General features: G+C 46.6%; 1 protein-coding gene and 1 long non-coding RNA gene across 3 annotated transcripts; both read left to right on the top strand.

Moving 5' to 3' along the window:
- The first annotated feature begins 7,132 nt into the window (after positions 1–7,132).
- On the top strand, positions 7,133–114,478 carry acer2 (alkaline ceramidase 2). 2 transcript variants are annotated; one of them, XM_085983937.1, is made up of 6 exons: positions 7,133–7,718; positions 10,321–10,435; positions 33,008–33,149; positions 73,567–73,704; positions 96,639–96,776; positions 110,062–114,478. In XM_085983937.1, exons 1-6 carry the CDS (start codon positions 7,617–7,619, stop codon positions 110,246–110,248), a joined length of 822 nt encoding a protein of 273 aa, XP_085840063.1. In that variant the 5' UTR covers positions 7,133–7,616; the 3' UTR covers positions 110,249–114,478. The 2 variants fall into 2 exon arrangements, with proteins under 2 accessions (XP_085840063.1, XP_085840066.1); XM_085983940.1 differs by lacking the exon at positions 73,567–73,704.
- An 8,041-nt stretch (positions 114,479–122,519) lies between these two features.
- Positions 122,520–125,479, top strand: LOC147124214 (uncharacterized). Its single transcript, XR_015077867.1, has 2 exons — positions 122,520–124,685; positions 124,788–125,479. It is a non-coding gene; the product is annotated as an uncharacterized LOC147124214 (long non-coding RNA).
- The last annotated feature ends 18,700 nt before the right edge of the window (positions 125,480–144,179 follow it).

Raw genomic sequence — 144,179 nt, forward strand, 5'->3', positions numbered from 1 at the left:
ACTGATTTTCGGAGTAGCATCCGCTCCAGCTATCTGGCAAAGAGCTATGGAGCAAGTCCTCCAAGGGATTCCGGGGACTCAATGCTACCTAGATGACATCCTTGTAACAGGAGAAAACGACAACGAGCACCTTGCCAATTTAGAGCAGGTGCCCACGAGGCTGAGAGAACGGGGCCTACGAGCAAATCGCCCCAAGTGCGAATTTTTCCGAAATCAAATATCATATTGTGGCCACATAATAAATAAGGAAGGGTTGCATAAGTCACCTGAAAAAATTGAGGCGGTCATAAAAGCCCCAGCAACTGAAAATGTTTCACAATTAAGGTCGTTCCTGGGATTAATAAATTACTATCATAAATTTTTACCGAACTTATCAACTCTTCTACACCCTCTTAATGAACTGCTACAAGCAGGAGTAATTTGGAAATGGAACGAAGACTGCAAAAGTGCCTTCCATAAATGCAAAGACTTAATCACATCCAAAGAAGCTTTGGCTCATTACAACCCATCACTGCCAATCAGACTGGCGTGCGATGCATCCCCTTACGGCATAGGAGCAGTATTATCGCATAAATTCCCTGATGGCTCGGAACGGCCGATAGCTTTTGCGTCACGCTCATTGAACTCAGCTGAGCGTAACTATGCCCAAATCGACAGGGAAGCACTCAGCCTGGTATGGGGAGTAAAGAAATGCAACCATTACCTACACGGACAAAAATTTACCTTGTTGACTGACCATCAACCCCTCATCTCCATATTCAACCCTAAAAAGGGTGTTCCCATTATGACAGCGCAAAGGCTACAGAGGTGGTCCCTTTTTCTAGGGGCACACCAATACAACATAGAATACAAAGGGTCAAAACAGCATGGGAATGCTGACGGTTTATCGCGCCTACCGTTGCCAACGGTAGAAGAGGCACCTACAGTAGACCCAATGGAGATGTTCCACTCTACCATAGTGGAATGTCTACCAGTAACAAATTCTGCCATTTAAAGGGAAACGAGAAATGACCCGACTCTTTCACGGGTCTACGATTTAACAGTGAAGGGATGGCCAGCACATGGCGAACCACTGTTGCCAGCATTCTCGCAAAGAAGAGAACAGCTGTCCGTGTGCCGAGGAACCTTGATGTGTGGATCCAGAGTGGTGATTCCACCCAAACTCCAGGATAAAGTGCTAAAGGAGCTTCACGAGGGGCATCTGGGTGGAGTGAAAATGAAGAGCCTAGCCAGGGCGTTTGTATGGTGGCCAGGTATCGATGGAGACATCGAAGAAATGACCAAGAGCTGCCTAGGATGCCAGAAGGTCCAAAACGCTCCACCACAAGCCCCTCTACATCCATGGGAGTGGCCCTCATCTCCCTGGCAAAGGGTACACATCGACTTTGCTGGTCCATTTATGGACTCAATGTTCTTAATCGCGGTTGATGCACACTCCAAGTGGCCGGAGGTAATAAAGATGTCCTCCACCACCACGGAAAAAACCATCACAGTATTAAGGACCATATTTGCCAGGAATGGGCTGCCGGAACAGATCTGTTCTGATAATGGACCGCAATTTGTGTCCGAAGAATTCAGAAAGTTCTTAAAAAACAATGGGGTTAAGCACTACACGTCCGCCCCATACCATCCCGCCACCAATGGATTGGCTGAAAGGTTTGTCCAGACCTTCAAGAAGGCCATAAAGGCCATGGGTAATGAAGACATAAAACTTCAGCACAAGGTGGATAACTTCTTATTCGCATACAGGAATGCAACACATATGGTTACCAACCAAACTCCCGCCATGATGTTCTTCAATAGAAATCTAAGATGCCGGCTGGATTTGGTCAAGCCCAACATCAGAAGGGACGTGGAGAACCGGCAGTTTCAAGGCATGAATGAAAGGCCAACTAGAACCTTCCAGATAGGTCAACAAGTTTTGGCCCGGGACTACCGTACCGAGAAATGGCAGCCTGGAACTATCTGCACACGACTAGGACCACTGATGTATACCGTGGACATCGGAGAAAGCATAATAAGGCGCCATGCTGACCAAATCATAAAGTCATCCGAAAAGGGACAACCTACACCACCACTCTATACATCTAACGATGAAGTAGAGATACCCATATCTACCTCCGATCCGGTGATACTGGAACCCGATGAACCCGACACTGGCATTCAAGCCGAATCAGCCTTGCCAGAAGAACCTACTACACCACCAGAAACTACTATACCCCCGAGGCGTTATCCGGACCGAGTCAGGAACCCTCCTGAGAGACTGACTTATAATTAATTAACTACAGCAATGTATATTATTTTGCTTATAACATGTAATTAATAATTACTTAAAATATGATGTACTGGTTAGCTAAAAGGGGAGGAATTGTAGTGTATGTGCTTTTAAGAGCCCCAGGTGTGCTGTGGTGCCGGTGATTGCCACTCAGGTTATATAAGCCTGTGTATTGTGTATATCCGTTAGAACCCCCCCCCCCAGACTTTGCTTAGTAAATACCTATGAACCAACTCCTGTCTTCAGTGTCTTTATCAACACACGGACACTACATTTACCTTCCACCTGAGCAGTAATCCTAATCCCATGCGCCTACTCTGTTCCCATATCATTTTATTTGCTGTTCCTGCAACCACCTATCACACCTATTCTTAAATGTTGACATGGTCTCTGTTTCAGTCACTATCTTTGATAGTGCATTCCACAGACTCACTAAAGTCTGTAAAAAAATTCCTCTTACACTCTGTCCTAAATCTCTTACATGTAATCTTATATCTATGTCCCTTCATTTTAGATCTCTCAACTACTGGAAACGGCACAAATAGATACAAATGGGTATGATCTGATCGCCATTACAGAGACGTGTTTGTAAGGTGATCAGGGCTGGGAACTGAATATTCCAGGGTATTTGACAATTCGGAAGGATAGACTGAAAGGAAAGGGAGGTGGGTTGGCTTTGTTGGTAAAGGATGGGATCAGTGCAGTGGTGAGAAGTGATATTGGCTCAGAAGATCAAGATGTAGAATCGGTTTGGGTGGAGATAAAAAATAATAAGGGGAAAAAGTCTCTGGTGGGCGTTGTCTACAGGCACCCGAACAGTAGCATTACTGTTGGACAGAGTATAAATCAACAAATAATGGAGGCCTGTAAAAAAGGTATGGTAATAATCATGGGTGATTTTAATCTCCATATTGATTGGACAAATCAAATTGGCCATGAGGAGGAGTTCATAAAGTGTATCTGGGATGGTTTCCTAGAACAGTATGTAATGGAACCAACCAGGGAGCAGGCTATCTTGGATCTGGTACTGTGTAATGAGACAGAATTAATAATGATCTCATAGTAAAAGATCCTCTAGGAAAGAGTGATCATAACATGGTTGAATTTCAAATTCAGTTGGAGGGTGAGAAAGTTGTATCTCAAACCAGTGTCCTGATCTTAAACAAAGGCAATTACAATGGCATGAGGACAGAACTGGCTAAAGTGGACTGGAAAAACAAATTAAAGGGTATGACAGTTGAAATGCAGTGGCGGATATTTAAGGAGATATTTTATAACTCTCAACAAAAATATATCCAGTGAGAAAGAAAGATTTTAAGAGAAGGGAGCACTATCCGTGGCTAACTAAGGAAGTAAAGGATGGTATCAAATTGAAAACAAAGGCATACAATGTTGCCAAGATTGGTGGGAGACCAGAGGATTGGGAAATTTTTAAAAACCAGCAAAGGATGACTAAAAAAATAATAAAGAGAGAGAAGATGAATTATGAGAGTAAACTGGCAAGAAATATTAAAACAGAAAGTAAGAGCTTCTACAGGTATATAAAAGGAAGAGAGTAGCTAAAGTAAACATTGGTCCTTTAGAGGATGAGAATGGGGAATTAATAATGGGGAACGGGGAAATGGCAGAGACTCTGAAGAAATATTTTGTATCTGTCTTCATGGTAGAAGACGCTAACAACATCCCAATAATGGATAATAAAGGGGCCACAGGGAGGGGGGAACTAAAGACAATCACTGTCATTAAGGAAAAAATACTTGGTAAAATAATGGGACTAGAAGACTACAAGTCCCCATGACCAGATGGCCTGCATCACAGGATCTTAAAAGAAGTGGCTGCAGAGGTGGTGGATGCATTGGTTGCAATATACCAACATTTCCTGGACTCTGGAGAGGTCCCAGCGGATTGGAAAACCACAAATGTAACACCCCTATTTAAGAAAGGAGGGAGAAAGAAAGCAGGAAACTATAGAGCAGTTAGCCTAACATCTGTCATTGGAAAAATGCTGGAGTCCTTCATTAAGGAAGCAATAGCAGGGCATTTGGAAAATCTTAATGCAGTCAAGCAGAGTCAGCATGGTTTTATGAAAGGGAAATCATGTTTAACAAATTTGCTGGAGTTCTTTGAGGATGTAACGAGCAGGGTGGATAAGGGTGAGCCAGTGGATGTGGTATATTTGGATTTCCAGAAGGCATTTGATAAGGTGCCATATAAAAGGTTACTGCATAAGATAAGAGCTCACGGAGTTGGGGGTAATATATTAGCATGGATCGAGAATTGGCTAACTAACAGAAAGCAGAGAGTTGGGATAAATGGGTCATTTTCCGGTTGGCAAATGGTAACAGGGATCAGCGCTGGGGCCTCAACTATTTACAATCTACATTAATGACTTGGATGAAGGGACCCAGTGTAATGTAGCCAAGTTTGCAGATGATATAAAGATGGGTGGGAAAGGAAGTTGTGCAGAGGACTCAAAAGAATCTGCAAAGGGATATAGACAGGCTAAGTGAGTGGGCAAACATTTAGCAGATGGAGTATAATGTGGGAAAGTGCGAGGTTATCCATTTTGGCAGGAAAAATAGAAAAGCAAATTATTATTTGAATGGAAAGACATTACAAAATGCTACAGTTCAGAGGGACCTGGGGGTCCTTGTGCATGAAACACAAAAAGTTAGCATGCAGGCACAGCAAGTAATCAAAAAGGCAAATGGAATGTTGGCCTTTATTGCAAGGGGGTTGGAGTATAGGAGCAGGGAAGTCCTGCTACAACTGTACAGGGTATTGGTGAGACCACACCTTGAGTACTGCGTACTCCTTATTTAAGGAAGGATATACTTGCATTGGAGGCAGTTCAGAGATGATTCACACGGTTGATTCCTGAGATGAGGGGGTTGACTTATGAAGAAAAGTTGAGCAGGTTGGACCTATACTCATTGGAATTTAGAACAATGAAAGGTGATCTTATTGAAACATATACGGCTGAAAATTCAGTAGCCTTAGCGCCTCATTTGAGGCGCTAGAGGGCCTTGCGCCGGAGTTATGGCCAGTAGTGAAATTCCCTGGGGCCCTAAATCGGCGTTGCTCCGGTAGCGCTGCGCCGGCACCGATGACGTCATCGGTGTGCGCAGCGTCCCGGTTGCCGTGGTAACCCGCCCGAACTCCGAAATTGAGTTGCGGCCGCCTCGCCCGTGGCAGCCGCAACCAGCGTTTTGTCAGAGGTGCCTTACTGCAGTTAGCGCCGGCGCATTAAAGGCCCCGCGGCGGCAGGCCGCTTTCCCGCCGGCCGCCTGCCCGCAGCTCCCTCCCCGGACTTCTCTCCCCCCCCCCCCCGGAACAGATGCAAGCCCGGCACTTGTCCGAGGTGCCGGGCTCATTTTTAAGCAGATTTGCGCGGGCCGCGGCCGGGTGCAGGCAGCTCCTCCTTAACGGAAGGAGGAGGCCTGCACTTCCCCAGCATGCCGCACCGCATCGGGTGCCGCAGCGCCGGAATTGCGGCGCGAAACGGCAGTTAGCGCCCTTTTCCAGGCGCTAAGACCCTTCAGTAGCGCCGGCAGCCGTTTGGGTGCGGCGCCACTGAATTTTTGGCGCGCGCAGGGGACTTAGTGCCGGCACTAATTTCCGGCGCTAAAGCCCTGGCTAAGCCAAAACCCAATTTCTAGGCCATAAGATACTGAGGGGGCTCAACAAGGTAGATGCAGAGAGGATGTTTCCCCTCATGGGGAAATCTAGAACTTGGGGGTATAGTCTCAGAATAAAGGGTCGCCCTTTTAGAACTGAGATGAGGAGGAATTTCTTCTCTCAGAGCGTTGTAAATCTGTGGAATTCTCTGCCCCCAGAGAGCTGTGGAGGCTGGGTCGATAAATACATTTAAGGTGGAGATAGACAGGTTTTGCAAGATAAGGGAGTGAAGGGTTATTGGCAGAGGGCAGGGAAGTGGCTTTGAGCCCAAGATCAGCCATGATCTTATTGAATAGTGGAGCAGGCTCGAGGGGCCAATTGGCCTATTCCTGCTCCTATTTCATATGTTCTTATGTTTTTATGAATAAATATCCTGCCCATCTCTTTCTATCAAATCATCTGTAATCTCCTCTGTTTTAACAAAAACAGCTCCAAATTTTCAAGTCTTTCTTTGTATTTACAATTCCTCACACCAGGTGGCATCCTAGTGCATCTGCACTGTACCCTCTCTATTGTTTCGAGATCCTTTCTTTTACGTGGAGCCAAAGCTGCACACAGTATTCCAACTGTGGGCATACTGAGGTTTTTTTTTATAGATTCCCCGTTACATCTTGACTTTTATGTTCAAAACCTCTTGCCATAACATCCAGCATTCCATTAGCTCTTAAAAAAATATTTTTTATGGCCTTAATTTTACTCCTTTTCCTCTTAAGCTGCCAATATGCTGTCCTGCACACTGTTCCTCCCACCTATATCTTCACTACATTGAAATCAGGACTCAATGCAGTCTCGTAACTCAATCTTTCCCAGAACCACAAAACGGTGGAACTCCTTACATCTTTCAGTTTTTTCCTTCCTTTTACACTCTTCAGATTTTTAAAACTAGTTTTAGTATTATTTCATCGCTATTTCCAGGTTTAACCTGCCCGTTTACTCTTATAAACCGCGGTGATGTTCTCCGTCATGTGCATTATCTCTTCAACTTGGTTTCTCAGTTAAAAAGAATGTGTCACCCACCATCAATACAAGCTTATGAAAAATGATCTTGAGTTTATTACCGGGAAATTACAGCAGGTAGCTTCTACATATAAAATAAAAGAGATAATGCAGGAGAGGAGGGCAGATAAAGGCTCACGTTTCAGGGAGGGTGTTATGCTGACACCATAAGCCAGATGATGGTGTTACTGCATATCATTGTTGTATGGTTCAACCTTTTTCGTCCCACCGTTTGCTGCTTTCGTGGGGAAAGTATAGCCCATTTCCAACCAGGAAGAGCAGAGAGGTGGCCAGGCGGCTCAGTACCCAGCAGAGGGAGAGGCGAGCCGGTGACCCTGGGATTCTGAGCAGCATATCCGACTGAGGAACTTGAGCGATCTCAAGGAGAGAGGCGCCGTCACATTGACCCAGCACAGCATGATTCACGTGAAGGGAAACCCGGGGTCAGGAAAACAACAAAAAAAACCCGGGACAACTACCCTGAGTGACATTGCAGGAAAAGGGAGAGAAATAGCTCATTATTGAGCCTGCTATTGAGTGCTGAAGGGTTCATGTAAACATTGTACGGCTGTTGAGGCTGAGTCTGCAGAGAAAGAATGTGAGGAGACGGATCGAAGTGATCGCTGACGCTTTAACTAGAAATAATATATAAATAAAAAGTAAAACTATGAGCAGATTTTGGAACCAATTGCAGGCTGGCAGCTCTGAAGTGGACTGGTGTGAAGGGAATTATTTGATCGTCTCGAACATTGCTGAATTTTACAACACGGTTTGTATCAGGTTTTAGTTTTTTTTAATATGGTTTGTTATTGTTTTGCATTGAGGCGAAATAAGATGCTTTTTTATTCTTACGAAATTGGTTGAAATCCTTGAGGATTGAGCAGCTGTCGCTGATATGTGAACTTTCACGGGAGAGAGAGGCGGGAAACTTCCTTGAGTGGAGTTTTTGTTGTTGTTTTGGTCCATGCGGAAGCTTGTGTCGCACATTGTGACAGGAGACAAAGTGTGCTCCCCTCAGTAAACAATTGGTGCTGTAGACTCTAGTCCTCTGCCCCAGGCATTTGCGTAACAGGATGAAGCTATAAGCCTCTTGCCACCTGGACATTCTCAAGCGTGCCCACAATGATGTCGTTTCTAAAGTAAGTGGTGTAAGTCTTTCCAAAATAAACTTTATCTAACATTTTCGCAAAATTACTCTAGGCGTGCCCCCTAGCGACGAGTAAGAGTTGTTCTGCTTTGGGAATGTGCGAAGAGATGTGTTAGAGGCCGTTTGACAGCCTAGGGAGGGTCCATCCACTCACCAACAACCCGGCCTCCAGCCCCAACTCTTAACACATCGTTTAGGTCTTTTCCTTCCTCCTTTTCAAAAAAAAACCTCTCCTAGTCTTCATTTTCTTCATCTTTCCACCATTTGCCCGTCTCCAACACTCACATTCTTATCTCTTTTTTCTCCAAAGCAAAAATCGACTTGACTTTTAATTAAATTCAGACTGTTAAATTCAGGGCCTCCGTGCGTTCAGATGCATCACGGCGGATACTTCTTCACACTTCCATTTCCGGGCAGTATTTATACAATGCTTCAGTTTGATGACGGCCGGTATTTCTAGGCTATGCGTTGATGCCCAGAGGCTCCTTCTGGCTGTGTTGTAAGTTACTGTGCGTGGCTGACTGTTAGGGGTCATGTCTGGGTCCACTTTTGCTCTTGGTGTATATATAGATATATGTATGATGATTTGGACTTGGGTATAAGGAACACAATCTTAAAGTTTGCTGGTGACTCAAAAGCAGAAGGTTTGGCAAACAACGAGGAAGACTTAAAAAAAAATTCAGGAAAACACAGATGGGTTAGCAGAATGGGCAGACAGGTGGTAGATGCAATGCAATATGGAGAAGTGTGAGTTTTTTGGGGGAGAAACAAGGAGTGGGAGTAAACAGTTAATGGAAAGTCACTGAAGAGTGTGGATGGATAGACCTGGGGTTCAATTATTAAATTTCTTGAAAGTGCAAGTGCAGGTGCACTAATACCATAAAAGGGCCAATTTGAGGTTTTAAAAACAGAGACGTAGAGGACAATTGTAAAGAAGTAATGATGCATTTATACAAATCATTGGTTAGGTGACAGAGTACTGTATGCAGATTTTAAAAATACCTTAATGTGGAGCCAGGAGGAGCAGGGCTACTGCCGGCAACCACTCGCCCCCCCAGACACACCTTAGACCTGCATCCCAGCTGACCAATCTTCGTACCCACCCTGTGACTGGCGAGTTGCCTTTGGAGCCGCAACTGGTGCCTATAGCTTGCCGGTACTATAATAATGAGGCCGAAAGATCAATTTTGTTAGGCATGTGCAGTGCATGTTGCATAAGGACTGTGCCCTGCTTCAGGCAGGATCCAATTGCTAGTCCCATAGGTGATGAAAGAAGAATTTAGAACCAATGTATGGAAGTTCTTCATGCAAAACATGTTTTGCACATGGAATGGTCTTTCAGGTCATGAAATGGAGGAAAAAACCTTAAGAACATAAGAATTAGGAACCGGAGTAGGCCATATGGCCCCTTGAGCCTGCTCCGCCGTTCAGTAAGATCATGTCTGATCTTTGACCTCAACTCCACTTTTCCGCCCGATCTCCATATCCCTTGATTCCCCTCGAGTCCAAAAATCTATTTATCTCAACCTTGAATTTACTCAATGATTCAGCATTGGGGTAGAGAATTCCAAAGATTCACCACCCTCTGAGTGAAGAAATTCCTCCTCATCTCAGTCTTAAATGGTTGATCCCTTATCTTGAGACTATGCCTCCTAGTTCTAGACTCTCCAGCCAGGGGAAACAACCTCTCAGCATCTACCCTGTCAATCCTCCTCAGAATCTTATACGTTTCAATGAGATCACCTCTCATTCTTCTAAACTCCAGAGAGTATAGGCCCAATCTACTCAATCTCTCCTCATAGGACAACCTTCTCACCCCAGGAATTAATCTAGTGAACCTAAAGTACATAAGACACAGATGGATGCTGTAATAAAGGGACTTGTTGGTTTTACTACATGGATGAGTCAAACTAGGCTAAATAGCCTTTTGTAGCAATACTTATCTTGTGATTTTTGTATGTTAGCCATAATTGTATAGATAATGTTGCTCAAATATATATTATTTTATGGGAAGTCTGTGACTTAGCCATGAGTACCATGGTACAATTTCTCAAAGATTTCCTGTTCTCCAATAAGGTCTGTCCTTGTTACAATTGTCTGGCAATTGTTTGACTGCTGCTCGCTGTTTCAAGACCAATTTTGTTTTAATTTCATAATCATATTGAGTTAACTTTGTTTGTATTATTTACATACCATACATATATTTTTAACTTTTATTTTGCAGATCAGCAATGTTTTATTTTTTGTGTTGCCACCTATATGCATGTACTTATTTCGACAATATGCAACATGTTTCAACAGTGGGATATATCTAATTTGGACTCTGCTTGTTGTTGTAGGTAAGTTGTATTGTTTCAGTTGTATTTCTGAAGTGTGCTTTCTAAAAAAAAAAGAGCTTTTTAAAGGCTGGTTGGTTACTTCATGGACCAGTGAACACGTGGAATTGTAAATAGTTTCAGTTACTATATTATTAACTATTAAAGATTTTATCTGAAAAAGTGAATTAATGTGATCAAACAACTCTTACAGTATTCTACTAAATAATTACAAACTACATGGTCATAAAATTGTTTTTAAAACCATGCTGATGCATCTTACTTTATGTTAAGGCTTTATTAACAGTTTCATCAAGTATACTGTTTTTTCCATGTATTGTATTCATAGTTTTCAATAGATTTGTTTATGAATAACAGGTTATATCAGTTTGTTGTAAATGATTCCATCCTTCTTTGTATCAATATTACGAGGAGGGGAGGAGAAAGAGTAGTTAGGCTTCTCTAAAAGTAATATAGCCACCTCTGCCATTGACTCAGTGAGTCTATCCAATCAGCAGCTGAACCATACAGACCTGGAAGGTGCCATGTTTGATCTCTGTCTGCTCGGTTCAGCTGGGTGTGCCCCAATTAGCCACAGTGCCCATGGGCTAGGGAAGGGAAAATTGGCCAGGATTCCTACTCCTCTCTATCCAATCACCCCTAATGGAGGTGCATGTGTGAACAACAATAATAACGAACACTTATTTTTTCATGTAATAAACATCCAAAGGCACTTTACAAGAACTGGGGAGAAATTATATGAGGTGATCTTAACGATGTGGTAAAAGAGGTAGGTTCTGAGAAGGCATATATTCAAGAGTTACTTTTTACAGTTTCAATCAAAGTTCCTATCATCATCCATTCCCTTTGGGGCTGACTGCAGAAATATAGAAAACACAACTTACCAGATCAGAATTAAGATTTGTAGCCAAAATAGAGAAATACAAAATCCCATTTATTTTATTCAAATGTCAGTCCCAGAGATGTGTGTGCATCTGATGTATGACATCTGTGGCACTTACAGACTGCAGTGTACATGCTGACACACGGAAGCGAGGCGGGTGCATCTTGGCACCCAATTTTTGGTAGGGCAACAATTGGAATTTTGGTGGAGGAGGGTTGGCAAAGTCGGTGAAAATAATTTTTTTATGCTCCACTAAATTAAAATGCAATGGGAATTCATGACAAAAATCGACAGTTTTAATCTTTGCAAACAATGACACCTTTCTTGCTGACTCATTTTTGCCACGTCTGTGTCATTTAGTTGAATCTAGATAGGTTTGCAGAAGTTGAACTAACGCTTCAAATCCTGTTTACTTTCCAATAATATTGTCTAGCAAAAATCAAATACATCTGTATTTTTTAATTTGTCGCAGAAAGAATATTTTATTTGTGGTATATTAATATAGTGTGATACAGGTAGACTATCCTTTATCCGAAAACCTCGGGACCAGCCGTGTTTCAGTTTTCGGAAAATTTTGGATTTCAGAAGGTATTTTATAAGACTGGGAAATTTGTCGGGGGTGGGTCGGCGGGGGGGTCGGCGGGGGTCGGCAGGGGGGTCGGTGGTGGTCGGGGTCGGCGGGGGGGTCGGCGGGGGTCGGGGTGGGGGTCGGCGGGGGCGGGGGTCCGCGGGGGGGTCGGCGGGGGGTCGGGGTCGGGGTTGGCGGGGGTCCGCGGGGGGGTCGTCGGGGGGTCGGGGGTGGGGGTCAGCGGGGGTCGGGGTCGGCGGGGGGGTCGGTGGGTCGGCGGCGGGGGTCGGGGTCGTGCGCACGACTTACGCTGACCCTCTGCTCAGCGTAAGTCGTGCGCCACTCTGGTCATGTCGTGCGCACGACTTACGCTGAACGAAAAAACCTTCGGTTTTTAGAGGGTTTCGGTTTTCGGAAGTTCGGATAAAAGGTAGTCTACCTGTAGTTGATTTACAGCAGAGTCAGTAACACAAGTGAGCCTGAGTAACATCTGCTTCCGATAGTGAAGCTATTACTTGTCTGACATGGTAATGCCGCTTTTATATTTCGGGGCTGGTGACAGGGGCAGCTCTGAACTCTGACGGCAGTGCTGTAGTATAAACAAACCACTGCTGGTGCTTGCGATGGCACAGAGACTCACCCAAAGAAGTGTCTTTTCTTGAACCACAAGAAGCACAGAACAATAGACTTCAAATATAAATAGCCAACTTTAGTGACGCAGACTACTGCAGGTTGTCATTTTTCCTAGGTGCAAGTAGGCTGAACCTTGCCCTTAAAGGAATGCAATGTTGTCTTCCCATTACCAGACTGTATGAATCGTCCCTCATCATCAGACAATTTCACTGTTTCCACCAGTGCTCTGAGTTCCATCCCAAAGTGTAAATGGGATGAATTCAAACAACTAGTCAGAACACTTGAGTTTCCAGGGAAGTCCCCATAAACTTAAGCTCATCCAAACCGCTGCTGCCTGTATTATAACTGATCACCCATCACTCCTGTGCCTGCTGACCTACATTGGCTCTCGGTTGAGCAATGCCTTGATTCTAACATTCTCATCCTTGTTTTCAGATGCCTTATTGGCCTTGCCCCACCCTATTTCTGTAACCTCTTCCAGCCCTACAACCCTCTGAGATATCTGAGCTCCTCCAATTCTGGCTGCTTGTGCATCCCCGATTTTATTCGCTGCACCCTTGGCAGCTGTGCCTTCAGCTGCCGAGGACTTAAGCTATGGAATTCCTTCCCTAAACCTACCTGCCTCGCTACCTCTCTTCCCTCCTTTAAGATGCTCCTTAAAACCTATAAAACCTACCCCTTTGACCAAGCTGTTGGTCATCTGCCCTAATATCTTCAAAATGTGGCTCAGTGTCACACTTTGTTTGATAGCGCTCTTGTGAAGTGCCGTGGGACGTTTTACTATGTTCTAAGCGCTATATAAATGGAAGTTGTTGTTGAAGTGAGTTGGCTATAAAGATTTAAAAAGCAGCCTTAACCATCTACCAGTTCTGGTATGGTTTGCTTTCTTGGAAATTGCACAAGCTCCTTTTTTCCAGTCATTGGCTATCAGCCACATTGTTGGAACTCTCCCTCCATACCTCTCCTTTTTATTGTGAATTTTTATCCTCATCAAGATGAATTATGTCAGCGCTAGGCAAGGAATGCTTTGTATTTGAACCATCCGTTGTCAGCATCAACCATTTTAAGATCAGGTATAGCATGGGTGAGATACAGAGTAAACTTCCTCTGCTCTGTTCCTCAATCTCAATCATGACATCAGAAGAATGCCCTCTACTGCAGGAGCCTCCAAGTTATTTATCATCCTTGCCCACCTAGTTGTATACCATGAGCCTTGCTGGCCACATATAACATTTACATTAATATTCCAATTTTTTTCCATATATCTCAAGCTGTGAATATTAACATATTATGATTTAGAATTTATGAGGCAATAGCCCTCTCCAAACTTCCAGGCCAACAAAATTCAAAAAGGACAAATCAGTGAGTAAGAAATATAAGTGCAAGGAGAACTAAGTTGCCTGGATTCGATGGTCCTCATTGGCTGTGTGTGGCCATGGGCTGTAGTTTGGACATCTCTGTTCTCCTGCACCATTATAACATTATTCTTTAAATGAGATTGCCAATTTAGTGCTAGTTTGTCCCACAAATTAAGTGCAGTTTTGCATTGTAGGGCATGTCCACAAGGTACTCATTGAGACTAACTAAACCCATTTTACATATTGCCCATAACAGTCAACAAGTGTTTCATTCCATCACTCTGGGTTTAATTTGAACCCACTGCAATTACAGCCAAATACAATCTATCTTCCACTGGATAACTTGAACCCTGGTTGCTTTTCCTCTGTAGTCTAGAGACTAAGTCCAATTCTAGCACCCCCAATGCTGCTATGACTGAGGCAAGCTAATTCAGCACTGAGCATGGATTTATTGTGCTATATAACCCAGCGTTAATCACCCAGTGCATTAATCCACTGAATTATCCTAGGTTTTAATAGAAAATGTAGGATTAAGAGTATTTAAAGAGTAAGGCAAAGAAAGCATATTAGCACTGTCTCTGTAGGGTTTAGCGACATGTGAGTAACACACACTCCAAACAATACATTATAATATCTACACTGATGGAAAATAGAGGCAAATACATGCAGTGAATATGTGAGAAGCACAACATCTCATGTGCTATGGCTCAAGTTTAATTGATAATAGCAAGTGGAGGGTTATGAGTACAAAGCCATGCCATATCTCGCCAGTGTGCTGTATCACTACACTGCTTGTATATAATTTCCTATCTTTGTTTTGTCTGCTTGTAGAGTTCAATTTTTTACTTTTAAAGTTTCATCATTTGGGACCCTGGTTTTATGCTTCATTGAAGTTGCTATGAATACTGGGAATGTCTGACTATGGACGTGGAGTCATTTGATAAAGCTCTTAGTGCGCATGGATATTCAATCAGAAGAATAGGGGCCAGTAAATTCTGTTGTTGTGGCAGCAGCCATCTGCTCCCACAATAGTATGAAGAGGCTTAATAAATAAATAGGTTTTAAAGTGCTGTGATTTATTCATCTGAATGGTTCCATATAAGGAGGTTTCTGAAATCTTGTGTTGAAATCCATCTGGTTGATCATTTTATTGAAATAGCCAAGCGTGTGTTTTGCTAAAATCAGTAGGAGAATGTGTGTCTCCCTTGTGGTAACTTATGCCTGTTAGAAGTCTTGTTGCTGTAGGGTTCTGATCAGATGATAGGCTGGTAGCAGGTTTGTTTTTGAGACACACATTCAATCTCTCTTGTGAATGTTTCTGATTCTTAAATGTTAAAATATGTCATGCATTTGTAATGTCCTTGAATCAAGTTGGCAACCAGGTATCACTGCCATGACACGCAATGAAAATAGAAACTGGAATTGTGCAAAGACCTTGTATTAAAGTGAATATTGTTTCAAGATTTATTCCCTGGGCTCATGTTCAACCCTATGAGTTTAATTCAGTTTGGAAAACAATCCTGTACCCTAGCCCAATGAGATTTAGTTTCATCTGAGGCAGAAGTAACACAAGGGCCCGTATTTTCCGATGCCTATGGGTGTGTACGAGCTGTGTACCCACCCGTAGGGACATCGGAAATGTCGGTTTCAGGCATGCGAAGCGCAAGCGCTGAAAACCAGCATTTCTGATCTGTCAAGAATGCTCTTAAAATACTTTTAAAAAAAGGTAAGTTTATTTTTAGCCCCGTAAAAAACTTTAAATTTTTTTTCAAAAAATTAAATTTTTTTGTTTAAAATATTTAATTTAATGTAATTTTAACTCATTTTAAAAATGTGATTAAAAAAAAAAATTATTTAATGTTTTGAAGTGTTTTTGGGGTGATCTCCATTCATACTTTTGACAGGTCTATCTGTCAAAAGTATGAAGTGGGATTCCCTTCTCCTATTGGCTGGTCTGGCCCATGTGATCCCAGGGATGCTTGCGAACTGCCTGCGCCCCTGGGAAACGTGGGCCCTGCGCATTTCGTCTTGGAGAGACCCAGGATCGGAAATGGCCGGACCTCGGGAGCCCTCAGGTAAGAGCGTAGATTTTTTTTCCGATAGGAGGCATCTGCACGCAGGAAGCCTCCTGTCGGAAATTACGGGCCAAGATGTACAGACACACAAAACAACTTCATACTGAAGTCACAGGGAGGCTAGCTGCTGCTGTAGTAAGTGTTAGTTACGCTCTTTATGAAGTAGTCTTCGATTGATTTATCTGCGTGTGACATACTTGTCTCACAAGTAGAGCAGAATTAGTTTTGCACTTGTCACAGTGCACTTTACTTAACCGATTGGCTGGATGAGTCTTTGTGTGTACTAACTTAATTAGAGCTCCCAGCTTAAGGAACATTTTAATGTATGATCCCAGTCACCATAGCAGTTTGAAATTTCAAATCCTTTTTCTAATACAACCACCTGAGAACAACCGTTCTATCTGTAAAAAAAATGATCAAATGAATAATTGAAATGGAAATGAAAGAGAAACAAGAGAAAATGAAATACCGAAATGACATGGAGAAATGAAATAAATAAGAATGGCACAAAATGAAATCTTCAGGGGAGAAAGGGGGACTGATTGCAAGAAACAGTAAAATAAAAGATGATGTGGAGACAGGGAATAAATCAGATTTTGTTTAAAAGATATCGCAACAGATGGAGAAATTGGGCCATGCTACATATTGTATTTAAATAAGTAAGTGGTTTGAGTCCTGATGAGCACTTTGAAATATGTGCTTTTCAGAGTTTTACAATTTATTCTCCTTTTCTTTCCTCCTTACTGAAGTATGGTTCCTCAGGTGCCAGGTGACCTTCAGAACTTATTCAAGTCGCCATTATTGATGTCTGCGCCTTCACAGAAAGTGTCAGCAGATTTTTTTGGCTTGAGGGGGAATCACAGCCATGCTTGATTGTTCCCTTATCTGATGTACCCACATGTGATTTTCCAGCAGATGTTGCAAGAAACTTTTATTCTCCTTGACCCAAGGGTGAAGAGACTAATTGTCGCACCAATACTATTGTCACAGCTGATATAAGTTAACTTAGCATAGACTGTAGATCAAATCTGAGGCCTTCCGGGACAATGGGGGGAATTTTAACTCCTCCCCCCCCCCCACAATGGGCAGGAGAGAGTCAGGAGAGGAGTTAAATCGGCGAATATGTGAAACCCGAACCCAACCCATCGGGAATGCGCCTACTTCCGTTTTAACCGCGATGGGATTGGGGGCATCCGAGTAATTTGCTCTGGAGAGGTGGGTCCGTGATTATAATATGTTAATGCGGCTCTGTTCATTCGATTTTGGCAGTCATTTGAATTTAACGCTGGCCAACCAGGTTTCCCAGGGCTCGGGAAACCACGCAGGTAAAGGGAGGCGGGAGCAACCAGATTCAGCAGGTAAGTGCTTTTTAGAGCACTGCTTGTGGTCCAGGAGGATTTCCTCAAGCAAATCTTCTGATGTGATTGGCCGACCGCCCCCCCCCCCCCAACTAATCCCACGATCTTTGCCGCTCCCCCCACCTTCCTGATTGCCAGTCCGACTCCCCTCACCAACCCCCAATGTTTCTGACTTTCTGCTGCTGGCTTCCCACCCGGCAGCTGGACAGCCTCTTAATCTGGCCAGTTGCCGGGTGGGAAACAAAATTAAAAAGTTATAATGAGGTCCGCCCGTTAAATTTGTCAGGATCGCCACATTCCCTGTTCCCGCGCCCTCCCCCCACCCCTACACTGCAAACACATTCCCCCAATCCCCTGTAAATGTCCAGGCCTTTGTGTCTTTGATACTCACTGGACAATCTCGCTGAGCCATTGGAGCAGCTTGGTGTTTTTATTTTAGCCTGCTATGGTATTTTTCACACACAGGCCGCGATTGTCCCTACCTGGGCGGGTCCGGTACCGTTGGGGTCCGTGGCGGGTCGTGAGCCCGCTGCTACCTGCATCCCGCTGCAAAAAATTATTTTCCTGTAATGAGGCTTGTTAAGCCTGCCCAGCTGGTTACCCAGCCCAGTTAAAAGGAGCGGGTCTGGTGATGTCAGCGATGACGCGATTGGTGCCGGTATATTTAAAGTGGCCATGTCCACATTGCATTTGAAGGTTCATCTAGGAGTGTGGACGCTATCTTTCTTCCTTGGTTGTAGTGAGCATAAAGACAGATGAGTTCCCAGAGGCAGTGGGCTGCACCCAGGTTTTTCGATGACTCCCTCCATGTGCTTGTGGAGGGAGTCCGAGCATGCAGGGAGGTTCTCATCCCTGCCAGTGGCTGCAAGAGACCTCCCCAGGAGACCAAGACAGCCTGGCTCCAAATAGCGCAGGAGGTGACCAGCAGGTCTGTGGTGATGAGGAGCTGGGTGCAGTACTGCAAGCGCTTCAATGATCTTGTGAGATCAGGAAAGGTGAGTGCAAAGCCACACTCACCTTCAACCTGCTGTGCCTCTCATCACATCCCCATCACTCTGCCTTCCCAGCCCTACTCCTGCACATCCTTACTCACACCAACATCCCATGCGCCTTCACCCATACCTCTCTCTCTATGTACATTATCACATCCCCATCTTACTGCCCCTCACACTTACCCTCATCCTAGTGCAATCATACCAAGTAACAACACACAAGTAGGCCACTTGGTATTGCCACCCCACTCCATCATAGTCACCCTCTACACATGTAACCCTTCCATTCCTTACACTCATTCCATCACTCTCACTCAACCTTCTCTTCTTTCCCTCCTTGCAGGAAAAGAGAGCTCACAACACGAGGGAGAGACAGAGAACGGGAAGAGGCCCTACATCACTCGCGACCCTCACCAGTGCAGAGGAGACTGCCCTGTGGGTCTCTGGAGCGGGCAACCAGCCAACAGTGGGGGACAGAGAGAGGGACTCATCACAACAACCTGGTGACAGAATCAGTTTCCATACAGCTACATGACATTCATCAGTCACTCACATGGAGACTGATGTCAAGAGACATTGAATGCTAATCAAGTGCATAATGGTATCTATCCAATCTTCATATGATATATCTAATTGATCTCTTTACTCTCGCACAGGCCCATCAAGAGCCCATCTCCAATGTCCAGGAGGAAGAGCAAGAAGACTCCCCAGTGGAGCCTCCAGCCTCTGAGGGCGCAGCGTCATCTGAGACAAGGCCACCCAGCACCAAGCGTAGATATGCACATCTCGGTGGAGCCATCGCGACAGAGTAGCGTTGTCACCTGGTGTCTCACACAGCACACGTGAGCAAGAGCAGATGGTGGAGACAGGGTCAGCAGTGGAGAGTCCTCGCCAGAGGGCGCAGGAGTCTCCTAGCTCTGTTCAGCTGCACGCAGACGCTGGGCCTCGGGGGCCATCCAGGAAGAGGGCGATCCTGGAGGTGCAGGAACAAGTGCAGGAGGCTCTGACAGGTTTTGTAAGCGCGATGACTGCGAGTGTTCAGAGAATCGAGGAGTTCTTCTCTAACATGAGCACCACCGTGGCGCAGGCAATCGTGGCTGTAGGTTCCTCCATGGATAGGATGGCCACCTGCATGGAGGACCTAATGCGCCAGTCGCACGAGCACATGGTGTCCAGGCAAAATAGATGTGCATCTACGGAAGATAGATGGCTATGGAAAATAGATGGACATCTAGAGGATAGATGCCTATCTATGTAGGACAGAAGCCAGAGGCTCATAGACGTAATTTCTAGGAGTAGACTTGGGTCCTCATGGCCCCACTGATGTGCAGCAAGGTGTTCTCCAGCACTTTGCTAGCAGGGAAGTGCGGGTGACCCATGAGAGGGATGATGGTGGGAGTGGATGTGGAAGTGGGGGCTCCTCTCTAAGCGCTCACACATCTCCCCCCTTGCCAACTCCTCAGTCAGAGCCCCAGATGCCTCCCCGGACAGTGATGGCTGAGTCTGCCTCTGCAGAGGAGCAGACTTTGGCGGAGCCCTCACGGTCTTCAAAACGCAGAGGACGACCACCAAAGGCATCTAAGCAGGCACAGCAGGGAAATGAGGAGGCTGCCTCTGCTGAAGCCACAAGGGTACCACCATGTAGAAGCACACCGAAGCGAAAGAAGCTACACAAATAGAGTCACAAGGGTAGTCACTTGGGTGTTTTCATCAATATTATTGTTAAGTTTACGTTGAAATAATCTTTTGTATAAAATCATTTGTTTTCAAAGCTATGCAGTCCGTGATAAATTTGTGTGCACAATTGGAAGTGGCAGAGTGAATGGTCAGGGCTACCTTAAGATCCAGCAATGACTGTGAAAAGAATGGATTGGTCATTGTCGGGATGCTTTATGGTATGGATGTGGGGCGTAGCCAACCTGGCGACGCATGTGCCAGCCACATGGCTGTGCTGTGTAAAGTTAAGTAAATCTGGCCATGATGAGGGCATCCCTGACCTCACGGGCAGCAGTGTGCTCGCATACTGGTGGCATCTGGACCGCCGGCTCCTCCAGCTCTTCCTCATCCTCCTCTTCCACCTGATGCTCCTCCTCCTTTGAAGAGGCTGTACGCTCTGCACCTTGTTCCTCATCAAGCGCTAATCCCCGCTGCTGCACTATGTTGTGAAGGGCGCAGCAGACCACGACGATTCTGGAGACCCTGGCTGGTGCATACTGAAGGGCTCCTCCAGATCTGTCAAGGCATCTGAATCTCATTTTGAGCAAGCCTATTGTCTGCTCTATGACACATCTGATGGAGATGTAGCTTTCATTATAATGTTCCTCAACCTCATTACTTGGTCTCCTCAAAGGTGTCATGAACCACGTCTTCAGTGGATAGCCCTTGTCTCCAAGCAGCCAGCCAGTAAGTCTGTTTGGAGGTGCGAAGAGCTGAGGGAGGGTGGACTGGCGTAGGATGAGTCACGACAGCTGCCAGGGAACGGCGCACACATGCATGATGGAATATGGTTGCAGACGAGCTGCACATTGAGGGAGTGAAAGCTCTTGCGGTTGCCAAAAGCTCCTGGGTTATGATGGGGTGCCCTGATGGCCACATGTGTGCAGTTGATGATGCCCTGCACCCGTGGGAAGCCAGCCAGAGTGGAAAAGCTGCTCAGCAACACCGGCTTTATCAGTGGCAAAGTTGATATAATTGGCTGACTTGTCAAACGGGGCATCGGTGACCTGTGTGATGCATCTGTGGGCGGCCGACTGCAAGAAGCCGCAAATGTCCCTGGAAGGAGCCTGAGGTGAAGAAGTTGAGGGTGCTGGTGACTTTGACAGCCACTGGTAAGGCATGTCCACCCGCTCCTCTGGGCTGCAGGTCTTCCTCCAGCAATGTGCAAATGTCTGCAATGACCTGGCGCGATAGGCTGAGCCTCCTTTGGCACTGCTGCTCAGTCATGTTGAGGAAGCTCATCCTCTGCCTGTATACCCTGAGTTGGGGGTTTTGGCTCCGGCGCGGTGCAGCCCTTCTAATCCCTCTGTCCTGTGCAGCATCAGGGCATTGAGGAGAAGGTTGGTGGTGGTGGTGTTGGTGCTGCTGGTGTGCCTGGTGCTGCTGGTGTTGGAGCTGATCGTGTCCAGATTCTGAGGACCAAGGTGAAACAGTATAAAGGGCACCCATGCTGATGGAATAGATGGCAGCTGAAGTTGAGATGACAGAAGCAAGCTGTCAATGGTGAGAGAGGTTGTTCCAATGAGGTGACACTGGATGGAGAGTTTGCGCCAAACACTTGCAGCCTGCATAAAGCTCAATCTGTCTTCCAAATGGAGTAAGCAACAGTTTCTGTGCTTGGAAAGTGAACAGCTGTGAGGTGGGCGCTTCTATAACATATTTCAAGCTGTCAACTAATCAGCTGAATCAATGGCCATTCAACTCCCGCTTCAGCTTAACAGACGTAATCACCGAGCAGTGTGGACCCCATGGGCGAGCGGTTAAAAGGATTATTAAGGGTCTGTTAACAACCAAATAATTGTTTAAATAGGGTTGCCCATCTCTGTTGGTCGGGTCGGATCGGAGCTCACAGATGCGCCATTGGGAAAGGTGCGTTGCAGCGGGTTGACAGTGGGGTCCTGACCCGCTGTCAAAAAAATCAAACTTCCCACTCGACCTGCCACCGATCCCGCCCGCTGACCCTCCGGAAAATCCAGCCCACAGATTTAGTTTGGAATAACCCTTCACGAATATAGTACAAGCTAAGGTTAGGTTGTTGGGCCCTAGAGTGATGGGGCATGCATTGATGTTGCGAATTCCCACAGAAAGAGCTCCAAATAATGAGGGATGGGGAGTAGGCACATAGTACAAAAGAGATGTACAATTTGACTTTGAAAGAAGCCTTTCAGTATCCAAATAGTTAACTTCTTGATATGTAAAAATGAGTGGAAAACCAGTCTGACGTCTTTGTGATACTTCACCTTGTAATGATAGGGGTTTCAAATAATATGTTCAGAGCTACTTGTAGCCTCCCCAAGAAATTACCCACTGACAGCTCCTGATTTTGCATCTGACTGTTCTAGATCATTCCATTATTTGACTACGCCATTACAACTAAACCAAAGAGAAAGCATTTGCTTGGTAGGTGCAAGTACACTCTAGTGAAGAACAGGAAGCAAAGATGTAAAATTGAACAAATTATTTACAGTATGACTTGTATTAAAATCCTTACCTTGAAAATGCCAGTTCTATCCTTAGTTACCTTATACTCCAGGATTTCAGTTATGCATCTCACCTGGAGATGGTGGACTTTACTTTTGCTCATTCATGTTGGATGCAAAATATTCTAAATATTCCTTCTCCTTGTTTTGATCCAAACCTAAGGTATTGGTTTCTGTCTTGTTTTGTCATCATTGTAAAGCTATTTAAACTATCTCTATAATAATGTTACCCATAACCTTTTATTAATTTGCCATGTCTCTAATTATTAGACTATACTCTTGTCAAATTGGAATGTTGGCCCTCCTTCCAACCAGGGGAGGGGAAATGTGGAGCTATTCCATTTATACTGCTGACAATTCAAATGTAATGCAAAGAATTAACTTTCAGAGTTGGGCAGTGCCTTTTCACAAGTATACTGCCTTCAATCGTCTCTAGGTCCTGTTTTGTCAGAGCAGTTTTAAGTTGGTGTCGGAGTCCCTCTGTGGAAGCAACATTTTCATCCCAACCTGCGCAATCCCGATGGCGCAGTGGTGCATTTTTTGGGGGTTCTCAAAGCTGCTCTCAGATTCTGCAACCTGCCTACCAAACTTCTAAACCTGTGAAGTCAGTTCCACTGTTTGCAACTGCTTGCATCATCATGATGTGCTGATTGTATAATGAAGTGATTATTCCCAGGCCTGTCTTGAACTTGACCTGGGATATAGCAATGTGGGTCATTATGTTGCTATATCTTGACATCACGCTTCCGGTTTGCACTAGTACAGTCTTGCAAATTGTGGGCATGTGCAGAGCATGATGAAATGGACCCACACTTTGTCGTAGATATAACACAAAGATGCCTTTAGTATTACTCTCTACTTGGGTGTGCTTCCTAATTGGAAGCCATCATTGGCATTTTCTAGTGTACTGTGGGGGAGAGAGGATGACACAGCTTGAAGCCAGAATAGAAAGAACTTGGCCTAGAAATTCAGTAAGGCGCTGCCAGCTTTGCGGCCAGTTACCGCCCAAAGAGGGCTTCTGCGCCAATAGAGGAGTTTGCGCTGATATTCAGCGCAGCGGTAATGGCGGCGGTAGCCGTTAGCGCTGCGCCGGCACCGATGACATCATCGGTGTGCGCAGTGCCCCGCTACCGCCCCGCTACCGGCCCGACCCCCATATTGAGTTGCAGCCGCCTCTTCCGCAGCGGCCGCAAACAGCGATCAGAAAACGGGGCCGTACTGTAGCCTTAGTGGGGCGCTTTAAGGTGGAGGTGCGGCCAGCCGCTTTTTCGGCGGCCGCCTGCCCGCACCTCCTTCCCCGGCCTCCTCCACTCCCCCCCCCCCCCCGCGGCATTGCCGGCTGCTTTCCGCGAACCCGGCACTTCTCCGTGGTGCCGGGCTCATTTGCCGGCACTATCCAGCGGCGATCTCCCCGTTGCAGGCACCTCCCCTTAAGAGAAGGAGGAGGCCTGCAGTACCGCAGCCTGCCGCTCCGTAGCGGGTGGCGCAGCGGCACCTAGAGCGCTGAAATTCAGTTTCAGCGCCCCAAGCGGGGGCGGGCACACCCTGGAATAGCGCCCGGTTCCGACTAGGGGCGCAAAAACTGAATATCTGACTGTTGCAACTGGCTCCGCGCTCAGCGCTAACTTTTGGGCGCACGCCAGCTGGCGGGCCCAAAGTGAATTTCTAGGCCCTTGAATTTATATAGCGCCTTTCATGACTTCAGGATGTCCTAAAGTGATTCACAGCCAATGAAGTACTTCTGAAGTGTTGTAATGCAGGGAAACGTGGCAGCCAGTTTGTGTACAGCAAGGTCTCACAAGCAACAATGAGATAAATGGGAAAATAAGCTCTTTTAGTGGTGTTGGTTGAGGGATTAATGTTGGCCAGGACATTGGGAGAACTCCCTTGCTCTTCTTCAAATGATGCAATGGCACCTTTATGTCCACCTGAAAGGGCAGACATAAACTTTGTGATGAAATATGCCTTCATCAGACCTGCTTGTATTTTACCTGCTTGTATTGTGTGAACCACACCCTTTTGTTCCTATTGTGTGTATTGGCTACGCCCCTGTCTTTTGCCATATAAAGGTCTCAGGAGCTGTATGAGTCACTCACTACCAGATGAACTCGATGTGGGAAGACCTGCTATGCTGCTATGTTCTTAGTGATTAAAAGCCTTTAGTCGAATCCTTTAAAATCCTTGTCTTTGAGTTATTGAAGGCACATCAATTTTAATCACTAAAACACCAAGATCGATCGACTCCTGAAACCAGAGCGCTTGGATCTGGACCCCCATGCCTCAGACGCAGCCACACAGTTCGGACACTGGTTCCAATGCTTCGAATTTTTCATTGCAAACTCATCCACTGCCATAGCCACAGCCGAAACCGCTACCGGAGACATGAAACTGGGAATCCTGCAGAACTGGGTGAGCCATCGGGTCTCCCCCCTCATCCAAGATGCCACCAGCTACGAGGAGGCCTGCACCATCCTGAAGGCCCACTACGCGCGGCCAATAAACGTGGTGTACGCCAGGCATCTTCTGACTACTCACACGCAGCGGCATGGTGAGTCACTAGAGGACTTTATACTAAACCTAAAAGTACTGGGCAGAGACTGTAACTGTAAGGCCGTGTCTGCCATCGTGTACACGGAGGAGCTGATTCGAGACTTCCTTATTGCGGGCCTCAGTTCAAATTATATTCGGCAGAGACTGTTTGAAAAGGAGGGACTGGACTTAAAACAGGCTATAGATATAGCGCGATCGCTGGATATGGCCCAGAGGAACTCTGAATCCTGTTCCCCAGGCCACGCGGCCCACTCCGCCTCGTGCGCGCCGTGGGGGCCGCCATCTTGGAAGCCATCTTCACCTCCCAGGTCTCAGGCCAGCCCAGCACCATCGGAGCCCCAGCCTCCACCCAGGAGCCCCACTACTGCCGCGATGCATCGGGGCCCGAAATGCTACTTCTGCGGTCAGGACAAACACTCCAGGCATCTGTGCCCAGCGAAGGGCACCACCTGTTTTAAATGCGGGAAGAAAGGACACTTCAGCAAAGTCTGCAGAGGGAACCCCGCCTCCAACTCCACCACTGCCGCGTGTGTGCCATGGGAGCGGCCATCTTGGAAGCCATCTTGTCCACCCTCATGGAGTCCACCATCTTGCCCCGACTACACGGACCTCCAGGACCCACTGGTGGCCTCGATCACAGTGGATCAATCCAGGCCACATCCGTTGTCTAAATCGATGATGGACATAGAGGTAAACGGGAACAAGGTTAAATGCTTGATTGACTGCGGGAGCACCGAAAGCTTTATTCATCCTAGCCTGGTAAAACGACTTTCTCTAACGATAGTCCCCACACAGGGCAAAATCGCCATGGCCGATAAGACTCATACCTCAAAAATTACAGGATTCTGCGTGGTTATGTTGTCGGTAAAAGGCAATGATTACAGAGATTTTAAACTATTGATAATGCCAGATCTCTGTGGGAGCGTGATCTTGGGTCTGGACTTCCAGTGCCACCACCAAAGTATCACGCTTACCTACGGTGGGTCCCAGCCGCCCCTCACAGTGTGCGGTCTGGCTACCCTGAAGGTCAAGCCGCCCTCTCTGTTCGCCAACCTCGCACCCAACTGCCGACCCATAGCGACCAAGAGTAGGCGGTACAGCTGGGAGGATAGACGGTTCATTGCGTCGGAAGTAGAAAGACTCAAGCGGGAGGGTATCATCGAATGCAGTACCAGCCCGTGGCGCGCCCAGGTAGTAGTAGTTAAGGGTAGCGAAAAGAAGCGGATGGTGATAGATTATAGCCAGACGGTTAATCTATACACCCAGCTAGACGCCTACCTTCTGCCCCGCATAGCGGATATGGTTAACCAAATTGCGCAATACCGGGTGTTTTCCACCATCGACCTAAAATCGGCATACCACCAGCTTCCCATTAGGCCGGAGGACTGTCCATACACCGCCTTCGAGGCGAACGGACGTCTCTACCACTTCCTCAGAGTCCCCTTTGGGGTAACGAACGGGGTCTCGGTCTTCCAGCGGGAGATGGACCGCATGGTCGATGAGAACCAGTTAACAGCCACCTACCCATACCTAGACAACGTCACCATCTGCGGCCACGACCAACAAGACCACGACTCGAACCTCGTGAGATTTCTGAAAACCGCCCTCAGACTCAATCTCACCTACAACGAGGATAAGTGTGTCTTTAGCACCACGCGCCTCTGTATCCTGGGCTGCGTGGTGGAAAACGGGGAAATCGGCCTGGACCCCGACCGATTGCGCCCCCTACGGGAGCTACCCCTACCAAACACTCCCAAGGCCCTGAAAAGGTGCCTGGGGTTCTTCTCCTATTACGCCCAATGGGTCCCCAATTATTCCGACAAGGCCCGTCCCCTCCTGAAATCAACGTCCTTCCCGCTCACAGCCGAGGCCCACGCCGCCTTCAACAGCATTAAACACGACATTGAGAAGGCCGCGCTGCGGGCAGTGGACGAAAACATCCCTTTCCAGGTCGAAAGCGATGCGTCCGACTTCGCTTTAGCAGCCACCCTCAACCAGGATGGGCGGCCCGTAGCCTTTTTCTCAAGGGCCCGAGATCAGGCACTCCTCGGTAGAGAAGGAGGCCCAGGCCATAGTGGAGGCAGTGCGGCACTGGAGGCACTACCTAGCCGGCAAACGCTTCACCCTGCTTACCGACCAGCGGTCGGTAGCCTTCATGTTTAACAACAAACAGAGGGGGAAGATCAAGAACGACAAAATTCTCAGGTGGCGGATCAAACTCTCCACGTTTGAGTACGACATAATATATAGGCCGGGGGCCCTCAACGAATCCCCCGACGCCCTATCACGAGGGATGTGTGCCAGCATCCAGGGGGACAGGCTACAGGGCCTCCACAATGGCCTCTGCCACCCGGGGGTCACCCGGCTATTCCACTTTATAAAATCCCGTAACCTGCCCTATTCCATCGAGGAGGTCCGGTCTATGACCAGGGACTGCCGCACCTGTGCGGAATGCAAGCCCCGTTTTTTCAGACCCGACCGAGCCCACCTGATCAAAGCTACACGGCCATTCGAGCGCCTGAGCTTAGATTTCAAGGGACCACTCCCCTCCACCGACCGCAAGGTGTACTTTCTCAACATTGTGGACGAGTACTCCCGCTTCCAATTCGCCTACCCCTGCCCAGACATGACCAGTGCCACGGTCATCAAGTGCCTCGGCAACCTGTTTTGCACGTTCGGCATGCCTAACTACATCCACACTGACGGGGGCGTCGTTCATGAGCGATGAACTGCACCAATACCTGCTGTCGAAGGGGATAGCCACGAGTCGGACCACTAGTTATAACCCCCGGGGTAATGGGCAAGTGGAGAGGGAGAACGCGACAGTGTGGAAGGCGGTCACCTTAGCACTAAGGTCTAAAGGCCTCCCCACCTCCCGCTGGCAGGAGGTCCTCCCAGACGTACTCCACTCGATAAGGTCGCTACTGTGTACTGCTACTAACGCCACTCCTCACGAGAAGATGTTTGTTTTTCCCCACAAATCAACCTCAGGAGTATCCCTACCCTCGTGGCTCTCCACCCCAGGGACAGTCCTGTTACGGAAGCATGTGAGGGGCCACAAAACGGATCCCCTCGTGGAGGCAGTACACCTACTCCACGCAAACCCACAGTACGCGTACGTCAAGCACGCCGACAGGCGTGAAGACACCGTGTCCATAAAGGACCTCGCCTCGGCAGGAAGCGACGACGACGATCCATCACCACCACCCCCAGAAGAACCTCCACCATCCCCAGAGGTATCCTCACCACCCCCAGAAGTACCTGCAACACCCCCGGCACATGGGTATGCCCAGGAGGGCACCATGGACTCCCGGTCGGAACCCGAGGTACTGTTGCGACGTTCAGGAAGGACTATCACACCCCCGGACAGACTAAATCTGTAGAAGGGGTGAATGTGATGAAATATGCCTTCATCAGACCTGCTTGTATTTTACCTGCTTGTATTGTGTGAACCACACCCTTTTGTTCCTATTGTGTGTATTGGCTACGCCCCTGTCTTTTGCCATATAAAGGTCTCAGGAGCTGTATGAGTCACTCACTACCAGATGAACTCGATGTGGGAAGACCTGCTATGCTGCTATGTTCTTAGTGATTAAAAGCCTTTAGTTGAATCCTTTAAAATCCTTGTCTTTGAGTTATTGAAGGCACATCAAACATATTTATGTTTCATCCAAAGTTTGGCACTCTGACAGTGCAACACTCCCCCAGTACTGCATTGGAGTGTCAGCCCAGATTATGTGCTCAACTCCCTGGAGTGGGATTTGAATCCACAATCCTCTGACTCAGAGGTACGAGTGCTACACTAAGGCAAGGCAGTTAATATAAAGTATTAACACCTAAAATTGTAGTTCAAAAAAAAATTCAACTGTCAGCTATCTCCTGGTCTAATTTTATTAGAATAATAATAACTGAAGCCTGCCTAACGTTATTTTCTTTAACTACTGGCTGATTTTAATTTGCGTGGCTGAGTCCTTCCCCAGACTTAGCTAATTGTTCAGTGAGATAAAAAGAGAAAAAGTGCAAATACCGGAAATGTGAAGTAAGAGCAGAAAAAGCTAATAGTATACAGCACAACATTTGAAAAAAGGAAATATATTATATCGGAACCATTGCTTTTTACATCCCTCTTTATCTTGGTCTGTTATACAGAAAGCCTCACTTAGGAACATAGGAAAACAGGAGCAGGAGTAGGCCATTGAGCCCCGCTAGCCTGTTCCACCATTCAATGAGATCATGGCTGATCTGCGACCTAACTCCATATACCCATATTCCTTAATATCTTGGGTTAACAAAATGCTATCAATCGCAGATTTAAAATTAACAATTGATCTAGCATCAATTGCCATTTGTGTGTAGAAGAGTTTCCTAATTTCACTCCTGAAAGGTCTGGCTCTAATTTTTAGACTATGCCTCCTAGTCCTAGACACCCCAACCAGCAGAAATAGTTTCTCTCTATCTACCCTATCTGTTCCCCTTAATATCTTGAAAACTTCGATTAGATCACCCCTTAACCTTCTAAATTCTAGGAAATACAACCCTAATTTGTGTAATTTCTCCTCATAATTTAACCCTTGAAGTCTAGGTATCATTCTGGTAAACCTACGCTGCACTCCCTCCAAGGTCAATATATCCCTCCTAAGGTGTGGTGCCCAGAACTGTTCACAGTACTGCAGGTGTGGTCTAACCGGGGCTTTGTACAGCTGCAGCATAACTTCTACTCCTTTGTATTCTAGTCCTCTAAATATAAAGACCAGCATTCCATTAGCCATTTTGATTATTTTCTGTATCTGTTCATTACATTTTAATGATCTATGTACCTGGACCCCCAAGTCTCTTTGGACCTCCACTGTTTTTAGCTTTTCACCATTTAGAAAATATGCTGTTCTATCCTTTTTAGGTCCAAAGTTGATGATCTCACATTTGCCTACATTGAAATCCATTTGCCACAGTTTTGCCCATTCACTTAATTTATCGATATTCCTTTATAATCTTATGCTTTCAACTGCCTACAATGCCGCCTGTCTTTGTGCCATCGGCAAGTTTAGATATGTGGCTCTATGCCATTATCTAAGTCGTTAACAAATACTGTTAATAGTTGAGGCCCCAACACAGATCCCTGCGGGACGCCTCTATTCACATCCTGCCTTTAGAATTAGAGTGCCTACCCATTATCCCTACTCTCTGTCCCCTGCCGCTCAGCCAATTTCCTAACCAGGTCAATAATTTGCCTTCAATTCCATGGGCTTCTACCTTAGTTAACAGGCTCTTACGAGGGACTTTATCAAATGCCTCCTGGAAGTCCATATAAATAACATCCATAGACATTCCCTTGTCGACTACTTTAGTCACCACCTCAAAAAATTCAATCAGGTTTGTCAGGCATGACCTACCTTTCACAAATCCACACTGGCTGTCTCTGATCAACTGAAAATTTTCGAGGTGTTCAGTCATCCTATTGTTAATTATAGACTCTAGTAATTTCCCAACAAAAGATGTTAGGCTAACTGGTCTATAATTCCCTGTTTCCCTCTCTCGCCATTCCTAAATAGCAGAGTGACATGCGCAATTTTCCAATCTAAAGGAACGGTTCCTGAATCGAGAGAACTTTGGAAGATTATAGTTAGGGCATCTGCAATGTGCTCACCTACTTCCTTTAAAACCCTGGGATGGAAACCATCTGGTCCTGGGGATTTGTCACTCTTTAGTGCCATTATTTTCTTCATTACTGTTATTTTGCTTAAGTTAATTTTATTGAGTCCCTGTCCCTGAACCAATATTAGTTTCCTTGGGATTTCCGGCATGCTATCCTCTTCCTCTACTGTAAGTACTGACGCAAAGTAATTATTCAACATGTCCACCATTTCCTTATTATCGTTGACAATATCACCGCTTTCAGTTTTTAAGGGGCCAACATTGCTCTTGACTACCCTCTATTTCCTAATATAATTGTAAAAATTATTTTGTGTCGATTTTGATATCCCTTGCAAGTTTCTTTTCATAATCCCTTTTTGTAGCTCTTGCCTCCGTTTTTCAGTTCTGACAAAGGAAGGGTCATTTTATGAAATTGAACTCCTGGTGAGGGGCCTCACCACCAGGAACACGTATCTAAAATTCGGGCACATGATCCCCACGATTTACTGCGAATTAAAATTTAAAAAACTTTAACTCATGTTTTCTCTTTTCAGATGCTAACTTGTTTAGTATATCGAAATACTCATTGTCATTTTTTTTAACCAACACTGCACTGTGCAACTAGCACACTGCCTCAATTTTAAATTGGGCAGGGAAATTCCTCCCTATTAAATATGCAATTCTTGCGACCACTCCGAAGAAGGAGAATATTATTTATTAAAACGTTAAAATCAATTGATGTTATGGATAGGGACTGACTCAATGAAACTCTTAAGGATAGTGTTTAAAATAACTTCTTCATTCTAGAGACTCTGGTCAAATTATTTGAAAGGAGTTGCTTTCAGGCTCTATTATACCTTGTCCCTTATTATAAAATCAAATATGCTACAGACATCTAAACAATTCTTGCCAAATTTATTGTACTTCCCCAATACCTTAGCTGAGATGGGGAAACTAGACAGTGTAGGAATCAAATCTGTGGGCTGGATTTTGCCAATGGGGAGCTATTGGAGGCGGGACTCCCACTTATTGGGTTTTAGTCCCGCCTCCATCGACTTCTGGCCAACCCACGCTATTTTCCCTTGATTGACCTTGTTAAGCCCGCCCAGCAGGTTTAGCAGGCCAATTAAGGGAAAGCCGGTTACAGAGAACGTCAGCGTATGACGTTTCATCTGTCAAAAATGTTTGACAGATGAATTGTCATTGTTTGACAGCTCATCAAACCTCTTTTGTGAGCAGAAATTAGATGGCTGTTGCATCGGAGAATGCAGCAGCCGTGTGTCATCTTTGCCGGTGAGAAGCGAGAGTCTCCGGCTCCCCAACTGTTGAAGCCTGCAGGAAGAAACAAAGGTAAATAAACATTTTCTATCACTTTCCACTCACCTCACATATTTACCTCTCCACACTTGCACCCATCACTTACCTCCACAGCACACTTTTGCACCCCTCCGACCCCCGCAGACACACTGCTCGCCTCGGTGACCCTGGCGGGGTTTCCCGACGTGAAGCCCGCGCCCCTGGTGGAAAAATGGAGATAATCCTCTTAACTGCCTGTTAACTACCTGTTAACAGGCAGTTAAGTGGCTGTAATCCCCTTCCCGCCTCCAGGAGATGGGACCCGGCGCGGGTCGGCTACCCGCCTCCTGGGAAGATGCCCGCCCCCAAATTCTGCCATTTTTCTGGCAGTCCCGCCTCCAAACCTGCCTCCCTAGGGCTGGCAAAATCCAGCCCTGTGTCTCTCATGCTGTAATTTGGTAATTAAATATTCCACGTTTGCACATCTTTATTGTACTAAATTAACTAGTTATTAAAGTCCTAAATAAGTTATTTCATACAACTTTTCTGGACATGAGATAAAGGATGTCAATCAACTTCCTCTCAGATGATCTTAAGCCTCCCTAGATTTGCTGTTGAGGCTTGACGTCATCTGATGCACTTGATTAAATTGTAGCCTTGTAATTCACTCCCAGCTTTTAATTCTGTATATGCCGATGTGCCCAGCAGCATACCAAAATCAAATGAACATCATTTTCCATTTGTTTCAAAGGACAGCATGAATGATTGAACCTTATGTTCTCAGATTTATGCGGTTTCTCAAACCATCTACGTGGACCCTTGAATCCAGAGCAGTAATCAAGACAAATTGACTTGAAATAGACTGCGACTGTGTTTTCAAGAAAAGTAATTGAATGAGAAATAGAGTTGTTATTAACATGCCTGAAGTATACTGTTTCCAAGCTGTCGTAGTACGCAAGCCAATGATGTACTTCAACCTACCAAATTATTGCTGCCTGTAATTAGCCAGAAACCTGTCAATGTTCTGTCTTTCAGGTATAGGATCAGTTTACTTTCATGCAACTTTGAGCTTCCTCGGTCAGATGCTGGACGAGCTAGCAATCCTTTGGGTTCTAATGTGCGCCCTGGCCATGTGGTTCCCCAGACGATATTTACCACGGATTTTTCGACGAGACAGGTAAGGCTGGACCTAAAGGTATTAAATGACATATTCCATATAGCCAGCTAAAAGCTGCAAAAATGAATTAGTACATTGATGACCCATTAGAAAAACTTTTGTGTGGTCAGGATATATTTCTTTCGGCATTTTGATAAAATACATTGTGAGTCAAAATGTAGTATGAGAATTCATTAAAAGTTCTATGAAAAATTTTGTAAATTGTGTTCTTAAATAAAACCTGTACTGGCATCTCCTTTTACATCCCTTAAGGCTTCAACGTTTTATAGTGACAGAAGCATTGTGGAGATATTAGTTGTTTTGTTCATCTGTTTTATAAAATCCCCATAAATATATAATGAGACATTGGGAATATCACTCAGCTCAAGGTTTCCTCTTCCCCTACTACTTCCTTAAGTTGCTCACAGATAATCCTTAATCAAAAGCTGGCCCCAATGGGAGTGTCCATCTCTCTATCATTGGCCCAGTGCCAGGACTGTACATTTCCACCAAATTGGAGCTAATCTTTTCGCACAGTATTTCTGTTGACTTCTAAGCAATCCTGGTATAAATTTAGCAGCTGAGTAGACAGAGGCCCACTTAGGACCAAAGGCATTAAAAAGGCCCAAACCAAGTACGAGGATAGAGTACAAGATCAATGAGGTTACGATAGAAGTTTAAATCACGGAAGGAGCCACCTGGTCCATTGTGTTTGTGCCTGCTCTTTGCTAAAGCAATCCAAAACTAATCCCACTCCTGGTCTCTCTCCATAGCCCTCTATCTTCCTTTGCCCCAAATATTTATCCAGTTTCACTTAAAATATGCAATGATCTCTGCTTCAACTACTCCCAATTTTCTGTGTAAAGAAATTCCTCCTGACCCCTCTCCTCACTCTCTTAATGAACATTTTGAAATTGTCACTGACTCCCCAACCAGAGAAAATTGTTTTCCCCTATTCACCCTAGCATTTGAGGGGGATGCTGAGGTTTTGCAGCACGGTTATCTGACATTTTGGGAAGGGATCTTGGCATTTGGGACCATGGGGAAGTGAATAAAGTTCTGTGGTTTGGCAGCACTGTGGAGGAGAAACCTAGAGATGAGCAGAAATTGAGATCAGGGTCTGGCAATATTAGGGAATAGGGGAGTGTGCCGAATTTGAGGAAAAAAAGTTTTTAAGAGATCTGCAGAGACAGTGGAGTAAGTTCTTTGCTTGGTTCTTGTAAGTAAAACGAGTGTTTTTAGACTCAATAGGAAATAGTTAAATACTTGGAAAATATGAATCGAAATGGGGTAGAAGAGCAAAGGGATCTGGGAGTACAAATACACAAATCACTAGAAGTAGCGACACAGGTTAACAAGGCCATAAAAAATGCAAAACAAGCACTAGGGTTTATTTCTAGAGAGATAGAATTGAAAAGTAGTGAAGTAATGTTAAACTTGTATCGAACCTTGGTTAGACCACACTTGGAGTACTGCGTACAATTCTGGTCATATTATAAAAAGGATATAGAGGCACTGGAGAGGGTGCAAAAAGATTTACAAGGATGCAAAAAGATTTACAAGGATGATACCAGAAATGTGAGGGTATACCTATCAGGAAAGGATGAACAGGCTGGGTCTCTTTTTTTCTTGAAAAGAGAAGGCTGAGGGGTGACCTAATAGAGGTCTTTAAAATTATGAAAGGTTTTGATAGAGTAGATACAGAGAGTGTTTCCACTTGTGGGGAAGAGCAAAACTAAAGGCCATCGATATAAGATAGTCACCAAGAAATCCAATAGGGAATTCGGAAATAACAACAGAAAATGCTGGAAAAACTCAGCAGGCCAGGCAACATCCGTGGAGAGAAAATAGAGTCAACGTTTCGGGTGAAAACCCTTTGTTAAGACTAAAGAAGCACAGGAAATGAAATAGATTAAAAGGCCAGGCTGGGAGAGAACAAAAGAGAAGAGACATTAAGAGGTATTCAAAATGAGACGAGATGGTGATAGGACTAGTGGAGACAAAAGACGGCTCTAGATTAGGCGTGAAATGCGCTGGCAGAATGGGAGACAGCTGCCATGTGGGAGAGAAAAAAAAAGAAAGGAGGGGGGGGAAGGCCAAAACAAAGGTGTGGATAAAAAATATAAATAAAAAATGTAATAGGGGCCGAGGTTATGATCTGAAATTGTTGAACTCGATATTGAGTCAGGAAGGCTGTAAAGTGCCTAATCGGAAGATGAGGTGCTGTTCCTCGAGTTTACGGTGAGCTTCCGTGGAACAATGCAAGAGGCCGAGGATGGAAGAAACTTCTTTACCCAGAGAGTGGTGAGAATGTGGAACTTGTTATCACAGGGAATGGTTGATACGAATAGTATAGATGCATTTAAGGGGAGGCTGGATAAGCATATGAGGGAGAAGGGAATAGAGGGTTATGCTGATAGAGTTAGATGAGGAAAGATGGGAGGAGGCTCGAGTGGAGCATAAGTGCCGGCATGAACTGGTTGGGCCGAATGGCCTGCTTCTGTGCTGCATATCCTATGTATGTAATCAAACCCTTCAGAATTTTTAAAACCTCAATTTAATCTCCTTTTAGCTGCCTCTGTTCCAGTTAAAATAATTCCAATGGGGGAAATTTTAACCCCCAAAAATGGGTGTGTTGGGATCGGGTGGGAAGTTAATATGTTAAAAAATGTAATCCCGATCCCAATCCACCTCCAACCTGCCCACTACCAGTTTTAACAGAGGTGGAACAGGGGAGCGAGCAGCCTGTGATGAAATATGTCATTCATCAGACTCTGTAGTTAACTACATATATTGTATTGCCTGCTCCGGTGTTTTACCTTGTATTGTGTATAGTGCACCGCCCCCTTTGTGTGTCGGCTCCGCCCATACCTGGCCCTACTTAAGACAAGCCCAGGCTTGTCTTGCAGCAGAACAGCAGCATGCTAGGTGAAGACACAGGCATCTTTTCTTTGCTAATAAAAGCCTTGTTTTATTCAGTTAACTTTGAGTCTTGAAGTCATTGAGGCACATCAATTTTATTAGCAAACTTTAACGATGGATCAACTTTTGAAACCGGAACGCTTGGATTTGGACCCGCATGCTTCGGATGCATCGGCACGGTTTGGACACTGGTTCCAGTGCTTGGAATTCTTTTTGGCCAACTCCGAAGCCGTCACAGCCTCTAAAGCCACCGGAGATGTGAAACTCGGGATCCTGCAGAATCGGGTAAGCCACCGGGTTTTTCCACTCATCCAAGACGCCGCCACCTACCTGGATGCCTGCAACATTCTAAAGGCCCACTATCAGCGGCGTACCAACGAGGTGTATGCCAGGCACCTGCTTGCTACCTGCACACAGCGACCCGGAGCGTCGCTAGAGGACTTTCTAGTCACCCTAAAAGTGCTTGGCAAAGACTGCAAATGCAAAGACGTGAAAGCCACGGTATACACAGACGAGCTTATTTGGGATGCCTTTATCGCAGGCCTTAGCTCTAATTACATCCGGCAGAGACTGCTAGAGAAAACGGGCCTAGATCTGACACAGGCTGTGGACACAGCGCGATCGCTGGATGTGGCTCAGAAGAACTCTGACTCCTACTCGTCAGGCCGCGCAGTCCACGCCGCCTCTGCTTCCCCGCCCGGTAGCCCAACACCGTCGGGGCTCTGCCCTCCCCCCAGAAGCCCTACGACCGCCGCGACGCATCGGGGCCCCAAATGCTACTTCTGCGGGCAGCCGAAGCACACCAGGAACCTGTGCCCGGCGAAAGGCACCACCTGCCGTAAGTGCGGTAAGAAGGGGCACTTTGGGAAGGTGTGCAGAGGGAACCCCGCAGGCAAAACCGCCACCGCCGCGTGCGCGCCGTGGGAGCGGCCATCTTGGACGCCATCTTGTCCGACCTCGTGGGATTGAGGCGCATCACAGCCAACCTGCTCCTAGGAGGCGGTTCGTCCATTTAAATATTAGAATGAGGCTGCATGCCTCAGATTTAACCACCATTTCAAATTTAACTCTGGCTGATCAGGTTTCTCAGGCCTCAGGGAACCCGCCAGCTAAAGTAAGGCAAGGACTGCTGGATCCAGCGTCCCTGCCTCTCCTACCCTCCACGATCGTATCCCGCTCACGAGGCCTCCGATCCCACCCTCGAGGCCTCCGATCCCCTCACTGGCTCCCAATCACCTTCCTGAGCTCCCCCCTCCAGCCCCCACGCTCTGCCGGCTCCGAAGTCTCAACCACCTCCCCCAGCCCCGATGCTCCTCTGGCCCCCAATGCTCCTCCGGCCCCAATCCTCCCCCCTCCCCATGCTCCTCTGGCCCCGATCCTCCCACCTCCCTGTGCTCCTCCGGCCTCGATCCTACCCCCCCTCCCGATGTTCCTCTGTCCCCCAAACAACCCCCCCCCCACCCGATCCCTCGCTCCCTCTTCTCTGCGGCCTACTGCCGCAAGCCTACCCGCCCACAGCCAGACAGCCTCTCCATTTGGCTGGCTAGGGGTGGGAAACAGAACCTTAAAATGCTAATCAGGCCCTGCTGTTAAATTCGGCAGGGCCTGTGGGAAACCCGTTCTCCTGGGTTTCACGACCGCTTTCTAGCCCCTCCACTCCTGACCCGTCTCCAGATTAAAATTCCGGCTAATGTCTCAAGTCTGTCCTCATCCTTGTATCAGCAAAAACAACAACTTGCATTTATATAGCATCTTTAACATAGGAAAACATCCCAAGGCACTTCACAGGAACGTAATAGATGAAAATTGACACTGAGTCAAAAGTAATATTAGAAGAAGTGATTAAAAGCTCAAAGAGGTAGGTTTAAAGGAGGGTCTTAAAGGAGGAGAGAGAGGTGGTGCGGTGGAGAGTTTTAGGGAGGGGATTCCAGAATTTAGGCTTAGATGGCTGAAGGCATGGCCGCCAATGGTGGGGCGAAGGGAATGGGGGATGCATGAGTCCAGAGTTGGAAGAACGCAGAGTTCCTGAAGGGTTGAAGGAGATTATAAAGATAGGGAAGGGAAAGGCCATGGAGGACTTTGAACACAAGCTTGAGAATTTTAAATTCGAGGTGTTGGTGGACCGGGAGCCGATGTAGGTCAGTGAGCACAGAGTTTGATGGACGAACAGGACTTGCTGCAGGTTAGGATATGGGCAGCAGAGTTTTGAATGAGCTCAAATGTATGGAGGGTGGAAAATGGGAGGCTGGCCAGGAGAACATTTGAATAATCAAGTCAGGAGGTAACAAAAACATGGATGAGGGTTTCAGCAGCAGATGAGCTGAGGCAGGGTCAGAGACGGGCGATATTATGGAGTTGGAAGTAGGCCGTCTTTGTGCTGGAGGGGATATGGAGTCGGAAGCTCAGTTCAGGGTCAAATAGGACGCGATGGTTGTGAACAGTCGGGTTCAGCCTGAGACAGTTGTCAGGGAGAGGGCTAGGATCAGTTGCGAGGGAATGGAATTTGTGACGGGGGCCGAAGACAATGGCTTCAGTCTTCCCGATGTTTAACCAAAGGAAATTGCTGCTCATCCAGGACTGGATGTTGGGCAAGCAGGCTGACAACACAGAGGCAGTGGAGGGGTTGAGAGAGGTGGTGGTGAGGTAGAGCTGGTGTTGTCAAGGTACATGTGGAACCTGGTGTCATGTCTTCAGATGATGTCACCGAGGGGCAGCATGTAGATCAGAAATAAAAGAAAGAAATACTTGCATTTATATAGCGCATTTCATGACCTCAGGACATGCCAAAACGCTTTACAGCCAATGAAGTACTTTTGAAATGTAGTCACTGTTATAATGTGGGAAACGCGGCAGCCAATTTGTGCACAGCAAGCTCCCACAAACAGCAATGTGATAATGACCAGATAGTCTTTTTTTTTGTGATGGTGATTGAGGGTTAAATATTGGTCAGGACACCAGGGATAACTCCCCTGCTCATCTTTGAAATAGTGCCATGGGATCTTTTACATCCACCTGAGAGAGCAGACGGGGCCTCGGCTTAATGTCTCATCCAAAAGTGAATCTACACTGTATGCTCTCTGTTTTTATTTTGTTATTTCCATTTCAGATCAGACTCCGTAGCTAGGACATTTTGTCAAGGTTGACTGCTTACTCTCGTTGTTTAATGACCTTTGCTAGGATAAAGAGTTTTAAGTAATTGTAATGAATGCAAACAACCAATCAATAAGAAAGTTAATGTAAAATTCCAATTGGATTTGTAAGTCTATCAATTCATAATTCAATCTTTAAAAAGTTCCAAAACAGCTGCCCATGGAATTTCATTAATTGACTTTGTTCTTGTAAACATGGTGCAGTAAAGTGAGATTATAGACTCTTATTGTGGTAGCTATATAAAAAAACACTCTTAACCATTGCCTATCGATAGATCTGACTAAACATTTGGATTGTTTAAAACTTTTATCTTGCAGGAATGGAAAATTATTGTGTATCAAGAAGAGGGGTAGGAAATGGTAGTTAAAAGTGTAAATTCAGTATGCACTTCTCCTGGTGGCTCAGTTGACAAATGCACTATCCAGTAATGATTAAAAACAGGAAATGCTGGAAATACATTGTATATCTGTCGACATCTGTTGAGGGACCTGCTGCGTATTTGTACAGATATTGACAAACTTGTTTTGTATTTGCAGCAGTTCTAGATTTTATTCCAGTATTTGCTGTTTTTTCTCTTCCTTTTATTTGCCTAGTGTGGAACTGAACAATATTAGGGTGTGGTAAAATCAGCCATAATTAATTGCTAATCACTACCCAACAGCCTCCATTGGGAAGTGCATGTGTATAGGTGATGACATGATCTGTTTTGACTGCGATGTGGTACACAATTGGACAGCTTGCTGACGCCACCTGGCTAAGTTTCTACATGAATCATGGCCAGTTGGGTGAGAAACAGAGGATGCCTAACACATATGGCATCATACCCTAGAATGAATCAGTGACTTCAGGAAAGGGGTGAAGAGGGCTGAAAAATAAACAGCAAATACAGGATGCTGCATTACATACATTCTGTAGTGTTCAATATATGGTGCTGAGCTGGAATTTTGTTTTAAATACCAGTCTCCTCTGTGTTACTCACCAATATATCAGGGACCTATGCTGCATGTACACTGTTACAGCCTAAGTGCGATATTGCTTTAGTCATTGCTATTTGCGGTCCAGATGACGACGAACTGGCAGCGTTCGCTGTCATTTCACCTTTGAATCTAACCGCAACTTCGGGGCAGGCACATGCAGAAATTCTGAAGTTGCAGTCTGTCATTCACAGCCCCCCTCCACTCCTCCCCCTCCACAGAGCCAGCAATCAGTGCAATCGCTCAAATCAGAGAAAATGACAAAAACTTCGGCTCTTCCGCAATAATTACGCTGTTAAATTCCCCACTAAAATTGAGACCCAAAGGGATTAGGTGTAACTGCAGTTTTAACGGCGTATTGACTGCTAACAAAGGTTAGGGGCTTGAAAAACTAATTTTAATTTTGTGGTGTGTGAAATTTATCCATTTTAATAAAAATTAAAATTTTTAATAAACTTAAAAAAAAATTGAAATTTTTTGTTAAAGTTTGTTTGTCTTTACTTCAGGTTTGTCTTTACACCCATGTAAGAGCACCCAATCTTTGCTTTTCTCTCTCTAACATTTAAAAAAAGTTAGAATTTTAAGAGCTTACTCAATTCCTTGTTCTGTGAGAATTCTGCATTTTGATTGGCTGCTTAGACAGCTTGTTCACGTCCCAGCAGCTCGCGCAAGGGGATCCCCACTAACCTCCGTTGATTTGAATTGAACATTGGGAAACCAGAAGTTCTTGATACAGAGATCGCGGGATCTTTGTGCGAAGCTTACTTTGTGACCAGCGGCAAACGCCTGTGCTTCGCTGTTGCCCGCAAATTCTGGACCATTGTACAGCAAATTTGTTGAGGCAATATGTCACATGACTGCCTCTCGGTAAAATGTTAAGCTCCTTACTAGCACTGAAACAATAAGCCTCACTGATGTAATACTGTCAATTTCTGGCCCCGGTGCTGAGACTGCAAGACTGGTGTGCTGCAAAGTTTGCCGTCACATAAACTGGGCTTACCTACCTTAGGCCCAGTGGAAGTCATGTCATGTGAACAGGTGTGGGTTTTATTGTGTCCGAGTAAAGACTCCAAAAATGTGAAGATACAAAGATAATCGACCCCAAAGGATTCCCTGCCAGAGAAAAACATCTTTTTAACGATCATTTTTGGCCCATTAAGGGCCTTGGGCTCCTCCCCATCGGAGTGGCACCTCTTTGTGGCAGGCGCTGCTACAGGTGTGGGCCGCCCACCCTAAATATTGAAATAAGTCCGTCCCCAGTATTTAGGACAGGTTCAATGGCCCATCCAGGAGGTGGCCAGAAGTCTCGCCTGCTGCACTTACCTGTAGTAGAGCAGGGACTCAGGAAGTTAGGGCACGAAGTAGTGCATTGAACCACCAGGGGAGCTTGTTGCCGTAGAGGAAGAACATGGAACAAGAAAATTGGGTCAATGGCTATTCATACTTGATTTTTAAAATAATCACACAAGTAGATTATAATGTGGGTAGACCCTATAGCAGCAGTAAAGGGTGAATTGGAGTCTGAAAGGAAACTGCACAGATTCCTTTAACTATAACAGGTTTCTTCATGTTAACAGTAAGTGAGCTTGACACCAGCTGTAAGTTAATTAGATATTTTATTTTCTTCACAAATGAAACACTTCACCATAGTAAGTACCATCATTGATGATAAAATGAGCTCTAAGCTTCTGTCCTAGGCTGAATGGTGATCTAATTGAGGTGTTTAAGATGATTAAAGGAATTGATAGGATAGATAGAGAGAAATTATTTAATCTGGTGGGGGAATCCAGAACAAGGGGACATAACCTTAAAATTACAGCTAGGCCATTCAGGGATGATGATAGGAAGCACTTCTTCACACAATCTGGAAAGCTCTCCCCCAAAAAGCTGTTGAGGCTGGGGGTCAATTGAAAAATGTCAAAACTGAGATTGATAGACTTTTGTTAGGCAAGGGTATTAAGGGTTACAGAACCAAGGTGGGTAGATGGAGCTAAGATACAGATCAGCCATGATCTAATTGAATGGTGGAACAGGCTCAAGGGGCTGAATGGCCTACTCCCGTCCCTATGTTCCTACATTTACTTTCTGTTTTTTTTTGTGTTTGCAGTACCAGCGAAGAGCAGGAAATTAGATCTGGAGTAGATATACTAAAAGTTTAATTAGCAACAGTCTTGTAAAGGTAGATAAGTCTATGCAACTTTGTAGGTGGTCTGAAGCATGCAGTTGCATACACTGATGGTCCTATACAGTTATAGGCAGGGTTACTACTTGGCAGGATTATGGTCTTTCCTTGTCATGGGCTTTGATTACCTGGTTGGAGAGGGGTGTCTTGTTGGGTATAGGGTTTGAGCAGTGTCTGATGAAGGGTAATGGTGGGGAGCTGAGATCTGCTCATTCAGAGATTAAGCTAAGGATCCCTTTGGCTGTAAATTCTTACATAAGCCAAAAATAACAAAGTAAAGTTATTAAAAAAAAGAGCAAAACAGTCTGACCATTATTTATTATTAGACAAAATCAAGGCAATTTTTTTTTTTTTTTACAGGTCAACTATTTTGTTGAAGACATAAATTTATGCTTTGACCTTGTACAGGATGTTCAGTCAACTGTTCATTTAAAAATACTCTTATTTAAAAAAAATGATTGTTTTCCATTGGCAGTTACCTTCCTCAGCTGAATGAGTGGGCAGAGATTTGATAGTGCGACAAATGGGGCTGAACTGGTGCAATGTGCCTACAGCAATTGCACTCTACCCATCCCCTCCCCCCATATCCTCCAGTTTGAACGCATCTGCCACTCTGCCAGTACCCTTGGTGTTGCCTGTCAGCCAGCAGGCCCAGACTGCTGGAGCCCAGGCCGAGATGGTGCAATCTTCAGTTGGGCCCTTTAGGCCCAGAGCAGCACGAGGCCATCCTCCAAGGCCGTCTGCAATGTCCTCAATGGAAGCTTAGCAACCGTCCACCTCCCAAGCTCTAGCCACTGGGGAAGCACCTCGTAGAAGCACCAGAATTGGGAAAGGAACATGAAAGGCAGGCACTAAGGGAATTCATAAAGTTGATTAGTTTAATTTTTTGTGCAGAATGCCATTATTGATTTGATAAATGTTGATTTGGATTTGCATTTGTTATTGGTTTTTATGTGCGCAGTCAAGTGAGGGAGATGCCAGTAAGTGTTGACAGAAAAAGAACATTGCGATGGCTATTGTAATAAGAAAGGTAAGGAGTGTGGGACTGCTGGCGAATGCAGACTTGGAGTTGAGGTTAGTGGAAGCACTCCACAATCAGTTGATTTCGTAGAGCCTTGGCAGAAAGGGAGCGTCTTTCTTTTTTTTATTTGTTCATGGGATGTGGGCGTTGCTGGCAAGGCCAGCATTTATTGCCCATCCCTAGTTGCCCTTGAGAAGGTGGTGGTGAGCTGCCTTCTTGAACCGCTGCAGTCCATGTGGTGAAGGTACTCCCACAATGCTGCTAGAGAGGGAGTTCCAGGATTTTAACCCAGCAACAATAAAGGAACGGCGATATATTTCCAAGTCAGGATGGTATGTGACTTGGAGGGGAACTTGGAGGCGGTGGTATTCTCATGCGCCTACTGCCCTTGTCCTTCTAAAAAAAAAAGGTGGTAGAGGTCACGGGTTTGGGAGGTGCTGTCGAAGAAGCCTTGGCGAGTTACTGTAGTGCATCTTGTAGATGGTACACACTGCAGCCATGGTACGCCGGTGGTGGAGGGAGTGAATGTTTAAGGTGGTGGACGGGGTGCCAATCAAGCGGGCTGCTTTGTCTTGGATGATGGCAAGCTTCTTGAGTGTTGTTGGCGCTGCACTCATCCAGGCAAGTGGAGAGTATTCCATCACACCTCTGACTTGTTGCTGTCTCTTTGACTCCTTTCTGCTCCTCCTCCTCTTCTCGTCCCCCTCTTGCTATTCCTCCTCAATTCATCAGCTGGCAGGTCATGGTAAGGGCTGGTCCCTCATGATGACGACGTTGAGGAGCATGCAGTAGATGACCACAAATCTGGATATCCTCTCAGCGGTGTACTGCAGGGCTCCTCCTGAACGGTCCAAACAGCAGAAGTGTTGTTTGAGGATGACAATTGTCTGCTTGATGATTATCCTTGTGACAGTATGGCTCTCATTGTATACCTGCTGTGCAGCTATGCGTGGGTTCCTACCGGAGTCATGAGCCATATCAGGATAACCCTTGTTGCCCAATCGCCAACCATTAAATTAGAGGTTGGAATAGAGGAGACACAGATGACTGCCGCAGAATGAAGAAATCGTGACTGCTGCTAGGATATCAGGTATTCACCTGCAGGTTGCTCTGCCTGTGGCCGCAAACCAGTTGCACGTTGAAGGAGTGGAATCCCTTTAGATTGATAGATATAGCACGGTTCTCAAGGGGAGCACGCAAGGCAATGTGCATGCAGTCAGTGGCACCTTGCATCATGGGGAAGCCTTCCATGTGGGCACAACCTCTCCTGCATCTCTCTGTCACTGAGAAAGGAGATGTAAGTATTTCTCTTGCTCTGTAGAGCCTCAGTGACCTCCCTGATACATCGATATACAGCGAACTGGTAGATGTTGCTTAAGTCACCTGTTGCACCCTGAAAGGAGCCCGTGGCATAAACGAGAGTGACGATGACCTTCACAGCCACTGGTAGTGCTGTCCATGCCCTGGTTTGAAGCTGGAATTGTGGCTGCCACTGATGACATATCTCACTGACTACCTCCTTGGTAAAGCGAAGGCACCTTATACATTGCTCCTCACTGAAGTTGAGGCAGGAGAAGTGATCCCTGGACCCTCTGTGGTGTCCGGCGAGTGCCATGCCCCTCCTCCTTCTTCTGGCAGCTTGTCCTGCTCTGTGGTGTCTTCCTTCTTGCTCCCAGTCTATTCCTAGAAGCAGCCCCACCAGGTCACCCATGTATGGAGGCAGATAATTTGTGAAGGAGACAACAGCAACAGGAATGCATGAGTAGCCTGACCTCTGTGAAGAGAAATTAATCTTTCAACAGCCCTAGAAATGGGCAACAAACCCCTAGAAGTTGAGCAGCAGCCAAAAGTAATAATCCAGAAATGTACCCGTAAGTCCTGCATGATCCCTTTAAATACCACTGGTAAGAGGGCCTTCATGTCATTTAACATCATGTTCTGCTGAGCAAGGTCAGCACAGGGTGTCCGACTCACTGGGGCCTTCCAAAATAGCAATGGCGGCCCGCAATTAGCATTGCGCACTGACCCACCTAATTATCTCCGCTACCTCCTGTAACAAGATGGCGCGCTGTACACTTCCCGTCTGAAGTGCCAGCACGCATCTTGGGACGCCATTTTGCGATCTTGGGTGGCCGTGTAATGTCTGGAAAATGGGCATAACGTGACCCAATTTAACCCCCAATGTTCATCACTTGTTTAAAAAAGTAATATTGCAGAAGTGACTGTTGATCCAGCAGGCGTGTTTTTATCATGCAAGCATAAGAATGGAGAGATTTTCTATAAAACAATTTGAACATAGTGAGCCAGGTTAATACTGTAATCCCCATAAATCATTTGTTATTGCTCCAAACTGGTGGCAATCACTAGAATTACTTTAAGCAATAGTCACTCTTTATATGTCACAATTGAAATATAGTTACACTGCTATTTCCTCCACAGTAATTTGTAGTAAATCAAAATTAAACCAATGCAACATAGGCTACACATCCATACCCCTCAAGTCACAATTTCTAACAAAATCATGTTTATTACATTTACAGCGATTACAGAGAAAGGATAAATACGATTGGACAAGACAGTGCTGTCAACAAAATAATAAGGGGGAAAAGAGTTACAGCACCAAAATTATCAGGAATCAAGTGCAACTGTACACTGTAGGAAGTCCTGCTGATTTATTATACAACAAAGAATGTTCCAAAATGGTAATGGCACCGGAAAAAACAATTTAAGGTTATTATATTATGGCATGTTTCAGATAAGCATAATATCAGCTATTTACTCTTCCAACTTCCATCTCAGATATATTATTTTTACCACTGGAAAGCCATGACATTAAAAATATATATTTAGCGGGTGGGGGGAATTAAAAAAAGCGCCACAAGCTTAATAAAGTGTACTTCCTGAATGAATGGCTGTCTTTTACTAAATGTCTTTGTGGTACAATAGTTTTCACCTCCTAAATGTGTACACTAGTAATTTATAACTATGTACGTTATCATGTTGAATTTTTTGGCATTTGAAACCTCTTATCAGATTGGAAACATCGCAGGCAGTAATTCATGATGAAGATTGTGTACCCTTTAAAACTTGTTATCTGAGCTACAAGGTTTAATTGCATCAGATGTGCCCAGCTCCATCGTCATTACGCTGATATCAATCTGAACAGATGGCTCTGGTGTAACAGTTACTGTAGAATGTGAGGGGGAAGAGGATTCAGAATCAGTTCACTTGCATTTATACTCATCCACAACCTGTTCGTTAAAGCGATTAAAATAAGTTACAGAAATTATAATATAATCAGTGCTATCCTAATATGCTTTTTATGCTTGATATGTGATTTTTGAGGCACATGCATAGTGGAACTCTAGAGTTGTTGGATAACCAAATGGCAATCAAAGAGGGTAAAGCTTGTTATTATTCCCTTTTTCCACTTCTTACAATCACTCATTTACAGTATATCTCAACAACATCTGTGTTATTCTGTGGCTATCAGTGCATTTTCTGTCATGTATCATTGGAGGAGATTTTCAACTGTTGCCTGCTCGTTTCTTGCCTGATAAACGGTGGCTGGCAGTTGAAAATTGGAGGGGGAGGGGCCCCTTGGACGTCCGCCTGATGCAATTTTCAGGTGGACCTATAAATAGATAAACAGTATGCCCGGCTGTTATGGGTGGGACGCTGTTTAAATATGCAAATTGGGGTCCTACCCCCCAATGTTCCCACAAATTCTTTTTTGGGTGCGCGGCCCCTTTAACGGGCTGCGAGGCCCATTCAAATTTCAGTGCATGCGCAGTTTTTCCATTTAGAAGCCACTGAGTGGCCTGCACGGAACCTCCAGACCACCGCACAGCCGCGCAGCTTAACGGGAACATTGCTACCCCTCCCCCCAAGTTTTCTCTTGTCTAAGCACTAACTCATTTGAGGGGCAGTTCCATGGGTGCTGGTAGCTCTCTAGTTGTAGTTCTTCATGTGGTAATGTTTTTTGATATGATGTGAGTATCAAGTATTTTTGGAAAGGTTTTGACGTAGACCACCAGGCAAAACTATACCATATTGCTCGTAACTCTATGCTCCAAGTGCTGTTGGTAGCATTTGTTGTAGAAATTCAAAGTTGTCCTGGATGCAACAGTTTCCTGAATTTCTACTTCATTTTGTAGAACAGAAGTCCCATTTTATCCCATTAGCAGGCATTGTTGATGACGATCACTCTATATAATTTAACAGTGGGTTGCATGGGTTACCAATGCATGGAGATAAATCAACCAACATAAGGAATTATTTATTATGGGCAAAATTATTTTTAAGACTATGTAATTGGGACAAGAACAGGTACCAATGCAAAGCAGACCCACCTCCTGGGTTGTTTCAGCCAGAGTTTAATAGAGGATGTGCAAGGATGGATAATTATTCAGAAGTTTTGCTTCACTACATTTGGGGATCATGGAGTTATTATGCAGAACTTTTTCTAGGAGAGTAGATGAGTAGAACAGAGTCCGCAATAGAGTTACAGGAAACTTTGTGTTATCCGGAGGCTAAATGTCCGGCAAGCTCGAGCCACCGGCAAAAATCAGGAGCCGTTTTGTTAGTTTTTTTTTCTTCTCATGGCTTTTTTTTCAACAGTCAGGCTCTGCAAAGTCTCTGTAGCTTAGCAACAGCTTCAGAGAGACGCTTCCAAGGTACGGGCCGACTGTTTAGAAGCTGTTGCTAAGCAACAGTGTTTGTTGCCAGATACGGAGATGAAAAGCTCCGTATGCTTCAACATTAACGCTGGTGTGTCCGGCAGTTTTGAGGTAACAGCAACAGCTCGGTCCCGTCGGTGCCGGATAGCACAAAGTTTCCTGTAATTGTATTGTATATGGTCTGTGGAAAGGATTGATGGGCAAAATGGCCTTTTTGCATTACTTGATGTTACCCACTCATCTTTCCGATGTGTATAGAGGAGGCGTCACTACATTAGTCTCGGCTGGATTTGACACCAAGACTCAAAGGTGAAAGGGTGTAATGATAATCCACTGTGCTACCTAGTTTTCTCTTTATTATATAACAGTCAGTTGTCCTAAAACCAGCAAGTTCTTTGCAAATATAGTAATTTATTAAATGCAAACAAAATAGTTCATGGAATGCATTCGGGACAGTTTCCTGTCAGGGCGAGGCTGGCTCTGGACCCAAGTGCAGAGAGACGAGGCGAGAAGCAGGTATGCAGTCTTAAATAAAAGTACTTTACTAGAATCACACAGGTAAACAGTTACAAACATGGGAGCTCAAGACAAGCTACCACTAGGTACCAACGGCTTGTCAAGACTGAGCACAGAGGGAAGAAACCACAGAACTTAAATACAAGCAACACCAGGTGAAACCAATGAACCTGATAAAAGGCAGTTAAGTAAACAAGTAACAATTTAGCAAAAGGAAACAAACAAGTGAAGGTGCCATCTAGGGGTTACTGAGGGAACTAACCGGCACCCTCACAGGACACCCTCCCCTAGGAACGGCTCCTGACGTTCCTCCTGGACGATCAGGGTGGTGACGGCGAAAATCCCTGATGAGTTCAGGATCCAAAATGTCCTGGGCCGGAACCCAGGAACGCTTTTCAGGACCATAACCCTCCCAGTCGACCAGGTATTGAATGCTCCTCCTAACCCGGCGACTATCAAGGAGGCGACGGACAGTGTAGGCTTGCTGACCGTCGATCATGCGGGGCGGGGGGGGGGGGGGGGAGGTCTGGAAACAGGGACCAAGGGACTGGTAAGTACCGGCTTGAGGTGAGAGACGTGGAACGTGGGATGTATCTTCATCGATAGAGGAAGGAGGAGCCGGTAGGCCACAGGGTTTACTTTTTCCAAGATCCTAAACGGTCCGATGAACCGGGGAGCCAACTTGCGGGACTCCACATGGAGCGGAAGATTCCGGGTAGACAGCCAGACCTTCTGTCCGGTCCGGAACCGAGGAGCTGGGCGGCGGTGTCAGTCAGCCTGCACTTTCTGCCGAGAAGAAGCGAGCTGCAAGGCGGATCGGACCCTTCTCCAGGTATGGCGGCAGCGTTGGACGAACCCCTGGGCAGCCGGAACTCCTACCTCCCTCTCCTGTTCAGGGAAGAGTGGCGGTTGGAAGCCATATTGACATTCAAAAGGTGAGAGGCCCGTGGAGGAGCTCTGAAGGGTATTGTGCGCGTACTCTGCCCTGACCAGATACTTGCTCCAGGTGGAAGGATTGGAGGACACAAAGCTTCTTAGCACCCTTTCCAGATCTTGGTTGGTTCTCTCAGTCTGGCCGTTCGATTGTGGGTGGAACCCAGAGGAGAGACTGACAGAAGCGCCCAGGAGGGAACAAAAAGCCTTCCAGAAGCTGGATGAGAACTGGGGACCACGGTCAGAGACGACATCCAGAAGCCATGGAGGCGGAAGACATGCTGGACAACCAGCTGGGCAGTCTCTCTGGCAGAGGGAAGCTTGACAAGAGGGACGAAGTGAGCAGCCTTGGAAAAGCAATCGACCACAACTAGGATGGTAGTGAATCCCTCAGATGGAGGTAGCCTGGTGATGAAATCCAGGGCGATATGAGACCAGGGACGGCTGGGGATGGGCAAGGGATGCAGGAGACCAAGCGGGGGTTGTTGGGATGTCTTGTTCTGGGCACAGACGGGACAAGCGGAGACAAAGGCCCGGGTGTCGGCTTCAATAGAGGGCCACCAGAACCTCCTCTTCAGGAACTCGAGAGTCCGACAGATCCCAGGATGACCAGTCAATCGAGAAGAGTGCCCCCATTGAAGGACCTGGGCGCGCACCTGACTGGGGACATAAAGGCTATTAGGAGGGCCTCCTCCAGGGTCAGCCTCCTGACGTTGGGCCCCTCGCACCACAGTCTCAATCTCCCATGCGACGGGAGCAACGATGCAGGAACTGGGGATGATAGGTTCCGGGGTCCGGTCCTTTTCCGAGGGGTCAAACTGGCGAGAAAGGGCATCCGGTTTGAGGTTCTTAGACCCTGGGCGGTACGACAGGAGAAAGTTGAACCGGTTAAAGAAGAGAGCCCACCTGGCCTGCCGAGGGTTGAGGCGCTTGGCGTCCTGGATATATGTCAGATTTTTATGGTCGGTCCAGGCGACAAAAGAATGCTCTGCTCCCTCCAACCAGTGTCTCCACTCTTCCAAGGCCAACTTAACTGCCAAGAGCTCCCTGTTGCCGACATCGTAGTTACTCTCTGCTGGCTTCAGACGACGGGAAAAGAAGGCACAGGGATGTAGCTTTTGGTCCTTAGGGGAGCGCTGGGACAGGACAGCCCCGACTCCAATGTCCGAGGCATCCACCTCTACGATAAAGGGCAGGGTGGGGTCCGGGTGTACCAGGATGGGAGCAGAGGTGAAACGTTGTTTGAGCTCCTGGAAGGCCCGTTCCGCTTCAGAAGACCAACTGAACTGTAGAGACGAGCCCTTGGTCAATGCGGAGAGGGAGGCGGCAATGGAGCCAAAGTTGTGGATGAAGCGTCTGTAAAAGTTGTCGAATCCCAGGAACCGCTGAATCTGCTTAACCGACGTGGGACACGGCCAGTTCAAGACGGCTTGAACCTTGCTAGGATCCATCTGGACGCTTCCACAGGAGATGATGTAGCCCAGGAAGGTGACCTTAGAGATGTGGAATTCACATTTCTCGGGTTTGACAAAGAGACGGTTCTCCAAAAGCCTCTGCAGAACCTGTCTGACGTGTTGGACATGCTGCTGGGGGGACTTTGAGAAGATGAGAATGTCATCCAAATAAACAAACACGAACTGGTTCAGCAGGTCCCAGAGCACGTCATTGACCAGAGCTTGGAAGACAGCAGGAGCGTTAGTGAGACCAAAGGGCATGACGAGGTATTCCCAGTGATCGCTAGGGGTGATAAAGGCAGTCTTCCATTCATCCCCCTCCCTAATGCGGACCAGGTTGTACGCGTTGCGGAGGTCAAGTTTGGAGAAGATGGTAGCTCCCTGCAGCTGCTCAAATGCTGAAGACATCAAAGGGAGAGGATCGCGGTTCTTAATGGTAATTTTGTTAAGCCCCCGATAGTCTATGCAAGTCCTGAGACCGCCATCCTTCTTCTTTACAAAAAAGCCAGCACCCGCTGGGGAGGTGGAAGGGCGAATGAAACCTGTAGCGAGGGCTTCCTTGATGTATTCTTCCATGGAAACATTCTCAGGGCCAGAGAGAGAGTAGAGCCAACCCCGAGGGGGGCTAGTGCCAGGCAGGAGATCAATGGCAGGAGATCAATGGCACAGTCGTAGGACCGGTGTGGGGGGAGTGTAGTGGACCGCTTCTTACTAAACACAGCATGGCGGTCCGAATATTCAGGGGGCACATGAGCAAGGTCCAGCTGATCAGCTGGCTCGGGAGAGGAAGGACGGGGCGGACTAGGGAAGACCTTAAGACAGTTGGTTAGACATAAAGGACCCACTCCAGCACAGTCCCGGTAGTCCAGTCAATGTGAGGCTTGTGAAGAGAGAGTCACGGATGTCCAAGAACGAGAGGGAGCTCAGGTGAATCGATAAGGTGAAACTGCAGCAACTCTTGATGTCTCTCCCCTACTTGGACATGTAATACTTCAGTGATATGATGAATACGCCCAGAACCAAGGGGCCTGCCATCGAGGGCGGTGACTTGTAAAGGCTTGTCAAGGCGGGAGAAAGGAATTTTCAGGCTGCACACAAGGGTGGCATCGATAAAACAGCCAGCGGCCCCGGAGTCAACAAACGCCTGGAGGTTGTACTGTTGTCCCTCCCAAGAGAGACGAGCGGGAAGCAGGGTTTGGAAGACAGAAGGGGTAGGAGAAGGGATTTGATCTGTCCGTATTTTCCCAATCCTCCTGGCTTTTTCCTGAAGCTCAGGGCATGTGGCTCTGAGATGGCCAGACAGGCCACAGTAAAGACAACACCCCTCTCTCAATCTCCTCTGTCTCTCAAACTGGGAGAGCCGAGTTCTGCCGAGTTGCATAGGTTCCTCTTCGGTGCTAACAGGTGGACTCGGGGGTACTTGGAAACTCTTGGTCAGATTCGAAACACCGGAAGATCTCACCTCTGTGGAAGTAGTGAATCTCCTCTCTCTACCATGCTCCCGGAGGCGGTTATCCACTCTGATGGCAAGGGAGATGAGCGTGTCAAGGTCCTCCGGAACCTCTCTGGACGCCAGTTCATCTTTGATAGATTCGGAGAGGCCATGAAGAAACGTGGAGAGAAGGGCCTCGGTGTTCCAGCGGCTTTCCGCAGCGAGTGTGCGGAACTCAATGGCGAAGTCGGCTACGCTGCAGTTGCCCTGGCGGAGATTCAAAAGTCTCTTAGCTGCCTCCCGTCCACTCACAGGATGGTCAAAGACTTTGCTCATCTCTTCGGCGAAAAGGAGAATGTCCGAGCAGACGAAAGATTGCTGCTCCCAGATAGCGGTAGCCCAGGCGAGAGCTTTTCCCGAGAGTAATGATATGATGAACGCTACCTTAGAGCGGGGTGATAGGAACATGGAGGGTTGGAGTTCAAAAACTAGGGAGCACTGGGTCAAGAAGCTGCGACACTTGCCCGGATGACCGTCATAGCGCTCTGGCGCGGGTAGGCGAGGCTCTCGGTGAGTCTGGAGATCGGCGACCGGTGGGGTAGTATCCAAAGGAACTGACTGAGGAGGAACATCCTGAGCAGAAGCCACAGCGGCTGGGTGTTGAATGGTCTGAGTCCACATATCTACCTTGTCCGAAATGCTTCGGAGAAGTTGCTCAAGGCTGCTGAGGAAAGCACCTTGAAGGGAGAGAATAGCACGAAATTCCTCCATCACTGCTGGGTCCATACTGGCTCAGTCTTGCTGTCAGGGCGAGGCTGGCTCTGGACCCAAGTGCAGAGAGACGAGGCGAGAAGCAGGTATGCAGTCTTAAATAAAAGTACTTTACTAGAATCACACAGGTAAACAGTTACAAACATGGGAGCTCAAGACAAGCTACCACTAGGCCAACGGCTTGTCAAGACTGAGCACAGAGGGAAGAAACCACAGAACTTAAATACAAGCAACACCAGGTGAAACCAATGAACCTGATAAAAGGCAGTTAAGTAAACAAGTAACAATTTAGCAAAAGGAAACAAACAAGTGAAGGTGCCATCTAGGGGTTACTGAGGGAACTAACTGGCACCCTCACAGTTTCCTAGAACAATATGGAACTAACCAGGGAACAGGCTATTTTAGATCTTGTATTGTGTAATGTTACAGGGTTAATTAGCAATCTCATAGTGAAGGACCCTCTGGGGCAGAGTGATCATAATATGATAGAATTTCACGTTAATTTTGAGAGTGACTTGCCTAAGTCTGAAACTAGAGTCTTAAACTTAAATAAAACCAATTACATAGGTATGAGGAGCGAGTTGGCGAAGGTAGATTGGAAAAATAGATTAAAAGGTATGGTGGTAGAGAAGCAGTGCTAGCATTTAAAGAAATATTTCATAATCCTCAACAAAAATACATTCCATTGAGAAACAAGAACTCCACGTGAAAAGTGATTCAACCATGGCTAACTAAAGAAGTTAAGGATAGCATTAGATTGAAAGAAGAAGCTTATAATGTTGCAAAGAATAATAGTAAGCCTGAGGATTGGGAGAGTTTCAGAAACCAGTAAAGGTTGACCAAAAAAATTGATAAAAAGGGAAAACATAGAATATGAGAGAAAACTAGCAAGAAATATAAAAGCAGGTTGTAAGAGTTTCTACAAGTATGTAAAAAGGAAAATAGTAGCAAAAGTAAACATTGGTCCCTTAGAGGCTGAGACAGGAGACATTATTATGGGGAATAAGGAAATGGCAGAAACATTAAACAAATATTTTGTATCTGTCTTCGCAGTGGAAGGCACAAAAAGCATACCAAAAATCATGGGGAACCAAGGGTCTAATGAGGGTGAGGAAGTTAATGTAATTAATATAAGTAGAGAAAAAGTACTAGTGAAACTAATGGTACTAAAAGCCGACAAATCCCCTGGACCTGACGGCCTACATCCTAGGGTTCTAAAAGAAGTGGCTGAAGAGATAGTGGATGCATTGGTTTTGATCTTCCAAAATTCCCTAGATTCTAGAATGGCCCCAGCGGATTGGAAGATCGCAAATGTAACACTGCTATTCAAGAAAGGAGGGAGAGAAAAAACGGGGAACTACAGGCCAGTTAGCCTGACATCAGTCGTCAGGAAGGTGCTGGAATCCTTTGTTAAGGAAGTGGTATCAAGTCACTTAGAAAATCATAACATGACTAGGCAGAGTCAACATGGTTTTATGAAAGGGAAATCATGTTTGACAAATTTATTAGAGTTTTTTGAGGATATAACTAGCAGGGTAGATAAAGGGGAACCAGTGGATGTAGTATATTTGGATTTCCAAAAAGCATTCGATAAGGTGCCACATAAAAGTTTATTACACAAGATTAGGGCTCATGGGGTTGGGGGTAATATAGTAGCATGGATAGAGGATTGGTTAACGGACAGAAAACAGTGTAGGGATAAACGGATCTTTTTCAGGTTGGCAGGCTATAAATAGTGGGGTGCCGCAAGGATCAGTGTTGGGGCCTCAGCTATTTAAAATCTATATTAATGACCTAGATGAAGGGACTGAGTGTAATGTATCCAAGTTTGCTGATGATACAAAGCTAGGTGGGACAGTAAGCTGTGAGGAGAACACAAAGGGCTGGATTATCATTGAGGAGGCGGGACTACAACTTTAGGGGTTGTAGTCCCGCCTCCATCAAGCTCTAGCCAACCCACGCGATTTTGACTTGATTGACCTTGTTGAGCCCGCCCAGCGGGCTCAGCAGGCCAACTAAGGGCCACCCGGCAACAGGTGACGTCACAGATTGACATTTCATCTGTCAAGACCTTTTGACAGATGAAATATCAACGTTTCACACTGACAATCTGTACTCTAAGTTAATTCGTTCCTCTCAGGATGATTTAGAGATCTCACCAGAACAGAAAGCTGAATGCTGCAATTTTTGACAGCTCGCAGCCATTCTGCTTTCTGTGCCGGTGAGATGAGGGACTCCCGAGACCTGAAGGAAGGAAGGCTGTAAAGGTAAGTAAAGGTATGTAAAACTTCTTTAAACACTACACACACCAAACACACTTACCTTTGCACTCATGCACCCATCACTCACCTGAACACCGGACATCTCGACCCCTCCAAGCCCTTCATCCCGACGGTCCGCCTCCTCTAACTTGGCGTGGTTTGCAGCCGTCGGGAATCCCACACTTCAACATTAAAAATAGGGATTAGGCTAAAAACTGTCTCTTAACTACCTGTTAACAGGCAGTTAATTGGCACTATTCCCCTTCCTGCCTCGGGGAGGCGGGTCCCAGTGCGGGTCGGGTACCCGCCTCCTTTGAAACTGGCATGGAGGCGGGTTGGGTGCGGGATGGGTTAGTGCCCCCTGATTTCGGGATTTTAACCCCCCACATGCCTCCAATCCCGCCTCCATGGCCCAATGAAAATCCTGCCCAAAGAGTCTGCAATGGGATATAGATAGACTAAGTGAGTGGGCAGTAAGGTGGCAGATGGAGTATAACGTAGGGAAATGTGAGGTTATTCACTTTGGTAGGAAGAATAGAAAAACAGAATATTTTTAAAATAGTGAGAAACTTTCAAATGTTGGTGTTCAGAGAGATTTGTGTGTCCTCATGCAAGTAACACAGAAAGCTAGCATGCAGGTACAGCAAGCAATAAGGAAGGCAAATGGCATGTTGGCCCTTATTGCAAGGGGGTTGGAGTATAAGAGTAAGGAAGTCTTGCTACAATTGTACAGGGCCTTGGTGAGACCACACCTGGAGTACTGTGCACAGTTTTGGTCTCCTTATCTAAGGAAGGATATACTTGCCTTGGAGGCGGTGCAACGACGGTTCACTAGATTGATTCCTGGGATGAGAGGGTTGTCCTATGAGGAGAGATTGTGTAGAATGGGCCTATACTATCTGGAGTTTAGAAGAATGAGGTGTGATCTCATTGAAGCATACAAGATTCTGAAGGGGATTGACAGGGTAGACGCTGAGAGGTTGTTTCCCCTGGCTGGAGTGTCTAGAACTAGGGGGCATAGTCTCAGGATAAGGCCATTTAAGACTGAGGTGAGGAGGAATTTATTCACTCAGAGGATTGTGAATCTTTGGAATTCTCTGCCCCAGAGGGCTGTAAATGCTGAGTTTTTGAGTATATTCAAGGCTGAGGTAGAGAGATTTTTGGACTCTAGGGGAATCAAGGGATATGGAGATCGGGCGGGAAAGTGGAGTTGAGGTCGATGATCAGCCATGATCTTATTGAATGGCGGAGCAGGCTCGAGGGACCATATGGCCTACTTTTCCTGCTCTTATTTCTTATATTCTTAAAAAATGTGCATAACCTATAATTGTTTTCATTTACAATTCATCAATTGTTATGGTAAGATGGCTACTGCTAGGCTAGCACTTCCATAAGGAGCTCTTCACTTCTATCCATGGGAATCTCCTGCCATCCTTTGCCCTTTCCCAAATCTCCTTGCTTCCTCTGTTCAAGTTCCCCATGCTCCATCAGTTGGTGTATTTTAGCTCTAACTACAAGTTATCTGCTTTAATCCTGCAATACCCATCCCCCACCCCTGCTCTCTGCTTCTTAAATTTGATTTCCAAATTCCTGGACTTCTCAGGACATCAAGACTACATTTCTGCATTGGACTACACTGGATTACACCACTACGCTTCTGCACTGGTCTACACTGGATTACACCGTAAGACTCATTTGCTGTGTCAAAAATTTGCTGCTAAAAAATTATCTTCCCCACTGTGGCTCTTTCTCTGATGAGCTGGGTGACTCGTTCTGGTTTTTCTGCTTTGTTGGTCGCTGGCTTGTGTTTTTACATTTTCTCCGCTGCTTCTGATCTCCGGTGACCTCCAACTTTGCGATCATTGCACCGCAACTGATTCTCATTACCACAACAATAACCTCCATCCTTCAGTTCTCAACCCTTCAAATAGCTTCTAGACTTCACTCGTCTGCGACTGCTTTCTCCGAGCTTGGACAACAGTTCGTCGATGCTCCACTTTTTCCCTCCACGGTACCTCCGACTTTAACTCTGGACTACCTACAATTGTCACCAACCGATTCCCTGCTACTACCAGGAAATATGCATCCCTATAATTGCTACATAACCAGGCCTATGTACCTTCAGTTTTTCCCTGTGTCCATTCGTGTCCGCATTTTGGCTGCCGCTCTGGACCCAAGCCGTTCAATTCTATTTCCACCTTTTTCTTTTCTCTCTTTCCCTCCCTGACCGATCTCCCCTGTCATCATGCCACCCTTCATCTCTCCTCTCTCAGATACTCTGCCCTCCTAAATCTCTACCCCAACCCTTCATTACTCTTCAACCTTCCTACTCTCCTGTCAGGGTTGCTGTCACGGGGCCGTGCTGTCCGGGTGAGGCTGGTTCTGGACCCAAGTGCAGACAGACAAGGCGAGAAGCAGATATGCAGTCTTAAATAACAGTACTTTACTAGAATCACACAGGTAAACAGTTACAAAACATATGAGCTCAAGACAAGCTACCACATAGGCAAACGGCTAGTCAAGATAGGAACTCAAGACAAGCTACCGTGAGGCAACCGGCTTGCCAAGACTAAGCTCAAGACAAGCTACCTCAGGGCAACCGGCTTGTCAAGATAGGAACTCAAGACAAGCTACCATGAGGCAACCGACTTGTCCAAACTGAGCTCAAGACAAGCTACCACAGGGCAACCGGCTTGACCAAAACTGAGCACCTAGTCAAGACAGAGCACCTTATCAAGACTGACTCCCTTGTCAGGACTGAGCCCAGAGGGAAGAAACCACAGAACTTAAATACAAGCAAAAACAGGTGAAACCAATAAACCAGATAAAAGGCAGTTAAGTAATAAACAGGAGAAACAAGTAACAATTAACAAAGGGAAACCAACCAGTGAAGGTGCCATCTAGGGGTTACTGAAGGAACTGACCAGCACCCTCACATCTCCTGCCACCGTCCCAGGCTTGACTCCCTCTTAGATAAGCCTGCAGCTTCCCTCTGTGCCTCTCTTGGCATCCTCCGAAGGGCTCACCATGGCACTCGTCGCTGCCTCCTCACGAGTAGCAACCCCAACTGTCCCATCCTACTCTCTCACCAAACTTCCTGTCCAGCACGCCTGCGGAGGGCTAATCTTGCCATGCTCCTCCCCGTCCAACTCACCCCTCCCAGCGCTGACCCTGTGGATACTGGCAGTGGATCAGCCATCACCGACCCTCTCCGCATCTCCCTGCAGAATGTCTGTTCACTTGCGAACAAGGTCCTTGCCATCCATGAGCTTATTGTGGATGACTGCATCGACATCATGGTTCTGACAGAAACTTGGCTGAGGGGTGATGACACCTTACCCTTAAATGAAGCTTCCCCGCCTGGCTATGCCTTCCACCACTTGCCTCGCCCAGACCGCCATGGTGGCATTGTGGCTCTCATCACCAAATCACACCTGGGTCTGTCCCGCTACTCCTTTGGCACTTTCTCCTCCTTTTAGCATCTCACCTTGTTCCACCCCTCTCACCTCTCATTTAAAATTGTCGTTCTCTACCGCCCACCCAAGTACAATAAAAATATTATCACCAAGATATCCTCACTGCTTTCCTCCCTCAGCCTCTGCACCAAGTGACATCTCATCCTCGGTGATTTCAACCTCCATCTCAATTCATCATGCTCTCTCTCCTGAGTTCACTACCCTCCTATCCTCCCTTAATCTCTCCCTCCATGTTAACTCTCCAACCCATGTTCATGGCCACCCCCTTGAGCTTGCCATCATTCGTGGCCTCCCTACTCCCACCGTGTCAATCGAAGATAAGGCCATCTCTGACCACTTCCTTGTATCGCTTTCCGCTCACATCCCCCTTCCTCCACCCAACCATACTTCATTCTGTGTCCACCCCTGGAAAAAACACTTTCCCAACTCTCTTACAGCTGCACTTACGAAACCCCAACTGTCCAGCCTTTGGCCCTCCATTCACCACGACATTGCTGTAGCTACCGATCTGCTCAACCACACCCTCACCACCACTTTTGATGCCCTAGACCCTAATAAAACCATTACTCTCTTTCACCCTGGCTGTTCCCCCTGGTACGGCCCACATCTTCGATCCCTCAAGTCCAAGGGACGCAGACTTGAACGGATATGGCGGACAACTGGTTTAGCTATTCACCGCCAGATCTGGCCGGACCACATAAAACATTATCGGGTCCTAATCTTGTCTGCCAAAACTGCTCACTATTCCAGGATCATTCTCGAATGCAAAGATAACCCCCGGTTACTATTTTCTACTGCTAACCGTCTTCTTAAGCCCCTCTCCCCAGTCTCCTCCACACTCACCTCCAACAACAAGTGCGAGGAGCTCATGGACTTCTTTGTCTCTAAGATTGAGACCATCCAATCAGCTGCCTCTGCCACTTCCCTTCCTCCCCTTAGCCCACCAGACCAAACTTCCTCTAAGGTTCCCCCCTGCCCTAGCCCTGAACTCACATCTTTTTCCAGTTTCTCTCCGATCTCTCCTCTTAACCTCTCCATGTTCATCCTGTCCATGAGACCCACTTCCTGCTCCCTCGACCTTATTCCCACTAAACTGCTGACCACCCAACTTCCTTTTCTGGCCCCCATGTTAGCTGACATTGTTAATGGTTCGCTATCCTCAGGTACTTTTCCCCTCTCCTTCAAATCTGCCGTCATCACCCCTCTCCTCAAAAAAACAGCCCTTGACCCCTCCGCCCAATCTCCAAACTCCCTTTCCTCTCCAAAGTCCTTGAAAGTGTTGTTGCCTCCCAAATCCATGCACATCTTTCCTGGAACTCCATGTTTGAATCCCTCCAATCTGGTTTCCGCCCTTGCCACAGTACCAAAACGGCTCTCATCAAAGTCACAAATGACATCCTTTGTGACTGTGACAAAGGTAAACTATCCCTCCTCGTCCTTCTCGACCTGTCTGCAGCCTTTGACACGGTTGACCACTCCATCCTTCTCTAACGCCTCTCCACCGTTGTCCAGCTGGGTGGGACTGCACTCGCCTGGTTCCATTCTTATCTATCTAATCGTAGCCAGAAAATCACCTGCAATGGCTTCTCTTCCCACTCCCGCATTGTTACCTCAGGGGTCCCCCAAGGATCTATCCCTGGCTCCCTCCTATTTCTCATCTATATGCTGCCCCTTGGCAACATCATCCAAAAACACGTTGTCAGTTTCCACATGTACGCTGATGACACCCAGCTCTACCTCAGCACCACTTCTCTCGACCCCTCCACGGTCTCCAAATTGACACACTGCTTGTCCGACATCCAGTACTGGATGAGCAGAAATTTTCTCCAGTTAAATATTAGGAAGACTGAAGCCATTGTTTCAGTCCCCGCCACAAACTCCGTTCCCTAGCCACCGACTCCATCCCTCTCCCTAACATCTGTCTGAGGCTGAACCAGACCGTTCACAACCTTGGCATCATATTTGACCCTGAAATGAGCTTCCCACCACATATCTGTGGCATAACTAAGACCGCCTATTTCTACCTCCATAACATTGCCCGTCTCTGCCCCTGCCTCAGCTCATCTGCTGCTGAAACCCTCATCCATGCCTTTGTTACCTCTAGACTTGCCTATTCGAACGCACTCCTGGCTGGCTTCCCACATTCTACCCTACGTAAACTTGAGGTCATCCAAAACTCGATTGCCTGAGTCCTAACTCGCACCACGTCCCATTCACCCATCACCCCTGTGCTCATTGACCTACATTGGCTCCCTGTTAAGCAACGCCTTGATTTCAAAATTCTCATCCTTGTTTTCCAATCCCTCCATGGCTTCACCCCTCCCTATCTCTGTAATCTCCTTCAGCCCCGCAACCTCCCAAGATATCTGCGCTCTTCAAATTCTGCCCTCTTGAGCACCCCTGATTATAATAGCTCAACCATCGGTGGCCGTGCCTTCAGCTGCCTAGGCCCTATGCTCTGGAACTCCCTCCCTAAAACTCTCCGCCTCTCTACCTCTCTTTCCTCTTTTAAGACGCTCCTTAAAACCGGCGCAAATTGGCTGCTGTGTTTCCCACATTACAACAGTGACTACACTTCAAAAAGTACTTCATCGATTGTAAAGCGCTTTGAGACGTCCGGTGGTTGTGAAAGGCGCGATATGAATGCAAATCTTTCTTTTACCTCTTTGACCAAGCTTTTGGTCATCTGCCCTAATTTCTTATGTGGCTCGGTGTCAATTTTTTGACTTATAATACTCCTGCGAAGCGTCTTGGGACGTTTTACTACGTTAAAGGCGCTTTATAAATACAAGTTGTTGTTGTTACAGCTTTTATAAATTGTTTCAGAATAAGGTGGTATGTTATTCACAATGTAACTGCTTGCAAATCAAACAACCTATAATATGCAGTGTATCGTTTTGCTTTTCTTATTTCAACTTTTTATTTTGGGTGAAAAATGCTGATGAGAATTTTTTTTTTAAATTTCCATTTTGTCTTGCCAATTTTCCTCCTTCCTCATCTGAAGACATTAACTGCTTTCTGGGCTAGGCTTCCACAGGCACTGATTATCGTCTGGTATCTCAATTAAGCTAGCAGGGGTTATTGAGTTGTGATCAGAATTCAGAACCCTGGCCAATTTTCTCTGCAATCCAGGAACACTGAGTTGTAGAACACCATACTGCTTGGAATCAGCTTCCTGGTTTGTACAGTTTATCTGTTCACTGGATGAACTCACTGAGGCTACGGGGGAGTCCAGTTTTATTTTCAAATACAAGGAAATTATTTCACTGGAGAAAATACTAAGTATAGTTTTAGAGACAAATTGAATCAATGTAACATCTGGTTTGAGTATGGGTCAAGTGTGTCATTTCAAGAATGTGTAGGAACTGAATTGGGACCAATATAAATTCTTTGGCCACAAAATTTGGGGATTTAGCGCTGGCCATTAAGGCCGGATTTTATGAAAAAATGGCGGCCGCCCACTTCGGGGAGGCCAGCAGTGCTGCTGTTGTCAGCGCACGCTCCACATATTTCGATGAGGCAGTTCATGATGTCAATGAGTGTGCAACACTGATTTGACGCACGATCTGCCATTTTGGACGTCGCCACTCCATTTAATGCCCTCTCCTAATCACAACCAGCTGACTAAGCGTTCAACAGCAGGAAAGACCCCAGAGCAGTGCTTTTTAAAGGGATTAGCAACAACTTACAGCTGACTTGCTTTTCCAGTTCTACTGGCTCTGTCTACGTGTGTGCAACTGTTTGGAGCTTTCTAGAGTTGCCTAAAGTTGCTAAGGTGACAGGGAGTGTTGCTGCAAGTGGAGAACGCCTTGCTTCTCATTTAAAGGGTTCTGTTCACACCACTTGCTCCCAGTCATTTGGGGCTCTACTTGCAGTCCCCCTCGCGCTCGAGTATGACAGGGAGATGGAATGGAGGCAGCGAAGAAGAGGACAAAATGCTCGCAGAGGGAGGAGGAGGAGGGGAAGGTGATCTCTCAGCAGGAGGCCTTACCCATCTAGGGTCTTCCGAGAGCACTTCTCCTACCTAGACTTAAGCCAGGAGCAGTGTATTTGGAGGCTCTGCTTCAGCAAGGAGGTGGCCACCGAACTCTGCCACATCCTGCAACCAGACCTGCAGCCCAGAGTAACGAGACAGGATTAATTAAAAATGTCCTAGTAAAGGATCCCCTTGGAATGAGTGACCATAACATGGTTGAATTCCATATTCAATTAGAGGGTGAGCAGGTTGGATCTCAAACAAGCGTGCTAAGCTTGAATAAAGGAGACTATGAAGGTATGAGAGCGGAATTGAGTAGAGTGGATTGGGAAAATAGATTAAAGGGTAAGACGATACATGATCAGTGGTGTACATTTAAGGAGTTATTTTACAGCTTCCAAAAAATATATATTCCACTGAAAAGAAAAGGGTGTAAAAGAAAAGACAGCCATCCGTGGCTAAGTAAAGAAATTAAGGATAGTATTCGACTAAAAACAAGGGCATATAAGGTAGCCAAATCTAGTGGGAGGATAGAGGATTGGGAAAACTTTAAAAGACAGCAAAAAATAACAAAAAGATTGATTAAGAAAGGGAGGATAGATTATGAAAGTAAATTAGCAAAAAATATAAAAACAGATAGTAAGAGTTTTTATCTATATATATAAATCGGTACTTCTGTCTGTCATTCTGTCTGTCATCGCATGTGCGTCTGTCGGGTATGCGCTCGAAAGTTACAGGGCGTACCTACGCGCGCGTTACCTCCAAAGAAAGCTTACGCTTCCGAGACGGTTTTAAGCGTATTTACGTTTCGGCCGGGCTAAAATCGCGCCCGCGGTATCCCAAAAACCTTAACATTCCGCTCATTAGCATCTCATTATCCGCTCATTAGCGACAGAGTGACCTCGAGCTCGACCAATCGTACGCCGGGTTGCTGGCGTGTGCCGCCGGGCCAATCGGTGCGTGTGTGGCCGGGCCTTATCCTTCTGAACTGAGGTGAGTCGCCACCATCTTGATTCCAAACTTTTCCTTTCTTTTTCCCGCTTCCTGCGTCTTAAAAAAAAACGTTGCTTTTAAAACACATATTGTTTTAAAAAAAAATGATTTAGAAAGTAATTAACTTATCTAATCTCATTAATTTTCCTACCTTTCCCCGTTTTTCCAGGTAGGCCTAGAAGCCTCGGCGTGTCCTCTGCACCCACGCTCGAGCTAGGCACCTCCCGGCCCCACTCGAAGGCTGGAGGGCCGAGCCTCAGCCCAGCGCCGCTACGCGCAGCAGGAGCTGAGACGCGGCGTCTCTCTCTGGCTCGGCCGGGGGGCGGGGCTTGCTGAGCGTCCAGCGTTACCCTGGCAACCGGGCCCGCCGGCCGTCTCGCACAGCCGCAATCGGCGGTCTTCACCTCGGGGGGGGGGGGGGGCCGCGACCCTCGGGGGGGGGGGGCCGTGACCCTCGGGAGGGGCCGCGACCCTCGGGGGGGGGGGGCCGCGCGCGCAGCAGGAGCAGCTGAGACGCGGCGTCTCTCTCTCTGGCTCGGCCGGGGGGCGGGGCTTGGTCAGCGTCACGGTTACCCTGGCAACCGGGCCCACCGGCCGAGTCAGAGAGAGACGCCGCGTCTCAGCTCCTGCTGCGCGCGCAATCGGCGGTCTTCACCTCAGGGGGGGGGCCGTGACCCGGGGGAGGGGGGGGGCGCGACCCGGGGGGGGGGGGGCCGCGACCGGTTAGCCTAACATCTGTGGTAGGTAAAATTTTGGAGTCCATTATTAAGGAGACAGTAACAGGACATTTGGATAATCATAATTTAATAGGACAAAGTCAGCATGGTTTTATGAAGGGGAAGTCATGTTTGACAAATTTGCTGGAGTTCTTTGAGGAAGTAACATATAGGGTGGATAAAGGGGAACCAGTGGACGTAGTGTATTTAGACTTCCAAAAGGCATTTGACAAGGTGCCACACAAAAGATTATTGCTTAAGATAAAAAATCACGGGATTGGGGGTAATATTCTGGCATGGATAGAGGATTGGCTATCTAACAGAAGGCAGAGAGTTGGGATAAATGGTTCATTCTCAGACTGGCAATCAGTAACTAGTGGTGTTCTGCAGGGGTCAGTGCTGGGTCCCCAACTCTTTACAATCTATATTAACGATTTGGAGGAGGGGCCAAACTAATTCATAAAAATTGTGAGCATAAAAAAAGCCTGAGGGTTTTATACCTTAATGCGAGAAGCATCAGGAACAAGGTAGATGAATTAGCTGTGGAAATAGAGGTTAATAATTATGATCTAATTGGGATTACGGAAACATGGTTGCAGGGTGAGCAGGGCTGGGAGCTTAACATACAGGGGTATTCAGTATTTAGGAAGGATCGACAAAAAAGAAAGGGAGGAGGGGTAGCATTGCTAGTAAAAGAGGGGATAAATGCAATTGAAAGGAAGGATATTAACTCAGTTAATACAGAATCTATATGGGTGGAGCTAAGAAATAGCGAGGGGCGAAAAACATTAATAGGAGTGGTATATAGGCCTCCAAATAGTAAAATAGAGGTTAGGGAGGGCATCACGAGGGAAATTAGAGAAGCGTGCAATAAGAGCACAGCTGTCATCATAGGTGACTTTAACTTACATATAGATTGGACTAGCCTAATCAGTAAAAATAATGAGGAGGAGGAATTCCTTGAGTGTTTGAGGGATGGTTATCTGGATCAATATGTCGAGGAACCAACTCGGGAACAGGCTATATTGGACTGGGTACTGTGCAATGAGAAGGGACTAATCAGTAATCTTGTTGTACGGGGACCCTTGGGTCAGAGCGATCATAACATGATCGATTTCTCACTCGAAATGGAGAGCGAAGAAATTGACTCAGAGACTAAGGTCCTGAATTTAAACAAGGGGAATTATGATGCCATGAGACGGGAACTGAGTAGGTCTGATTGGACAACGTTCCTGGGAGGACTGGAGGTAGATAAACAATGGCAAACATTTAAAGATAGAATGACAAAATTGCAAAAATTGTTTATACCAATCTGGCATAAAAGGAAATCTAAAAAGGTGACTCAACCGTGGATAACAGGGGAAATTAGAGACAGCATAAAATCCAAAGATAGGGCGTATAAAATAGCCAAAAAAAGCGCCAGAGCGGAAGATTGGGAACAGTTTAAGATAGAGCAAAGGAGGGCAAAGGGCATAATCAAGAGGGGCAAAATAGCTTACGAAAACAAGCTGGCGGAAAATATAAAAACTAACTCCAAAAGCTTTTATAAGTATATCAAAAGGAAAAGACTGGTGAAAACCAAAGTTGGTCCATTGCAGTCAGATACGGGGGAATATATAATGGGAAATAAGGAAATGGCAGATCAACTAAATGCATACTTTGGGTCAGTCTTTACGAAGGAAGACACAAAAAACCTCCCTGGGATATCGGGAAAAATAGGGACATTGGCAAAGGAGGAACTGACGCAAATCAATATCTCTAAGGATATGGTGTTAAGGAAGCTAAAGGGATTGAAGGTGGACAAATCCCCAGGGCCTGATAACATGCATCCTAGGGTACTGAAGGAGGTGGCCCTAGAGATAGCGGATGCACTAAGGATGATTTTTCAGAATTCATTAGACTCGGGAACAGTGCCGATGGATTGGAGGGTAGCTAACGTTACCCCACTATTCAAAAAGGGGGGTAGGGAAAAAGCAGGTAATTACAGACCTGTAAGCCTTACATCAGTTGTGGGCAAAATGCTGGAGTCCATCATTAAGGATGAAATAGCGGAGCACTTAGCAAATGGGGACAGGATAGGACAGAGTCAACATGGATTTACAAAGGGTAAATCGTGCTTGACTAATCTATTGGAATTTTTTGAGGGAGTAACTGGTAGAATAGATGGGGGAGAGCCAGTAGATGTGGTGTACCTGGACTTCCAAAAGGCCTTCGATAAGGTCCCACATAAAAGATTAGCATGGAAAATTGAGGCTCATGGGATAAAGGGGAAAGTTTTGGCGTGGATAGGGAACTGGCTGTCAGATAGAAAACAGAGAGTTGGAATAAACGGCTCATTTTCTGAATGGCAGGCAGTAACAAGTGGGGTACCACAGGGATCTGTCCTGGGCCCCCAGCTGTTCACAATTTACATTAATGACCTGGATCAGGGAGTCGGATGCAGCATTTCCAAATTTGCAGACGACACTAAACTAGGAGGGGGGGTGGGCTCAGAGGAAGAGACCAGGAAGCTCCAGAGCGATTTGGACAGACTGGGCGATTGGGCGGATAAATGGCAGATGCACTATAATGTGGACAAGTGCGAAGTTATCCACCTTGGGTGCAGGAACGGGAGGGCAAATTATTATTTAAATGGCAATAGATTGGGAGAGGGGGAAGTACAGAGAGACCTGGGTGTTCTTGTACACCAGTCACTGAAGGCGAGCATGCAGGTGCAACAGGCGGTCAAGAAGGCAAACGGTATGCTGGCCTTCATAGCAAAAGGGTTAGAATACAGGAACAGGGATACCTTGCTGCAGCTGTACAGGGCACTGGTGAGACCACACCTCGAGTACTGTGTACAGTTTTGGTCGCCTCATCTGAGGAAGGATGTTCTTGCCATGGAGGGGGTGCAGCGGCGATTCACCAGGCTGATACCAGGAATGGCGGGAATGACCTATGAGGAGAGACTATGTAGTTTAGGGATGTACACACTGGAGTTTAGAAGATTGAGAGGGGACCTCATAGAAGTGTATAAAATTCTGACAGGTCTAGACAGACTGGATGCAGAAGGAATGTTTCCCTTGGCGGGTGAGAACAGAACTAGAGGACATAATTTAAGGATAAGGGCTAAACCATTTAGGACAGAGATGAGGGGGAATTTCTTCACTCAGAGAGTGGTGAACCTGTGGAACTCATTGCCACAGAGGGCAGTGTATGCCAGCTCATTAAATATATTTAAGAGGGAATTAGATATATTTCTACGGGCAAAAGGGGTTAAGGGTTACGGAGAGAAGGCGGGGACGGGATACTGAATTAAAGGATCAGCCATGATCTCATTAAATGGCGGAGCAGGCACGAAGGGCCGAATGGCCTACTCCTGCTCCTATCTTCTATGTATCTATGATACTAAGATGGGAGGGAAAGTAGTGAGTGAGGAGGACATAAAAAACCTGCAAGGGGACACAGACAGGCTAAGTAAGTGGGCAGAGATTTGGCAGATGGAATACAATACTGGAAAGTGTGAGGTTATGCACTTTTGGCAGGAAAAATCGTAGAGCAAGTTATTATCTTAATGGCAAGAAACTGGAAAGTACTGAAGTACAAAGGGATCTGGGGGTCCTGGTGCACGAAACTCAAAAGGTTAGTATGCAGGTGCAGCAAGTGATTAAGAAGGCCAATGGAATGTTGGCTTTCATTGCTAGGGGGATAGAATATAAAAATAGGGAGGTATTGCTTCAGTTGTACAAGGTATTGGTGAGACCGCACCTGGAATACTGCATACAGTTCTGGTGTCCATACTTAAGAAAAGACATACTTGCTCTCGGGTCAGTACAAAGAAGGTTCACTCGGTTAATCCCGGGGATGAGGGGATGGACATATGAGGAGAGGTTGAGTAGATTGGGACTCTACTCATTGGAGTTCAGAAGAATGAGAGGCGATCTTATTGAAACATATAAGATTGTGAAGGGGTTGGATCGGGTGGATGCGGGGAGGATGTTCCCGATGATGGGTGAAACTAGAACTAGGGGGCATAGTCTTAGAATAAGGGGCTGCTCTTTCAAAACTGAGATGAGGAGGAACTACTTCACTCAAGGTGGTGGTAGGTCCATGGAATATGCTGCCCCAAAAAGCTGTAGAAGCTACATCATTACATAAATTTAAAACAGAAATAGACAGTTTCCTAGAAGTAAAGGGAATTAAGGGTTACGGGGAGCGGGCAGGAATTTGGACATGAGTCTAGGTTCGGATCGGTCATGGCCCTGTGGGTAGCGGAGCGGGCCCAGGGGCCGTGTAGCCTGATCCTGCTCCTATTTCGTGTGTCTAATTCTGTTAGTTTCAGGAGATAGTTCTGTGATAGAGATTGGCGGTTAGGATCAGATCAGCCATGATCTTATTGAATGGCGGAGCAGGCTTGAGGGGCCGATTGGCCTACTCCTGCTCCTATTTCTTATGTTCTTATGTTCTAAGTCACTGTGGCCCTCAATTTTTTCGCCACCGGCTCCTTCCAGTCTGGAACAGGCAACATAGCTAACATCTTCCATTTTGCCGTCCATTGCTGCATCCGGGAAGTCACAGAGACTCTCTAATCCAGGAGAAGGGACTTAATTGTCTTCTCTTTGAACAGAGAGAAGCAGGAGGAGCGCGTATGTGGCTTTGCCAGGAAAGCGGCTTCCCCATGGTGCAGGGCGCCATCGACTGCACACACGTGGCTTTGCTGGCACCGTATACCAATTCTGAGATTTTCCGTAACCATAAAGGCTACCACTCACTGAAGGTACAGTTGGTGTGCAACCACGCCCAGCACATCATGATGGTGAATGCCCGTTATCCTGGCAACAGTCATGATGCCTTCATCCTGCGTCAGTCTGGTGTGCCAGCAATCTTCCAGCCACCCCGTCAAACCAGAGGGTGGCAGCTCGGAGACAAGAGCTTTCCTCTCTGCACCTGGCTGATGACTCGCCTCTGCAACCCCACCACTCATGGCCAGGACTCATATAATGACAGCCATACTGCCACAAGGAATATCATCGAGCAGACCATCAGGATGCTCAAGCAACGGTTCAGTTGGCTTGAGTGCTCGGGAGGAGCCCCCCAGTACTTGCCTGAGCAGTGTCCCATTTTGTGGTGGTCTGCTGCAGGCTCCACAACATGGCCATCATCAACGCGCAACCCTTGCTACCATGGGTTCTGGGACCACCTCAGGAGGAGGAGGAGGAGGAGGAGGAAGGGAGGAGGCAGGCAGAACATCCCCATTCAGGACGGCTGTCCATGAGTGCTTCATCAGACTCCTGTTCCAGTGAATGAAACCCCAGATCCCCATTGCTCACCACTTCCCCATCGTACCATCCCTCAGTCACAGAACATCACAGCTTTCCCTGGGCACAAAGCTGAAATGAGAGCCATCACGAAACACACAATCTATAAATTTATCAAATTCAAATCAAAAGAACAAAGTCAACTAATCACCCTTATGCATTCTCTTAGGGGTTGATTTTCAGTGTGCCGTGAGGCGGGCTTTTTGGCGTGCAGGGGGCTAAAATGCCGAATTCGGGGGTCCCGACACCATCCCGCCCAAAACCCACCTCCATGTAAGTTTCAAAGGAGGAGGGTACCCGCCCCGCACTGGGACCCGCCGACCCGAGGCGGGAAGGGATTAGTGCCAATTAACTGCCTGTTAACAGATAGTTAACAGGCAGTTTTTAGCCTAATCCCTATTTTGAAGGTTGTCGTGTGGGATTCCCGACAGCTCCAAACCACGCCAGGTTAGAGGAGTCGGGCCGTCGGGTTGAAGGACTTGGAGGGGTCGAGATGTCGGTGTTCAGGTGAGTGATGGGTGCATGAGTGCAAAGGTAAGTGTGTTTGGTGTGTCTAAAGTGTGTAAAGAAGTTTAAATTATCTGTACTTACCTTTACAGCCTTCCTTCCTCTAGGCTTCGGGAGTCCATCATTCAGCCGGCACAGAAAGTGACAGCCTGCAGCTTTCAGTGCCGGTGAGATTTCTAACTGAGTCTGCGTAGAAGGACTCAGGTTAGAAGTAAGACTGTCAGTGTTTGACAGCTTCAAACAGCTGTGAAACACTGATATTTCATCTGTCAACACGTCTTGACAGATGAAATTTCAGTCTGTGACATCACCTGTTGCCGGGTGGCCCTTAATTGGCCTGCTGAACCCGCTGGGCGGGCTCAACAAGGTCAATCAAGTGAAAATCGCGTGGATTGGCCGCATCTCGATGGAGGCGGGATTACAACCCGAAAGTTGTAGTCCTGCCTCCTTCCCGACTTCTGAATGAAAATCCAGCCCTTAGTGTCTGTCTTTCATGTGCCTTTTCCTACTCTAGTGTTCCTACAAAGTGCTGCCCCAGTGGCTGCAGCATGGCTCATGGACTTTCAGTGTGGGAGACTACAGATGGTCTTGCAGGACCATCTCGAGCAGCTCTGGACCTAGAGGGCCCGGCTGTTGACTGCACCACCTCCGCATGGGCGGCTGGCTGGATGGCAGGCAGCAGCAAGGGCACTGGCAGAGTGGCCGTGGTGGGAGTAGGAATGCTGTCATCCTCAGAGAGGACAGCAGGTTCTTGCTCCATGGAGCCACTGCCATGCCCCTGGGGTGGCACCTCAGCCATCTGTTGGAGCAGATTGCTGGACTGCTGCGACACCCTGCAAGCCCTTTTCGACACTCATAAACCCAGCCACGATTGCAGCAGTCTGAGCTTGCGTGGCATCAAGCTGAGACTGCAGGAGAGCAGTCTGTGCTTCCACTCCAGCACTGAGACGTTGGGTCACTTCCACCCGTGCTGCAATGGAAACTGCAAAATCACCCATCACACCCAGCATCATCTTTGAGTACACAAGTTCTCTCAGGGAATTGCCCCATCATTTCCATTCTGGAAATCATGGGCTCCAAGCTCTGCGCAAAACCCCTTGCAATGTTGGAGCCGGACTCCTCCATGCTCCTTGACACTGACAAGAGGCTCTTTGGCAGGCCTGCCATTACACCTAGCATTTCCGTGCATGTCCATCACCCTTCTCCTGAAGGCCTCCCCATCGTGGTCGTCTGAGTCCTGTGAGGCACAACTCTTGCGCGAACTCGCCCTCCGGGAAGCTGGCACCCGAGCTACCCTTTCCCCCTGGCCTGGCTGCAGCCCACTTGTGCCCAGTGACTCCCCACATGTAGATCCTGCCTCTATACTACTCTCTAAATTATGTGCAGTGCCATTTTCTGAGCTGGTGTCTGCGAGTGTCAGATGCGGTGTTGATGTGACTTCTTCTCCTCCATCGCTCTCCTCCAGAACTTCAGGTTGCCGTTCTTGCGTATCTGAAAGCAGAAAGGCACAAGAGTCGGGTTGTGGTGAGGGGAGTGGGGGAAAGCCAGGTATTCATGCATACACCATCAGCAGCTTGTAAGTGAGAAGAGATTGTGGGATGAGGAGGAAGTGGGATGTGAGAAGAAGGATTAGGTATGAGCATACCATCATCATCAGTAATGCTTTCCACTTCTCTACTCGTCACGGACTCGGCCACAGCCCCTCCAATGATGTCCAGCACTGCTTCCTCCAGCCCTGTGAGGTTCTCAAGTCTTGCTTGGCTGCCTCCTGTCTGCTGGCGCTCTTTCCAGTTGTGAGCCACCTTGGCCTGCAAGAGAAAGGGAAGTGTGTCAGTGAGCGTGGTGCAATGTGTTTGGGTGATGTGCCTGCCATGGTTGAATAGCTGGCAGTGTGTGCAAGGTGCGAGATGTGGGTGTGAGTGTTGCAGGAGCGGTAAGTGTGTGAGGGTGAAGTGAAGCTATGATTGTGGTTATGAGTGGCGATAGGTAGAGATTGTTGGTAGATGAGTGATGGGGATGTGTTGCATTGAGCAGTGTGTGAGACATCTGGTGCAGATGGTGGGATATGGCATTTACTGAAGCCTTCACTCACCTTGACCAGCCATGTGAGGTCATTAAACTTTTTGCGGAACTGGATCCAGGTCCTGGGGACAACATTCATCACAGTGACAGATTGAGTGATCTCCTCCCAGTTCCTTCTTGTGGTCAACCTTGAAGGTCTCCTGCCCCCATATAGGATGTCCCAGCGTCGTTGGACCCCCAGAGGACCAAGGCCTCCAGTGCTGCATCAGAAAATCATTTCACCCTTTCTCTTGGCTGTTGAGCCATGGCTTCCTTTCACCTGACAATGAGGTGTTTCTGCTACAAAGCACCTCCCCCTTAAGTAGTGGAGAGCGCCTCGGCCAAACTTTATTGGCCTGTAGACTGCACCCGATATTGGCTCCGCTGTTGAGTGTTAAACCAATCAGCAGCGCGTTTAACGCTGAGATCAGCGCTGCAATCGTGTAAATGAGCAGGCAGCACGAATTTTGGTGCTGCCTGCACCACTTTGAACGGGCGGAGGCAAATAGCGCTGGGCAATGCCCCCGCCCATTTTCGGGCCTTATCCAATTTCTAGGTCATAGTGTTGGTGCCTAAAGGGATTTATATTTTTATCCAGTTCCTCTGTGTATTTTCCAGTTCTAGAAACTGGACAAAAGGTATGTTCCATGTGTATATTTGTATCAAAGTCTCTGAACACATGATTTGGCTCAGATGTTCCCAGAACTACATTTGCTTTCAGTTTACGTCATACCACATTTCACATATTTGGAAATGGTGTTCTTTAACCTTACATAAGGATTTCTGTATAATTATTTATAATATTTGAATAAATCTATTCTCACTCCTCATAAGCTGTTCATAAACCTACTTCTGAGGCCTCTCTTTTATATCTGTGGGCCAATAATATCTGAATAATGCTGAGGGCTACAGTGCAAAGTTAAACAAGGTGGCCTTATGACACTGGCAAATATTTGTGGTCGGGCAGTCAGAACGTAATAACAAAACTAGTCATGTTATCAAGAATCCAGTGGCAAAGAGTAAACAGGGTAATGGCGAGAGGGAGATAGTTGTGTCTAGATTGAATTTACTCTCAAGTGGAGAAAAGCCCATTTATAATATCTGGTTCTTGTCCTAGGAGCCGATTTAAGGCAGCTGTTGGCATTTTATCTGGTGTCGCCACGTGTCTTGCATTTGTGAAGCCAGCAATCAATAACATTTCATTGATGACACTGGGAGTCCCCTGTACAGGTCTGCTTATTGCTGAATTAAAAAGGTAAGTCATTACAAACAGCCACATCCAAATATAACTGCCCTCTTCACAGTAAGTGATACCCTTTTACTTTGACATTAGTTTATTGAAATGGTTCATATGTTCGTAAGTTCTTATCCTTGTATCTAACCTACATTTGCAGGAGAGAAATTTTATTTTCCCACCAGTGACATCAATTCCATAATCATATATGTGGCCTCAATCACTGTGGAAGCAAATGAGATTCTACATGTTCCCGTTGATAGATTCACTGAGAAAAGACTAACCAGGCAGTCATGTGCCCTTGATTATTAAACGTGCGATTGCACAATCTCACAACTTCCAAATTTTCAGTGAGATTTATCAGAACTTGTGGATCAGGAGCTACTTGAGAATACATGCCGGGAATTTCCTTGAATGGTCAGCCGCCATAATTTTGGCAGAAACCTTGTTTATGTGCTGTTTCCGGGGTTTCAGCTGAAGTTATGGTGGTCGATTGGGAGAATCCACCAGAAAATTCCCAACAACAATGTTTATGTTCTGAAAAGTCAACTTTCCATATCCAACTTTTATTCTCATGCCTGATGTAAACTTAAGCTTTGTTGCATATGATCAGGGCTGAAAACAGTAAGTTGATATCTAATTAAAGCCCATTTGTGTCCCATGTACCTAATCTCACGGTTGAGTGCATTGATATATTAAAATACCAACAAGAAAGTAGGACCTGAGAATATAAATGGAAATCTGTAAAAATAAAAAAATTAGAACAGATATCAGGAACTGCTTCTGTAGCCACAGAATGAGAAATATTTTGAATAAGCTAGCAAGCAAGGAAATAGGGGCAAAAACATTAGGATTATTTAGGAATACAATTGCTTGCCATAATGGAAGAGGTAATCTACTAGAATGAGGAGCCTTGATGGGCAGAATGGCCTTTTCTTATTTCATAAATAGTCACATAGTTGAATTCTTAGGGCTGGATTTTTATTCGGAGGCAGGAGGGAGTGGGGGTGCTGGATTGAGGTTGATAAACCCAAAAGTTTCCCTCAGGCCCTGCCGAATTTAATGGCAGGACCTGATTAACATTTTTTCTCTCTGTTTCCTGGCCGCAGCCAGCCACATTGAGAGGCAGGCTGGCTGGTTGTTGGGCGGGTAGGTCTTCGGCACCAGGCCGCAGCCAGGGAGCGGAGAGGACAGAGGGAGGGATCAGAAGCTGGAGAGAGCAGAGGTTGGAGAGATCAGAGGCTGGCATGGGGGGGATCGGGTGAAAAAGAAAGACTTGCATTTATATAGTGTCTTTCACGACCACCGGACGTCTCAAAGCGCTTTACAGCCAATGAAGTACTTTTTGAAGTGTAGTCACTGTCGTAATGTAGGAAACGCAGCAGCCAATTTGCGCACAGCAAGCTTCCACAAACAGCAATCTGATAATGACCAGATAATCTGTTTCAGTGACGTTGATTGAGGGGTAAATATTGGCCAGGGCAACAGGGATAACTCCCCTGCTCTTCTTCGAAATCGTGCCATAGGATATTTCACATCCACCTGAGAGGGCAGACGGGTACTTGGTTTTACATCTCATCCAAAAGACGGCACCTCCGACAGTGCAGCACTCCCTCAGTACTGCACTGGAGTGTCAGCCTAAATTTTTGTGCTCAAGTCTCTGCCTCAACCCTCTGACTCAGAGGTGAGGCTTCTACAGGGGGGAGATTGGAGGCCTCGTGGGGGGATCGGAGGCCTCGTGGGGGAGATCGGGGGGGGTGGGGAGTTGTTCGGAAGGGTAGGGAGGTGTCCTGTCGCGGGGGATGGTGAAGCTGATAAGCTGGATCCAAGCTGGCATTTCCCTCCTGGATCCAGCAGTCCTTGCCTCCCTTTAGCCACCGGGTTTCCCGAGGTTAAACATGAGTCACGCAGCCTTATTATAATATTTAAATTGAAAACCTGCCTCCTGAGAGCGGGTTGGTTGCCAGCCCCCTGACTGAAGTAGGTGGGTTGGGGTCGGTATTCAGATTTTTAACATTTTAACCTCCCACCCGACACAAACCCGCCCATTTTTTAGGGGTTAAAATTCCCCCCTTAGTCTCAGCTGTGTCATCTAGGGGAAACCAGTGAACAATGAGGAAATTGGTTTTGGGCGCTAGTGAATCGGTAGCCTTTTTACATGCCACAACACTTTCTTTTCCATTGAAGTCAAACGGGCTGCCGAATCACCATTGCCCATTTTGCGCTACCGCCCAAGATCAATTTCACCCCCGTAGTTATAAACATCCACAGAGTTCTGCTTCCTGGCCACTTCATCTTTAATATTAAGACAGACTAGGAGGGAGCTCTGGCTTTCTCCTAACACTAAAATGATTCAGTCACTGGACATTTCTGAAATTTGGTTGGATTTATATTACACCATCCTCTTCACCATCATCTTCCTTCTCCTGTGCCACCTGTTACTGTTGTAGATCTACAAGAAAGAAGGGTAGAATCCAAAAATGCCAGGTAAACAGCGTAGGTGCTCAGTCGGTAACCTAGTGTCAGAAATATGCCGCCAACTTCGGCATCTCCCACAACAAGAGCAGCGAGCTTCCCCACAAACTCCATGGCCTTCTCCTTGAAGGAGGTGAGGTACTTATGGTTGGGCACCCACCCTGCGGTGCCCTGGTTGTGGCAGGCATTGTGCGATAATTTGTCTTGCAAGAGGTTAGAGTGAATGAGGGTAAGGCTAGCAGTTGAGGAGTGTGTGCCAAGTGGTGTAGGGGAGGTATAGCAATGGATTTCTAGAAGACAGCTTCTACTTCAACCCCTTCAACCAGGAGATTGTATGTGACGCAGGGATAATTATATGTGGTGTGCCTACTAATAAAAATTGGTATCCCGTAGTTTTATTGTATTTTTAATCACACAATGCAGCAATTTTGACTTTATGCGCTAGTGTAAAACAGGTGATAGCGAATTGGCAGCCCGTTTTACACCTCACCCAATTCTTATTTCCACTGACTATTGCACAAAGTCAAAATTACCCACAATATTTACTGACATGAATCAGTCATTCATGAAAGAAAGACTTATGAAATAATACTGAGTGGCCTATGGGTGGCGCTGTCCAGGGAGAGTATAAATACTCGGGCACGGGCCCAGCTTGCGCAGGACATTCTTAACAGGAACTAGTGAAGGACACAACTAGACCGCCATGTTGTAAAATAGTTGATTAAATCTTTGTTTAACGCTTAGACCAAGTGCCTAGTAGTTTTCTTACGTCATTTACTTTGTCCTTGCATAGCAAAATCTGTTTATTTGTGGAGCACAATAATATTTCAAGGTTAACAGACATCTACCAGTTAATATAATTTATTGACATGATGTACAAAAATCATGCTGCATGTTCATATTCATATCTTACAGAAGGTTGGTCACGTGGCATAAAAAGATATTCCTGCCTTTACAGTGTGGAGAATAAAAGACTTTTCTACACACCTATATTGTATGGGCAGTGTACTTGATGCATCTCTGTTATATGGGCAGAATTTGATGCCAATTTAGTATGGGTACTGCAAAATGAAGTCCCTTGCCAGAGTTTGAGACATGTTTCCTCACAGGCTTTTAGAAGACTTTTAGCAACCTTGTGATTCAAAGCATTGATATGTTATGTAGTACTTGCATACAAAGAGATATCCCAGTGGTTTCACTTCATTTTTCTTGGCACACTGTGTACAAAACAAGTGTAGTTAGAGGAAAAGGTTGAACTAGCAATGCTTGCCTCTTTTCCCAGGATCTGCTTATCTGTTTCTCATGTTAGGACTATGTGGGTGTGGTACATTATTATTTTAGAACACCCTGCTACTGAAAACAATCATATTGTGGAGCAATTTTGGAATATGTAGTTAATGTCTGTTTTTTCAGGATTTAGAAGACTAGGGATAGAATTTTAACCCCCAAGAACAGGTGGGTTGGGGTTGGATGGGAAGTAAAAATTGAAGTGCAACCTGGCTCCAACATGCCCATTTCCAGGTTTAACAGCAGCGTATTTGGCTGTGTGCAAGTTACCATCTCACCGGAGTCGGTGAGATCATTTGGAAAGATGTGTCGGTCATTACCACAGCCGTTAACATCATTAGCACATGGTAATGAGGGGATTTTCAATTGAATTAAACAGGCATTTGAATTTAACGCCTCAAGCACGGGTTTTCCAGGGCTTTGAGTGGAATTCCCACTTCCATGTCCCCTTTTGCCATCATCCCTCTCCTGGGCCAGCACCAAATCGCTCCTACCACTCCTACCACTTTACTGCAGACCAGCTTGGTGAGGATCAGTGACATGTTGTAAGACCACTGATAAGGTATCTGTCATCCTGTTTAACGTGGCAGACATGTTGGCAACCAAAGTCTGCATGGCCGTGGTCATGGCCTGCATGGACTCATCTGAGAGCCGGGCTTGAAGCTCCATGGAGGCGGCCACTCTTTCCATGGCAGACAATCTCGCAATTATCTGCACCACCAATCCACTACTGTTTGAGTTGGACCCCTCCATCCTTTCCGCAGTGTGGAGAGTGTGCGAGGCATGTCTGTCAGTACCTCGCAAAGTTGCTGATGTACCACTATCATTCTCCTTCTCAGTGATGGCCCCTGAGGTTCAGCATCTGTGTCCAGCTGAGCAGTGCTTGGAGAGGATTGTGCCCCTCCCCCCCCGACTCGAAGCCTCCGCAACTGTACGTGCCACCAGTGTATGCTCATGCTCTCTTGTGAATTATGAATCACCATGTGAAAACCCAACTAAGAGGGGAATTTTCGGGGGGTCAGCGGGCGAGTTTGGTGGTGGGCTGGGTGGGAAAAAAAAATTTCTGACAGCGGGTCGGGAACCCGCTGTCAACCCGCCACCATACTAGTTTCCCAGATGTTGGGTCAGTGCTGAACAGACCTGACACCAAGCGGCAGGGGAGGCAATTTAGGTCATTAAGACCTTGTTAACAGCCTGTTAAAGAGAATTTTGAGCTCACCTTAACATTTTATGAGGTTCTGCTCGGGGATTACATCAGGTAAGGAGGTCAGGAGTTGTGTCAACATGAAATGATTTCTTTACTTGACAGCTGCAAATGTGCTACAAAAGCTCCCATCTCACACTTTTCAAGCTCAGAAGCTGATGCTTACTGCATGTGGAAGACAGATTGAGCTTTATGCAGGTTGCAAGTGTTTGGAGTAAACTCTCTATCCAGTGTCACCTCATATGAAACAACCTCTCTCACCACTGACAGATCGCTTCTGTCATCTCAACTTCACCTACCATCTATTACATCAGCATTGCTGCCCTTGAAACTATTTCACCTTGGTCCTCAGAATCCCACCACAATCAGCCCCAACAGCAGCAGCACCAGGCACACCAGCAGCACCAACAACAGCACTAACCTTCTCCGCAATCAACTGATGCTGCACAGGACACAGGGCATCAGCACCTGACCACATAGCTACCCGGGGCGCCAGGGATGGCCTCACCATAGCCATATTTACTTCACTTGATGATGTACACCCTGGCTGCCACATGATGCGCCAGGTTGGCACCATCCCACATCAACACCATAATACATCCCTACAATGCCCAAGCCATTCCTTTCACACTCATCACCATTGCGAGGGGTGCCGTTATGTCTCACCATTCACTGCAACTCACTAAGCCGCTTCCAAAGGTGCACACAAATTCTGTCCAAGAACGCAAAGTGTTGAAAATAAAGATTTCAATGTTTGACAGCACATTAACAGAAACTTCACATGAACATTGACCAAAACACACAAGTGCCTACCCTTGCGTGTTGTTATGATTGAACTAGGATGAGGGTGAGTGTGAGGGGTGGCTAGTGAGATGGGGAAGTGATAATGTGGATAGAGAGGGATGGGTGGAGGTGCAAGGTAAGTTGGTGTGAGTAAGGATGTACAGGAGTAGGGTAGGGAAGGCAGAGTGATGGGGATGTGATGAGTGTCACAGCAAGATGAGGTTGAGTGTGGCTTTGCAGTAACATTTTGTGATCTACTGAGATCATTGAAAGATTTGCACCACTGCAGCCAGGTCCTCCTGACCACATCCCTGCTTGTGTCCTCCTGTGCAATGTGCAACCAGGCTGTGTTGATCTCCTGGGGAGGTCTCTTCCGCCCATTGGAAGGGAAGAGAACCTCCCCGCGTGCTGTGACTCCCTCCATAAGCATATGGAGGGAGTCATGGGAGAGCCTGGGTGCAGACGTGCACCTCTGTGCAGTGCTTGTCAGTGTTTGCAGCACCTCAATGCTGTAGAACACTGACAGCACAACTGTCAAAATAAATTTGCGCATGGTCCCTCTAAGGAAACCGGCTGATGACACGTCAAGTGACGTCATCAGATCCACTTCCTTCAGTTGGCTGGCAAATGCGCTGGGTGGGCTTAACAAGCCCAATCAACATAAAATCATTTTGAAAAGCGGGCTGGAGACAGCAGCGAGGTCGGGACCTGCCATTGATCTTGGCCACACCGGACCTGCCGAGGTAGGGGAAATCGCGGCCTAACTGTCTAAATGGACCCACTGAAGTGCGAGTATTTACGCAGAGATAATTATAATTCTGTCACCAGCGATCTGCGAGTTCCCTGTCTCTCCATCCCCGATTGAGAGCGGTGCAGATGTGCCACTTATCATCAGGGCGTCTTCCTCTACATCTATTAGCTGGACTAGTTGTGGCAGCCAACCTCCAGTCCTGTCCCTCTCCTTTGTGTTTTGCATTCTCTTCTCCTACAAGGGGCAAAATAACAGACCTTTGAGTGAGTGAAGGTCAGGTATTCCACTGATGGATGCAATGCATTCGGTAAGGGTGACTATGAGACAGATGCATTACATTGCATAAGGATTGGGGTGCGTGGCAGCGGTGGATAGATACATGGGGAGGTGAGGAAGTGCATAGAAAGTGAAGGCTGGGTAGTGCTGAATCTTAAGTGGGTGTGAGGAATGATGTGATGGCAAGACAGAGTGAGAGGGGGTGGAGTGGTACACCACAGGATGTAGGTGACTCAGAAAATGTACTCATTTTTCCTGACCAGTTAGGTCATTAAATCGCTTCCTGCTCTGTATCCAAGACTGGGGAACAATGGTCCTGCTGCTCACCTCCACAGCCACCTCCAACCACACCTTCTTGGTGAGAGCCGCAGGTTTCCTCCTCCCATTGTTGGGGAGAAGTATGTCCCTCCTGCTCTGGACTACTACACCCAGCAATAATTCCAGGGAAGCATCATTAAATCTGGATGCTGCCCTTGCTCTTTGTGAATCCATCCTAAACATCTCCTTGCTCCTCCACATTACCTTTCTGCATTGGCCCTTTAAATAGTGCAATTGAGATCGCGTCATGCAGGTGCGCATCACGCTCGCGGCGCAGCTTGGAGATGCAAAACCGAGAAGGAAAAATTTAATGATTCAATCAAGTCAAAATCAAAGACTCCAACACACTAATTTTACTTCTGGGTTTCATGCTCATAATCCACGTGCCCGCCCCCCGCTTTTGCAACCTATCATTGTATTAATATCGGGGCCTAGATTTCAATAATATGCACTCTGTTTATCTAGTTATCATTTGAATTCTCATAAAGTTTCACCTTATTTTTAGCAACAAGATACATCTCTTTCCCTCTTCCTCTCCCTCTCCAGACGGTAAGTGTTCTGAGCAGATAAGTATATGGGCTTTCCTTGGAGCTGGCAGAGCGCCAAGTTATCTGAATAGCAAATGCAACCTGTGCCAAACCTCAAAAGCCCAGAACGCCAATAATCCATATAATACTTCCCCACCAGGCTAACATAAAAATGGCCTTCATTTGCATTGTATTACTTGCATGATTACAGCCTTTTGCCAACTGACAGCCAGGTTGCCCTTCATTGTGTAATGTCTAAGTATGCAGAAGGGTCTGAAGAATTCATTGTATATATACATATAATATGTCTCTACAAAGTGGTGCATAAAGAAAATCCAATGTGATTCAACTCTAGCAAACACATGCACTTTGTAAATAGCAATAAATGTAATAAAAAAAACCCTGATGATGAATACATGTATAACTTTGCATGAATGTGTGCATGTATTTTGATTTTGACCAATTGTACAGACACTATTGAAAAGAAAGAACTTGCATTTATATAGCACCTCTCACAATGTCAAGAGATTGGAAATCCTGTGCAAATTTACTTTTTACTTTTGACATTAAAAATAATTTTCCTTGTTACTCCACATCTAGATTTCCTGTGGTGGCTTACTGCTACTCAATTAACTTTGCTTAAAATATCACAAGTAAAATGATTACCAGATGGCATGTCAACATCTTGCAGCCATTTCCCCCACTTTTGTTAGGGAAGCAATTGCAAGATGCTGAGCGATGATTGGGCTGAGTTTTAGACGAGGTGTAATAAGTTGTAGTAGTCACTATCGAATATCTTGTAATTTATTTTCAGCAACAAGCAGGAAAGTAAAGCTAGAAGGGACTTTCCAGATTCATTGCTTTACAAGTAGGTAGCATTGTGCTGCCGCATATGTGCTCAATCACATGGTGATAGAATTTGGGGAGCCCCAGTTTCTATCATGCTGCCACATGAGGAGCACAGGGAAGGGCGCTAATTATCCTGGACCAGTGTTGCACAATTCCTAGTAGCCAAATGTAGAGAAACATTGATGGAGGGAGTCCATATTCCAGCTGTGGATGGTGGATCATGTGGGAAAATCTTTGGATCGGTGTCACTTTTTGTCTGATTACGCTTCTGTGAAGTGCCTTGTGATATTTTCTTGCGTTAAAGGCACTATATAAATGCAAGCAACGTTTCCTCTAAGCTGCGCGGTTGTCTGCCGGTCCCATGCAGCCCGGGACCGGCTTCACCAATGTTAAATTTTGTGCATGCGCGAAACTGTGAGGGGTCACGCACCCCTTAAAGGAGTCACGCACTGAAAAAAAATTATGGGGAACATTGAATGCAATTATTCCAATATGGTTCCCAAAAATGTGACCTTAGATTAACTTTAACAAGTTTTTAACCAATGACTTTAGAGCTCCAGGATTAAATGCTTTTTATTTAAAGTTATGGGGACGTCTTGTTTATCTGTAGCTCTACAAAAGCTTTGTACTTTGCTTTGGCATGTGCATAGCCACTTCATCACACTTAGTTAACCCTGCCTTTAATTAAAGTAGCTTTCTGTCAAAGCAAGAAGCAGTTGTGTAATCCCTTCTAAAGACTCTAATCTCATACACTGCTTCCCAATTGTACATGGCAGTAGTTTTCACAGGAATGTCATTCAGATACTGGTGAGAATAGGAGAGGGAGCGTGGATCAAATTTATTAAGTTTGAACCTACATGCTCTATTTTTATGCCCAACCAGTCATTTTTGTAATCAGTAAAGTTTTGTAGGAGGTTTAGCTGGCATTGGAATGACCTCTTCGAGAGGAAGCTGCAGGAATGGAAAGGTCACTTCCCTCAGCCACAATAATAAGTCTCAGGATGTCCTGCACAGAATCAGCTTAGTGTGTTATCGGATGTTAGACATAGAAACTAATTCTTAATGTGTAAAAGACAATGGCTTCGATTTTCATTGAGCCGTGGAGTCGGGCTTGGAGGCGTGCGGGGGGTTAAAATCGCAAAAACTGGCGGGCGGGACCCCCCCCCGCCTGGTTCCCGACTCCGAGCAATTTTAACTCAGTCGTGTCTGATGGTCCCGACTCCGTCCCGCATCCAACAGGCGGGACTGGTCGTTAAAGCCCTTAACAACCACTAAGTGACCTCTATAATCCTATTTTGAAAGGCCCTTGCGAATTTAACCCTTTTCCCACATGAAACACGCCTGGTGGGAAACACGAATGTGAAACCTGGCAGGAACACTATTGGATTGCTGACTATCAACTGCAGGTCAACCATTAAAGAGGAGATTTGATCAGGCATGATTTGTAGGTGGCAGGACTTAGTGGCCTCAGGTTTGTGGGAAACCTTTAGAAGGCTTAACCACATCTGTGGAAGGTTGGAGTCTCACACCCATCTCCAGTGTGACCTCCTGGGAAACCCCTCTCGCCACCTTCACTCAGCGCTTCCTCAACGGAGGCATACACCTGAAGCATGGGAGCTATTTATTTCCTTCCCATCTGGGCATTAGAGGAGCTTGAGCACCAGCCGTGGCAGCAGCAGAACCAGGAAAAACAGCAGCACCAGCAACAGCAGGAGCGCCAGGCTGCTGCTCACCCACCTGAAGCTGCACAGGCCAGCGCCTGGAAGCCTGTCGGCGCAGGAGATACCCCCCAAACAGGGTCTACAGACGCAGGGTCAGCTACCTCAACATGTCTGAGTAGCAGTGCCAAAGGCGGCTCCGACTTTCGTGAGAGGTAGTGACTGACATCTGCGCAATGCTACAGCAAGACCTGCTGCCCAGAGGACCAGGTGGACAAGCATTACCAGTGGCCATCAAAGTCACCACCGCACTCAACTTTTTTGCCTCAGGCTCATTCCAGGGATCAGCAGCAGACATCAGCGGCATCTCCCAGGCGGCCGCACACACTTGCATCACGCAGGTAACCGATGCTCTCTTTGCCCTCACGCACAATCACATCCATTTCAGAAAGGATCGAGCCAGTGTCACGGCGCGAGCGGTTGGATTAGCTCATCTGGCAGGCTTTCCAAGGGTGCAAGGCTTCGTTGACTGCACACATGTGGCCCTTAGGGCACCCCATCGCAATCCAGGTATTTTTGTCAACCGCAAGGGTTTCCACTCCCTGAACGTTCAGCTGATGTGTGACCACAAGAAGGAGATTTTGCATGTTTGTGCCATGTACCCTGGCAGTTGCCATGACTCCTTCATACTGCGCTAGTCTAGTGTGCCTCCGCTATTCAGTCCGCCAGACCAACTTAACCGATAGCTACTTGGAGACAAGGGCTATCCCCTGAGGATGTGGCTAATGACGCCGTTGAGGAGGCCAGCCAACGAAGCTTCAGATGCCTGGATAGATCAGGTGGAGCCCTACAGTACTCAACAGCCAGGGCCTCCAGAATCGTCGTGGTTTGCTGTGCACTTCACAACATGGCACAGCATCGTGGCTTGCAGATTCCTGAGGACCAAGTGGCTCCTCACATATCCTCCTCAGATGAGGAGGAGTGCGAAAACGAACATCCTGCAGAGGCCCATCAACCAGCGGCAGCATTACGCAAGAACATTGCTGCCCGGGATGCAAGCAACGCACTCATCCTGGCCAGATTTGCTTAGCCTAGTCAATCAAACACTTTTGCCTTGCTGCTTCTTACCAGAGCTTTGACAATGGCCAAGAACCAGAGGATTCCTAGCACTCTGACCACCATACTGACAGTTGCAAGTATTCCTAAGGCCTCAATGTGGAAGTCCCAATAGCGAAATGACAGACGCCACAACTGCAACATTTGCCATCAGAATTTTTATGTTCAATAACGACGTGATGGCATTTTTACAATAAACACAAAATTGCACCCAAGTGACTACCCTTGTGACTATTTGTGCAGAATTTTCCTCTTACACGTGCTCCTACGTGGTGCCTCCCCTGTGGCTCCAGCAGATGTGGAGGCCCCTTGCTCACTTTCCTGCTGGTCCTGTCTCGACACCTTTGGTGGGCGTCCTCTGGGGTTGCGAGCCTGTGAGGGCTCGTCAACAGTCTGCTGCTCCTGTGGCTGTGCAGGGGTTGGTGTGGACTCCGGCGGGGCTCTGACCGAGGGCTCTGCAGTGGCATGGAAGTGTGAGCGCTTGGAGAAGAGCCCAAGGCTCAAGGATGAGGTCTGCCACCAACCTGCCTCTCATGGGTCAGGTCCCCCTCAGCGCCTGCAAGTGGCTGGAGAGCACCTTGCTGCACATCAGGGGGGCCTACTGCAATGGCAGTCCTACTCAGAAAGACTTCCACGAAGGTCTGGTTTCTCTGTTCAATAGATGCCCATCGCTCCTCAAGAGATGTCATTCTATTCTGAACAATGACCATGTGATATACCTATCAATTCCTCCAATAAAAGGCGAAGAGTTACGAAGGTGACTAAAGGTTTTTATTGACTAAATAACAGAGCCCACTCTCGTGGGTGATCCGATCCAAGCAGGAGGAATACCAGCCAGTCGCTCACCTTTATACCTGGCCTGGTGGGTGGAGCCAAGGCGGAGTCGGCAGTGGTCATCCCAGGTATAGCAGTGTGGCAAGAGGCGACCTCGTACCGTGATACAATAGTGGTCAGTGATACAGTTATAACGAACAGTGGTGAACAGTGCTAACTACTAACAGTGATACAATAGTGAACGTGGTTTACCACATTCACCCCTTGTTTAGAATTAAGTCCGGCGGGGTGAAGTGTACTACCAATTCTGGTAGGTCAGTCTGTCCGGAGGCTTCGTAAGCCTCTCCGATCGCCGCAGCGGTGGTGTTGCCTTATCCGGTGCTGGTGCCTTATCCGGTGTTGATGCTGGTGTTTGCGTGGTCGGCGAGGGCTCGTGGGGTTCCGGCATGCCGTCTACCTGGACTGAGGTTGGGGGGGGTGGTGGCGGTGTTTCCGGATCGGCTGAGGGTGCGAGGTCTCGTAGGGAGACAGTGTCCTCCCGCCCGTCTGGGTACGCCACGTAGGCGTACTGGGGGTTGGCGTGCAGGAGGTTCACCCTCTCGACCAGGGGGTCCGTTTTATGGGTCCTCACGTGTTTCCGCAGCCAGACCGGCCCCGGGGCGGTCAGCCAGGTTGGTAGAGTGGTTCCCGTAGTCGACTTCCTGGGGAAAACGAACATTCGTTCATGGGGGGTGGTGTTAGTGGCCGTGCAAAGTAATGACCGGATGGAGTGCAGCGCTGTCGGGAGGACTTCTTGCCAGCGGGAGGTTGGGAGGCCCTTAGACTTTAAGGCTAAGAGGACGGCCTTCCATACCGTCGCGTTCTCTCTTTCCACCTGACCGTTACCTCTGGGGTTGTAGCTGGTGGTCCTGCTTGCTGCAATACCTCTCTCTAGGAGGAATTGCCGGAGTTCCTCGCTCATGAAGGAGGAGCCCCGGTCGCTGTGTATATAGTTCGGGAACCCGAACAAGGCGAAGAGGGCATTCAGGCACTTAATGACCGTGCTACTGGTCATGTCGGGGCAGGGGAAGGCAAAGGGGAAACGGGAGTACTCATCAACGATGTTGAGGAAGTACACATTACGGTCAGAGGACGGGAGGGGCCCCTTAAAGTCGATGCTCAGGCGCTCGAAGGGGCGGGTGGCCTTGATCAGGCTTGCTCGGTCCGGCCTATAGAAGTGCGGTTTGCACTCCGCACAGGTCTGGCAGTTCCTGGTCATGGTCCTGACCTCCTCGATGGAGTAGGTCAGGTTGCGGGCCTTAATGAAATGGTAGAGTCTGGTGACTCCGGGGTGGCAGAGCTGGTCGTGGAGGGTCTGAAGCCTATCGATATGCGCGCTGGCGCATGTCATTCGTGAAAGGGCATCAGGGGATTCGTTCAGCTTGCCTGGCCGGTACAAGATCTCATAATCGTAGGTGGAGAGCTCGATTCTCCATCTCAAAATCTTGTCATTCTTGATTTTGCCCTTCAGCTTGTTATTAAACATGAAAGCCACCGAACGCTGGTCGGTGAGGAGGGTAAATCGTTTGCCTGCCAGGTAGTGCCTCCAGCGCCGTACTGCCTCCACGATCGCCTGGGCCTCTTTCTCGACCGACGAATGTCGGATCTCGGGGCCCTGTAGGGTCCTTGAGAAGAAGGCCACTGGCCTCCCCTCCTGGTTTAGGGTGGCGGCTAAGGCGAAGTCGGATGCGTCGCTCTCCACCTGAAAGGGGATGGACTCGTCCACTGCGTGCATCGTGGCCTTGGCTATGTCTCCCTTAATGAGGGAGAAGGCCGCGCACGCCTCCTCCGTGAGGGGGAAGGAAGTGGCTTTCAGGAGGGGTCTGGCTTTGTCCGCGTAATTGGGTACCCATTGGGCATAGTAGGCGAAAAGCCCCAGGGTTCTCCTAAGTGCTTTAGGGCAGTGGGGGAGGGGTAGCTCCATGAGGGGGCGCATTCTTTCTGGGTCGGGGCCGATGATTCCGTTCTCCACTACGCAGCCGAGGATGGCAAGGCGCGTGGTGTTAAACACGCATTTCTCCTTATTGTAGGTGAGGTTCAGCCGTTGGGCCGTACGGAGGAATTTCTCCAGATTCGCGTCATGTTCCTGCCGGTCGCGGCCGCAGATAGTGACGTTATCTAGGTAGGGGAATGTAGCCTGCAGTTCGTTCTGGTCAACCATCTGGTCCATCTCCCTTTGGAAGACCGAGACCCCATTAGTGACACCGAAGGGGACCCTAAGGAAGTGGTATAGGCGCCCATTCGCCTCGAAGGCGGTATACTGGCGGTCCTCAGGGTGGATAGGGAGTTGGTGGTAGGCCGACTTCAGGTCGATGGTCGAGAATACTTTATACTGTGCAATCTGATTGACCATGTCAGATATGCGGGGGAGGGGGTATGCGTCCAGCTGGGTATATCTGTTTATGGTCTGGCTGTAGTCGATGACCAGGCGGTTTTTATCGCCGGTCTTTACGACTACGACCTGGGCACGCCAGGGGCTGCTGCTCCCCTCGATAATGCCCTCTTTCAGGAGGCGCCGCACCTCAGAGCTAATGAAGGCTCTGTCCCCGGCGCTATACCGCCTGCTTTTGGTAGCGACGGGTTTGCAGTCAGGGGTAAGGTTAGCAAACAGAGAGGGTGGCGGGACCTTGAGGGTGGAGAGGCTGCAGGTGTTACGCGGTGGGCGGTTTAACGTTTGCTGGTTGTTGACTGTGAGTGGGGGGAGGGGTCCACCGTATGCTAGGGTTACGCTTTGGAGGTGGGATTGGAAGTCCAGCCCTAGTAGGACGGCAGCGCAGAGATGGGGGAGGACGAGGAGTTTAAAGTTTTTATACTCCGTGCCCTTAACCGACAGGGTCACGACACAGTAGCCGCTGATGTCCGTGGCGTGGGACCTCGATGCCATCGAGATTCGGCTGCGCGTTGGTAGGACAGAGAGGGAGTAGTGGCTCACCGTGTCTGGGTGGATGAAGCTCTCCGTGCTTCCGCTGTCGAACAGGCAGGTCGTGGCGTGGCCGTTCACTTTGATGTCCATCATTGACTTGGACAGATGGTGCGGGCGGGCTTGGTCCAGGGTGACGGAAGCTAGTGTGTAGCCGAGCGAGTCGTTGTCATCTGCGGGCGAGGCGGTCGGGCGTGGTGAGTAAAATGGCGTCTCCCACGAGGTAGGGCCCCATGAGGCACTATTGGGGTCGGTTGCCTTAATCAAAGATGGCCGCCCCCATGACTCATGTGTGGGGATGCTGGCCTCAGTTGCCCTAAACAAAGATGGCCGCCCCCATGACTCATGTGTGGGGATGCTGGCCTCAGTTGCCCTAAACGAAGATGGCCGCCCCCATAGTTCGCATGCGGCACTGCTGGCCTCTGAGGATCCGCTCCTGCAGGCCTTGGAGAAGTGGCCTTTCTTCAGGCAGGTTTTACATATGGAGTTCTTGGCTGGGCAGCGCGACCTCGGGTGCTTCTCCTGGCCACAAAAAAAACAGCCGGCGGCCCGATCGCGGATGCCCGATGTCGGGGCCGGTGCCGGGGGTGGCGGGGCCGGTCGGGTCCGGGACGCCGACGCAGAGGTAGGTCCCGGGGGCGGCGCTGGGAAGGGTGCTGTGGTAGGGGTCGGGCCCGAGTCCCAGGGTCGCGAGCAGTACCTGGTGAATGCTTCCTGATCTTGGTGGGCCACTTCCAGGGAGATAGCGAGGGCTTCAGCTTTTTCCATGCTGAGGTCTTTAGCTTCCAGCAGTCTTTGCCGTGAGTACTCGGACCGTAGGCCTTTCAGGAATGCGTCGCGGATATTATCTTCAGTATTTTCGGCTGCCGACACCGATTTAAACTCACAGTTCCTGGCGAGTGCATATAGCGCCTGTGAGAATTCGGCTACTGATTCTCCTGGCTGTTGCGGCCGTGATCTTAGGAGGTGCCTAGCGTACATGTAGTTTACCGGGGTCCGGTACTTCTGTTTCAGCAGGTTGATGGCGGTCTCGTAGGTAGTCATGTCCTCGATGAGAGTGTATACTCTCGGGCTCAGTTGTGCCTGCAGGACACTTAGTTTGGATGCCTGAGGGACGCTGGATTCTCTCAGGTATGATTCGAAGCAGACCAGCCAGTGTTTAAAGTCTGCGGCTGAGTTTGCTGCTCGTGGGTTCAGGTCCAGGTACGGCGGTCTGAGGGCTCGCAGCCAAGCTGGCTGGTGTGGCTGTGCTCCTGGGAGCTGCGCTGGTGGCTCCTCCGCCGGTTGTGACTCGTTGTTGGACATCATTAAATTTAGTCAATAAAATTGATATACCTATCAATTCCTCCAATAAAAGGCGAAGAGTTACGAAGGTGACTAAAGGTTTTTATTGACTAAATAACAGAGCCCACTCTCGTGGGTGATCCGATCCAAGCAGGAGGAATACCAGCCAGTCGCTCACCTTTATACCTGGCCTGGTGGGTGGAGCCAAGGCGGAGTCGGCAGTGGTCATCCCAGGTATAGCAGTGTGGCAAGAGGCGACCTCGTACCGTGATACAATAGTGGTCAGTGATACAGTTATAACGAACAGTGGTGAACAGTGCTAACTACTAACAGTGATACAATAGTGAACGTGGTTTACCACACCATGTTTTCCATACCCTGGCAACTAAGCTCCTCCATGGCCGTAGCCACCCTCTCCTCTACCGTAGCCATCCTCTCCTCTACGGTAGCCAGCCTTACCATGGAGGTAGCAATCCTTTCCACGGAGGTAGCCATCCTTTCTGTGGTCATGCGTTTATGCGCCAATGACATCACAAAGGCTCTGCTCATGTTCGCTATGGACTCCTGCATTCACTCCACACTCGCAGCGACCCTAGAGACAAAACCTACCAGAGACTCGTGCATCTGTGCCTGGAGCTCCATCACCTCTTATCTTATGGATGGACCCAGAGGCAGAGGGTCGACATGCTGCTGAGCCGAGCTGGCAGAGTCCTGCGCCCTCCGACTAGGACTCTCCACTGCTGTCCCTGTCTCCACAATCTGCTGATGCTCACTTGTGAGCTGTGATACACCAGGTGACAACACTGCTCTATGTCCCAAAAGTCCCACCGAGGTGTGAGTGTCTGCGCTGGTGCAGGGTGCACTGAATTCTGCTGACGCTGCGCCCTCAGAGGTTGCAGCTTCCTCTGAGGAGTCTGCCTGCTCAGCCTCTTCTTCCTGGCTAGGGGGGATGGATGCTTGTGATGGGTCCTGTGGGGGAGTAAAGGAAAGAGTCAGAGATGTGATGCAAAGGCTACATGCACATAGGTTTTTGCAGATGCTCATAAGTCCATCTGTTACAGCTTCATAATCATTATCAGCGACTCATGCAATGTCAAAGAGAGAGATGGGAAACTTTTCTGTCACCAGCTTGCTGTGTTACACCCGCCTGTCCATCCCCCATGCGCGAATCATCCTCTATTCCCATTATTTCCAGGACGGCCTCCTCCCAGGGGGTCAGGTGGGCTACTGAGGCTGTCCCTCCTCCTGTCCTGGCTCACTCTCTTTTGTTGTGAGCTCTCTTTTCCTGCAATGAGGGAGACAAGTGGAGGTTGAGTGAGAATGAAGGAGTGAGTGTAGAGATTGCATAGCATAGATACTTAGAAGGAGACAAAGATGGAGTGAGGTTGCAAGACCAAGGGCCCTCCCTGTGTGTTGTCAGTTGTGTTCAAAGCATTAGAGTGATAGGGAGTGTGAGGGCTGCATGGTAGAATAGTTATCTGAATGTGAGCATAGAGAGAGAGGGAATGGGTAAGGGTGCATGGATGTCAGTGTCAAGTGGGATGTGGAGGAAGAGATTGCTAAAGCTGAGTGCTGGTGAGGCGAGACAATGGGGATCAGATTGAGGGTGATGGGAAATTCATACTCACTTTTCCAGTGCGCTGAAGGTCATGAAATCTTTTCCTGCACTGTATCCAGGTTCTAAGGGTGACTCCCAAGGAGTTGACCTCCTCAGCCACCTGCATCCACACTGCCTTGGTCTGAGTGGGAGGCCTCTTCCTCCCTGATGAAGGGAAGAGCACCTCCCTGTTGGCCCTAGCCCCATCCTCCAGTGCCACCTCGTCAAAGCGAGGAGCTGATCTGGCCCTCCCGCTTGTCATATTTGCTGCAGCTCCCTCACACTGCACAGTCAAGAAGCTTGGCAGTCTGCAGAAGAAGCAAGGCTTGCTGTGGACCTTAAATGCAGCAGCAATGATGACGTCATCGGAGGGGACTTTCAGTCATGAAAAACCAATTCAGTTAAAATTGCATCAATCTCCCACAACCATTTAGATTCGTGTGGGAAACACGAAATTCGGATAACACGACACCATCCCGCACCTGAGTTAAAATCCCCCCCCAATGGATAAGTCTATGATTATAGGACTGTAACTGATGCCACTGGTATTTGATAATAAAAATAACTGCTTTTGGAACTCCCATTTCTGGTCAGGAATATAATTCGTGTAGGAAAAGGAAGGAATGGGAACTCCCTTGCTTGGAAATTTTGCAGGCAGCCTTTAGGGCTAGCCAAACTCGAGGGGCATTTTTTTTTCTTTATTCATTCATGGGATGTGGGCATCACTGGCAAGACCAGCATTTATTGCCCAGCCCTAGTTGCCCTTGAGAAGGTAGTGGTGAGCCACCTTCTTGACAACTGAGTGGCTTGGTAAGCCATTTCAGAGGGGCAGTTAAGAGTCAACCACATTGCTGTGGGTCTGGAGTCACATATAGGCCAGGCCAGGTAAGGACGGCAGATTTCCTTCCCTAAAGGACATTAGTGAACCAGATGGGTTTTTACGACAATTCGGTAGTTTCATGGTCACTATTACTGATACTAGATTTTTATTCCAGGTTTATTTAATCAACTGAATTTAAATTCCCCACCCATCATTAGTCCAGGCCTCTGGATTACTAGTCCAGTAACATAACCACTCTGCTACCTTTCCACGGGGTATAGGGAGTTTCAAGCCACGTTTGAAGCTGAATGGCATCCAATAGAGAACAGCTGCTGCTTTAAAAAAAATGGAAATTGCAGGTATTATTTATCACCTTCCTTTTTAAGTAAAGTACGTCATTCCCACATTTTTTTAACCTTATTTTCAAACTCACTAATTCAGCCTGTCATCATTTATCGGCCAAAGTAAGTAGGGAGACAGCAAGCAAACCACTGTGTTAGGTGGTTATAGAAAGCTAGGATGGGTCAGCATGGAGTCTGTCATGCTTTCTTCTTTCTGCTGGATCACCAAAGCCGTGCTTGCTTCAATGCGACAGTTTTCTGTGGGGTACTTGCGTCTGGATGCAGTGACCACTGACTCAATTTTAGTACTGGTAAGTTGTATGGTCTGCTCAATAATGATCCTGGTGCCATTGATTATACCTGTTTTGTTCAGTCATGGTGGGGTTGTGGACGCATGTCATGAGCCATGTGTGGAGGGGGTATCCTTTGTCCCCCAGCAGTCATCCTGGCACAGTATAAGGATCAAATATTGGGGGGATGGTTAAGTGTCACAGGATAAATACATTACAACCTGGGCACCTTGCACAAACTTGCATGCTGTTTTTTTCATCAGAGACTAGCTGGGTGGAGTGGTAGCCCTTCCTATTCACAAATGCTGCTGGCTGGTGTTCTGGCATCCTGATGAAAACATGTATGCAGTTAATGCCTGGATGCAAGGGAAGCCAGTCACAGCAGAAAATTCCCGATCTCTCTCATGTTGACTCTTGAGGTCAATGGGGAAGGTGATGTACTGGTTAACCCTAGGCATTAGTGATCTGCTTAATACAGCTGTGTACTGCAGAGTGGGAGATGGCCCCTGTAGAAGACTGGAAGGAGCCAGGGGCAAAGTAGTTAAGGACTGTGGTGACTTTGAGAGGCACTGACATTTTCACTTGGACTCCGGCTATTTTGAGTGTGACCCAGATAATTTGTAGGTCAACTTCCTTACTCGCATTGTGAATTCTCAGACTATCCAGTTCTTGGCTGTTGGAGTCTGAATCCGAATTCTGTTCATCTGAACTCTTCTCAGTCACCTTGTGTACCTTGCTGTGCTTTTCCTGCGGGGACTTTTTTTTGTTGCTGGTCTTCTTTCCTGACCGGCATACTTTAGCTATGTGACCAATCTTGCCACATTTTCTACATTCCTGGTTTTTAAACCAGCATTGGTTCTGGCCGTGTGTTGTCTTCCCACAACGATAACATTTCGTTGTACCCGAAGTCATTTGATCCACGCTGAGTACTGCTGCCTTCAGCTGCATTTCCGCTGTGCCTCTCGCTGCGGCTTCGTGCGATGCTGCAATAAGGACAGCCTTATCAAGTGTAAGATCGTTCTCTTCAAGCAGTCGCTTTTGTGTTCCTTCCTTCGACAACCCGCACACGAACTTGTCTCTCAATGCCTCTGTCAGATTTTCCCCAAACTGACAGTATTTCGCTAGTCTACGTAGTTCAACCAAATATTCCGCGTTGCTTTCCTCTTTCCGTTGCGTTCTCGCATAAAATTTGAATCGTTCCGCCAACATCAGTGGTGTGGGGTTCAAATGATCCTTCAGGACAGCAACAATATTAGCGAACGCCTGATCCGCCGGTTTAGCCGGTGATAGAAGATGCTTCAATAGCCCGTATGTCTTCGCCCCCATTGAGTTTAGTAAGGTTATAGCTTTATCATCATCTTCTATTTTATTGGCCTCACAATATATCTCGATGCGTTCTACATACGTGGCCCAATCTTCTACCTCGGAATCGAAATTGTTGATGTTACCACGCTTAGGCATCTTCACAATCTTTCTAAGAAACAACAACGAAGTTTTCCTTTAACTTTTTTTTTCTAAAATGGCGGTTTCCCACGCTGATCTTCTTCCCCGCCCACTTTCAAGATGGCGGTTTCGCGCTTGTCTTCTTCCCCGCCTAACTGGCGGCTTCCCACGTTTCTTCCTCTGGTGGGAGGGGTAAGCTTTGCCCTCGGGCGACGACCGCTGGTTTACAGGGTTTGCAGCCTGCGCGCCGGCTTCAGTTTATTCTGAAGCGCGCACGAGAACAGCCGATCGCGTTCCCTTTTTCGGCAGGGGCAACCGGCGCTGGGGACAACCAGTTGGCGTCGGACAGCTCCAGCTCCCGGTCCTTCACGGCAGCCGCTGTAAGCCGCTGGCCGGAACCTCGCTCGGCCCCGCTCCCCCCTCGCTCGGGCTCTGTCTCTCCCGCTCGCCGGCACGGTCTCGCTCGCTCTCTCTCTCGGGCTCCATCTCTCCCGCTCGCTCGGCTCTCCCAGACCTCCCGCAGTCCGGTCCTTTCCTCCCCCGGCTGCGGCCGAGTCCCTCGCGGTTTATTTATTTATTTATTGCCTCCGCGCCTTATGATCCCGGTCACAGCGCCTCGCGGCTTCGGTAGGTGCCCGGCCTTTTACCCGCTGCGTTCCCGCTTGTAGTCCAGTCTCTCACACCGGCTGCGTTCCCTGCACCGCGGCTGCCGTGCCCTACGCTGCCCCAGTCTCAGCGCCTCTGGCCCCGACTTCTGTCCGGCTCCTTTCCCCTGGCCGTGGTCGAGTTCACCACCCTTATCCTCCGTTTCTTTTTTATTTTTCCCCCTACTCACAGTCAACGTGGCCGACTTGCTTCTCGTGGCTGATCGGCTCACTCACTACCGTGACAGAAGGGACGATCACTGCCTGTTGCTGATGGAAGGCCTCGTGTCAGAATTCTTCCTTCTTCCTTGCTCTGCAGACTCGAGTCTTCTCTCAGCAGAACGACGAGGGCGGATGCCTCTTCTCGACGCTTGTTAACTGCTTCGGATGTATCGCTGCCGCAGGGTAAGATCGAACTCGTCGCCACTGTAAAGTCTGTGTGCTGTATAGCGAATTAATACACAGACTACAAGAGTAAACTTTAACAGGACTTTACTATTCGAAGGTCAGGGCGAATCTGCCCAATCACTCATTACACAGCACTTATATACCGGTGTGGTCACCACCGGTATTACAGTATACAGCAGCCAAAATAAAGTAGTGCAACACCTAAAATAGTTCTCTTAAAGGTGGACGGTTACATACAATAGTTCTCTTAAAGGTAGAACGGTTACATACACAACAAGTGTCCCTTTAAAAAATGCTTCAGTGGCTCTGAGATACCAATCCCAATAGGTTTTACTGGCAGGTTGGACACTGGGCGGGACTTCAGTGATTTTGCATTAAAATGGCGTTGCGGTCCTAATTTCATCACAGGACCCCGACTTGCATGAATTCACGAAGCCCTGCCTGTCAAGCTTCTTGGGAGTGTCAGACATTCAATTTGATTTAAAATTGTGGCTAATTTTGATGAATGTCATTCTGAAAAATTAACATAGCTCACCATGTTTAAATGAATTTGCAAACTGTCATTGTTACTGTTCATATAAATGTCACTCTGAACATTCTACAATTTTGAGAGCCCTGATCTATTTTCTGCTCTTTCTCTGTACGTTTTATTAAAACAAAATATTAGGCCTATAGGATAAGGAATGGAAATACAATTTGTGATTTTCAGAATATCACTTGAAACCAATGGGAGTGTGATTCCCATTTGTTGAGCTCATGATCTCAGTTGAGCTTCCTGGAGGTGCTGAGGAGAAGTTTGATGGTTCCCCATCGGAGTGAAAATTGGTCAACATTTCACACGCCATCTAGTGGTTAGTTCAAAATCAGCATTGGCAGTAACTTTCAGCATACTTTGTTCTGGATCAATGCTAGGTGTAGAGGAAACTACCAGAAGGGAGAGAGAAGCAATTTAGGAGAAATGTGCACCTGGTAGAATTTGTGAGTGTGTCACCTGCTACTTTTTCACTATCAAAATACAAATGTCACGATACACTTTTGTTGAATTATCATTCTTCCAATTCTACCCACCCAGAAGAAACTATGGTTATCCTGTATGTGTATCACCATAAACTTTACTTCAATTACTTAATTTGTGTTTTGTGCTATTTCAGATGTGAAAATGTTCGTGTATACAAGTTGGGTCTCTTAGCAGGTTTTTGGTGGGCTCTAGCTCTACTCTGCTGGATCAGTGATAACCTTTTCTGTGAACTTTGGTCTGCATTCAACTTTCCATACCTACACTGTGTCTGGTGAGTTACACACTAACAAAATTATGATTTGAAGCAATGCTAATAATTCTGCCTCATTAATTTATTCTCTACATTGCATTAAAATAAGACTGTCATCAAATTGGAGCAAATAACCGGACTATATCCCTTTAAAAGTTTTATTTGTACTGGTCTCATGAGCCATGTGACCCTCCTTGTTGTGCTGTTATGTAAGTACTGCAAATATAGAGTGATCTTTAGTTCTTTTTGGCATACTGGATAGTATCTTGCTGTTCTGCTCCTATAGAAAAAGTCACCAACACATTCTCCATTTTCCTGAGATGTCATGATTGATCAAGAGGCACTAAGTTGTGTCCACTTAGATGGGGCCTCTAAATTAACATTCTGGACAGACTACAGTTGTAGTTCTTGTCTCTGTTGCTCATGTTAGTGGGAATAGGACTTAGCGTATTGGAGCACGCATACAATTTCTGGGCACATAAAGAGACATGACAACGGTCAAAGATCCAACGATATCCCAGCAAGGGAAATTCCTCTACTCTTCAAAATTTAGGTGAAGGAAATTTGCAGTTTTCCTGAAACACTTATTGGCATGATTTTTGATTTTCCAACAGCCTGTATTGATCAACTAGTCTAGATCCTTTTGGAAAAAGTTAGAGAGATAACAGAGCAAGTACAGAGGCAGGAAAAAGGGGACGAGGAGGAAAGAACAAAAGGGAAAGTCTATGAAAAGATGAAAGGCAGGAGAGATTAAAACATAGAAACATAGAAGATAGGAGCAGGAGTAGGCCATTTAGCCCCTCGAGCCTGTTCCGCCATTTAATGAGATCATGGCTGATCATCCAAATTCAGTACCCTGTCCCTGCTTTCTCCCCATACCCCTTGATCCCTTTAGCCTTAAGAAATATATCTAACTCCTTCTTGAATATATTTAATGATGAATTGGCCTCAACTGCCTTCTGTGGTAGAGAATTCCACAGGTTCACCAATCTCTGGGTGAAGAAATTCCTCCTCATCTCAGTCCTAAATGGCTTACCCCTTATCTTTAGACTGTGACCCCTGGTTCTGGACTCCCCTGCCATCGGGAATATCCTTCCTGCATCTAGTCTGTCTAGTCCTGTTAGAATTGTATAAGTTTCAATGAGATCCCCTCTCATTCTTCTAAACTCCAGTGAGTATAAGCCCAATCAACCCAATCTCTCCTCATACGTCATTCCTGCCATCCAAGGTATCAGTCTGGTGAACCTTCGCTGCACTCCCTCCATGCAAGAACATCATTCCTCAGATAAGGCAGCCAAAACTGCACACAATACTCAAGGTGTGGTCTCACCAAGGCCCTGTACAACTGCAACAAGACATCCTTGCTCCTGTATTCGAATCCTCGCTATGAAGGCCAACACACCATTTGCCTTCTTAACCGCCTGCTGCACCTGCATGCTTACCTTCAGCGACTGGTGCACAAGGACACCCAGGTCTCGTTGCACTTCCCTTTCTCCCAATCTATTGCCGTTCAGATAATAATCTGCCTTCCTGTTTTTGCCACCAAAGTGGATAACCTCGCATTTATCCACATTATACTGCATCTACCATGCATCTGCCCAATCACCCAACCTGTCCAAATCATACTAGAGTTTCTGTGCATCCTCCTCACAGCACACACGCCCACCCAGCTTTGTGTCGTCTGCAAACTTGGAGATATTACATCTAGTTCCCTCGTCTAGATCATTAATATATATTGTGAATAGCTGGGGTCCAAGGACCGATCCCTGCGGTACCCCACTAGTCACTGCCTGCCACTCGGAAAAAGACCCATTTATTCCAACTCTTTGCTTCCTTTTGATTATATGAGTTACTGTACCAGACCTTAATTCAGCACAAAGAATTAATAAGTTGCATGCTTCGATGGTGGACCCACTGTACAAAAGCATAGTTTACAACAGTAGCAAATTTAGAAATTACTGAAAAGGAATGTGAATGCTGAAGGCAAGAAATTTTTTTCAAACAGAGATCTGGGTGCATGCCTTCCCCCAGACATTTTGATTTTTGACACTTTCCTTTGTGAACTTTCTGGTATTTTGGGACATCCAATAATTCTGACTTTCAAGTCAAATATAATTTCTCCTGGAAGGATGAAAAATATATTAAATATGAAAATAACCATAGTTGTATGGATTTGAATACAAATATGCAGGATAAAGTTAAAACGAACGAATCAAAATCCTGTGTTAAAATAGTGGATGGAGAAATGTCAATGAACAAGCTAAACATTAATGGATTATTGTTGGCAATAGTAATTCATAGCCCATGTTGTCCTTTTGAACCTTGAAAACTGAAGCAAAGAGAGAGATTAGGAAGGTGTGAGGGATTATTTGTGGTCAATGTAAAGGAAGCAGCAAAGGCTTTTATAAAATTTAAATGAATACTCAAAGAAATGGCATTATAAACTAAAGGGTACAATTCTAAAGGGGGTACATGAACAGAGTATATGGGGGTATATGTGCACAAATCGTTGAAGCTGACAGGGCAGGTTGAGAAAGAGGTTAAAAAAGCTTACGGGATCCTGGGCTTCATAACTAGAGGCATAGAGTACAAAAGCAAGGAAGTTATGATGAACCTTTATAAAACACTGTCCGACCTCAACTGGAGTACTGTGTCCAACTCTGGCACCGCACTTTAGGAAGGATGTGAAGGCCTTGGAGAGGGTGCAGAAAAGATTTTACAGGAATGGTTCCAGGGATGAGAGACTTCAGTTACGTGGATAGACTGGAGAAGCTGGGGTTGGTCTCCTTAGAGCAGAGAAGGTTCAGAGGAGATTTGATAGAAGTGTTCAAAATCATGAGGGGTCTAGACAGAGTAGATAGAAAGAAACTGTTCCCATTGGTCGAGAACCAGAGGTGATTGGCAGAAGAACCAAAGGCGACATGAGGAAAAACTTTTTTATGCAGCGAGTGGTTAGGATCTGGAATGCACTGCCTGAGAGGGTGGTGGAGGCAGATTCAATCATGGCTTTCTAAAGGGAATTGGATAAGTACCTGAAAGAAAAAAATTGCAGGGCTATGGGGAAAGGGCGGGGGAGTGGGACTAGCTGAATTGCTCTTGCAGAGAGCCGGCACGGGCTCGACGGGCGAATAGCCTCCTTCTGTGCTGTAACCATTCTATAATTCTATGACTTAAATATGAAAGGGGCATCGTGTATTTAAAAGTTAAGGACTGGCAAAGGTATTAAGATTTTGTAAAGGAAAGTAAAAATAGGGCTTTAGGACGACTTGAGCAGGAGGTGAAAGGGTCACTACTGGAGATAAATATTGAAAAAGAAACTGGGGGAGAAATTGGGTGAGTAGCGCCACCTGTTAGCGCCTAAAGAGGCAGTCAGTGGCTGTAGCGCTACTGGCTGCGTCTCCCGCGATATTCAGTAGGGGCGCTAATGGTGGCGTTAGGCTTTTGCGCTGCGCTGCCACCGATGACGTCATCGGTGTGCGCAGCGCCCCATTCGTGCCCCGTTCGCGATATTTGGTAGCGAACGCCGCAGTTTCGCCGCTCGCTACCTGCGCCTGGTTCACGGGGCCTTACTGTGCCGGCAGCGGCGCAAGTTAAGGTGGAGGTGCGGTGCGGCCGCTTTTTCGGCGGCCGCCTGCCAGCACCTCCGTCCCCGGCCTCCTAACTCCCCCCCCCCCCCCCCCCCCGCGGCATTGCCGGCTGTTTCCCGAGAGCCCGGCACTTCTCCTTGGTGCCGGGCTCATTTGCCGGCACTCGCGATCGGGGATCGCGCTGTTGCAGGCACCTCCCCCTTAACAGTGGGAGGAAGGCCTGCAGTACCGCAGCACGTTGCGCTGCGATAATCAGTTTCAGCGCCCTAAGAGGGACGCGGAGCGCCTCGAGCCTCGCCCCGTCTCCCTCGAGCCGCACTGAAACTGAATTTCTGGCGATCGGAATTACTCCGATCGCTGCGCTAAATCCTGCGCTCAGGCGACTTTTGCGCCACTTTGGCGCCCCAACCCAATTTCTAGGCCACTGTATTTTAAAAAAGCCAGATCCCAATTGTATATATTCCAGAATACTGACGGGAAAGATAGGGGTCATTAACCTTGTGATATGGGTTGGTAATTGGTTGGGTAGTAGGAGATAGAGTGTAGTGCTAAGGGGTTTGTTCTCTAATTGGCAGGATGTGACAAATGGGGCTGGATTTTCACTCAGGAGTCGGGTTGGAGGCGGGACTACAACTTTCGGGGTTGTAGTCCCGCCTCCATCGAGATGCGGCCAATCCACGCGATTTTAACTTGATTGACCTTGTTGAGCCCGCCCAGCGGGCCCAGCAGGCCAATTAATGGCCACCCGGCAACAGGTGTCATCACAGACTGATATTTCATCTGTCGAGGTTTTGACAGATGAAATATCAGCGTTTCACAGCTGTTTGAAGCTGTCAAACACAGTCCTTCTCCACAGACTTAGTTAGAAATCTCTCCTGCACAGAAAGCTGAAGGCTGTCATTTTTGACAGTTCGCAGCCATTCTGCTTTCTGTGCTGGTGAGATGAGGGACTTCCGAGACCTAAAGGAAGGAAGGCTGAAAAGGTAAGAAAAGGTAATTTAAACTTCTTTAAACACTTTAGACACACCAAACACACTTACCTTTGCACTCATGCACACATCACTCACCTGAACACCGACATCTCGACCCCTCCAAGTCCTTTAGCCCGACGGCCTGCCTCGCAAACTTGATGTGGTTTGGAGCTGTCGGGAATCCCACACTTAAGCATTAAAAATAGGGATTAGGCTAAAAACTGCCTGTTAACTACCTGTTAACAGGCAGTTAATTGGCACTAATCCCTTCCCGCCTCGGGTAGGTGGGTCCCAGTGCAGGGCGGGTACCCGCCTCCTTTGAAACTGGCATGGAGGCGGGTTGGGTGCAGGATGGGGTAGGTACTCCCGATTTCGGGATTTTAACACCCCACATGCCTCCAAACCTGACTCCACGGCCCAATGAAAATCCTGCCTATGGTGTACCGCAGGGATCTGTACCGGGGCCTCAGTTTTTCACCATATATATTAATGACTTGGATGAAGGAATAGAGTGTTGTATATCCAAGTTTGCAGATGACACTAAGTTAGGAGGCACAGTAAGTTATGTAGGTTGGAGCTTTAAGTTACAAAGGGGCATAGACAGACTAAGTGAGTGAGCATAGGAACATAGGAACAGGAGTAGGCCATTCAGCCCCTCGAGCCTGTTCTGCCATTCAATGAGATCATGGCAGATCTGTGACCTTACTCCATATACCCACCTTTGCCCCATATCCCTTAATACCTTTGGTTACCAAAACGCTTATCAATCTCAGATTTAAAATTAACAATTGATCCAGCATCAATTGCCGTTTGCGGAAGAGAGTTCCAAACTTCTACCACCCTTTGTGTGGTGTTTCCTAATGTCACTTCTGAAAAGTCTGGCTCTAATTTTTAGACTATGCCCCCTAATCCTAGAATCCCCAACCAGTGGAAATAGTTCCTCTCTATCTACCCTATCTGTCACCCTTAATAACTTGCAAACTTTGATCAGATCACCCCTTAACCTTCTAAATTCTAGGGAATACAACCCTAATTTGTGTAATCTCTCTTCATAATTTAACCCTTGAAGTCTGGGTATCATTCTGGTAAACCTACGCTGCACTCCCTCCAAGGTCAATATATCCTTCCTAAGGTGTGGTGCCCAGAACTGCTCACAGTACTCCAGGTGTGGTCTAACCAAGGTTTTGTATAGCTGCAGCATAACTTCTACCCCCTTGTATTCTAGTCCTCTAGATATAAAGGCCAGCATCCCCATGAGCCTTTTTGATTATTTTCTGTACCTGTTCATGACATTTTAATGATCTATGTACCTGGACCTCCAAGTCTCTTTGGACTTCCACTGTTTTTAGCTTTTCACCATTTAGAAAGTACCCTGCTCTATCCTTTTTAGGTCCAAAGTGGATGACCTCACATTTGCTTACATTGAAATCCATTTGCCACAGTTTTTCCCATTCACTTAATTGATCGATATCCCTTTGTAATTTTATGCTTTCATCTACACTGCCTACAATACCGCCTATCTTTGTGTCATCGGCAAATTTGGATATATGACTTTCTATGCCATCATCTAAGTCGTTAATAAATACTGTGAATAGTTGAGGCCCCAACACAGATCCCTGCGGGACACCACTAGTCACATCCTGCCAATTTGAATACCTATTTGAACAAAACTATGGCAGATGGTATTCAATGTGTGAGGTCATCCACTTTGGATCTGAGAAAGACAAATTAGAATATTTTCTTAATGGTAACAGACTAGGAACTGTGGAGAAGCAAAGGGATTTGGGTGTTCTTGTACGCAAATCACAAAAAGATAGTGCACAGGTACAAAAAAGAATCAAAAAGGCTAATGGAATATTGGCCTTTAACTCAGTTGTTTGGAATTCAAAAGTGAGGAAGTTTGCTTCAGTTGTACAGAGCCTTGGTCAGACCCCATTTAGAGTACTGTGTTCAGTTTTGGGCACAGAACCTCGGGAAAGATATATTGGGCTTGGAAGGTGTCCAGCGCAGAGTCATCAGAATTATACCAGGGCTTAAAGGGTTAAATTATTAGGGCAGGTTCCATAAACCTGGCTTATATTGAATTTAGACGGTTGGGTTGATCTAATCAAGATGCTTAAACTGATAAAGGGATTCAATAGGGTAGATAAAGAGAAACTATGTCATCTGGTGGGGGGATCCCGCGCAAGAGGGCATAATCATAAAATTAGTGTTAATGCCATTTAGGAGTGAAATCAGGAACCATTTTTTCACACAAAAGGTAGTGGAAATCTGGAACTCACTTCCCCAAAAGGCTGTGGATGCTGGGACAATTAAAAATTTTAAAGCTGAGATTGATACAGGAAAAATGTTGGAAAGTAAGCCTGAATTGAAAAACCTACAGATCCAGTATATGCAATATCCAATATCTGTACAGGTAATATGCACTGCAGTAATTTACAGTATCATTGCTGTTCAAATCAAGTAATTCAAACCAATAAACTAGCTGTTCATTGTTGTTATCCACAACACAACCCTGCAAACAAAAGATGAAAATGTATACCTGTAAATAACAGTAAGTAATGGTATGTTGTATGTGTCATAAGGAATAACATGCCGTTGTTTCAAAGGCAGTGACTCATCTCAAGACTGAAATAGTGTTGTAAACTGCAGGAAAGAAGCTCAAGTGTTCTGTCAAATTTATACCAACCCTGCGCTAAATTATTGCTTTGCAATGCCGTGCAAACTGTGTTATGTAAGGGGTCGTTTTAACGAGCTTATGGTGTGCTAAATCGGTTTTGATTTTCGCACTACTCGTGAGCGGTTTCGAAGCGCTCCCCCCTCACGGTTCTAGACACTGGGCTTATTGCCAGACAACCTTTGTGTGTTGGCCCAACTCGTGACTCGGAAGACAAATGGTCAGATGAGACAGATTGAGTTTTAAATCAAAAACGATCTTTATTTTGAAAGAGAATGTACACAGAGAAAAATGGCAAGAATAAATGCGGACGAAAAATAACGTTTCTCACGGAGGACTAAATTATACACTGAGAAAAATAACTTTAAAGCCTATAAACAGTTCTAAAATAGCGATAAGCTAAAAGCGGGGGTGAGGGAAGCGCACGGACACATCGAGGGATAAATCACACTCCTGACTTACAAATACCCTTAAAGTTACAAACCCTCCCGTTACTGAATATACCTCAATTATGTCAGTTAGGCAGAGTTGGGCCTTTATGCTCACCAGAATTTCAAAACCCGTCTGGACCTTGGTACTCTTGTTACGTCTGGAATTTCCGATCTTCCTTATGGGACCGGCTCCTGGACCCTGTTACTTGGTGTCATTCGGGACCTCCGACCTTCCTTATGGGACCGGCTCCTGGACTCGCTCTCCTGTACAAACTTTGGAAGTCCTCCGAAATCCTCGAGCCGTTTTCTGTTCCGCACGGTCCTCGAACTCCCGATGGTAACTGGACTTGGACTTCACGGTGTGAACCGTCTCCGGAGGAGTCTTCCTTACTCTGGTCGAATCTTAGACTGGCTTGCTGACGATTTACCTGAACGGTTATACTCTTTTCTGGCCCTAATCTTGGCGCCAAATCAACCGTTTTCCTTTGTTAAGGTTGCTTTAACAAAAGCAAGCACATTAATTTTAACTGCTCGCAAATCGAACTAATGGGAATCCGATTAGTGTCCCTTCGTTTGTGTGTGCTCAGCAGTTTCTGAGATCGGTTATCGCTTTGCCATAATGGGAATCCGTTTAGTGTCCCTCCGTTTGTGTGTGCTCAGCGGTTTCTGAGATCGGTTACCGCTCTGCCAGCGATTAGCGCACCTCCAGGTGCTAATAGTTTTGTTTACTGCTGTAACCACATTACAATATCAAAAACAGTAAGGTTCTGGATTCTTCTAATCGATGATGACTCAGACTGCTTTAAGGTACTGTGTGTGTGTCCTTTTGAACTGGGCCATGAGAACTGCCAACTCCATTCTGTGTTCTCACAATGTGGCCACTTCAGGGGCCCTACCTGTATACTGTATTTCATGGATTTTTGCGAATCCTACAGTGCCCCCTGTGATACAATGAGCATCTTCAATCGTCTTTGTATCATAAAATGTCTTTGGGTGAGCACAAATCCGTTCCCTCCCCAACTGACCTTCCCCGTAATTTACCTTGCTAAGGCGTGTACCTCGCCCGCACTTTCCTCATTCCGAACAACGAAGTTTGAGAAAACATTTACTATTGGAGACAAACCTTTAAGCAATATACAGACTCACCTTGAGTCATAACAGAATAATCATAATACAATATAATGCGAAATCAAACAAGGCACAGAACAATCCAAAATATTAAAACACGGTAACAATAACTAAACCTTATTCTCCAAAACTGTATATATCTATGTACGTCTGCCGCCCATCTCCGGACGGCCAGCTTATAATCTGCGGGGACTGTCGCAGGCCTCCCCCTGCGGCGTTCCCACATCAGTCTCAGCTGCTAGTCCCTGGCAGCCTGTGGCTGCTGGCTGTGAACTGTTTAAAATTCCCACAGCTTTCCTACGGGGGTATCTTTTTACAGTAACCGGCGACCAGACCTTTTCAATGCTACACTGAGGGGCAAGACCTAAAACCTCCGGCTCCTCCCCTTCTGGGTGATCGGGGACAGGACCTGGGACCTCCAGTTCCTCCCCTTCTGGGTAACCAGGGACAGGACCTAAGACCTCCGGCTCCTCCCCTCCTGGGTCCCAGAACAATGGGGGAGTCTCCCGTTTAGATGAGACCACTCCTCCCCTCACGCAGGCTGCACGTCCAGCCTGTGTGACCTGTGGCTGCAGCTCCCCTACAGCGTTTAACTCTTTACTGGCCTTTTCAGCCCCTGCAGTCTGTTTCCCTGCCTCCGGCTTAAACAGCTTGCACTGTTTAATATACCTGGCAGCTAGCCAGTAATCTAGTTTTATCTCCTCTTCCCTACCCACTCCTGTACTGGGGGCAGGTATCCCCTCACCACCCACTGCTGGTGGCTGAAAATCTTCATGAACCATTTTAAAAACCTTTAGCTGACCCTCTAAACTGCTGTTAACCTAGCGTTCTCCGCCCTTAAAGCCTGCTCAACTAACTTAGCCTCCGCAACCTGGCACCGCAGGTATTCCTCCATTTTACTGGAGGTCTTTTCCTGTGCATGTCTTTCTGGGGGACACAGGTCGACAGGCTGCGCTGGCTCTAGTCATTGTGGGGGGGCAGAGGTGGGGGAGGGAACTACAGCAGCTGTACTTCCCTGGCCAGTCAGAAGAGACCGCATGGCCTCTAAAAATGACTCGATCCCAGTGGGAGCAATTTCTGTCTCTGCCTTTTGGACTGGGGCTGTGGGAACCTTTTCCCTTGTGTCCTTCCAGGGATTCTTACAGTCCCTGCGCCAATGCCCCTCCTTCCCGCAACCGTAGCACGTTTGCCTGCTTTGGTTGGGACGGCTCCCTTCCTGGCGCCACTCTTTATGGGGCTGGTCACCAGGCCTGACCTCACAAACCTTCCCATTTTTCGGGGGGGTTTCACTATCTCTACCATTTCTAAAAGTGACTGTGAGTTGACGGATTACCGTCGCCTCCGTGGTCAGAGGGTTTCGGGGGTCGAACCAAGCCATTGACTGCATTCGAACGCGGGGCAGGGAGTTATTCATAAGGCACCTTAGCCAGTGAACTAATGGTTCCCCGTCCAGGTGCGCTCGCGCCGGCATTCCCGGGCACGCATCCTGGTAGACTGGCCACAGCCTGTCCGCGAACGCCTGCGGGAATTCCCCGGGGAGCTGGACTGTTCTCTCTACCCGGGAGAACGGACTCCCCTCGTTCATCCCCATGGCCTCCAGGATCTCTTCCTTGAGCTTGCCATAATTCTCCTGACCCCTCTTACACTCATCGGGTAGCGTCTGGAGGAGATCGCTACCCAGGGAGAACAGCATCATTTTGGCCCTTTCTGCCTCGTCGCAGTCATTCACACAGGCCGCCTGCTCTATCTCCCTAAAGTGCAGGGAAGGGTCCCCCCTCATGGTGAGCTTGGGGATGTGGCTCACCATGGAACGCAATTGTTGCGTACCGTGTGCAATCTGGAATTGGTTCTGGATGTCCCCAGTTTCCCCGTCGTTACCGGGTGGTCCGTACCTCCGCTGTATAACGGGGTACACCGGTCCCGGTCCCTGACTCTCTCTTGGGCTAGCCTGGTCTACCTGGGGTTCTTCATCCCCCACCTGCTTCTGTTCCCAGACCTCTGGAAAACTAGGGGCTAGGGGTGGTGGCTGTGCAACCTCAGGTTCCCTAACCCGTTTTGTTCTGGGGGCTGCCTGCAGGACTGCCCTGACTGGATTGCTGTTAAATTCGGCCTGGCCGATTTTTGGGCTAATGAGACATATCATCCCCTTTGCTTTGGCCAACTCCATACGTAAGCTTTCAATTTCCTGCCTACAGGGGCCGTGGTCTGCTTCCTCAAACCCCTGAGCGTAAGCCACCTTATAAGCTGCTTTTACCTCGGCTACTTTCTCCTCCTGTGCCTTAAGTTCCCCCGTGAGACTGCTAATTTCCGCCTTTAACTTCCTTTCTCTTTCCCTAGATTCTCTTGCTTGGTACTCAACATGTTCTACCCTAAAACTAGCACTCCCCTCTAACTCAGCTATCTTGCCCTTTAGCCTTTCTCCCCTGGCTTGGTGCTCACGCTGTACTTCAGCGGCCTGGCTTTCCATGTGCTCTACTTTCCCCCGATGATCCCGGACCATCGCTGCCCTCTCTTGGCTTATTGCCTCCAGGGCCACTAGCACTTTCCCTTCTGCTGCAACCTTTTCCTGCAGCTCTTGGGACAAATGCCTAATCTTAGATTCTTTACTGGCCACCGCGTGGTCGAGTACCAGAACCTGCATTTTGTAACACATGAGCCATACCGCTTTCTCAATGCCCTTGCGGTGCTTTTTACTAGCCGTCCACTGACCGGCTGCCTTTAGGGGACCCTCGGCTCCTAACATGTCATACACCCATTTTTTCGCTACATTGACTTTCCCACACACGTAGGAAGCTAACTTATCTTCCATCACATCTGTCTCACCCGAGTCTTTGTCCACCACACAAGGTTTCTGTAGCCAGTGTCCTGCCGCGGTCGCCATTCTGTAAGGGGTCGTTTTAACGAGCTTATGGTGTGCTAAATCGGTTTTGATTTTCGCACTACTCGTGAGCGGTTTCGAAGCGCTCCCCCCTCACGGTTCTAGACACTGGGCTTATTGCCAGACAACCTTTGTGTGTTGGCCCAACTCGTGACTCGGAAGACAAATGGTCAGATGAGACAGATTGAGTTTTAAATCAAAAACTATCTTTATTTTGAAAGAGAATGTACACAGAGAAAAATGGCAAGAATAAATGTAGACGAAAAATAACGTTTCTCACGGAGGACTAAATTATACACTGAGAAAAATAACTTTAAAGCCTATAAACAGTTCTAAAATAGCGATAAGCTAAAAGCGGAGGTGAGGGAAGCGCACGGACACATCGAGGGATAAATCACACTCCTGACTTACAAATACCCTTAAAGTTACAAACCCTCCCGTTACTGAATATACCTCAATTATATCAGTTAGGCAGAGTTGGGCCTTTATGCTCACCAGAATTTCAAAACCCTTCTGGACCTTGGTACTTCTTGTTACGTCTGGAATTTCCGATCTTCCTTATGGGACCGGCTCCTGGACCCTGTTACTTGGTGTCGTCCGGGACCTCCGACCTTCCTTATGGGACCGGCTCCTGGACTCGCTCTCCTGTACAAACTTTGGAAGTCCTCCGAAATCCTTGAGCCGTTTTCTGTTCCGCACGGCCCTCGAACTCCTGATGGTAACTGGACTTGGACTCCACGGTGTGAACCGTCTCCGGAGGAGTCTTCCTTACTCTGGTCAAATCTTAGACTGGCTTGCTGACGATTTACCTGAACGGTTATACTCTTTTCTGGCCCTAATCTTGGCGCCAAATCAACCGTTTTCCTTTGTTAAGGTTGCTTTAACAAAAGCAAGCACATTAATTTTAACTGTTCGCAAATCGAACTAATGGGAATCCGATTAGTGTCCCTTCGTTTGTGTGTGCTCAGCAGTTTCTGAGATCGGTTACCGTTTTGCCATAATGGGAATCCGTTTAGTGTCCCTCCGTTTGTGTGTGCTCAGCGGTTTCTGAGATCGGTTACCGCTCTGCCAGCGATTAGCGCACCTCCAGGTGCTAATAGTTTTGTTTACTGCTGTAACCGCATTACAATATCAAAAACAGTAAGGTTCTGGATTCTACTAATCGATGATGACTCAGACTGCTTTAAGGTACTGTGTGTGTGTCCTTTTGAACTGGGCCATGAGAACTGCCAACTCCATTCTGTGTTCTCACAATGTGGCCACTTCAGGGGCCCTACCTGTATACTGTATTTCATGGATTTTTGCGAATCCTACAGTTATTGTTAATTTATCAGCCATGTGAAGTATTTGGCATCTGTAAATGTAAATGAAATGAACAGCAGAGGGAAGTGAGGTTAATTTTCAGAAAATCTGTAGAGTAAGTTAGTATTGTACTCTTCATGCTTTGTCAAATCAACAATAAAACTGACAGCCATGTGAAAAAACTTCACAAATCAATAGGGAATTGATTGGACTGTTGGATTGTGTAACATATTGACTGACTCATGAAAAATGCTGTCTGTTAGCTGCAAGAACAGTCTTTTGAAAAATCCTTGATGTATTCTCATAATTTTTTCCTTCTCTTTTTGTTCTAGGCATATCTTGATCTGTCTGGCTGCTTATCTGGGTTGTGTCTGCTTTGCTTACTTTGATGCTGTCTCGGAAATCCCTGAACAGGGCCCAGTCATCAGGTTCTGGCCTAGTGAGAAGTGGGCCTTCATTGGTGTTCCATATGTTTCTCTTCTATTTGCAGAAAATAAGTCCCAACTAAAAGTTACTTAAGAGAAAAATGAAAGATTTGGCTGCACATTCCTTTGAGTACAAGCTTCGGAAAGCTTTATTCCACGAGGCTGGGGTGCCACCCAGATTTCTGGGATTTATGTATTGTACAACATGGATCAAACTAGTCTTCCTGCTTATAACACTAACACTCCCTCAGGAGACTATACTTTTAACAAGTTGAAGCAAACTGTTTAGGAGAGGGTGACAGATGCTTTTATATCCAAATGGAAATTACAGCAGGATTATAGCATTTTTGTAAAAAAAAGCTGTTTCAGAGAATACTGTGAATGAAATATTTGGCAGTACAATACATTTCTGTAATTATATTCTTTTAAAGCAGCACTCAAAGAATAATTTCTAAAAAATATTCTGAAGGAAAACCTGTGCATGTTTTGAAAACTGAAAGAGAACTTCAGCTCTCAAAAGGTTTATTTTTAGGCTAGGTCAGGCTTGTCATGTTATTTTATGCACGTGTTTGAAGACATACGAACCAATTTGTTGCCACAATTTACATCAGGAAATCATCTTTAGATGGAAACTTAAGACCTTTGAAGTCTGTTTCTGGAGGGAAATTATTCTGTTATCATATTTTATTGTGCAATGGGACTTTCTGAAATTTCTATCAAGGAATTGTTTACTATTAATTGTATAAGGGCCTCCAGTTTCAATGTCTGTTAGTTAATGTGGAGATCCTATATGATATTCTACAAGATATCTAAAGTCGAAGGTTGGGAATTTCCTCAGAGTTCCTTCTGCTCCGCTGCCATAACTTCACTGGAAATGTGGCAGAAACCACGTTTACACATGTAAAGGGGAGGAAACTCCTAGCCAAAGACTAATGCCATTATCATACGTCTGATGTTTTTTTTTGGATGTTGCATTGTAATCGTCAGGGCAATATTTCAATACTTATAGCCAGAAATTTGAAGTTACAAATTTGAAATTTGAAATACTTTTGTCATTAAGTCAGTTCAATTTGTGGGACACCTATACCAAATTCTGCATTGTTAATTACTAATTCAGAATAGTCTAATGTTCTTTCACCATTTGATGTCACTTCCTAGAAACTAGTCTGCTGTAATCAATCAGTTGGCAACAGTCAAAATGGTTTCATGCCTATTTGAAGTTTTTGTCAAATGATTTACAAAATGGTGTGTTATCTAAGGTCCCACATATTCTCCATTGTTATTTATGATCAGCATAGTGACCCCCAGCTGCCTAATGCTTCAATGTTCAGAGTAGACCCATACCTAGGATTGGGAAATCATAGGATTTTGTCCTGTATTTTCTGTATGCCTGAAGTTGGGGTTTTACTATGTTAAAGGCGCATACATAAATGCAAGTTGTTGTTGTTGTTGGTGACTCTTTATTGGGATACAGATCAACAATGATTCAGTGCCCTCCATAGCTTATTCAAGTTGCCATTATTTGTGTTTGAGATTTGGCTATGCATTCTGACAGGTGTTTTGACCATGGCAGGGAGAGCACCACAGCTGAATTTGGTCCTGTAATGTGTGCATGTGTGTCTTTAGTGCTACCCTTGGCAACGTCAGCTGGAAAAGAAAGACTTGCATTTACATAGCACCTTAATGACTTCAGGACATCCCAAAGCGCTTTAAAGCCAATCAAGTACTTTTTGAAGTGTTGGCACTGTTGTAGAATTATAGAATGATGCAGCACAGAAGGAAGCATTTCGGCCCATTGTGCCTGTGCCGGCTCTTTGAAAGAGCTATCTGATTAGTCCCACTCCCCTGCTCTTTCCCCACAGCCCTGCAAATTTTCCCCCTTCAAGTATTTATGCAATTTTCTGTTGAAAGTTACTATTGGATCTGCTTGCAACACCCTTTCAGGCGGTGCATTCCAGATCATAACAACTCGCTGCGTAAAAACATTTCTCCTCATCTCCTGTTGTAATGTAGGAAACGCGGCAGCCAATTTACACACAGCAAAGTCACACAAACAGCAGTGAGATAATGACCAAATATTCTGTTTCAGATGTTGGTTGAGGGATAAGTATTTGCCAGAATGCAAGGGAGAAATCCCCATCTCTTCTTCAAATAGTGCCGTGGGATCTTTTATGTCCACCTTAGAGGGCAGATGAGGCCTTGGTTTAACGTCTCATCCAAAAGATGGCACCTCTGACAATGCAGTCCTCCCTCGGTACTGCACTGATATATCAGCCTAGATTATGTGCTCAAGTCTCTGGAGCGGGACTTGAACCCACAATCTTCTGACTCAGAGGTGCGAGTGCTACCACTGAACCTATGAGGTCAGGTTCCACACGTATACTGTTGGTGCTCAGCTCCACCACTCTGCCTCCTCCAATAAACCCAAGGCTGTGCCATTCTTTGCAATTACTTACCTGACATTTAGATAATGAAATAACTGAAACTTCCTCCAGCTAAATGTCAACAAAATGTCAGCCATCCTTATCAGTTCCTGCAAACACCTATGAGTCTCCAGTCTCAATTCCTCTACCTCCCCAGCTTCCACCTCAAGGTAAGCCCAGAGGTGTGGAACCTTGGTATATTTCTCAACCCCAACCTAAGTTCCCTCCTTCATATCCAAGACTGCTTTCTTTCATCACCAAAACTTCACCTGTTTTAACTTCTGGCTCTCTTCCTCTGCTGCTGAAACTCAAATATATTCCATTATTATTGCCTTGGGGCTTGATTTATCCAACATTCTCTATGCTCACCTCCCTGCTTCTGCCCATCATTGCAGAATGCTGTAGCCCACATTCTCATCTACACCCCCAATACCCCTGTCCTCAGAAATTGCACAGGTTTCCTGTGCCTCCGATCATTATCCTCACCTTCAAATCCTTCCATGTCCTCATACCATCGTACCTCAGCGATCTCCTCCTGCTGTGTGTATCTGTGTGCACCCTCCCCTCCTTTGACACCAGCTTACCGTTCATTCTCTGCTTCGCTATTGGTAGTTGCTTTTTTAGCCACAATGCCCTTGCCCTCTGCAACTCTGTCTTGACTCCTCTCCCTCAGCTTTCAAAAGCCTCTTAATGATCCTCGTCTTTAACCATGCCTTCAATCCCCCAAGTCTTTTCCTTTCCCCCTTCTGTTTGGTGTGCACTCTATACACCATCCTGTAAATATGTCTGTGATATCTCTCTGTATGTGAGGACCACTGTAGTAATGTAAGTTGCTGTTGTTTGGAAAACCCTAGGTATTAAATGGGTTTGGTTTAATATGAATCTTTTCCTCCAGTCCACAGTTTCTTGCCAATCCATCATTGACCAGTTAACCATTACACTTGTGAGCATGTTCTACTTTCTGGGTGTGTAACAAGTGTTCAGTCTTATTCTCTACATTGAATGGTATGTTATTAATTCTGTGTGGAATTTTATGTGTATGTACTCAATTAATAAGAATGCTTTAAAAAGAAATGTTCTCCCCAGATATGCTGTGCCACGCAATCTATTTTCTTCGAGGGGAGCTGTGACCTTCGACATTTTGACATCAAACCCACAATGTTGCAAGTCAATACAAGGGCATTCAAAAATTATCTTGTAGGATACTAATGTATGAATGCTTAACCCATGTGTCTGAAATTATTTTATTAGCTATGTTAGTGACGATGTTAATCTATTTTAAAATACGTTTTTAACACCTCTGCTAAAAGAAGAATTGCAGACAATTGCTTTAAGCCATGGCTCAAGAGGTAGAGTAAAAAATGTACAACAAAAAAGAACCATTTGTTCTAAATCTAGCACGCTATTGATATTCTCATTGGAACTACAAACATAGCATCCAAGAAATTTTTGAAGTGTGATTTTTGACATGCATTGTTTACAACTATTTTGAAATTTGGATTGTACCTTCTCATTCCTCTTACATTTCCTCTGTCCCTGGCTCTTTCTCATTCCTCTCACATTTCCTCTGTCCCTGGCTCTTTCTCATTCCTCTCACATTTCCTCTGTCCCTGGCTCTTTCTCATTCCTCTCACATTTCCTCTGTCCCTGGCTCTTTCTCATTCCTCTTACATTTCCTCTGTCCCTGGCTCTTTCTCATTCCTCTCACATTTCCTCTGTCCCTGGCTCCTTCTCATTCCTCTCACATTTCCTCTGTCCCTGGCTCCTTCTCATTCCTCTCACATTTCCTCTGTCCCTGGCTCTTTCTCATTCCTCTCACATTTCCTCTGTCCCTGGCTCCTTCTCATTCCTCTCACATTTCCTCTGTCCCTGGCTCCTTCTCATTCGTCTCACATTTCCTCTGTCCCTGGCTCCTTCTCATTCCTCTCACATTTCCTCTGTCCCTGGCTCCTTCTCATTCCTCTCACATTTCCTCTGTCCCTGGCTCTTTCTCATTCCTCTCACATTTCCTCTGTCCCTGGCTCCTTCTCATTCCTCTTACATCTCCTCTGTCCCTGGCTCTTTCTCATTCCTCTTACATTTCCTGTGTCCCTGGCTCCTTCTCATTCCTCTCACATTTCCTCTGTCCCTGGCTCTTTCTCATTCCTCTCACATTTCCTCTGTCCCTGGCTCCTTCTCATTCCTCTCACATTTCCTCTGTCCCTGGCTCCTTCTCATTCCTCTCACATTTCCTCTGTCCCAGGCTCTTTCTCATTCCTCTCACATTTCCTCTGTCCCTGGCTCCTTCTCATTCCTCTTACATTTCCTCCGTCCCTGGCTCTTTCTCATTCCTCTTACATTTCCTCTGTCCCTGGCTCCTTCTCATTCCTCTCACATTTCCTCTGTCCCTGGCTCTTTCTCATTCCTCTCACATTTCCTCTGTCCCTGGCTCTTTCCCATTCCTCTCACATTTCCTCTGTCCCTGGCTCTTTCTCATTCCTCTTACATTTCCTCTGTCCCTGGCTCTTTCTCATTCCTCTCACATTTCCTCTGTCCCTGGCTCTTTCTCATTCCTCTTACATTTCCTCTGTCCCTGGCTCTTTCTCATTCCTCTCACATTTCCTCTGTCCCTGGCTCTTTCTCATTCCTCTCACATTTCCTCTGTCCCTGGTTCTTTCTCATTTCTCTCTCATTTCCTCTGTCCCTGGCTCCTTCTCATTCCTCTCACATTTCCTCTGTCCCTGGCTCTTTCTCATTCCTCTCACATTTCCTCTGTCCCTGGCTCTTTCTCATTCCTCTCACATCTCCTCTGTCCCTGGCTCTTTCTCATTCCTCTCACATCTCCTCTGTCCCTGGCTCTTTCTCATTCCTCTCACATCTCCTCTGTCCCTGGCTCTTTCTCATTCCTCTCACATTTCCTCTGTCCCTGGATCCATCTCATTCCTCTCACATTTCCTCTGTCCCTGGCTCCTTCTTATTCCTCTCACATTTCCTCTGTCCCTGGCTTTCTCATTCCTCTCACATCTCCTCTGTCCCTGGCTCTTTCTCATTCCTTTTCATCATTTCTCTCATTCTCTTCTCCTTTCCCTCATTTCCTCTCTCCTGTTTGCTCTCATTTTTTCTTTTTCTTCCAGTTTCTCATTCCCTCTATCTCCTTCCTTTCCCCTTTCATCCTGTTATTCCTTCTCTCCTTCTCTCTTTCTCTCACTCCATTTCCTTGTCTCTCATTCCCTCTCTCGCTCACACGGTTACTGGCAGTGGGTGTTTGTCTCATAATCCAGAGTCTTCAATTCAGTTCTCAAGGGATCTGCAAGGTCATAACTGCGAAATTCCAGCCTTGGTTCAGTTGTAGCACTCTGAATCAAGAGATCATTCAAGTCCTATTCCAGAGACTTGAGCACAGAATCTAGGCTGGCACTCCAGTGAAGTACTAAAGCAGTGCTGTACTGTCGGAGGTGCCATTAAACTGAGGTGGATGTAAAAGATCCCATGGCACTATTCAAAGAGCGGGGGAGATCTTCTGGTGTCCTGGCCAACATTTATCCCTCAACTAGCATAATTTAAAAAAATTATCTGGTCATTTATCTCATTGCTGTTTGTGCAACCTTGCTGTGCGTATTTACCCACAGTGACTACACTTCAAAAGTATTTTATTGGTTGTAAGGTGATTTGGGACATCCTGAGGATGTGAAAGGCTCTATATAGATGCAAGTTATTTTATGCTTGCGCTGAGTGGAACTGGAGCAAAGATGAAGTGAGGGAGTGGAAACTGCCTGAAATGCAGAGTTTGAGATGCACTGAGGGATGAGGAGGGGTCCAGCAACTAGGAGAAAGACAGCATGAAGTGGATGGATTTCGAAAAGGTGTTGATTTTATAAATGTTAAATAATTAATGTGATGAAACATTACAGTAGAAAAATAATGGTAGAAATATGAATCTCATTATTAAATTCGCAGGTTTCAAATCATCTTGCTTTATGTCCTTTGGTAAGTATTATGACAAGTGGTCCCTGTGAGGCTGTCAGTACTTGCAGGTTACCCCCCCCCCCCCCATTTGTGCCATGTCATGTGGTATATTTAAGGGGATTAACTTTATATCTCAGATAGCAGCACTAATATTTCTAGTTTTCTGTCATCACAAATAGACTACTCAGCAACCTTTTTATAACATGACTTAAGAACTTTATTATTTCTAAAGAAATAATATTTTTGTATTTGAAATGCACAATTATTACTAAGCTATGTAAGATAATAGATTGTAGAAATGACATGTAAGCTACAGAAGAAGCTCAGCATTTGGGACTTAATTCTCTTTTGTTCAGCTCCAGAATACAAAGCTGCAGTATCTTTTTTGATTAAGTACTTGTAAAAAAAAAACTCAAACATCAGGGCTCTGATACATCGAACCAAAGCTGGTTTAAAAGTTTTTTAAAAAGGGGGAAATTTTAACTTTTTCACCAAGTGAATAAAATTTAAATGACTCCCAACATTGCCCTCTCTGTTTTCCTTTACACACTGGTAAAACAAAGTCTGAATAAGATTAATTTCATGGCTTGTAACCGTAGAGCTCAGTGACTGACTTTGCCCCTGTTGTACTGTGCACTTGGCAGCAGTGTGATGAGCTCTTTTGTACCACAGCATGCAGGATAACACTGCCATTTCACAAAAAACGGCATGTTTGTGTTGGTGGCTAGACCATCTCATCCAGGTATACACCCAACTGTGTTTAACTTTTACTTTAGTGTTTAAAATCCTCTTGGGCAGCCTACTGCCCAGTCTTTACATTTCAGCCATTGCTTATGCCTGACCATTAAAGGCTGTAAAGTGCGTCAACAAACACTAGTTTTTAAGTTGGAACAAATTTGTAAATTATAAATAGTGAATAGGAAAGGTACATACATATTGATCATATAGAATATTTTAAATCTTACATTTAGTATCGATGGTCTGGAGTTGTCGGAGTTGGACTGGGGTGGACAAATGTAAGAAGTCACACAACACCAGGTTATAGTCCAACAGCTTTATTTGAAGTCACAAGCTTTCGGAGCGCTGCTCCTTTGCCAGGCGAAGTGGAGAGATGCATAAAGACACAGCTTATATAGTCAGAGAATAATGTCAGATGTTTACAGGTAATCTTTCTAACTGCCATTTATGTAAGGTTTTCCTGACTGACCTGTTTGGGCACCATTCACACCTTTGATTGCTGTGATTATCTCTCTGCCGAGGTGTGATAAATGGCAGTTAGAAAGATTACCTGTAAACATCTGACATTATTCTCTGACTATATAAGCTGTGTTTTTATGCATCTCTCCACTTCACCTGATGAAGTAGCAGCGCTCCGAAAGCTTGTGACTTCAAATAAAGCTGTTGGACTATAACCTGGTGTGTGACTTCTTACATTTAGTATCGAGGGGACAATTTTCAAATGCAATGTCACAGTGTCATTTGTATCTGTAATTTGATGTTCATTTATATGTGTAGACGGCCTGCATGGTTACATCTGACTCGTTGACATTCTAGTCCTTTGTGATATGTGCAAACCATTTCTTATCTCTCCTCCCATCTCCTATTTAAAAATCTTTTACATTATGAAGCTGATTTTTGGGAATAATCCCTTTAAACTAGGGACTGTATGCGACTCCCTAGCGCTGTCCATCTGGCCTGTGAAGCCCAGGCATCTCAATCTTATTTCTTATTCACTGCTTTGACCGGTTTGTACTTTGTAGAGGTTTGTAAAGGGATCATCTTAGTGCTGTTGCATCAGTGGTAGATCATTCATAAATCAGAGCACCAAGTATCAGCAGTATCAGTTAGTATCAGAAAATGGAGATACATGCAAATTAATGGTAACACGGATTTAAATAGGAAATAGGAGCAGTTGGCCATTCGGCCCTTCAAGTCTGCTCCATCATTCAATACGATCATGGCTGATCTTCAACCTCAACTCCACTTTCCTGAACTAACCCCATATCTCTTGATTGTCTTAGAGTCCAAAAATCTATCGATCTCAACCTTGAATACACTCAACAAATTTCATATGTAACCCCCGAGGCTCCATGCTATGTGTCCATATGGACAAAATCTTTGGTTCTGTAGCTAGAGGCATAGAATGGAAAACTAAAGAGGTAGGGGGAGAAATTGGGTATGTAGCGCCACATGTTAGCGCCTAAAGAGGGCAGTCAGTGGCTGTAACGCCACTGGCCGCGCCTCCCGCGATATTCAGCGGGGGCGCTAATGGTGGCGTTAGCCTGTTGCGCTGTGCCGCCACCGATGACGTCATCGGTGTGCGCAGCACCCCATTAGCGCCCCGATCGCGATATTTGGTAGCGAACGCCGCTGTAGCGCTGTTCGCTACCCGCGCCCGGTTCACGGGGCCTTGCTGTGCCGGCAGTAGCGCAAGTTAAGGTGGAGGTGCGGGGCGGCCGCTTTTTTCGGCGGCCGCCTGCCAGCACCTCTGTCCCCGGCCTCCTGACCCCCCACCGCCCCCCCCCGCGGCATTGCCGGCTGTTTCCCGAGAGCCCAGCACTTCTCCTCGGTGCCGGGCTCTTTTGCCGGCACTCGCGATCGGGGATCGCGCTGTTGCAGGCCCCTCCCCTTTAACAATGGGAGGAAGGCCTGCAGTACCGCAGCATGTGGTGCTGCGGCATGTTGCGCTGCAATATTCAGTTTCAGCGCCCTAAGAGGGACGCGGAGCGCCTCGAGCCTCGCCCCTTCTCCCTCTAGGGGCGCTGAAACTGAATTTCTGGCGATCGGTATTACTCCGAACATTGCGCAAAAATCAGCGCCCAGGCGAACTTGGCGCCACTTTGGCGCCTCAACTGAATTTCTAGGCCGTAATGTTTAACATGTATAAGACCTTAGTTAGGTAGCAGTTGAAGTATAGTTCAGACCACCCCATTATGGGAAGAGTATAATAACAATGGAAATGATGCAGCACAGATTTACTAGGCTGTTACCAGGGATGAGGGGATAGAGTCATAAACAAAGTCTTGAGAAATTAGAAATGTTTTCACTTGACGGGCACAAAAATGCACCATTTTTTGTATAAATACAGCCAATAACTATATACTACCCAAGACTAATCTGTGTCACTTGTTGGTCTATTCCATGAATTAGTGATCATATAAAGAGGTGTTGCACCTTTAGATACATAGAAGATAGGAGCAGGAGTAGGCCATTCGGCCCCTCGAGCCTGCTCCGCCATTCAATGAGATCATGGCTGATCATCCAAATTCAGTAACCTGTCCCTGCTTTCTCCCCATATCCCTTGATCCCTTTAGCCTTAAGAAATATATCTAACTCCCTTCTTGAATATATTTCATCAATTGGCCACCACTGCCTTCTGTGGTAGAGAATTCCACAGGTTCACCACTCTCTGGGTGAAGAAATTCCTCCTCATCTCTGTCCTAAATGGCTTACCCCTTATCCTTACACTGTGACCCCCGGTTCTGGACTCCCCGGCCATCGGGAACATCCTTCCTGCATCTAGTCTGTCTAGTCCTGTTAGAATTTTATAAGTTTTAATGACATCCCCTCTCATTCTTCTAAACTCCAGCGAGTATAAGCCCAATCGACCCAATCTCTCCTCATATGTCATTCCTGCCATCCCAGGTATCAGCCTGGTGAATCTTCGCTGCACTCCCTCCATGGCAAGAACATCCTTCCTCAGATAAGGCGACCAAAACTGCACACAATTGTAGTGTCCGTGTGTAGATAAAGACACTGAAGACAGGAGTTGGTTCATAGGTATTTACTAAGCAAGTCTGGGGGGGCGTTTCTAAAGGATATACACAATACACAGGCTTATATAGCCCAAGTGGCAATTACCGGCATTACGCACACCTGGGGCTCTTAAAGGCACATACACCACAATTCCTCCCCTTCTAGCTAACTAGTACATCATATTTTAAGTAATTACTAATTACATGTTATATGCAAAATAATATACATTGCTGTATTAATTAATTATAAGTTAGTCTCTCAGGAGGCTTCCTGACTCGGTCCGGATAACGCCTCGGGGGTGTAGTAGTTTCTGGTGGTGTAGTAGGTTCTTCTGGCAAGGCTGATTCGGCTTGAAGGCCAGTGTCGGGTTCATCGGGCTCCAGTATCACCGGATCGGAGGTAGATATGGGTATCTCTACTTCATCGTTAGATGTATAGAGTGGTGGTGTAGGTTGTCCCTTTTCGGATGACTTGATGATTTGGTCAGCATGGCGCCTTATTATGCTGTCTCCGATGTCCACGGTATACATCAGTGGTCCTAATCGTGTGCAGATAGTTCCAGGCTGCCATTTCTCGGTACGGTAGTCCTGGGCCAAAACCGGTTGGCCTATCTGGAAGGCCCTAGTTGGCCTTTCATTCATGCCCTGAAACTGCCGGTTCTCCACGTCCCTTCGGATGTTGGGCTTGACCAAATCCAGCTGGCATCTTAGGTTTCTATTGTAGAACATCATGGCGGGAGTTTGGTTAGTAACCATATGTGTTGCATTCCTATATGCAAATAAGAAGTTATCCACCTTGTGCTGAAGTTTTATGTCTTCATTACCCATGGACTTGATGGCCTTCTTGAAGGTCTGGACAAACCTTTCAGCCAATCCATTGGTGGCGGGATGGTATGGGGCGGACGTGTAGTGCTTTACCCCATTGTTCTTAAAGAACTTTCTGAATTCTTCGGACACAAATTGCGGTCCATTATCAGAACATATCTGCTCCGGCAGCCCATTCCTGGCAAATATGGTCCTTAATACTGTGATGGTTTTTTCCGTGGTGGTGGAGGACATCTTTATTACCTCCGGCCACTTGGAGTGTGCATCAACTGCGATTAAGAACATTGAGTCCATAAATGGACCAGCAAAGTCGATGTGCACCCTTTGCCAGGGAGATGAGGGCCACTCCCATGGATGTAGAGGGGCCTGTGGCGGAGCATTTTGGACCTGCTGGCATCCTAGGCAGCTCTCGGTCATGTCTTCGATGTCTCCATCGATACCTGGCCACCATACAAACGCCCTAGCTAGGTTCTTCATTTTCACTCCACCCAGATGCCCCTCGTGAAGCTCCTTTAGCACTTTATCCTGGAGTTTGGGTGGAATCACCACTCTGGATCCACACATCAAGGTTCCTCGGCACACTGACAGCTGTTCTCTTCTTTGCGAGAATGCTGGCAACAGTGGTTCGCCATGTGCTGGCCATCCCTTCACTGTTAAATCGTAGACCCGTGAGAGAGTAGGGTCATTGTCTCCCTTTCAATGGCAGAATTTGTCACCGGTAGACATTCCACTATGGTAGAGTGGAATATCTCTACTGGGTCTACTGCAGGTGCCTCTTCTATCATTGGCAACGGTAGGCGTGATAAACCGTCAGCATTCCCATGCTGTTTTGACCCTTTGTATTCAATGTTGTATTGGTGTGCCCCTAGAAAAAGGGACCACCTCTGTAGTCTTTGTGCCGTCATAATGGGGACACCTTTTTTAGGGTTGAATATGGAGATGAGGGGTTGATGGTCAGTCAGCAAGGTAAATTTTTGTCTGTGTAGGTAATGGTTGAATTTCTTCACTCCCCATACCAGGCTGAGTGCTTCCCTGTCTATCTGGGCATAGTTACGCTCAGCTGAGTTCAATGAGCGTGACGCAAAAGCTATCGGCCGTTCCGAGCCATCAGGGAATCTATGGGACAATACCGCTCCTATGCCGTAAGGGGATGCATCGCACGCCAGTCTGATTGGTAGTGATGGGTTGTAATGAGCCAAAATTTTCTCGGATGTGATTAAGTCTTTACATTTATGGAAGGCACGTTTACAGTCTTCATTCCATTTCCAAATCACTCCTGTCTGTAGAAGATCATTAAGAGGGTGTAGAATAGTTGATAAGTTCGGTAAAAATTTATGATAGTAATTTATTAATCCCAGGAATGACCTTAATTGTGAAACATTTTCAGGTGCTGGGGCTTTTATAACTGCTTCAATTTTTTCAGGTGACTTATGCAACCCTTCCTTATTAATTATGTGGCCACAATATGATATCTGATTTTGGAAAAATTCGCACTTGGGGCGATTTGCTCGTAGGCCCCGTTCTTTCAGCCTAGTGAGCACCTGCTCCAAATTGGCAAGGTGCTCGTTGTCGTTTTCTCCTGTTATAAGGATGTCGCCTAGGTAGCATTGAGTCCCCGGAATCCCTTGCAGGACTTGCTCCATAGCTCTTTGCCAGATAGCTGGAGCTGATGCTATTCCAAAAACCAGTCGATTGTACTGGTACAGGCCTTTGTGTGTGTTTATTGTGAGATACTTTTTAGAGGTCTCCTCAACCTCCATCTGTAGATATGCCTGTGCCAAGTCAATTTTTGTGAAATGTTTCCCTCCGGATAGTGAGGCGAAAATATCTTCTATCCTCGGAAGAGGATACTGTACCGTGTGAAGGACCGGGTTTACAGTCACCTTAAAGTCCCCACAGATGCGAATTTTTTTCTGTTCTTGGCAGTACTTTGATAGCTTTCTTAATTCGTTTAGGTAATCAGCGTTACTTGCATTCTTGTGTTGATTTCTCTTGAAGAACTTGAATCGTTCCGCTATCAGCAGCGGTGTTGGGATTAAATGCTCCTGCAGGGTATCAACAATTTCTTTAAAAGTCTTGTCCTTTGGTTTGGCTGGAGTGATTAAATTTCGTAACAGCCCGTATGTCTTCGCGCCCATTAAGTTCAGAAGTACTGAAGCTTTTTTTTCATCTGTTATTCCATTTGCAGTGCAATAAACCTCTACTCTTTCCACGTATGTGGTCCAATCTTCTATTTCGCCATCAAAAGCCTCAATATTACCAGATTTAGGCATTTCAGAAAAGATATGGCGCTTCCCGCGCTTTTTTTTTCTCTGTAGCAACGATATGGCGCTTCCCGTGCTTTCCCGCCGCTACCGATAACAACGCTGTTTTACTGTGGTTTCCGTTTATTCACTGTTGGAGACTCGTTCCCGACGGAGGTCTAAACGCTGACCATCTTGCCGCGCCGGCCGTCTCTCGAGTGCACCCTCCCAGTCCGTTATTGCTTGCCTCCGATTTCGCTGCCTGTCTCAGCTGTAGAGCCCGCCGCTGGAGCTCCAGCCTGACGCCCAGGAAGGATTAGCGCAGTACCTGTCACCAGCTTGGCCAGCTGGTGAAACCACAGTTTCTCTTACTTCCTTGAGTCTTCTGGACGCTGGAGGAATCGATGTCCTTGAGGTGCTGCCGAATTGCAGGTAAGTCCGTTTCCACTTCGTCGCCACTGTAGTGTCCGTGTGTAGATAAAGACACTGAAGACAGGAGTTGGTTCATAGGTATTTACTAAGCAAGTCTGGGGGGGGGTTTCTAAAGGATATACACAATACACAGGCTTATATAGCCCAAGTGGCAATTACCGGCATTACGCACACCTGGGGCTCTTAAAGGCACATACACCATAATTGCTCTTAAAGGCACATACACCACAACAATACTCAAAGGTGTGGTCTCACCAAGGCCCTGTACAACTGCAGCAAGACATCCTTGTTCCTGTACTCGAACCCTCTTGCTACGAAGGCCAACATACCATTTGCCTTCTTAACCGCCTGCTGCACCTGCATGCTTACCTTCAGATAGTTGCTTTCCCACCACCATAAACTATGCACTATAATGTTAGTTAGAACAATGGCCTCCGTTAGTAGGTCATTGAGATGCTTTGATATAAACATTCAGTGAATAAAATCCTTGTACTTAAAATGTGAATTCTCCTTCAGGTATTTAAAATTATTAGCTATGTTTTATGATCTAGTATTTTTTTTAAAAGAAATCAGTATTTATAAAGTATATTATGCAAAGAGTGATTTAAAAAATGTATATCTATGAATAGAAGTTGCTTTAGGTAACTTGTATTTGTAACCACTAAACCAATTTTGTATAAAAATAAACATTAATGAGACTTGTATTAATCATAATTTTTAATCCAAATGCTATGATCCATTTGGACTTAATTGTGTCCACATATTTTGTATGTCCATATAAGGGATGATTGGAATAGACTGCTTGGTAATGAATGAGATCCTGGGTAACTTAATAACTGCTGTAGAGTATTTTTCATAACATCTTTGTTTTATATTTAGTTACTTAAAATTGCAGTAATACCTAAAAGGTAAGTGTTGCAAGCTCTGAATCTACAAACTTTTCTAATGCAGTTTTCAAGCTTCATTTGTTTTATTTTCCTAAGATGTTTTATTGTCTCTGCCCATCCTAGATTTTACTATGATCCACAACATACCCAGGTGACATTCTACAACTTCACTCTGTTACTTGCTGCTGAGAGTTGCGTGAGAGCGGCCTGGAGTGGCTTCCCCCACCCACCCCCACCACCACTACCCTTCCTTCAGGCAGGGATTCAGATTTCCTGCTCTCAGCCAGCTTCCCACAATGACAAGTCTGAGATTAGGGAATGGCAGCTAACAACTTACTTCATACCATAAAGTGTTAGGATTGCATTCAAGCTCCAAACACACTGTACCATCTCTCCTGTTTTACATTAAAACTAAGATGCAATAATGTGACTGGGAGCAAACTGCACCATATTACTACTGCTAACCTCCTCTCACTGGTGCAGCACTGACCCATTTAATATTACAGCACAATTCACAGCAAGGTACAGAACAATCTTATAATGGCAGTCCAAAAAATGATAGGTTGTTCACTAATCCTTCAGTGTGAATGCATAGACGCTGCTATAGTTCTTAATGGGTTTAGAACTCCTTTATCTTTTTCAAGAAAGTAATGATGGATTAATACTGAAAACTGTATATAGTTAAAAAAAACTAAAGCTCTACATAAGAGCTTGTATTTGTAAATGTACTTTGCCATCTTTTTAAAAGTTTCTGTTACTGACTAAAAGTTATACATTTTTATCTAATGTAATTAAAAGATTTTTATAATGTATAACATTTCTGGTTGATCATTAATGACTTATTTAAATTTTTCAACATTCAATCAGAAAGTTTATGCACGAGGTTTCAAATAGAATAAGAATTAAACATAAATGATTTCTGATTGTCGCCATCTTTAAAAAGGAATGGATGGTTTCTCCCATATTTTCATAAAAGCTGCCTTTAAAGAGGAGATACATTCCCACGGGGGGTACAGTCGAGGTACATTCCCACAAAATTAGGGCAACTAAAACTAGAGCTCCCTGGATGACAAAAGAGATAGAGAGTAAGATGAAGCAGAAAAAGAGCGCGTATGACAGATGTCAGGTTGAGAATACAATTGAGAATCAGGCTGAATATAGAAAGTTCAGAGGGGAAGTGAAAAAGAAAATAAGAGGGACAAAGAGAGAGTATGAGAATAGATTGGCAGCTAACATAAAAAGGAATTCAAAACTCTTCTAGAGGCATATATAAATAATAAATGGGTAGTAAGAGGAGGGGTGGGGCCGATTAGGGACCAAAAAGGAGACCTACCCATGGAGGCAGAGGACATGGCTGAGGTACTAAGGAAGAAGATGCTGCCAAAGTCATAGTGAAATAGGAGGTAGTGGAGATACTGGATGAGATAAAAATTGATAGAGGAGGTACTAGGACCGGATGGGATGCATCCTAGGATGTTGAGGGAAGTTAAAGAGGAAATCGCGAAGGTACTGGCCATAATTTTTCAATCCTCCTTTGATACAAGAGTGGTGCCAGAGGACTGGAGAATTGCAAATGTTACACCCTTGTTCAAAAAGGGGTGTAAGGATAAACCCAGCAACTACAGCCTAGTCAATTTAACCTCGGTAGTGGGGAAGCTTTTAGAAACGATAATCAGGGACAAAGTTAACAGTCACTTGGACAAGTGTGGATTAATTAAGGAAAGCCAGCATGGATTTGTTAAAGGCAAATCGTGTTTAACTAACTTGATTGAGTTTTTTGATGAGGTACAGAGAGGGTTGATGATGGCAATGCGGTTGACATGGTGTACATGGACTTCCAAAAGACGTTTGATAAAGTGCCACATAATAGGCTCGCCAGCAAAGTTGAAGCCCACGGAATAAAAGGGACAGTGGCAGTATGGATACAAAATTGGCTAAGTGACAGGAAACAGAGAGTAGTGGTGAACGGTTGTTTTTTGGACTGGAGGAAGGTATACAGTGGTGTTCCCCAGGGGTTGGTACTAGGACCACTGCATTTCTTGATATATATTAATGACTTGGACTTGGGTGTACAGGGCACAATTTCAAAATTTGCAGTGAACAGTGAGGAGGATAGTGGTGAAATGGGTGGACACGTGGCAGATGAAATTTAACGCAGAAAAGTGCAAAGTCATACATTTTGGTAGGAAGAACAAGGGGAGGCAATATAAACTAAAGGGTACAATCCTAAAGGGGGTGCATGAACAGAGAGACCTGGGGATATATGTGCACACATCGTTGAAGGTGGCAGGTCAGGTTGAGAAAGTAGTTAAAAAAGCATACGGGATCCTGGGCTTCATAAATAGAGGCATAGAGCACAAAAGCAAGGAAGTTATGATGAACCTTTATAAAACACTGGTTCGGCCTCAACTGAAGTGTCCAATTCTGGGCACCACACTTTAGGAAGGATGTGAAGGCCTTAGAGAGGGTGCAGAAAAGATTTACAAGAATGATTCCAGGGATCAGGGACTTCAGTTACGTGGATAGACTGGAGAAGCTGGGGTTGTTCTCCTTAGAGCAGAGAAGGTTGAGAGATTTGATAGAGGTGTTCAAAATCGTGAGGGCTCTGGACAAAGTAGATAGAGAAAAACTGTTCCCATTGGCAGAACCGGAGGACACAGATTTAAAGTGATTGGCAAAAGAATCAAAGGTGACATGAGGAAAAACCTTTTTACGCAGCGAGTGGTTAGGATCTGGAATGCACTGCCTGAAAGGGTGGTGGAGGCAGACTCAGTTGTGGCTTTCAAAAGGGAATTGGATAAGTACCTGAAGGAAATTTTTTTGTAGGGCTACAGGGAAAGGGCGGGGAAGTGGGACTAGTTGAAGTGCTCTTGCAGAGAGCCGGCATGGGCTCGATGGGCCGAATGGCCCCCTTCTATGCTGTAACCATTCTATGATTCTATATTTGTGTCTCCAATTGAAAATGTCCTTTTTCTGCAATCTCTTGGTTTTCCCTATGTCGTGCACTGGTACAGGCTGAACATGTGACTGGCTCATTTGTTTCTAGCCTCTGCCAAGGCCACAAGAAGTCCGAGAACATCCTATTGTGACTTGGCAAGCATATTTTCCCACCTCCCTGTGAGAAAATGCTCTTTGTGCTTTTTGATTGCTTATTTTTTGTGTTCTGTCCTTGTCGTCCTACAAGAGATGGGTCTTGGAATGGATTCATCACTTTAGTGCTAATAGCACTGAGGTAAAAGAAATTAAAGGGCAACCAATTTGGGTTTGCCATCAGAGTAACTACTATGTGGAGACCTTTTTCCCATAGGAAAGGAGAGAAATGTTAGAAGGCAGGCTGCTCTGGCACATCTCCCTATCACCAGTTAATGGGACTGGCAGCAGTCTTAAAACAAGGCAATGGTTGGAAATAAAGAAAAGAGCAAAAATATAAAATCACCAGCTCCCCTCCCCCCCAAAAAAATATTTGCTACTGGGGGGGCGGATATAAGATCACGTGGTGCCCTTTATCATTACAGAACAAACCTAAAGATTTTACATGGATTCTTATCTTCTCCCATGATGCGTGATCAGGATCAATTCAGGTAATGTCTTGCATTCATCTGAAATCATTCATGCAATTTTTGAGTGGGTCTTGTCTGCAAGAAGAAAACCTACTCCACTCCATTGCTTAAAGCAGATGTCTATACTGGTGTCCAATGTAATGACATTACTTTGTTACGCTTTGTATACTGTTTAATGGGCTGTATTTTCCGATCGGAGCCTTCCCGCGTGCGGAAGACTCCAATCTGGAAAAAATCTACGGACTTACCCGAGGGCTCACGAGGTGCGTATAGTTCCGATGCTGGGCCTCTCGAACTCCAAGTGTGCAGGACCTACGTATCCCAGGGGCGCATGCGGTTCGCAAGTTTCCCTGGGATCACATGGGCCATGGGGAGCCAATCAAAGAAGGGAATCTCCCTTCATACACTTGACAGATAGACCTGTCAAATATATGAATGGAGATCACCCCAAAAACACTTCAAAACATTAAATACATTTTTTAAAAATCACATTTTAAAAATTAGTTGAAATTACAATAAATTAAATATTTTAAACAAAAATTTAATTTTTTGAAATTAACGTTTTTTACAGGGCTAAAAATAAACGTACCTTTTTTTAAAGTATTTTTAAATGATAAATGACCGAAAATTAAAAAAAAACTTTTTTTCAACTCTTATCCTGGTAAAAGCAGGCGCAAGAATTCTAAAGGTTTTCTGCGGGCGGAGGGGCTCCAGAAAGCGGAACTATCCGCCCGCAGAGGCCCTTCTCTTGGGCAGGCTTCTTGACAGATTGGAAATGCCGGTTTTCAGCGCATGTGCTGTGCATGCCTGAAACCGGCATTTCTGATGTCCCTACGGGTGGGTACACAGCGCGTACACACTCGTAGGGATCGGAATATCCAGGCCAATATTCCTACTGCTCACTTTACCTATACATCTTGCAGTTTCATTACTTTAAGAAAGGAGGGGATGGATTAGATCGGAACATCATTTGACAGTACCAATCTGTGATATTGTGGGAGTGGAGGGATGGAGGTTCGAATTGGTTCCTCATTGAATTGCTGTAGTGCCATTGGGGGTGGGGGGCAGCAAGTGTGACTGAAGTGTAAATTGACCATTGGAGATGAGTGACCTGCGAAGATAATAATGGAGAAAAATGGAGGGTAACATAGTTAATCAAAGGAGGAAGAGAAAAGGCATTTTGAATACTAAACATTTTAGATATTTAATAGCAATAACCTGCTAACTGACGCCCAGTTTGGGTTCCGCCAGGGCCACTCAGCTCCTGACCTCATTACAGCCTTGGTCCAAACATGGACAAAAGAGCTGAACTCAAGAGGTGAGGTGAGAGTGACTGCCCTTGACATCAAGGCAGCATTTGATCGAGTGTGGCATCAAGGAGCCCTAGCAAAACTGAAGTCAATGGGAATCAATCCATTCGAGACTCGTCAGATAAAGACGCAGTCTGTGTCCATATGCAGCAAGACCTGGACAACATTCAGACTTGGGCTGACAAGTGGCAAGTAACATTCGCACCACACAAGTGCCAGGCAATGACCATCTCCAACAAGTGAGACTCTAACCATCTCCCCTTGACATTCAATGGCATTACCATCGCTGAATCCCCCACTAGCAACATCCTGGGGGTTACCATTGATCAGAAACTGAACTGGACCAGCCATATAAATACTGTGGCTACAAGAGCAGGCCAGATGCTGGGAATTCTGTGGTGAGTGTCTCACCTCCTGATTCCCCAAAGCCTTTCCACCATCTACAAGGCACAAGTCAGGAGTGCGATGGAATACTCTCCACTTGCCTGGATGAGTGCAGCTCCAACAACACTCAAGAAGCTCGACACCATTCAGGATAAAGCAGCCCGCTTGATTGGCACTCCATCCACCACCTTCAACATTCACTCCCTCCACCACCGGCGCACTGTGGCTGCAGTGTGTACCACCTACAAGATGCACTGCAGCAACTCGCCAAAGCTCCTTCAACAGCACCTTCCAAACCCGCGACCTCTACCACTTAGAAGGACAAGGGCAGCAGACGCATGGGAACATCACCACCTACAAGTTCCCCGCCAAGCCACACACCATCCTGACTTGGACCTGTATCGCCGTTCCTTCACTGTCGCTGGGCCAAAATCCTGGAACTCCCTTCCTAACAGCATTGTGGGTGTACCTACACCATATGGACTGCAGCGGTTCAAGAAGGCGGCTCACCACCATCTTCTCAAGGGCAATTAGGGATGGGCACTAAATGCAGGCCTAGCCAGCCAGCGACGCCCACATCCCATCAATGAATTAAAAAAAAAGGCAAGACTGCATCCAGAAACTGACTCAAAGTTCTGTTTGTCCTCTTGTCCTTCGTTACGTTATTGACAGGGTGGATGCTGAGAGGACGTTTCTCCTAGTGGGGGTATCTAGAACTAGGAGGCATAGTTTCAGAATAAGGGGTCACCTATTTAAGACGGTGATGAGGAGGAATTTCTTCTCTTAGAGGGTCATGAATCTTTGGAATTCTCTACCCCAGAGAGCTGTGGAGGCGAAGTCATTGAATATATTCAAGGCGGAGATTGACAGACATTTGAACTACAAGGGAGTCAAGGGGTATGGGGAGAGAGCAGGAAAGTGGTGTTGAGGCCAAGATTGGATCAGCCATGATCTTATTGAATGGTGGAGCAGGCTCGAGGGGCCGATTGGCCTACTGCTGCTCCTGTTTCTTATGTTCTTATGCTCCAGCATTTCACCTTGTCATTTGAGCACAGCTTGTGAAAGTTTCCAGGCAGTTGACCATGGAAACCGCAACAACCGAGCCTCACCCAACATCCACTTTCCAGCAGGTATCACGGGATAACAATCAGGAGTGTGAATGGTGTCTGATTCTTTCCCCCCTCCCGAGCTGAGCAATGCTGAGGCTCTCCAGCTGCTGCCTTGGATGAGATCAGATGCACCGGGAACCTCCTGGTCTTGTATTGCTTAGTGCTACACTGCATTGTACCTCTATGCCCTAGGCTATTGCACAGGCAGTTTCACTGAACCGGAGCCAATATGCCTCTTACACTTCCAATGAAGCTCAATGTAAGCTCGAGGAACAGCACCTCATCTTTCGATTAGGCACTTTACAGCCTTCTGGACTCAACATAGAGTTCAACAATTTCAGCCCCTATTCTTTTTTTTCTCCATTTTTATTTTCTCTCTCCCACATGGCAGCTGTCTTTCATTCTGCTATTTACACTTCATCTAGAGCTATCTTTTAGAAACATAGAAACATAGGAGCAGGAGTAGGCCATTCGGCCCCTCGAGCCTGCTCCGCCATTCAATGCGATCATGACTGATCATCCAAATTCAGTACCCTGTCCCTGCTTTCTCCCCATATCCCTTGATCCCTTTAGCCTTAATAAATATATCCAACTCCTTCTTGAATATATTTAATGAATTGGCCTCTACTGCTTTCTGTGGTAGAGAATTCCACAGGTTCACCACTCTTTGGGTGAAGAAATTCCTCATCATCTCTGTCCTAAATGGCTTACCCCTTATCCTTAGACTGTGACCCCTAGTTCTGGACTCCCTGACCATCGGGAACATCCTTCCTGCATCTAGTCTGTCTAGTCCTGTTAGAATTTTATAAGTTTCAATGAGATCCCCTCTCATTCTTCTAAACTCCAGCGAATACAAGCCCAATCGACCCAATCTCTCCTCATACGTCATTCCTGCCATCCCAGGTATCAGCCTGGTGAATCTTTGCTGCACTCCTTCCATGGCAAGAACATCCTTCCTCAGATATCGCGACCAAAGCTGCACACAATACTCAAGGTGTGGTCTCACCAAGGCCCTGTACAACTGCAGCAAGACATCCTTGTTCCTGTACTCAAACCCTCTCGCTACGAAGGCCACCATACCATTTGCCTTTTGTTTCTTAACTTGTCCCATTACCATCTCCTTTTGCCTTGCACCACCTCTTAATCTCTCTTAATCTCTCCTGCCTTCCATCCTATTACAGACCTTCACTTTTGTTTTTTCCTCCCCTCCCCCCTTTCCCTGCCCCTGCACTCGCTTAAAAACCTGTTCGATCTCCAGCTTTTTCCAGTTCTGACGAAGGGTCATTGACCTGAAACGTTAACTCTGTTTCTCTCTCCACAGATGCTGCCTGACCTGCTGAGTATTTCCAGCACTTTCTGTTTTTACACCAGAGACTGCTGCTTTGCGAGAAATTGACAACAATCATATTGGGAATAGTCTGACCTGGTTAAACTGTATGATAGAGAAGGGAATGGGGAACTACTCCAGTTTTTGAATGTCCTAAGGGAAAGAATTCTGAAAGTGGGAAGTTTGTATTTCTGCTCTGTAACCACTTTACCATTGCCAGTTAGATGAAGTGAAGTGAATTCACGTTCTTTACAGTACGTACCTTCTCGTTCTTTGAACCATACTGAAACAGATATTCTGTTTGTATTGCCTTCTGCTACAGGTGGATCTAGATCTATCTCCTCTTGAAGTAATGAAACTGCAAAGTTTATAAGTAAAGTTGAACAGTAGGGACAGTAAAGGATATATGAAGCTCAACAAAGTAATGTACCTTTCCCTCCTTCTTTCCAGCTATGGTGGGATCTACCTGAAAATGCACATGGGAGTGATTAGTATGATTAAAATTCAATACATTTTTCAATCTGCTTTTTATAGGATCACTAGTGACTGCTGTCATTGAATGTCTATTCAGTATTCTGCAGAATCCCTACCACCACTTACCATTACTTAGTTATTCTAAAGAAAAATCGAGAAAACAAAAATATAAAATGTGTCAGCTGTGGCTCAGTTGGGAGCACACTCGCCGCTGAGTCAGAAGGTTGTGGGTTCAGGTCCCACTCCAGGGACTTGAGCACATAAAGCTAGGCTGACACTCCAGTGCAGTGCTGAGGGAGTGCTGCACTGTTGGAGTTGCCGTCTTTCAGATGAGACGTTAAACCGAGGCCCCGTCTGCTCTCTCAGGTGGACGTAAAAGATCCCATGGCACTATTTCGAAGAAGAGCAGGGGAGTTATCCCCAGTGTCCTGGCCAATATTTATCCCTCAACCATCATAACAAAAACAGATTACCTGGTCATTATCACATTGCTGTTTGTGGGACCTTGCTGTGCGCAAATTAGCTGCCACGTTTCCCACATTGCAACAGTGACTCCTCTTCAAAAGTACTTCATCCATAAGACAAAGGTCCTCTACCAACCTGCCCCCGCCAGACAGTACTGCCCCCCGATTATCAAAATCCATGACAAGGCCTTGGACAACGTGGACCACTTTCCATACCCCGGGAGCCTACTGTCAACAAGGGCAAACGTCGATGACGAAGTCCAACACCGCCTTCAGTGTGCCAGTGCAGCCTTCGGTCGCCTGAGGAAGAGAGTGTTTGAAGACCAGGACCTCAAACCCAGCACCAAGCTCATGGTCTACAGCGCAGTAGCGATACCCTAGTGTATGCCTCAGAGACATGGACCATGTACAGGAGGCACCTCAAAGCACTGGAGAGGTACCACCAACGCTGTCTCCGCAAGATCCTGCCAATCCATTGGCAGGATAGACGCACCAACGTCAGTGTTCTCAATCAGGCCAACATCCCCAGCATCAATGCTTTGACCACACTCGATCAGCTCCGATGGACGGGTCACATCGTCCACATGCCCGATACGAGACTCCCAAAACAAGAGCTCCGACATGGCAAGAGAGCCCCAGGTGGGCAGAGGAAATGCTTCAAGGACATCCTAAAAGTCTCCTTGAAAAAGTGCAACATCCCCACCGACACCTGGGAATCCCTGACCCAAGACCGCACAAAGTGGAGGAAAAGCATCAGGGAAGGCGCTGAACACCTCGAATCTCTTCACCGGGAGCAAGCGGAAGCCAAGCGCAAGCAGTGCCAGGAGCGCACGTCAACCCAAGCACCCCACCCACCCGCCCCTTCAACCACCGTCTGCCCCACCTGTGACGGAGACTGTAGGTCCCGCATTGGACTCATCAGCCACCTGAGAACTCATTTTTAATGTGGAAGCAAGTCACCCTCGGTTCCGAGGGACTGCTCAAGAAGAAGAAGACTTCATTGGCTGTAAAGCGCTTTGAGACATCCGGTGGTCGTGAAAGGTGCTATATAAATGCAAGCCTTTCTTTTTTCACAGATACCATTGTTAATTTTCTATGTGTTAAGAACACTTTTGACTGTATAACATCAGGAAACAACAGAGCTATGTGTATTAAATCAATCTTTTAATAGGATTTGCCAACTTTTTGATACAGATTTCTGAAGTCCTTGTGAAATGGTGCAAATAAAAGCCAAACTAGGAACAGTACAGCATTGGAAAAAACTTTCAAATAGAATAAAAGAGAACTCGCATTTATAAAGTGCCTTTCACATCCTCAAACACTTCACAGCCAATGAAGTGCTTTTGAGGTGCAGTCACCATTGTAATGTAGGCAAATATGACCGCCAATGTGCGCACAGCAAGGTCCTACAAACATGAGATAAATGACCAGATAATCTGTTTTAGTGATGTTAATTGAGCGATAAATGTTGGCCAGGACATCTCCCCTACTCTTCTTCAGATAGTCTCAAGTGATTTTTCACATCCACCTAAGAGAGCCTCAATTTAATGTCTCATCTGATAGATGGCACCTCTGATAGTGCAGCACGCCCTCAGTACTACAGAGGTGTTGCATAGATTAGCTTTCATAGAATCATAGAATGGTTACAGCACGGAAGAAGGCCATTCGGCCCGTCGAGCCTGTGCCAGCTCTCTGCAAGAGCACTTCAGCTAGTCCCACTACCCTGCCCTTTCCCCATAGCCCTGCAAATATTTTTCCTTCAGGTACTTATCCAACTCCCTTTTGAAAGCCATGATTGAGTCTGCCTCCACCACCCTTTCAGGCATTGAATTCCAGATCGTAACCACTTGCTGAGTAAAAAGGTTTTTCCTCATGTCGCCTTTGGTTCTTCTGCCAATCACCTTAGATCTGTGTCCTCTGGTTCTTGACCCTTCTGCCAATGGGAACAGTTTCTTTCTATCCAGCTTTGAACACATGATTTAGGCTGACACTTCAGTGCAGTACTGAGGGAGAACTGCACTGTTGGAGGTGCCGTCCTTTGGATGAGATGTTAAACCAAGGCAAAGCCCTCTCAGGTGGACGTAAAAGATCCAATGGCACTATTCAGTATGACAGGCTGTGTCTCTTTTCTCTTGAAAGGAGAAGGCTAAGGGGTGATCTAATAGAGGTCTTTAAAATTATGAAATGTTCTTATAGAGTAGACACAGAGCAAGTGTTTCCACTTGTGGGGAAGAGCAAAACTAGAGGCCATCAATATAAGACAGTCACCAAGAAATCAAATAGGGAATTCAGAAGAAACTTCTTTACCCAGAGACTGGTGAGACTGTGGAACTCGCTGCCACAGGGAGTGGTCGAGGTGAATAGTACAAATGCATTTAAAGGGAGACTAACTAAGTATGTGAGGGAGATGGGAACAGAAGGTTATGCTGATAGAGTTAGATGAGGAAGTATTGCCAAAAAGTGCGTGGTCTGAAATCTGTTGTATGGTTGCAATAATTCTGCATCAGAAATTTGCCTGAGAGACTTGCCTACCATCGTCCTGCAGCCTTCCATTTTAACCTGCTCTTCTGAACAGGCAGGAAGAATACCCCCCCCCAGGAAATCGGCAGGGTCCTTCTTTAATTATGCAGATTGGGCTCTGATTATGTCATTGGGGCCTGACTGTTATTTTAACCAGAGGCCTGAGCAGGGAAGCAGCTGTGGCTTTCCTGCTAGGGGAACCGAGCGGAAGAAGAAACCAGGTAAGTTTTAAAACTTTAAAAAAAACTTTCCTTGTGGGTCCCGGAGAAGCAGGAGTGCCCCTCCGGGCCCCACACAAAAAGGTACGGCTTCCCTGGGCCCCACCCGAAACCCAATCTCTGCGATTTACCCGAGTGCTGTGGACCATTCCTTCAGCTCCATCCGTGCGGCACCTCTTGCTGTCACCCAGCTGCTGCATCTTGCTGGTTTTGGGCAACTGACTGGGGCCCACGGGTAACATCACCCAGGCCTCTCATTGCCAAGGTCAGGACAGTTTGCTGCCCACCTCAGCTCCTGCCTGCCCGATTGCTGTCCCGAGTAGCAGGGGGAAAAAAAGAAAATCAAGTGCTCTACTGTTCTTATTTGTTCCAGTCTTTCCTCAACATACAGGAGTCAGCCTTATGATTTTATCCTGCACCACCTCCCGGGCCTGAATTATTCATTTGTATCTTGGGGACCAAAACTGGAGCGATTGCTGAAGATGGGTTCAAACCAGAGCATTGTACAGTTTTCGCATAATATTCTCTGAATTATACTCAACTGATTTAATGACACAATTCAGCATTCTATTAACATTAAAGAAAATATAAACAAAATATTGCGGATGTTGGAAATCTGAAATAAAAAGGGAAGATGCTGGAAACACTCAGCAGGTCAGGGAGAATCTGTGGAGAGAGAAACAGGGATAGTTTTAACCTAACCCACCCCTCTGGAAACCCATTGGATTGGTTTTGCACTCCACTCAATGTTACTCTCCATTGACTTCAATAAAATCGGCTGGGGTGTAAAACCAGCATGACACCTGATCCTATCCGTTTCCCAATGGGCGGCCTAGGTAAAATTGCCCCCGTTGAACATTTCAGGTTGATGACCTTCCTATTTATTTTGCTTTCTGTTCTTTCACAGGAGATGACCATGTTAAGTCCACTGGTATTTTTCAATTCTTTTCTTGATCTCAGAACATTAATTGACCTGCTCCCAGGCTTCTGCTACTTAGGCCGCGATTTTATCAATGGGTGCGGGTCAGGTGGTTTCCGGCTTCCAGTCCTGTCCCCAGCTGCATTCGGCCCACAGACATGATTTTGCCTTGATTGACCTTGTTAAGCCCGCCCTGCGGGCTTGCCGGCCAATTAAGAGGAAGCAGGTCAGATGATGTCATTTGATGACACGTCATCTGCTGGTTTCTTTAAAGGGACCACGCACAATTTTATTTTGGCAACTGATTTCTCAGTGTTTGACAGCATTAAGGTGTTGAAAACACTGACAATCACTGCACAAAGGTGACCTCTTGCATCCAGGTTCTCCAATGACTCCCTCCAAAGGTTGGAATAGATAGCAGCTGCAGGTGAGGTGGCAGAAGCGATCTGTCACTGGTGAGAGAAGTTCTCCCAGCGAGGTGGCACTGGACATGGATTTAAAAACTTGTAACCTAAAGAAAACTGTAAATGTATTAAAAATGCAGTAACCAACATATTTTCTTTCCTCTGAGACTCACCAGTGCAACATTGGATCCTTCACACCGCTTCTGTAGCTGTCATCAATCCAGAAATATTACAGCAGACTCACAACATGCCACACTTACCTGGCGTGGTGTTCGGACGTCGGGAAACCCGAGCCAGAAGCGGCAAAATTCAAAAATAGGCTGACAACTACTGGCAACTACCTGTTAATAGGCAGGTAACTCAACCAGGAAACACCAAGACTGGTTCGACGAGAATGACCAGGAGATCCAGGAGCTAATAAGTTAATAAGTCACAAGCGCAAGGCATTTCTGATCTGGAAACAGCAACAGAACTCGAGAGCAAGAAAGCAGCTCTACAGAAGCCTGAAGGCCGAGGTCCAACAAAAAACTCACGACCTAAAAAACAGATGGAGAAAGCGCAGGAGATCCAGCAGCTAGCCAACAACCACGACGTGCGTGGATTCTTTAGCGCAGTCAAGACCATCTACGGTCCCAGCACCCAAGGCCCTTCCTCACTGCGGGCCAAGAACAGAGAGGTACTCATCAAGGACAGGGAAGCAGTCAGTGCCAGCTGGAAGGAGCACTTCGAAGATCTCCTTAACCACGACTCTGTCTTCGACACGAGTGTCCTCAACTCCATCCCGCAGCAAGCTACCCGCCACCATCTCAGCACAACCCCAGCCCGGCATGAGGTTGAAAAGGCCATCCGACAACTGAAGAACAACAAGGCCTCAGGAGCAGATGGAATCCCCGCCGAGGCACTAAAGCATGGCGGAGAAGCACTACTGGCGTGAATTCATGAACTCATTTCTCTTATCTGGAAGGAGGAGAGTATGCCAGGGGATCTCAGAGACGCCGTAATTGTGACCATCTTCAAGAAAGGTGACAAGTCCGATTGCGGTAATTACAGAGGAGTTTCCCTGCTATCTTCCACAGGGAAAGTCATCGCAAGAATCCTCCTCAATCGCCTTCTCCCAGTGGCCGACGAGCTCCTCCCAGAGTCGCAATGCGGATTCCGCCCACTAAGGAGCACAATGGACATGATCTTCACCGCACGTCAATTACAAGAGAAATGCAGGGAACAGCACCAACCACTGTACATGGCCTTCTTTGATCTCACAAAGGCCTTCGACACTGTCAACCGTGAGGGATTATGGAGTGTCCTCCTCAAATTCGGCTGCTCTCAAAAGTTTTTCACTATCCTCCACCTGCTTCACGACGACATGCAAGCTGTGATCCTGACCAACGGTTCCACCACAGACCCAATTCACGTATGAACCGGGGTCAAGCAAGGCTGTGTCATCGCACCAACGCTCTTCTCAATCTTCCTTGCTGCAATGCTCCATCTCGCCCTCAGTAAGCTCCCCACTGGAGTGGAGCTAATTTACAGAACAAACGGGAAACTGTTCAACATCCGTCACCTCCAGACCAGATCCAAGGTCGTTCCATCCTCTGTCATTGAATTACAGTATGCAGACGATGCTTACGTCTGCGCTCACTCGTAGGTCGAACTCCAAACCATCGTAAACACCTTCACCGAAGCATACAAGAGCATGGGCCTTACACTAAACATCCGTAAGACAAAGGTCCTCTACCAACCTGCCCCCGTCACACAGTGCTGCCCCCCGATTATCAAAATCCACGACAAGGCCTTGGACAACGTGGACCACTTTCCATACCTCGGGAGCCAACTGTCAACAAGGGCAGATGTCGACGACGAAGTCCAACACAGCCTTCAGTGTGCCAGTGCAGCCTTCGGTCGCCTGAGGAAGAGAGTGTTTGAAGACCAGGACCTCAAACCCGGCACTAAGCTCATGGTCTACAGGGCAGCAGTGATACCTGCCCTGCTGTATGCCTCAGACATGGACCATGTACAGCAGGCACCTCAAAGCACTGGAGAGGTACCACCAACGCTGCCTCCGCAAGATCCTGCAAATCCATTGGCAGGATAGGCGCACCAATGTCAGTGTTCTTGCTCAGGCCAACATTCCCAGCATCGAAGCTCTGACCACGCTCAATCAGCTCCGATGGACGGGTCACATTGTCCGGGTCACATTGTCTGCATGCCCGATACAAGACTCCCAAAACAAGCGCTCTACTCGGAGCTCCGGCATGGCAAGAGAGCCCCAGGTGGGCAGAGGAAACACTTCAAGGACACCCTCAAAGCCTCCTTGAAAAAGTGTAACATCCCCACCGACACCTGGGAATCCCTGGCCCAAGACCGTACAAAGTGGAGGAGAAGCACCCGGGAAGGCGCCGAACACCTCAAGTCTCTTCGCCGGGAGCAAGCGGAAGCCAAGCGCAAGCAGCGCAAGGAGCGCATGTCAACCCAAGCACCCCACCCACCCACCCCTTCAACCACCGTCTGCCCCACCTGTGATGGAGACTGTAGGTCCCGCATTGGACTCATCAGTCACCTGCGAACTCATTTTTAATATAGAAGCAAGTCATCCTCGGTTCCAAGGGACTGCCTAAGAAGAATTGCCTTTAATCCTTTTCCTGCCACTAGGTGTCGGGTCCATTCGCAAATCGGGGACCTGACACTTGGGAAAACCTTTTGGAGGCGGATTGACGGCGGGATCGCAACCCGCCATCAATCAAAACGATTGTAAACTTTGACCCGCCTCCAAATCCGCCCCTGAGCGCTGGCAAAATCCAGCCCAGAGTCTCCCCTCATGTTTCCTTTTCTTGCCGGGACCGATGTCCTAGGGGGAGTGTTTGCTAGTGCTCTGGGGGAGGGTTTAAACTAAAATGGCAGAGAGTTGGGAACCTGAACAGGGGGACAGAGGAAAGGGAAACAAGGATAAAAGCAAAAGATAGTAAGGAGAAAAACAAAAGTGGCAGTCAGAGAAATCAACGGTTTAAATCAAACATGGCCACAGTAAATAATAATTCTAATAGGTCTAAGAGCGTTAAAAAAACAAGCCTGAAGACTTTGGCCTAGAAATTCGGTTGTGGGTTCGCCAGGGCTTTAGCGCCGGAAATTTAGCGCCGGCGCTAAGTCCCCCTGCGCGCGCCAAAAATTCAGTAGCGCCGCGCCCAAACGGCTGCCGGCGCTACTAGAGGGTGTCAGCGCCTCGAAATGGGCGCTGAGTGCCGCATTGCGGCGCAATTCCGGCGCTGCGGCACCCGATGCGGTGCGGCAGGCTGGGGAAGTGCAGGCCTCCTCCTTCAGTTAAGGAGGAGCTGCCTCCACCCGCCCGCTGGCCGTTCAAATGTTCAGAAAAATGAGCCCGGCACCTCGGACAAGTGCCGGGCTTGCAGGCCAGACGCATCTGTTCCGCGGGGGGGGGTGGAGGAGTCCGGGGAGGGAGGTGCGGGCAGGCGGCCGGCGGGAAAGCGGCCGGCCGCCGCGCGACCTTAATGCGCCGGCGCTAACTCCTGCAAGACTCGGTTGCCAAAGTCTTAGTTGCGGCTGCCACGGGCGAGGCGGCCGCAACTCAATTTCGGCGCTGGGGCCCGTCACCATGGCAACCGGGACGCTGCGCACACCGATGACGTCATCGGTGCCGGCGCAGCGCAACCGGTGTAACGCCGACGGAAGGGCCCCACTGAATTTGCCAACTGGCCATAACTCCGGCGCTAGGCCCTCCAGTGCCACAAATGGGGCGCTAAGCCTACTGAATTTCTAGGCCTTTGTGTCTTAATGCGAGGAGCATTCATAATTAGCTGCACAAATAGAGGTAAACAAATATGATTTGATTGGGATTACGGAAACATGGCTCCAGGGTGGCGAAGGCTGGGAACTCAACATACAGGGGTATTCAATATTCAGGAAAGATAGGCAAAAAGGAAAGGGAGGTGGGGTAGCATTGCTGGTTAAAGAAGGGATTAACACAATTGTAAGGAAGGATATTAGCTCTGATGATGTGGAATCTGTATGGGTAGAACTGAGAAATACCAAGGGGCAGAAAAAGTTAGTGGGAGTGGTATATAGACCTCCAAACAGTAATGCGGAGGTTAGGGATGGCATTAAAAGGGAAATTAGAGAAGCGTGCAATAAGGGCACAGCAGTCATCATGGGTGACTTTAATCTACATATAGATTGGGCTAACCAAATTAGTAACAATGCTGTGGAGGAGGAATTACTTGAGTGTTTATGGGACGGTTTCCTGGACCAATATGTCGAGGAACCAACCAGAGATCAGGCCATCTTAGACTGGGTATTATGTAACGAGAAAGGATTAATTAGCAATCTTGTTGTACGAGGCCCCTTGGGTCGGAGCGATCATAATATGATAGAATTCTTCATTAAGATGGAGAATGAAGTAGTTGACTCAGAGACTAGGCTGCTGAATTTAAATAAAGGAAACTATGATGGTCTGAGGCGTGAGTTGGGTAGGATTGATTGGGGAATGTCACTCAAAGGGTTGACGGTGGATAGGCAATGGCAAGCATTCAAAGACCGCATGGATGAACTACAGAATTTGTTCGTCCCAGTTTCGCATAAAAGTAAAACAAAAAAGGTGACTCAACTGTGGCTAACAAGGGAAATTAGGGATAGCACAAGATCCAAGGAGAGGACATATAAATTGGCCAGAAAAAGCAGTAAACCAGAGGATTGGGAGCAGTTTAGGATTCAACAAAGAAGGACAAAGGGATTAATTAAGAAGGGGAAAATAGAATATGAGAGTAAGCTTGCAGGGAACATAAAAATTGACTGTAAAAGCTTTTATAGATATGTGAAGAGAAAAAGATTGGTGAAGTCAAGCGTAGGTCCCTTGCAGTCAGAATCAGGGGAATTTATAATGGGGAACAAAGAAATGGCAGACCAATTAAATACCTATTTTGGTTCTGTCTTCACAAAGGAGGACACAAATAACCTCGGGGCACATAGGGTCTGATGAAGGGGAGGAACTGAAAGAAATTAGTATTTGTAAGGAAATGGTGTTAAGGAAATTGATGGGACTGAAGGCCGATAAATCCCCAGGGCCTGATAATCTACATCCTAGGGTACTTAAGGAAGTGGCCCTAGAAATAGTAGATGCATTGCTGATCATCTTCAAACATTCGATGGAATCTGGAACAGTACCCATGGATTGGAGGGTAGCTAATGTTACCCCACTATTCAAAAAAGGTGGTAGGGAGAAAACGGGGAATTATAGACCGGTAAGCCTGACATCGGTAGTGGGGAAAATGCTAGAGTCCATTATAAAAGATGGAATAGCAGAGCACTTGGAAAACAGTGACAGGATCGGACAAAGTCAACATGGATTTACAAAAGGTAAATCGTGCTTGACTGATCTGGAATTTTTTGAGGATGTAACTGGTAAAATAGATAAGAGAGAACCAGTGGATGTGGTATATTTGGACTTTCAGAAGGCTTTCGATAAGGTCCCGCATAAGAGATTAGCGTGTAAAGTTAAGGCACATGGGATTGGGGCAAGGTATTGACTTGGATAGAAAACTGGTTGGCAGACAGAAAGCAAAGAGTTGGAATAAACGGGTCTTTTTCCGAGTGGCAGGCAGTGACTAGTGGGGTACCGCAGGAATCAGTCCTTGGACCCCAGCTATTCACAATATATATTAATAATCTAGACAAGGGAACTAGATGTAATATCTCCAAATTTGCAGACGACACAAAACTGGGTGGGCATGTGTGCTGTGAGGAGGATGCCGAGAAACTCCAGGATGATTTGGACAGGTTGGGTGATTGGGCAGAAGCATGGCAGATGCAATATAACGTGGATAAATGTGAGGTTGACCACTTTGGTGGCAAAAACAGGAAGGCAGATTATTATCTGAATGACAATAGATTGGGAGAAGGGGAAGTGCAACGAGACCTGGGTGTTCTTGTGCACCAGTCGCTGAAGGTAAGCATGCAGGTGCAGCAGGCAGTTAAGAAGGCAAATGGTATGTTGGCCTTCGTAGCGAGAGGTTTTGAGTACAGGAACCAGGATGTCTTGCTGCAATTGTACAGGGCCTTGGTGAGACCACATCTTGAGTATTGTGTGCAGTTTTGGTCGCCTTATCTGAGGAAGGATGTTCTTGCCATGGAAGGAGTTCAGCGAAGATTCACCAGGCTGATACCTGGGATGGCAGGAATGACGTATGAGGAGAGATTGGGTCCATTGGGCTTGTATTCGCTGGAGTTTAGAAGAATGAGAGGGGATCTCATTGAAACTTATAAAATTCTGACAGGACTGGACAGACTAGATGCAGGAAGGATGTTCCCGATGGTCGGGGAGTCCAGAACCAGGGGTTACAGTCTAAGGATAAGGGGTATGCCATTTAGGACAGAAATGAGGAGGAATTTCTTCACCCAGAGAGTGGTGAACCTGTGGAATTCTCTACCACAGAAGACAGTAGAGGCCAATTCATTAAATATATTCAAGAAGGAGTTGGATATATTTCTTAAGGCTAAAGGGATCAAGGGGTATGGGGAGAAAGCAGGGACCGGGTACTGAATTTGGATGATCAGCCTTGATCACATTGAATGGCGGAGCAGGCTCGAGGGGCCGAATGGCCTACTCCTGCTCCTATCTTCTATGTTTCTATGTTCTGGTTCACTGTGATACGGGACACCTTAGGCTGTTTGTCATATTAACTCTTGTATTTTGCTCCTCAACATGGTTATGAAAACCCTTAAATAAGAGGTGAAGTGCGGCAAAACCAATTGCCAGGGAAAAGAAGAAATATGAATGATGGGTGAGGTTAGAATTCCAGACACTTATGAGCAAAAAGTC

The sequence above is a fragment of the Somniosus microcephalus genome, chromosome 1 (assembly GCF_052327205.1).
Source record: "Somniosus microcephalus isolate GS21.2 chromosome 1, FLI_Smic_1.0, whole genome shotgun sequence".
In the NCBI taxonomy this organism is placed as follows: domain Eukaryota; kingdom Metazoa; phylum Chordata; class Chondrichthyes; order Squaliformes; family Somniosidae; genus Somniosus; species Somniosus microcephalus.

Excerpts from the sequence above, each read along its gene's own strand:
- acer2 (XM_085983937.1), top strand. The coding sequence starts at position 7,617 with ATGAGCAGATTTTGGAACCAATTGCAGGCTGGCAGCTCTGAAGTGGAC. Across the intron at positions 7,719-10,320 it reads TTGCTGAATTTTACAACACG|ATCAGCAATGTTTTATTTTT; the intron begins GTTTGTATCAGG and ends TTTATTTTGCAG. Across the intron at positions 33,150-73,566 it reads CGGATTTTTCGACGAGACAG|GAGCCGATTTAAGGCAGCTG; the intron begins GTAAGGCTGGAC and ends TTCTTGTCCTAG.